Source organism: Phoenix dactylifera, chromosome 14, assembly GCF_009389715.1.
Source record: "Phoenix dactylifera cultivar Barhee BC4 chromosome 14, palm_55x_up_171113_PBpolish2nd_filt_p, whole genome shotgun sequence".
Taxonomy (NCBI): Eukaryota; Viridiplantae; Streptophyta; class Magnoliopsida; order Arecales; family Arecaceae; genus Phoenix; species Phoenix dactylifera.
In genome coordinates, this window is record NC_052405.1 from 13,774,595 (window position 1) to 13,896,490 (window position 121,896).

The following is a 121,896-nucleotide window of genomic DNA, read 5'->3' on the forward strand; positions in this document are numbered from 1 at the left end:
ATATGATCCTTAAGTCCAGGAAACTATCTGCTGTAAGTCATTAAATATAACTGCTATCATGGAGAAAAAGTCATATTATGCTGGATATCAGAATTAAAAAAAGAGCTAACTGAAAGAAAAGACTTTAATAATAGCTTAAATAAACATTCAATGAGAATCCAAATCCAAGTCCCTTGAATTCCCATTTTCATATTGTGATTTTTGATTAGAAAAGATTAATTGATAGAATCCAAAAAATAAAGTTTAGTGAACCTTGAAACCAGAGGAAAGAGAGGATAAAGATTTGGATATTGGAATAAACAAAACAACACAAACCCAAATAGAGAAAAATAGTTACCGGATCAGGCTTTTTACGAGGAACCACGTCTCCTGCAAATATTGTTATCTTCTCTGTTCGTTCAGGGCCTAACAGGAAGGAAACTATAGCTGCAACCTGCATCCAACATATGTATTCAATGGTCAAAATGTTTTAAAATTTCCAGTAATTAAAATTTTTAAAATTAAAAAGGAAATTGTAAATAACTTTTTGTCCTGAGAATTTTTCCAAAAATATAATGGATTCAGGTAGGAAAATGGACTGCCAACATCTCACTATGCAGGCAAACAGGATTTAGTATAGACAAGTAAACTTTATACATGAATTTACAATAACAGATTCTAAAGAGAAAAGCTACTAATACAAAAGTGGCTATCAGAAAACATCAACAGCGTCCCCTGAACTTAATGATTCCATGCAACATCCTTGGTGAAAGGTTCAAGCCTGATGATTTATTCTAGTTCAATTTTTAAAAATTAGAGAACCTTCTGAATCAATTCTTTTCCATTCTCTCCTGTGAACTTTTATAACATGATATGAAGCAATTAGGAAGCTTAGACACAAGAAACAGAAGCCAAATTGTTACTCAAAGACCAAAAGCCTATTAAAAAACAATGAATAAAAAAGAGATGCTTCAGCTATTACAAAAGACGAAAAGGAGGACGAGCAAAGTACCAGTTTAATATGTGGACCACTGATTTTCCCTCAAGCTGAAGCGGCAAGCAAGGTAAAAATAGCACCATTATTGCTTACTTAAGTATTTCTACCTAATTTGGCAAGTGAGTCAGCTGAGTAATTTATTTTGCAAAACTAGAACTAGAAGGGATTGATTTAACAAGGGTTATCACGAGATCCTATCCAGATTCATACACCTATAGATATGGCGCAGATCCATATATAGATTCAAAAACCATATAAAATATTGAAGGTATCGAACTGATTTTTGTGAGACCACCCTGGACTCAAACACAGTCTGGACCTGATAGTTCATACAGTGTTTAATGTACAATTTTACTCTTATTCCTTCATGTTTCTTCTTGTAAAATTTATCTATGATACTTTTTAGCTGTCACCAGCGAATTGTTTTGAGAATATATAAAAAAATAAGCTTACCAAATAACAATACACACTTGAACAGTTGAACCAATACCTAACCCAATCAGTACCCCAGTGTCAACTTAATTATCTTTCTCTCTCAGTGTCCAATGTCAACTTAGCATGCTTTCTTAGGCATAAACTAGATCTCTCCAGATCATTTCCACAAAACTTCATGAGAATGTTTTGCCTTAACTTAATATGCCTTTCTTCCATTGTGTTATACATCTCCTTATGAGTTTACGCTATGATGCTGGACTGGGTTATCGAACATGTTCTTATATCATGTCCAATGGGCTAAGTGAGATACAAACTGAAAGTTTTTTGCTTAAGATAAATTCATGTTTAGGAAGCCAGCATATCATCTACTAATAGACAGGTCAATCAGAAATTGGAAACTTGTAGGATGCTTTAAACATGGCTTTGAGATTTGTGCATGACAAGATGATGGCGGAAAGCTGTTACTAGGCTCAGGCAATGGCGATGCATCTGCTGTGCAAAAATCTCAGAGCCATTGTGGAGTGATTGATTGAAACCCTATTTGATTTTGATGAGCTCAAGCATTTGAGTATATCTTATATTTTACTAATGAATTCAATTGAGTGTTTCAGTGAAAATCTTGTCTAAATGTCTCTAGACTTGGCTCAAGATATTTTGGATAAGGTATGAAGTCAGATTGAACCAAAGTCTGAGGACTCGAGTCGACTCCAGGATATTACGAGTCGACTCCAAGCGTATCAGAATCACTGGCACGGGGCTCGAGTCGACTCCAGACCAGTACGAGTCGACTCCGACTGAGAACAGACAGACGAACAGAAAGCATCAACTCAAAACCTGTCAGCGAGTCGACTCCTGAAGTGCGCGAGTCGACTCCGATGCTTACCGAGTCGACTCCGGAGTAATATGAGTCGACTCCAAGAAGCTACAGTCAGAAAAGTCAGAGAGCGTTATTTCGACCCTGAGATTCGAGTCGACTCCGGGGGAACGCGAGTCGACTCCGATGGTTGGCAGGTCGACTCCAAAGAAAGTGAGAGTCGACTCTCAGTGGAACACTAGGCAAAAGTCAGAGAACCGTTTTTCGGACTCTGAGATTCGAGTCGACTCCCGCAATACACGAGTCGACTCCGAGACAGCGCGACACCAAAAAGGCAGAAGGCCATATTTCGGAAACTGAGAGGCGAGTCGACTCCCAGACAGCTCGAGTCGACTCCAAGGCAGCGCTCCACCAAAAAGACAAGAAGGCCAAGTTTCGGAAACTGAGAGCCGAGTCGACTCCAGAGAAGTTCGAGTCGACTCCAAGACTGGACGAGCCAAAAGACAGAAGATCGGAGTTCGGGCTCTGAGCGCCGAGTCGACTCCCAGGATTATCGAGTCGACTCCAGTGGGCCAAGTTGAAAATTGGCTCCGTGGATTTCATGAGATGAGCCGACTCCGAAAATGCCAAGTCAGCTCCAGAAGTTGGCGAGGTCGACTCCGGGTCAAGACGAGTCGACTCCCAGTCGAAGAGGCCACTTTAATTCAAATCCGGAACAGTTGCCGAGTCGACTCCAGAAAAGCATGAGTCGACTCCCGCTACAGCCGAGTCGACGTCCGACCCCCCAACGGACATATTGTCAGGTTGTGCAGAGTGTGCAGAACGGGCAGAAAAAGGTCTCTAACGGCTAGTTTCCGTGGGGGATGGTTTTAAATAGCCACAGAGGACTGTAGCAAGGAAGAGAACGACCATTCCATTCAAAGAGATCAAGCTTTCATTCTTTGCAAGTTGGTTTTCAACGAAAAGAGGGAAGAGCGGCATTAACTTCATCCAACTTCCTCTTTCCAGCATTTTAAAGAAGCCTCCTCCTGCATTCAAGTCGACCAGACATTCAAGAGGAGGACCCGAAGCTCAAGAAGCCCTACTCAACTCCAACTCAAACGTGTTTGAGGGCTTCTAACCTCTCTTCAGTTTATATTGTTATTTATCTGCTTTTGAGAAGCTTGTTTTCCGTTTGTCCCTTTTATTTACATCTTGTCTTTGCTTGGTTCAATCGGGGATTGAATCAAGGGTGTAGAGGTTGGTTGGTGAGCCGAGTGTAAAACCAACGTGTGTAAGGGTTCGATTGTGATCCCGGAAAAAACAATCGGGGTGGTTCTAGTCGGTGAGCCAGGGAAAACCGACCGAGTTCGTTGTGAGCTCGTAAAACAACAAGTTTGGTTGTGAGCTTGTAAAACAACCGGCTGTAATCCAAAGGTTATAGTGAATTCCCAAGTGAGACTTGGGGAGTGGACGTAGGAGCAAGGGTTAGCTCCGAACCACTATAAAACATTGTGTTTGTGATTGATTGTCTCTCTCTATTTCTCTCATTTCATTCACAGCACATATAAACGAATCAATCATCACGCTAAAGCATTAATTAGTCATCCACAAACGTTTTAAATAGCTAAGTTATTTTAAAACCCAATTCACCCCCCCCCCCTCTTGGGTTGTCTATCTGGGCAACAGCCATTAATGGAAAACTCCTGTTCAAATGGAAACTTGTTCTCATTGCCATAGCAAACTTAAAACCGCACCCGTCCCACAGTTCTAGGATTTCTTTTTATAAAAAAAATGATTGAAATGCCAGCATCTAGGATTGAATCCAGAAAATCTCCCTAGTGCACACAAAAGTACTGTACCCAAGCTCCATTTATCACATCATTCAGTGAATAGGAGTTGTGAATAAGGTGACTGTTTGGGCATCCAAAGCTCTGTTGGGGGAAAATATATTACATCAATCTAACTTGTGCATGTTTTCTCTGCAGACCATATTTCTTTTGCAGGGTTCCTTGAATTGACATCAGGCTCTAAAGACATGTACAACATGAATAGAATCAAGAATCTTAGTATAGGAAGAATGCAGACCACAGGTGGGCCACAAGTGACCAATTTATTGAGTCATTGCCTTCTTCAAATCCCCTCACTTGGAAATCCCTTATCTTGTTTAGCTGTTCTTTCTCCTTAGTTTATATCATTAGTTATTGGGTCATGATCTAAGGGATGTTTAGCCCACAATCTAGCTGTAATACCTCCTTCGCCACTCTTGCCTTAAAAGTAAAAGGAGAACAAGTGTGGAATTGGTCAATGGTCGACACTACTTCAGGATTCAAGTCTTATCACCATGGTTGCTTCAAGCTTCAAGTAAAGACAGAAGAGAAAGCGACAAGGGAAGAAGAAAAGAGAAGGACAAGAGAAAAGAAACAGGTTATCCTAAGGCTAAGATATTTACAATTCCTCTAAACATCTGTTACACTGACAATGACAAGCCTAAGAGATGACTTTCTCTCAGCATCTGCATTGCTATGGTCACAAAGATGAGAACCTCAAGATAGAACAGAGGGTTAGTGATGGGGTGAATTTTAGGGTTTAGGTGTTTTGCAAGCATCAAGAGAATATAATACACATTTTAGTAAGACGCCTCTCTCAGTTGCTTGCAAGTGATGGGCTGGGTGGGTTAACCCATCCTGGTCTTAAAATGTTAGCTAGTACTAAAACAGGTTATACTTCATGTATCTTCATTATTTTCATTAGCATGAGACTGATGAATTTAATTATGTTTAAAAGGGATTGTCATATCATAAATATTTAAATCTGATTTTATGAAATGAAATTTAGGTTTTCGGAAAAGTTCATCCAACCCTACCTCAAAGTCAATTCAGGCCTCAAAATTTAGGCCTAGTTAGGGCTGATGCCTATCTTTAGAAGCTCATATATTTAGTGTCAGTCCAAGGCTAATACAATAAAACTAATAAGATGGTGATAAATACCTCAATTTTGAATCTGTCGACATGGTTATGGCGTGGTACAACATAGTAAATACTAGGTCTATAATTTTATTAGTTCCAAAAGAAAGAACAGTCTAAAGATGGAAGATCCCAAAAACTAAAAAGAAGATGTTACATATGGTGCATGTATATCTCCAAACCATCAAACTCCAGAGAATAAGTTGAACAAAAACAATATAGAATGCAGAGCCAACATGTGCATGCCATTATAATTGTGGGCGTCTTTGTAGTTGTCAGTCTAAACCCACAAACAGCTGTAGGCTACTTGCTAACTTTGTATAGAAAAGTAAAGCTTTGTAACTAGAAATAAATGAATGCTTTAATGTTGTTTGTACTCATGAATGCATGTGCTTCGTATGGAAGAAACATACATAATGTAGCATTCTAGCATCATTTTACAACAACAAATTGCAGTTCCATGCCAAATCTATCCTGTAATGCAATACCCTTTGGTCCTCTGCAATTCTAGCTCATTACCTGCTTACACGATATTTAATGCAGCAATATGTAACTTATTGGTGGCTTGCATCTTTCCAGCATCAAGTATGTTGACCTACTACACTATATTTCACTTATAAGTGTGTATGGATTCAATTATACACATTGAAGTCAAATATCATTTGGAGGACCTATTACAATTAAGAGAAGCAAGCATAGTGATGAACTATAAATTAAGATATAACTTACCAGGCTACAAACTATGAGTTTTTAAAAGTAAACAGAGTTCCTAGTTAGTAGACTACAACTATTCTACAAATTTATTTTCCTGAGCAAAATAATATGGCACATGTAATTGTGGAACCTGATAATTCATACCGCCTTCTCATTAGAAGTGCTGCACACGGCAACTTTCACCCCTTTTGCCAGAGCCTCATCAATCAGCCTAAACAATTAAATAAGTTTAAATTATTAAACTATCTAGTGGTTAAATGAATAACATACTGTAGGAAACCCACAGACCTTAGCATGCATTATCACAAGAAATCGAATATCCTTTTTTCACTTTTTTCTCGTTCTTCCCGAGAATAATGGTGGGAGCACGATGTGTTAGAATTATCTGGGTCAAATACTTGGAAAATAACACCACCAAGATTTGAACTTATAACCCTCATCCACATAGAGGGATGCAACACTAGGCTAAAGCCCAACTTGTAGACCAATTAATTGGTGATTTCCATGACATGGTTTCAATATAAGATTTGATTTCAGAAAGCCTTGTGTTAGCTTATATTTTGTTAAACTTGCATAGGTAATCTTTTTGATCATGCAAAGCAAAATTAGTCACCACAAATTTAGCTTCACTAACAAATACCAGCATTAAAGCATGATTTTTTGTATAAACTTTACAAAAGCATATTTTAGCCTAAAAATCTGAGCAAACATCAACAAAATGGCCTTGCAACAATGAAATAACGAACCAAAATGAAGTTTGTGTTGTCCATGTGGAAGGTTTCAAGTGATGCTGCTACTGGACTGGGTAGTGCCCAGCATAGACATGACATGCCATGCTAAAATTTGAAAAACAGAAAAAATGTAGTACCCTTTTTACTAGCAATTTTTTAACAAACAAATTAATAGATGTCTTGCCTACCATTTCAGTGCCAATACTAAACCAGCATGGCAAGTACCGGCCAACACAGACTGGCATAGACTGGCACTTGAAACCTTGCCGACACACATCATTTTTTCCTTCCTTTTAAAAATTGGTCATAACTTGTTCGTGCATGCTCATAGAAACAGCAAATGGAATTGGGCTAGATGTTTTATTTCTATTATTATCACTAGCTCAGGTAGTAATTTGTGGCTGCTGTAGGAGAAGTTTGCCACAATCATTCAGAAAGAAAGGAGGAGGGAAGGAAATGGAGATGAGAAATCATTCAAACACTTTTGGTAGACCACAAGGCCAGCAATCACATCATGGCAAGTACTCATTGCTCACTAGAGTGCATCTATAACCCAAGGGAAGGTCCATAACTCATGAGACATCCAAAAGATGTAGATCACCTAATTTAAATAACCAAGCCACCCAGGCACCAACTTAGTGGATCCAACAACCAACATGCCCTCATAAGTGTGATCACTAATAAAACTATTTCCACATTCTTGGGTATTACGAGATCTATCGCAAAGAAGGATATAAATAATATTGGCATGTGCACCTATATTTGTAACTTGTAAGTATATATATACATATTAACATACACACACACATAAATAGATACATAGCATTTGGTATCCAGTGCTGTCAATACCAAATCAAATAGTAGCCCTTTCAAAATGAACATCCAAACCATTGATCATGATCTACAATCTCTAAGTTACCTAGAAACCATAAATCATTTGTTTGTATGTCTCTTATCTACAAATCAAATGACGAAATGAGCATTTTAACAATATGATACCATGCTTGGATTTGATTTATTGTTTAAAAGCAGCCATATTAGTTTGATTTTTGTTTTTATGTGCTTTAAGATGTTTCCATCAAGATCAGTGGTTTGAACTTCAAATTATATTAGCCTATCAGGTAATTTATCTCAATAACTATATTGCAATCATCCAGAACCTCTTGATGTATGGGTAAGAGACCTCCAAGACACTTATTTTCTAGTTTCTAGGCAATTTAACCATTGTAGATCATGATCAACTCTGTGAATTTTCATTTTTGAAAGATCACCATTAAATTTGTGTTGATAGTATTTGGAGACACAAATTATCGATGGCCTGGTATAACCAGCAGAAGACCAATAAATATCTATAACTACTCAAGGGCAGGCATCCAAGATATGATGGTTTGACTTCATGTATGACCGACCATAGTACTTTCACCATTTAATAAATGAATTCTACTTCATAATGCTTTCACCGTTCATCATATGTTGGCCCGTATGCACTTGCCTAGTTGTACAAACAAACTCCATGGGACCTTTAATGGGAAAAATTATACCACTATGCACTTAGAGTTCAAATCCTTCATCTGCTGCACTTAAACTTGCAATTAAATTCTGTTATAGTGTTTTTTGCTTCATAAAATTAGGATATTTTTTACAAGAAAGGTAGAGTAGCCTGCAGTCTACCACATTTCAATTGGTAAACTCGCCCAATTAGCATTGAAGAAACATTTCACTAGCAATTGACCATTTTTCTAAACTGGAACATCTCTTAAATGTTGGAGCATACAAACTACAATATCAAAATGAGGCTACCTAGCAGCTTTTGTAATTGGATAATAACACTGCCATGCCATCAAATGAAGAACTAGGCACATTATTGTGGTTTAATTTAAACTTCGAGTAAGCCTTCCCAATGTCCTCAGATCATTTAATTCTACTCCATAACCTGTTTGTAGTTTTCCATCAGGATCCACCAGGGCATAGCTTGGTTTTCTTTTGAGCATCCTCTTTCTTGACAACACATTCTTCAACATTTTCCTTACTAAAGGCTGATGTCTTCTTTGGAACTAGATATCTCAACATCAAGGAATGAGTTAGGATTACTAAGGAAGCTTATGCTTTACAAGTAGAAATATAAATATATGATATTATTACGGTATTGTCTTAGTAAGTTGTACTTAACATCATAAGTTCAGGGTTGTAAATGGCATTATCTTCCTGAGAGGGTGTGGGCTTCAAAAGCCGATCTGTGAGAATGACGTTCTTAAGAATTCCAAACTTCATAAAAACTAAGGCAGTACACCATGTAAGATAATGGATCAAAAACTGCAACAGATCTCAATTACAGTTTTATTTGATTGGAAACTTGAAAATGTCTGACCTTGCAACACCAGGTCGGAGAGGAAGCAGCTTCTTCTCAATAAGGGCCATGAACAATTCTGTTTTCCTTTTGTGAAGAGAAGCTATAAAATCTTTTCTTTCTTCTTCAGACTTTGGTGCTTTATCCGGCCAACCCACCTTGTTGAAATATGCTGTCATTCTAACATACCATGGATACATCATTAAATAGTCAGAAATCAAAGTAGTTAGAATAAAAATTAGGCAAGAACCTAGAAAAACATCTCCAGATTAACCAATTTTTATATAATATTTTATTTATGAACAAATATCTTATTACAAAGAAAATGAACAAAAAATCCACTAATTCAATTCATACTTCAAAATAGAAGAATCAGATGCCGCATATTTTTTAGTTAGATTTCATTTTGGCATAATAATCACATGGAAGTCCCAATATGTCCTTCGACCAAAGTTGTTGTAGCCCTAACGCATAAAAGGTAAGTATTTAAATTTGATCATCCCTTCATTAAAACCATTAATGATGATTGACTTCATAAATCAAGTTAACAAATTAGCATGATGGGGCTGGTATAACCTTCAAATCAAGATTTTTAAGATATAAGAGCTTTTACCTCTCCTTTCCACCACCGATCTTGAGCAATTCACCATATAGCTCCACATCCCAGCTAACACCCAATTCCTTCTGTAATTGTACCAACGAACATCAAAGAAAAAAAAATCTTCATTTTCTTGACAAGAAAAGTTTTCTATTTGTAGTCAAACAGACCACAGGAACTTCACAGTCAATCTCCAATTTGAAAGATTGATATCAAGGACTCCATACTTCTTTACTAATCGGTACAGAAGAATAGCATCTTTCATGATTGAACTACAACTCGAATCAAAGAAAACCATTCAATTTTACAACTGACTTCGAAATAAGATTCATCTGATTGCGCAAAATGTGAACTTTTGCCACTACACAAAGAGGCTCTGCGGCTATAAATGATTCAAAATGCTTAAAAAGCCTATTCACTGGACTAATCATAATACGGCAAAGCCCAAAACATGTATCAGCAAACTAATTCAAATCAAAATCTTTATTAGCATATAAGCATCGAATTCCCAAGCTAAACCAGAAATTCTAGCATCAAACCTCGGCAAAGGTCTCGTTAAAGGAAATCCGGTGGCCGTCTTTCTCCGTGTCAACGAGCACGCCATCGCAGTCGAAGAGCAGAGCTGCCGGAAGCAGCGGAGTCGAAGAAGAAGAAGAGGAAGAAGAACAGACCACGCTTCGCCGGCGACTGCGAGGAATCGCTCCACCTACCCACCTCCTCCTTTCCAAAGAGGAGGAAGAACGGAAAGGTGGCGTCCTTCTGCCATGGAACTGGGGAGTGGGAACAGAAGTAATAGTTCTCGAAAGCAAAAAAGGAGAAGAGAGGCTTTTCTTCGATAGAATAATTACGCAGGAATAAGCTGGAGAAGCAGCAGTCGCGGCCATTGGCGACCGAGCTTTTCACCTTCTTTTTTTGGTTCTTTTCGGCCTGGAAAAGAAGGCTTATCTGGAAACCCGCCACAAATTTGGGCTGTGAGTGTTGTACGGGTTCGGCTTGTATCGGTCTTTTTATTTTAATTTTATTTTTATTTTTATTTTTTTCTAAAACGGGCAGCCTCACATTATACGAATATAGATCCATTCAATAAAATGTAAAAACAAAATATCGCGGAGAACCGTAGGCAACTTTTTCTTCTGCATTTATAAAGTACCGTCTGAATAACTAGTCACGTAAAAAGCCACCAATCTGCGGTTCTATTGACCTTCCTATAAATATGCTTTCCATTTTTGTCCATGAAGGTTGTATCGGTTGCGCAAAAGAATGATGTTCTTCCTTCGTACCATTGGAGCGCTCTATACAATCCAAAAGTAATCTCTTTTTTTTTTTTCGTTCATCCATCTGCATAAATTACAAAGCAAATACTATTCGATCGAATGGTGGATTGACAAGAAGGAAGGTGAATCCTTCTTTCCCGTGATGGATACGACCTCCGTTCGTCTTGCACAGCATTTCTTTCCCATAACTATCTGCCTCGCCTTGTGAACGGATTGGGGGAGAGCATCTGGGGCTTGTACAGGATTTGAGTTAACGGCCAGGTCAATGGGAGAACGGCTTCGTTCTCTCCATTCTTACTCTTTCTTTTTATTTTTGCTTCTATTTGTAAAAGTAAAACTTGTATCCAAAAACTTATGTTACGTATCAATCTATATTTTCAACTACATTTATATGGCAATGTAATGATAATGATTCAAAATTATTATGTTATAAACACATATATATATGATAATGAAATTATTTTAAAATATAGTTTTAAGTATTATATATATATAAGATTACGAGTCGACCTCATTGATGCAGATGATGAGCTAACCATGAACCTTAAAATAAAGGCCAAAAAACAAATTGGCTCATCGATTGGTTCAATATGTGGCATCATTTGCTACTCACACTCACTCATCATTTGTATCAATATAGCTTATGACATGATGAGCTGAAATTTTGTGGTGCATTGCCTAGAGGGATTTGGCTTCCATCCACAGTGGATCAGATGGATACAGGGTTGCATTCTGACACCGTCCTTTACACTACTAATTAATAGCTCACCGTCTCGCTACTTCAAGTCATCGGTGGGACTCCAACAAGAATCATCATATGTGCAGACACCCTGTCCCGATTTTTGCAGCAGGCGACGTCGACGCAAGAGATGGAGGCCTACAACCCGACGTAGGGGATGACCCCGATCTCACACTTATTATTTGCAGATGATTGTATGCTATTAGCTCATGCGACGAGGAGGTCAACACTAGCCATCAGAAGGATCCTGGGGACATACTGTTGGATATCTGGTCAGCAGATCAACCTGTCCAAGTCAGCCATCTGCTTTAGCCCGAAGACTGAGCATGGGGTGAAGGCATCTATCATGAGCATCCTGGGGATCGGTGAGCAGGAGAGGACCCTCAGGTACCTCAGGATTTCGATCACGGGACGCCGACTGCGCAGGAGGGAGTGTACGAGCATGGAGCAAAGTATCAGACATAGACTGGAGAGCTGGCAAGTGGGTGCACTATCGATGATGGGCAGAGTTATCCTGGTATGGTCAGTCCTGAGCTCCATTTCCATCTACTTGCTTTCTAATACCATGGTCCCACTTGCAACTCTACGAGGTTTGGAGAGGTTGTTCAGAAATTTCATCTAGGGGTGGCAGGGTGACAGAGGGGGTGTCCACCTTATGGCTTGGGAAACCATCTATCAGCCGATGAGCCAGGGTGGATGGGGTGTTCACTCACCGATCGAGCATAGGAAGATACTTTCGACCAGGCTGGCAGCCAAGTTTCTTCTGAAGCTGGCTAGTTTATGAGGCGCTCTGATGAGGGCGAAATATGATGACCCGGCAGCCCAGGACACCATGCACGCTGGACGAAGAGCATCTTTCATATGGAGGAAGATTTGTGCGCATATCCCGAGGGTGTTACCGAAGATCAGATGGGAGATCAGGGATGGCTAGACAGTCAGAATTTTGGAGGATAGGTGGTTAGCTAAGGGGATATTGTAGGGTTGGCCCACCATGGTTGACCATGGATGGCTGGAGGGCCGAAGGGTATGCGAGCTCTTCGTCAGAAGAAAGCGGAGGTGGGACATGGATCTCATTGGGCACATGTTCCGGGAGCATCTGGCTAAGAGGGTTCTAGTTGTGCCCATCCCGGAGAGGGCGACAGCTGACAAGAGAGTGTGGAGCATGTCTAGGTCGCCGATGGTGAGGGCCCGAGACCTCTCGGGGCTGGTCCCCGGGACCCTTGACTCGACAGATGGAGAGCAGATGGATTTGGAGGCTGCACATTCATCCTTGGGTTGCCTTATTTATCTGAAAGGTGGTCTGGGGATGCCTGCCTACTAGAGCTGTGTTGGGGAGGCGGGGTGTGAGGGTCCCTACAGTTTGTGTGACTTGCTCGGAGGTGGAGGAGACCATTTTCCACGCCCTCATAGACTGTTCGCGGGCCAAACAGATATGGTGCTATGCTTCGGGCTAGCCGGATCAGTGGCAGAGATGGTCGTCTGCCGAGGAGTTTTTATGATTTCTGGAGGCCTCGACATGAAGATCTGTGTTTGAGAAGAGGGGGACATCTGCTGCCTGTCTAGCCTACCAGTGTTGGCTGGATAGGAATGCCCGAGTCTTCAAGGGAGTCAGCCCTCATCCGAGGGTGATAGCGGCTAGAGCCCTTATGCAGGAGGCTGAGATCACCGGCGTTACAAAGGCATCACCTAAGTTGGCTGGGGACATCTGGGCCCTCCATTCTGCTCACACAACGTCTAGGACAGTACTCATCTCCTGGATGCCCCCATCCCCTGGTTTTCTCGAAGTGAACTTCGACGGCAGTGTGGATGATGAGGAAAGATGTAGCGGCGTGGGGTTCGCCATCCGAGATCACGACTCCAAATTAGTTGCGGCACATGGTCGGCGGACTTTTGACTCAACAGTGGTGTGTACCGAGCTTAGAGCAGCCTGGGAGGGCATCTACTATGCGAGGCGGACACTGGGTGCGGACCATATTATTCTCGAGTGCGATTCAGCCACAGTGGTTGAATGGATCCAGAGACAAGGATGCACTGCTAAAGACCGGCTGTTGATCCATGAGATTTGGAGGTTGATGGAGGAGTGTGACTCCCACCAGACTTCACACGTGTTTAGGGAGGCCAACGAAGCAGTTGATTGGGTGGCCTCCTATACGGCCCACCACTCCGGTGGTTTTGTTTGGGTTGGAAGTGGGTCTATTCCAAGGCCATTATGTAGTGTTTTATTTTCTAATTTTGTTGACTGCATTCACATCTGTAGTGTGTGAGCCGCCGTTGCACCAAAAAAAAATAAATAGTGTGGCTTCATCCCGAGCATTCAAATGCATGGTGCCCTCTGACCCCATACGCATAACATGCAGTATTTATCAGGAAAGATTTTTTAGGAATACTTGTAATGTTTCTCTTCGTTCATGCATGCTCCTTGTCCCTCCTTTTGCGGTTGGTAGTATGATGTTTAGTATTATTTCTAGGTATGCATCCCATAGGGAGAAAGCAAGATTCTTGTTGCCACCTATTCTAAGTTTGTTGAAAGCTAGTGAAGGGCTTATGCCCTCTCCAGCTTCTTTTAGCATGTAGTGCCTTTTGATAGGTATCACTCAGTAGCACATCATGTAATTTGCAATCTCATCATAGATTATAACCCATAAGCCAATGAGGTAATGAATTACATGACTTCATTCTCATATGGCCATGCTAAAATGGATATCTTGAAAAACTCCTCCATATAGTCGGTGTTCTTCATCTTTTCAATATTCGCTTATTAATGTTGATTATTCTCTCACCAAATAAATGGATAGCCTTATAATTTAAAAGTCATGATCTTCATTTTCATATGGTTGAGGATGCTTATAGCTTCAAAGAACCCTTTGGTTGTGGTGATCCAGTTAAGGAAGTCCTTTGGATTTAACCTCCCATGAAACTTAAAAAACTCAAGTTTAATGCTAAAGTGCCTATCACTATTTTGCATAGCTCGATTATCAAATCGGGGAAGTCGAGCTATGCCATGATTTAGAGAATGCAGTGAAAGGGTTGATGGGATGCTTAGAAGATGCATTCAACAGCACATCATCCTTTCAATCTAATTCTCTAATGCAGTGTTCTTGACCGAACTATGATCATGCTTCATTTTTAGTTGTTTATCTCCACATTTTTTGGATTAATCTCTAACATATAGAGCATTGTGGGTACTTCGGAGAACTATGATTTCAATGTCAATCAGAGCATCAGGTCTAACCAAAACCGCTCTGATACCAAAATAATGGACGTGGTGATTTCTCTTCAAAGGGAAAAAGGATCTATCTAACAAAGGAGTAGCAAGAAAGGAGGAACAAGCTACAAGAATAATAAAATCAACTCGCAGAAAAATAGAGAATAGAACTAGAATTTTAATTCAACTCAAGGTGGTTTTTACAATTTCTAGGTATTTCAATTTATAATTGTAGGACCCTTAAACCTACCAATGAACACGTCCACATTTGTTTCTTGCTGAAAATAAAAGAGATTTCTACAAAAAAGAAAAATAATGGTAAAATAGAATCTCCCGACAAGTGTACTAGGATTTGATTTGGTACGAATATGAAAAATAGTTAAGGAAATAATCTCCTCATGATTGAATAGAATTATTAATTGATCTTCATGCTGAACCTTTCCAATGTGCCTAGATCAGTATTATTTGATCATATCTCTAGGTTTATCTTCTTAATTTGTATTAGCTTTTCAAAACTGACTTCGATCTGAGCCTGATGTTGAACCTCCTTGTTTGACCTTAGACATGGACTGAGTTAAATACGTGTCCAAATTTTTCATATAGAAATATGTTTTTGAGAGTATATAGAGGTAAATATTTTAACTTGGTGGAGGAGCCTGAGGAAGTGGTTGACTTGATAGCCTACAAAAATCTTGACATTTTTTTTAAGTTCAAATTCAACATTACTAGCTATGTCGAGATGGCATCACATTACCAATGTCCTCTACATTTTTTTTTGCTATAACGGATAATTCATACATTTCTAATATGGATACATCCAATAAAATTAGAAAACAACAAATTCTGAAGCGATCTAGACAGCTCCGCTTTCATAGCCCACAAGACACCTCCTGAGTGGCTGGCCACATACAACGCCATCCAATTCGTAGCCCCGTTTACCTCTCTAAAAACATGCTAAGCCTGAAAGGCCACACCATCCCTCACTATTGCCCATATGTCTCGAAGCAGAAGGTGGCCCCTTCCACCGTCGCTAGATCCACCCTGAATCCATCAAATCACGGTGGCAGAATCTCCCTCAAGTATAACAGAGGAAGTCCTCAACCCTCCCGGGCGTGGCTCAGGCCAGCTATGCCGCCCTCAGGTCTATTTCAAGGACCGAGACATCAAAAATCTGACAGCCACCACTCTAGAATAGAGATGGGCGCTGGGCCGGGCCGCCCATGGCCCGGCACGGCCCGGCACGAAGCGCTTGCTACAATAACGGGCCGTGCCTGGCACGGCCCATGAAAGGAGGCCGGGCTAGGTTACTATTTTCTGGCCCGCGGGCCGAGCCCGGCACGGCCCATAAGGGCCTGGGCCCGGCACGGCCCGCGAGCCAGAAAATTTTTTTCCCAAAATACCCCTCAAATTAGTCGTTTTTGGACTGTTGGGAGGGGTATTTTGGGAAAAAAAACCAAAAATAGCCGTTTCCAACGGCTATTTTCTCCCCCCTCCAGACGGGCCGTGCCTGGCACGGCCCGTTTGCGCCCGAGACGGGCCGTGCCTGGCACGGCCCGTCTCGTGCCGTGCCCGGCCCGCCCCGCCAATCCACGGGCCTGAGGCCGGGCCGGGCTTGCGTTTTTTGCTGAGCGGGCCGTGCCCGGCACGGCCCGTTTAGTCCGTGGCCCGATGGGCCTGGGCCGAGCCGGGCCGGCACGGCCCGATGCCCATCACTACTCTAGAATCTAAGCCTCTGATGACAAAAGCCGGTACTACCCCACCTGCTGCTGCTGTCTTTTACATGGAAATCAACATATAGAGTGTTGTTTAGCAAAAGTTGCAGCCAGATTTCTCACCTTTATTCCGTGAATACCATGACCAACACAAAGCTAGCCTGCGACACCAAATACATCTAGAACTGTAAAATTCAATACAAATTAAACTTTGTTTCCCACAAGAGCCATTAAAGCCGAAAATTATTTTTCTAGCAAGAGCTATCCTCCTTTATCTTCTTACAAAGTCGCAGGGAGCAAGATGTTACTAAAATAGCCCCACCCTCGAGGAAAATTAACGCCAGATCCTTATTTTGATTTCCATTATATATTTAGTTCAGTTAATATTTTATATTTAGTCCCTGACACAAGAATGGGATAATTAGTATTTAGGGCATGAATAGAACTCTGAGGGTTCTCCTCATTAGAGGAAGCACAACTCAAAGGCATGTCGAGCAGAATCTCACCGATGGCCAAAGTATGCAATGTTTGTGAAAAACACATACAGAACTTAATCACCACTGGTGCATGGATGCAGTTCGGAAGCTGCGGTGGTGCAGCGAACATGCAGGAGAAGCACACCATATTTCCCTTGTTCCCTCCTGTTCGCACCAATCCATGAAAAAGAATGGTGATTGGTGTTATAAGTTACAGGTGATCATTACATCATTGCTTGGCTATAGATATAACTTAATATTTTAACTTGTTCGATATAAATCACTAGCAAAACAAATAAAAAAAAGGCTACCTGCATGGCATGGAGGATACTCTCTTACAAAGCTTTAATGAGATCAAGGGTTACACACCATCCTGACATCTAAGTTTATTTAAGCTGCTTGATGCCAAAATTGACCATATTACTCGACACAATCCTCTCCACTTCAACCACAAAGTCTTTGATAGAGTCTGTACAATGGCAGCATCAGCATCCTCTCAACTATTAACACAATCTCTTACCAGAAGACTACATATAAACAAAACTAACAGCAATTTTGAGGGCAAGCTAAGATGATACTAGGTTCAATAAAAAAAGCAAGCATGTCCTCAAGTTACACATCACATTTGCGCCCCGAGGGGCATTTATGCAATTGTTCGTGATTAAATGGATTGTCAGTGCACCGCACACAACTTAGTCTTGGAGAGAGATCCCACCCCGCAGGCTCAGAACTGTCAGGTTGTCTTGGATTTTCTTCTTTGAACTTCACAAAATTCATAGATGACCAGTAATCTTTCAACAAATTCTTTGGAAAACAAAAGATTAGTGACCTTGTAGTTGCTGAAAGTGGTAACAACTAGTAATACCAAACAATTTATTTATAAATAAACTTACCATTTTCATCAACTGCATCATCTCATTTACTGCATGGTTGAAGAGATCAGGGTGAGCAAGATCCAGGGTGCCTAGTATTTCCTGACGGGTCCTGTGAGATATATTTATCTCCATTTCTGCACCTGACATATGAAATTGGATAATCTTAGCTGTTAGCTTATGGCAAAAATCCAGCATCGAAATAGAGTTCACAAAACTCGTGAGAGAAGCAGAGTGTTCATGAGAACTCTGGATGGAAGCAAGGATGACAATCCGGGGGCAGTTAGACCCCATTCACTCATTATTCATTTACTCATTCTAACTTTCCAGCATCAAAATAAAAAATAATATAAAGTATGGTTGGTTTGTAATACCATAGTTGCTAAAATAACTGGTGATGACGACACCAGAACAATAACATACCAGTAACAATGTAATTCTCAATGATGTGCCTTGCCATGTAAATTCTTCTTACAGGATCATCGAGAGGTATCTTGCCCAGCTCATGTACTTCTTCAAAGAAATGAACACTCTCACCAGCAAGACAACTGTTTATCAAATGAAGAATGACAATAAGGTATTATACATATCCACTCTGATGGTGCAGGTGGAACAAAAAACACGAACAGAAAAAGTAACCTGTCTGCAAAGTCCATGAAAGATTGACGAAACCTCTTGTCCTGCAGCAGTTTGTCCAAAGGTTGATGAAGATCTACACCTGCCACAGATGCTGTCTGTACGAGCAATCCACAGCCTGGTATCCCCAAAGCTTGGCCCATAGTTACAAACTCCGTGGATTCTCTTTTCCTTAAGCTTATTTGAGACAGCAGAGGTTGAGAAACCGACATTGAAAAGAAAACCAGCACAAGCACACTTGCCTACAAGGCAAAGGCAACAAACATGAGACATGTCATCTTATGTATGTAATAGCCACTGATTGCATTCAAATAAAAATTGAAGAGGGTGTGCGCAACTGAGTAGCAGAGGTTGCACCACCAGCTGGATACACAACAAGCAATCACAGATCTCAATGTGCAAGTACAGTTCTGGAATACCAGGCAACCAAATACAGACATTCTAAGCATAGAAGATTGTTAATGATTGATTGTTGATCCAGCTGAGATAGCAGCAGTTATACTGCCACTTGGGTTGCATCAAACCAAATTTCAATTGCAATATGAGACTATGCATAATTCAGAAAGACGAAGGTTTATATAATTCAATTATGATAAGATACACCATTTCTCTCCAACCTGGTATCATGGTAATCTAGCAAATTCTTTAGTATGATGCAGTTTGCTGGCATCAAAACTACAAACTGAAGAAGAGCATGCTACGGACTACATAAAACATAGGAAGCCCAGGCCATACTCTGCTTGGGATGGTCAGAACATGGTCAGCTTCAGGAAATGGTTACCAGATCATCTGGTGATATCAGTAACTTGCTTTATATGAAGGTTTAACATGCCTAGTGATGCAGCTGGTAGATCCAGACTCAGGACCAAGAAAGTCCTGGTCCTACAAGTACCTACTTGGTAATCATCCTTGCAGATCTACTGGAAGACTTGTGTAAGAAGTAAAACTTGCGAGCTTGTGACTCCATCGTGAGGATCCTGGTTCTTCATCCAGAGTGAGTCTTTTCCCTTAAGCTTCCTAGTCTGTCAACTCGTTATCATTGGGAATGCATGGTCTTCTGATGTTAATAATGTGGAGGCACCCTCGTAAAATGAAATCCCTCAACTTCGATAGTTGATTACAACCAAAAAGAGAAGGAAGCCACACATACCCCTCAAATCTTTCTTGTCAAAATGTATCACTCTTATCATGAGGTATCCTTGTTCCAATGCTCCTTGAAAAATCATTCACAAAGCATTGGCCTTCTTTTAAGGGATAAGCTGCAAGCAGCGAGATTGTCTGATTCTTGGTCAAGCAGTTCCCATCATAAGTTAGTGTCAAATGCTTAATGATCATTCTAGAAGCATAGGCCTTCTGTCAAATCCTCTCTAGAAACTTGATTCTGCCCTGCACCACTCTGCAAGCAGGATCTTTTTCTTGTTAGTATATACTACAAAATCAACCTTAATCTTTTCGAAGCTTTGATATATATGGTTCTCCCATTTCTAAATCCAAATATGTAAATGGAAAGGAGGTTAGTCTCAACACTTGATGTTGGCCCCTATAATGGGAATCCTTCATTCCCTGAAACTACTTCTACTTCTAGCACTTGTCATTTCTCCATCATACAGATTCCTGACAAGAGCTAAACTTTACAGACAACTTTCCTCCTTAATACCAATCAAACTAGAACCCATAATATTGGATCATTTGCCTTGTTCAAGTCAATAAAGACCACAGAATAGATGATTTCTTTTTCTCCAGAACTTTCCATCATTTGCCTAAGGAAAAAAAAAAAGGAAAAAAAACTAAAACTATCAGGACACCAGGATGGTGGTCTGAGTTGTCAATATTTTCTTACTATTTTGTGCCACCACCCTCTCCCATAACTTCCAAGTGTGGCTCATGCATTTAAATTGATGATATTTGGTAAAATTTTGTATATCATTTTTGTTTTTATTGATTGTTACCATTCTCCAACCAATTACATTTCCCTTACGTTCAAGATCCCAATAAATAAGCTCATTTACTATATTTCCTTAACTTAATGTTATTTTATGTAGAGCTAATCCCTGCTCTGTTTCCACTTTTTACCAAAGTCATAACTAGCCTGAGTATCCTGATTCAATGATGGCACAGATGGAGTGTACCAATCCACCTTTTAGACCAACATTTCCGACTTTCCAGCATCTTTCAACAAAATCATACTATCCTATGCTAACTACATCTATATTCCAGGTTTCAATAACCTGAACTACATATGCCTCCAATACAAGCACATGCCAACCAGAAAAGGGACGTGCTTTAGTGACTATCATATAGTGAGGAATTGTTTGCCCTGATTTGCTTGTTTTTGAATGTAAAAGATATACCTCGGCAAAATAATAAAAGATCAACAATAAGTCACATAAATGGTTTCTGATATCTCCAGCTTGGATTTGATCATAATTTCTTCAGATATTATATATGACAAGTATTCAAGATGAATTAATCTATCAAACCTTAAAGAAATTAAGCTTTCAAATCTTCTAGTTTATGGCAAGCAGTGAAACTAGACAATGAGCAAGAAGGGAAATGAGATAAGTTGGAAAGCTTTGTGTATGGTGTTCCCCAAACATTGCCTTGTGAAAACTGCATAAGGCTTAGCTCATTTTCTATGATATTTCTATAAGTATTTTAAATATTCCAACTCTATTCCTTGTGAGACTTGTGCAAAAGTGGCCAAGCCTACCATAGCCGACCTGGAAAGGCCCTATTTTTGCTAGGGTTGAGACAAGGATTTTGGCCTGATGGGCTGGATAGGGCTTTCATTTTTCAGGCCCAATTGAATTGGGCAGGCTCAGGCTCACCAATTTTTAGCTTAGCCAAACCCAAACTTTTTATAAAAAAAATTAGATATATAAAATTTATACTCAAAGTAATAACTCATATGTCCCATTAAAAAATTAAAAAAGTAAATAAGAGAGGATGGGATGACCCTAAAACTCTTCCTCCCTCTCATGCTACCCCCTCCTCTTCACCCCCCACACCTACTCCCCATCCTTCATCGACCCCCTCCCTCTCTCTCTCTCTCTTCGACGTCTTCCCAACATGGCCTCTCTACACCTCTTGCCCCAAATCCCCACAGCCCCTCTCTCCCCCCACCCCTAAGGGCTCTTTAAATTCCTTTCTCCTAACTTCCTCTCACCCTCTCCTCTTCTCTCTCTCTCTCTCTCTCTCACCATGGCTTCTCAAAGAGGTAGCAACAGAAACCTTAATTTCTCCCTCTCAATCTCATTTATTCCCCCAAATCTTTCCATTTTCCATCTTAATCTCCCTTCTCTCTAGGCATTACTTCCGCTTTGGGTGGAGATCACAACCCACAAACGACTAGGGTAAACTCTCTTTTTCTCTCTCTAAGCATCCGCTCATCCTCCTCTCTCGCTCCCTGGGCCAAAGGCTAGAACCACCAACATCACCACCTCCTCTTCCTCCTTTCTATTCCCCCTCCCACCCAGCCAGCTGCCACCACCATCTTGTCCTTTCTTTTCCTTATCTTCCATGGCCAAACCTGTTTCGTTGTCCCCAACCCCCACTCATGGGTGCCCGCTTGGGTGCGGCCAAGAATGAATGAATCTATGTCTAGGCTGTGCTGGTCAGGCCCAAGCCCTATTACATTGCACCGAGCCTGGCACATGCTTGGGATTTCAGTTCGAAGATCAAGCTGTGCAAGGTTCAGGCATAATGGATATAATGTTAACTAGGCTCAGCCTTGCCTAGCTTAGTGGTTGCACAGGTCAATTCCTCGCATGTCTTTTTTGGTAAATATATTCCTCAAATGTTACTCAGTCATATCAAGACTCAAACAAACAAGAGAAATGCTAGGGAACCTCATCTAAGACTCCAAAGCCAACCTACAATGCCCTATGATTAGCTATAACCAAGCTGGATGCCACAAACATCAAATGAACTAGGCTTCGCAGTTTTTCAAAGAAGTCCAAATGAAAAATGAAATGAATTCCCATTCTAACCAGCTATAAACCCCATCCGCTGATTCTTTAGTGCTTTCTCTATTTTCTTTCTGGTTTTTTCTGTATCATCTCTTCTCCACCCCTCTCTCCCTCCCTCCCCTCCCCCCTTGCACCATAACAATCTACCTCCCACCTCAAGATTGCGCCTTCCCCTGCCATATCTTCCAAAGAAGAGGAAGATTTGAGTAATTAGGAAAACAATGCAGCAATGATGTCAAATGGCAGTTTTCTGGTTTTGTCCTTGGAAACTATCACCAATTTCCAAAGGGCATGTTGTGATGAGGCAGTAAGCTGTGTTCTCAAATTTAAAGTGCTTCAACAAGCAATAATACAAGGACTCGGGCTACAGGAAATCATGCCACCAACCACTGGAGGCTCCTTTCCTTTATCTTCATTGGTAAGTCATGCAGGATTGTCTTGATTTCAATGCAGGCCTGCATGTTGAACTTGAATTTTGAACCGTTAACTAGTCTTGGATCTGAGCTTCATTGCTACTTCGCTACTTTACACCTCACTGTCCATAAAGCTTGAATAACTAATTGCTTATAAGTTATAACCCACTTCCTAGGCATTTTTTGTTTTTTCAATGTAATACTCTCTCCTATATTTCAAGTCCCACATATTTGTGAGCCTTGTCCCAATGATTCTGGTGAAGCAGGTGGGATCTCAGTTAGAAAACGTAGCAAAGTAAGTGTCAGGTTTAGGAACAGGTGTCTTGAATTTGCAGCAAAGAGGCTGCAGGGTATAATTGCAGTAGTGCTTTTGTTACTGGCTGAGCCCAATGGGCATGGGAAAGTTAGGCATGGCTTCCTTGCTTTCCTCAAAAAACAACATAACTTTCATATATTTATCCTACAAGCAATGGGAAGATGAATGGAAGAATCAAAGATGCTTAACATGGGTTTTCCCCACTAGTACATCTCCTGATATTAATGCTTTGCAGATGTGCGCTTTTTGATATTACTGCTTCACATCTAAACAAAACCTAGTCTAGGGGTGCACATGCGTTTGAGTTAACCTGAGAACCAGACCGAACTGGCCTTATTGGATTGGTTTGGTTCGGGTTCCTAATGGGATTGATTGCTTCCGGTTCCAATTTTTACAAACCTGGTTGGTTAGAGTTTGGGTTAAGAGATTGGGCAACCGGGACTTGGACCAAACCCAATCAATATATATACGTAAAGTTAATTTATAATAGTATATTAATTATACATTACAAAATATGGTTGATCTTCATATTTCTTTTTTGAGTGGAAGATTTACATCCATTCTTCACTATGATTTTGGTTTAAATATTCTTTCTTTGAATAACGTATTAATTACTGAGATTGTAATTTGTAACATGTTATATTCTAGATTTATAAATATGTTGAATTTTATTGTTATAAGATGCCTCTAAATATATTATATATTACCTTTTATAATTAAACTCTATTATTAATTTGTTCTATTAAATAAAACTAATAGTTTAGTTGCTTTTAAAAAACTTCTGGGTAATTTGAGAACCCCTGATTTTTATTAGGTTGCTTTGGGTTGGGTTGGTTCCACCATTGATTGGTTCGGATCTAATTCCAAAAATTAAGAACCGAACAGAATTGGGTTACTTCTAGGTTAGCCTCTAACTCAAACCAACCCGACCCATATGCATGCTATTGTAGTCTATATTGTGAGCCAAGATTTGTTGTCTCGGTACCGGGCCCCGTATCTATTATAGTGTAGGTACACGGTGCGGTACAAGACTGCAAGATGTACCGAGTGTCGGTATGGTACGAGAGTGCATAGCAGTTCGATACCGGTATGGTACGTCTGGTACGGTATAGTACCGACCGGTATGGCAAACCTAGTGAACAACTAAGTATAAAAAAATCAATCGATGCTCATGCATAGCCATGTGAATTTGGAAAACCTATGGAATATGCAAATAGACAACAAGATCTTTAGAGATTTCATATCTTCCCTCCATTTTTTCAGTGATGTCACCATAAGATAGGATATACAACTAGGACATTACATGTGCACTAACCTCATTCCATCAAAAGGCAATAGATAACAAAGAAACATTCAAAGATATAGGCATGATTAACTTAATCTTTCCAGCATAAATTCTTCTATTAATACAATTCCTATATGCAAATGTAACACAAGTTTACGGTCCAACCAAACACTGATGTTTTAATTGAATAATCAATTGCTTCATTTGTAAGAGAGTGAGCCTTGGTGGACAGTAAGGTTGCTCCACTATAATCTGGGTGTTACAGTTTCAAAACATAGAAATGACCTCTTCACATGTGGGGGTAAGAGTGCATATATTTGACCCTCCCTAGACCTTGCATTAGCAGGAGCCTCATGCACTAGGCCACCCTAGTTGCTTCATCTATGGATAGTAGATTCAAGTAACGGCATGTCATAGCACGGTACAGAATTATACATACTGCAGCTGTGCCTTAGTGGCATGTTCCTACCATGGCAATGTACCAGAAGCATGCTAGTATTCAGCATCCTGTCATGCTAGTTCACGCAAAGGACTGGCATGGCACAGCATTTCATGCCACTACCAGACCAGCATGCCACAAGCACATGATATTACAATCCTTGGTATAGACAACCTAAGATGTCAAAGTATCAGGCAAAGAAAAGTGCAACAATTTACATCACCAGCCCTGCTGGATTAATTTGATCAAAAAACAGCTTGTTCAAATTCAACATTGGAGAAAAATTGACCATTATAAACTGTTAGAAAAAAGAGCAGGAATACAATATCCAATTTCTTTAATGCTATCGGATGCTAGCTCCATAATCCTATAGAATTTAGGCTTCATGTCTTTGTACATGTACTGCATGTCCCAAAATGAAGACAACTAGATAACTCCTATACACCAGAAAATGAAGCCATGTCCACATTACAGCCATGAAATATTAAGACAGGGTCTAGAGTGAAATTATTACGAAGAAATAACATACCGTGACTAACAGCAAGAATCTAGAAACAACTTGAACCCATAGAATATCTTCATGGACTTCATTCAAAATATAAGCACCAATCCAAAATCCTGTCACAATTTTTTTTAAAAAAACATACATTAAGGAAGTACAGTACATAAGATGGCTCAATTTTTTTTGGAAACTTAAATGAGAAATGCACCATAAATATCAGGATACAAATTGTAGTACTGATGTCTAAGTGAGGCAAAGCAAGACAGGGTGCTCAAAAGTTTAATCCTAGTAATAGCAAAACAACTCACTTTTAAAGAAATATATGTTTTAATATAGACACTAAGCAAACTAGAGTTCTTACCAACAAGGTTGTCAAGGCAATCAAGCAGTCACTAGGCAGAGAGAATCTCTAAAGCCCAGTGGCGCTTAGGTGTACTGCCTAGTGACTCGAGCTGCCTTTTACTTTGCTTAAGCAAACAAGTTCACAAAATTTTGCCTTAATAAATCAAAAACTTGAATGACCTGACAATGATCTATTATGTGTCTATGATATAAGATCAGCTTTTGTCAGAACATTATTGAGGAAACTAGAATGCCTGGAGAAATATGTATCATTTGCTGAGAGGATTAGGAAATAAAATAAAAATTTATGATACTGGAAAAAAATGTGGGGCATGCTTCCTATTTTGCAATTATATATCATGATCATGAAAAGTGAAAAATAAATAATATTAATACATCAATTTACATCAAACAATGTTCAATTAAAAATTAATCTACTTTGAGCAGTATCTATGCTTCTTAGTTTATGAACTATAAAATATCATAAGAATGACACTAGATTTGAACTTTACACAATCTTTTGAGTTTACACTAAATCAACATAATCTTGATTCTGGACAAGAAGGAAGTAGAAGAGGAAAGGTAGGACGAAAAAGAGGAATAAGGAAAAAGAAAAATAAAGAGAAATGGGACAAATGATGCACAAAAGTTTAATGGATGAAGTGTTAAGGAAAAGAATGGATAAGACAACAAAAAAGGAGAAATGGAAATTTTATTTTAACTAGTTAAAACACAGAAGGAGGCAGAAATAAGAAGAGAGACACATAATATGGAAGCAACAAGCAGGGCAGAAAAGAGGAAATAAGAAGAGAGGTGGCAAAAGGGGTAGGAGAAAAGCTAAACCTTATTTTACTTTATCAGATGTTCTTGTACATTTATAGATTTTATAAATGGGTAGTATATGTTTATAGATCTCATAAAATAGACAAATACATTCAAAAACATAAATGCATAGACCATATAAATACAATACATATGTAAAGCTCAACTTTTGCTAATAATATTTGATCTTAGATTAGCCCTCGTTGGATCTCTAATGGGACACTTAGTCCAAGCAACGATTTAGAAATCGCTGTGCTAGGCAGGCACCTGTTATAACACTGGTTCACCAGTGAATACAAAAACAAACATAAATTTTATATCTATGAGGAATCTACCAGGACTAATTGAAATATATTAGGTTCTTAAATTTCTTAGAGAAATATTCTTTTAGAACTCCATCTAGATTCTAGACAGTGTCTGAGTTCCTTGATTTAACCAGAAAACATCCAAGGTACAAAGTCCAAAAGCTACTAGCCTACTATCGATGGAGTCTCTTTGATGATGAACAGTTTTTGCAATGAATTTTATACAACATATGAAGCATGACTACAGGGTTTATGGCAACTATGAAATATGAGTGGAAGATAACTGATCACAAGACAATGCACAATAAAATTCTCAGCTATCTAGGGAGGCACATCGGCCAGGCCTGGCCAGAAAAATGTGAACCTTGACTCCCACAGTGGCCCTAAAGATGAAAACAATATTTCAATTCCAGCGAAGTATGTAAATTTAAATATTGACTTCTGTTACAAGTGCTAACCATCGAACTATGATTAAATTATTGAACATGTTGCATTATTGCCCTTCTATCAGCCTGACCAAGTTATCAATTAGGATTTAGGACAAAATTTTTCATTGAACTGCCAATGGTCATTCCAATGCTCATATGTTGCTGACAATATTTCTAAGCTTTTCTTCTAAATAGTAACATAAATACATAGGATGTAAGTAACTTGCACCTCATATCTTACATAATAGACCAATAGCAGTCTTCATCCAGCACTCTGACAACTTGAGAAAAATTCCAAAGAAGTTCAGATATAGATATCATAAATTGCCGTTATTGACACCAGCAAAATAATTTTCCATAAACATGAATCATTGGTGTCATATGCTGCAGTCTCTTTTCAACATCATCACAATGCTGAAATTATTAGTTGACTCAGCTCATACTACAGCAGTTTATTAATATTCTTGGTGCAGCATATTAACAACAAACTTTCACATTATCGACTACTAGATCCCCAATCACTTTGCAATAAAACAAAAGCAGATGATACAACTATATTGTCGTTCATGACAAAATCCCTGAGCTCGGGCCAAAAAATAAACATGCAGTTCTTTCAAAAGGTTTAGGACAAAGAATCCAATGAATATTTCCTCTATAAACTTCTTATGACAGGATTATCTCATAATATATTATTTCCTTGCTTACAGTACTATAAATAGGTTAGTTTGATACTTTGATTTCATAGGTGCAAGAATAAAGTCCCACCAAAGGTACATTTAAAAAAAAACAACTTACCAAATTCTTTTGCCACTTTGGTTTCTTCACCTAGGCCAAAGATAATATGAATTTCATTCTTTGAATTGCCATATCATGACAATTGACTTGGAAATTATTTTTATTACTGAGCATACCCTCAAAAACAGTGAGAAATTTAGAAGGAACAGTAAACAAAACAAGTAGAGTACCTAAAGTAAATCATTCAAGTCAAACAAGTTAGAAGATGATTAAACTGAAAACAAAAAACAATGCAAACTTTAGTGCAAAGAGCTCAGAATAATTTTTGTGTCCAAAAATGTCGCTTCACCAAAAAAATATTAAAAAATGGCTGAATGAAATTTAATCAAGCAGGAAAAGAAACAAATCAGGGACATACCTACTGCAATGGATGACACAATTATACCCTGTAATAGATCTTTGAATTCATGAAACCTGAATTCAATATGCCGAACAGCTCTTGTAACACCAATCAATGCAGCAATGTAAAATGCATGAATACATACAACTGGTATCACCCATTGAGTCCGCATATGGCACTGATGATTCAGTGGTTTATTTATATGAATAACTGCAAGATTAATAGTGTCAGATCTTCATAGTACTATAATAGAACAAGGAGAACGGAAGGTAAAGCATCTGAAAGGTTGATTGTAACAAATCCCAACAGTCACCCTGAGCAAAAACATTGTAGATAATCACCCTACTCTTTCCCTAAATGATGGAGATCCAAGATCATGCGATGATGCATTGGAGACTGTTCGAGTAACAATTTCTCTTTGCATTAATTAGTTTCCAGTGACTTATTTTGGATTAAAAGTTATCAGATATTAAATGATAGCTTTAGAGGCACAATTTTTGTAGTAGTATTTTCACTACATTGTTCACGCTACAATTAATAGCAACCATGCCCTATAGAGGTTGGTTTGGGGAATTTAGAAAAATTGTAACCAATTATTTTTTCTCATAAATAGAGGCCTTAGGGTTTTATGCAATTGAATTGGATGGTTGTTTAACAAAAAATGAGATTCAAACTTCAAAGAACATCTTGTTTTTCCCTTTTGGTGGGATTCTGCAACAATGGTGTGACACCTTTAAACCCTGGGTGTGAGACCTAGATCTTGGAGTGATTCCATTATTCTATTCTCTCTCTTGACTAATAATTTTCTATGCTTTGAAATTGTAATTCTCTCATCTTCTACATTTCATTTTGTCCTTTTCTTCTTCATATTTTCCTCTCTTATTGACCATTCTTATAAGGTTCTCTCTGCTGTGATTCCCTTTTCCCTGTTCCATAGTTTCTGTTTTAGAGCAGGCCTCCACTTTGCAGCAACCAGCCTACTCTATAGGGCCCGTAAACAGGCCACCAGATCTTATCACTGATTAGATCCAACCAGCCCTAAAACAGGATTCAGGGGTCTAAGGCCTAACAAATCAATTTCCTTTGACATTTGAACCTATTCTCATTATGTACTGCTCTAATGGAGATTTAATCTACAAAAAACGACTCCATGTTAGGGCCTGTTTGGTTGGTGCGGAATCACTCTACCCGTTTGGCTATGAAAGTAAAAGCCCAGAAGTAACTCCCAGACCGGAAGCCACTGCCAGCTCACTCCCACCCATTATACTTCACAGGGCACTTTCTTGACTTCGGGCCCAAGGTGGGCTGAGGCACTGAAAGTGGGTCGTATAGATGCCCCACTTTTCCTTCACGCCATCCAGCACCCACCCCCCTCCTCATCCTCCTCCTCCTCCTCCTCTCTTAACCTCGAATGAGTTTGAATAACTCTTGACCTCCTCTAGCCCTTGACCCTCCTCATTCCTCTCTCCCGATCCTCACAACTCCCCATAACTCCCCATCAATAATCCCATTGGTTTCCTGTCACCTTTCTACTCCGTGACGGCAATTCCGTCCTGATCAGGCTCATATTACCTGGCGAGCTCCTCCCTCCAGGTATTGACTGTGACAATGAGCCCAAATGGCCCTTTTCGCCCTGTATTTACAAGGGGTGAGAGCTCCACTGGCCATGATTCCTAATCTAGGTTTTATATAGATACCTTCCTTTGGTTTTCATTGTGTTGGATCACCACATTTGGTGTGGAATCAATGGATTTATGCTTGATTCGTCATATTCGAAGCATTTTCCCAACAATCCTATCTAGGGTTTCACCATTGAAACCTAGGTTTCTTTCTGAATGCCTCTTCTATGCAACTATCAAAGCTTGTGGGTTCTCTATTAGTATCTATTTCTTATGCCATGTACTTGTTAAACACAGGGTTTGTCACTCTATGTTGTGGTTTTGAATTTTGTGTTTTTTTTCCTATTATAACATCTTTCTTATGTCATGTACTCACTAAATCCAAGTTATGAATATAGAATCATGCATGATCTGCTATTGGATTTTTATAAAAATTTATTGTATCATATTTAGGCCAGCCATCACCGAATGTAGGGTTCTTCCTAAAACCCATGCTAGGGTTCAACCCTAATGGATATTAAGAGGGTTATTGTCCTTATACTCGAACATCCTTGAACAAGATTCGCCGAACCAATACTGGAGGGGGTACTAGCCGGCAACCAATTTAGCATGGTACGGGTTCGTACTATACCGTTCCAAGGCATACTGATATAGGCAGAATCGGAGGGGGAGAGAGAGATGGGGAGAGAAAGGGCTCGAAAGCCCTCAACAAAATAAGGATCCCCTATTTCGATTCGAAATAAGAGATTCCTATTTTTTTGTCGATTTTGAATTGAAATTAGCAATGGTTTGCAATTGAAATCAGCAAACAAATTAGGGATCCTCCATTTTAAAATGAAATAGGGGATCCCTGTTTCGATGACGGCTTTCGAGTCCTCTCTCTTAGCCTCTCTCTCCCTCTGCTCTCCCTCTCCATCCCTTCCTCACTCTCCATCTCCCTCCCTCTCTCTTTTCCTCTCTCTCCTTCTCCCTCTCCCTCCATAGGAGCTCGAACATGCAGTAGGGCTTCCATTTTGAATTGATGGAACGAACCATGCTGGTAACCGAATGGTTTGGTTCAGTACACCCTAAACCATCTGGTTCGGTTCAATACACCCTAAACCGGCCGATTCGACATCCTTCAGCAGACGTTGTCCATAAATCTAGATTTTGCCACTAGAATCCATGCTAGGGTTCATTGTTATTGATAGTATTTTATTTATGATATTTACTTGCTATTGATTTACATGATCAATGCTAGTTTAGTGGTTCTGGTGAAATTTTGAACTTCTACATTCCAATGGTTCTACATGGATTGTAAAGGTCCTTGTCCTACTTTTTGACTTGATCTTTTTAGCTGCCATTTATCTATATAAAGAATGTTACTGTGTACATGTTTAGGGTTCTCAATATATTGGGTAAGTGGTTAAAGTGAATCATTGGTACATTTACAATCCTATGGTTATATATGTATGAATTGCATGCAATTATGATTCATGATTTGTTTCTAATGCTCAAGTTGCTCGCTCTCTACGTTGCCAAAAACAAGATCCTGATTTCTGTTGTGAACTGATCTGATAATTTTTTAGTTGATCCCTATTTAATTTCTTAGTTGATCTTCTAGATGCTATTGCACTCTATAACGAAGGATACTTTCTGTATATGTTCATGTCATGAATGGAAAATGCTTATTATTTTTATGACTTGAGATTTATTATGGGCTTGTGAAAATGTACGCTTGAGGATGGATCCCACCATTTGTCTAAGACATGTCTAGGTGGTTGTGACCATCATCATTCTCATATGTGTATATGTACCTCTATTTGACCCATAAAAGAGGTAGGTATATACCAAGAGAGCCATAGAAGATCAGGGATCTATATAGAAGTGCACATATGTGCAGCATACTATCAACTTATCAAGTCACTCCAGAAGTTGCATTGATTACTTGTGCATGGAACCCAATGCATTCCTTCACTTGGCTAACATCTTCCGAGACTGTATACTCCTAAAGGATGTGGCCCATGTGCATGTTGAGAAACAGTTGGCCATGTTCTTCCATACTGTTAGTCACAATACAAAAGAATAGGATCATAGGTCTCGAATTTGTGAGGTCCAGCGTAATAGTCGGCCATTATTTCAAATGCATTTTATTGTATTCGAAACATGTGTATCATCTAAGCCGGAACCTAGATTCATCTAAAAAATCAAAGCCAACCCCCATTATTGGTACCCATACTTCAAGGTATAGTACCAATTTATCCTTATTTGTGTTTATTCTTTTGTCATGAATTTGGTTGTGATACCACTTTTCCAAGCCATATTCTTAGAATTTTACCAAATTACTGGATTGGATACATATCGACGTGAAACCCCATTGGTACCCATACTTCAAGGTATAGTACCAATCTGTCCTTATTTGTGTTTATTCTTTTGTCATGAATTTGGTTGTGATACCACTTTTCCAAGCCATATTCTTAGAATGTTACCAAATTATTAGATTGGATACATATTGAGGCGACACGACTGCAAACATCGTTGCATGGCTTTGTGGTAGGAAAGAGCCCATAATATCGAGACCTATACCGTTCCGGGGTGTATCGACACAGCACAAGCCAGAGAGAGGGGAGAGGGAGGAGAGGAAGGAAGAGAGAGAGGGAGGAAGGGAGGGAGGGGGAGGGAGAGAGTGAGAGGAAGAGAGAGGGAGGGAGGAGGCAGAGAGAGGGGGTGCCGGAATATAGGGAGGAGGGCCGCCATGGATGCAGGGGTAGAGAAGGATAGAGGGAGAGAGATGTAGAGAAAGAGGAGGGGAAGAGAGAGGGAAACGCTAACCTGAACGATGAACCCTTCAAGAGGGAGGGAGCTAGAGAGAGAGGGCGGGAGGGAGGGAGGTGAGGAGATGGGAGGGCTTACCTCCTGGAAGCGACGGGGCAAACGAGGAGAGCAAGATGAGCAAATAAGCAGACGAGCGAAGAAATCAAGATGTTTTCGAAAATGCACACGAGGTCGAGAGAGGGTTAATAAGACCAGACCCAAATCAACCCGAGAGGCTGAACCATCCTGGGCCAACTTCGGTACAGTTCGGTATGGGCTGAACTGCCTAGTTCAAGTTAGTTCGGCATTCCTAGGCCCACATAGAATGTCATTGTAGTTATGAATGCCGGCCTGAGGTTCACTCATGTCTCTGCTAGTTGGGAGGGCTCTGCAAATGACTTTCATGTCCTAAAGCATGCACCATCCATCCCGAACCTGACAAGTCTTCATGTTCATATAGGCAACAAAATACCCTTAAGAGTACAATACTACTACACATTTTTGAGTACCCTAATGCAACTATCTTAATTGATCGCAAGGAGGTTTCTCCTAGTGGACGTTAGGTACACAACAATGTTGAGCTTTATTGCTCCATATTGTTCCATCCATTGAATGAATTATTCAATCTTTGCCACTCATCGCTTCATATTAAGGTTGAACAGGCCTGGGAACATTAAAGAATCATTTCAGGATTTTGTCATCATCCATTCTTCCCTTACCGTACAAAAGTGCAGATCATGCTTGCATGTTGTATTCTGCATAATTTCCTCCAAACCATCACCCGTAGGGATTACTAATTCAATTTACCCAATGAAGAGGTGTTGGTAGATGAGGAGGAGGAGACTCAAAAGCTTACTAATTTAGCCTATGACCCAATGACAGCACCAAAACAAGTTGGCAATGGAGAGCAATCTGCCCTTGCATCTCCAAAAAGATGTACTATAATTACATGGGAAAACTTCTAAAAATGACTATTGGGATAAATTTGAGTTGTCTGATTCTGATTTCAGTGAATGATGTATTAATCCTCATAATACTTGCAATATTGAAAGTTTCTATGGAATATTTCATGACTATGACTTCGGGTTTGTGGGACTATGTAATCATTTATCCTTGAACTTAAATGTTGGTTTCTCGTACTCTTAAATAATATTCCGTGGGATGTTTCTTCGATACATGAACTGCATGCATGATGTCATGGAATAACCAGCTAATGGATGCTGAGGATTCCCAAGGAGGGTCCTAGAATACCAGGAACAGCAAAGTCAACAAAGGTTGCTGTCAAGTATGCGAAGAAAGGGACCCCTAACAAAAGATGGACTGGTGAGTGTACTGCCTACCTCATCGAATTGCTGGTTGAAGAAGCTACTCAAAAGGGAAAGCCAGATCAGAACTTCAACAAAGCAACCCATATCGATGCTGCAACTGCGCTAAATGAGCAGTTTGGCACAGACTTAGATCATGTGGAGAATCATGTTCAACGGATGCAAGGTTGCTACAGAGGCATCAAGACCGCTAAGCAACAAAGCGAGGCAGGTTGGAATGATGAGAACAAAATCATCACCATGGAACTAGAGACAGCACAAACATACATATAGGTAATACCTCAACATATACTTTCACCGCCTACGACTTCTTGTACTTAAAGAGGACTATATAATTTTGTTTGAATGTAGGAACACCCAAAGAAGAAGGACTACATTAACAAACCAATCAAAAACTCTGACTTCCTTCGAATAATATCTGGCAACGACCAGGCTAACATGGAGTTCCTCATGCTCATCACGAGTCAGTTTGCACAACATCCAGAAGTTGATTAGGATGTGGAGGTGTTGGATGTAGAGCTCAGAGAAACCCCTGATGAGAGCACAAAAGTGCAATCGTCAGACTATTTTAATTAGTATTTTAGCTAATTATTAATAATAAAATTAACTAATTAATGTGGTATTGGTGTTTGAGTGCAGTAATCCAAGAAACCAATTAACATTAGGATTGAGCCCAAGGTCCGCCGTACCGGTACCGGTCGGCGTACCGGTGGCCGGACGGACTGGTACGGTACCGGTCCGGTACGTACCGGCCGGTACCGGTACGGTACGCGGTGGTTTCAAAAACCACAGCGCGCGGTGCTATGGTTCTAAAAAAAAAAAATCGTACCGGTGCGAACCGGCCGGTTCCCACCGGTACGAGGCCGGTACCGGCCGGTACGGGCTCCGAACCGGCCAGTACAGGCCCGTACCGGCCGGTTCGGATAAAAAACCGGGAATACCGGTTTTTTTGCCGTTCCGGTACCGGTCTAGGACCGGACCGGTACGTACCGGCCCGTACCGACCGGTACAGCATTCCATGATTGAGCCCAATGCCCGGCAGCCCGAGCTCAAGTCATCTTCCAGAGCCTGCCTGACTTCATCTCGCGATACAACACAACATCGCGAGCATCTCCGTGTCCGCATCCAATGATCCAGATCAGATCCCTCCCAGCAAGACAGATTTCCTTGCATCCGTGCCAGGCCATCTACATCTTCAGCGTCCCCACCGCGTGCCAGCCACCGTACCAGCAGCGCCCAAATCCCAGCATCTTTCCTCTTCCGCTTCCAATCCCGACGATCCCGCACCGCATCTTCATCGCATCTCCTTCCGTTTGTGATCAAGGAACCGCAGCCGCGTCCAAGCTTCAGCCAGCGTCCGCAGATTCAAAACGCTCCCAGCCATGAGGTGTCTTCCGTGATCTTCCCATCATGCCAGCCGCGTGCCAGCCCGCCTCCTCACAGCTGCCATTCCCGATTTCACGCGAGTGAAGATCCCCAGCTCTCCCGCACCGCATCCAGCTCCTTCCGCATCAGGCCGCCATCTTCAAGCATCCCACGGCACCCTCCATAGATCCCGCATCCGTGAAAGAAGCCCCATCATCCTTCCTCTTCCGCGTGCAATCCCGGGCGATTCACCTCCCAGCAAGGAAGATCCCAGCGCCTCCCTTCCGCATCAGCAGCACCCGAAGAAGGAAGCCAAGTCCCCACCTTCCGCTTCAGCTCCCAGCGATTCCGCATCCATGGCCCAAAAAAGGAAGTTCACGCCTCCCTCCCGCTGATCCTGCCTCCACCACATCTCCAAGGGTCTATAAAAGAGAAGAGGAGGAGCTTGGGGAGGGTGTGCTCGGTTGGGGATCGGCTCCAAAGAACAGAGGAGGGGGGGGGAGTCGAGCGAGAGGAAGAAGTTGAGTGCTCTGTTTTCAGATTTGAAAACAGAGCATTACATTTTTTTTTGTTTTTTTTATTATTTGTTTTAGTTGTTTTTCTTTTAAATGTTATATTTTTAATTGGTGTTTAATCGTTCTGTTTTGGGTATCATGTTGTTCTTATTTATTTATTTTTATTTTGATTGAGAGTAATGTTTTTAGTAAGAGTTTTATTTTGAGAGCATGTTGTCTTGGGGTTTTTAGTTTTAGTTTAATAGAGAGATCTATTTATGCTAAAGTTTTTAATTTCTATTATTTTTAATTTCCGTTCTCCAAATTCTGTAATTTTTCTTCTTTGTTATGCAATACAATTAAATCTTCCTTCATGCAATTTGTGTTCGCTTCAATCCTCTTATTTTATCCATTTTAATTTATGCCAAAACTCTTCTTTGATTAATTAAATAAATGCTTTTTGAATTTAAATACCTGTCTTTTAGTTAATTTCAATAAAAAAAAACATTCTCCAGTAGACTAGAGAATCCATCAACATCCCCAACGTAATGTTTTTCCTTTGATCATTCAAAACTCGATTTTGAATCCGAGTGAACGTTTTTATTTTTAAGCAACTCCAATCGCCTCCCTGTGGATCGACCTCTTACAACCACTATTCTTCGAGTAGGAAAGGTAAGAGTAGAATTAAATTTAAACTTTGTTTGTCGGTTCTAACAACGATCTGTCTAGCATATTTTTAGGTAGACAGAAAAGGGACGAACAAAATTTTGGCGCCGTTGCCGGAGAGGCAAATCGAGAAGCAAGAACGATCACGAAAATCAAATTGGATTTTGGATGCCCGGAGTGAACGCACTCCGGTAGTAAGTTTTTATTTTTATTAATTTTTCTTATTTTGATTATTTTAGTTAGTAATTTCGTAGTTATTAAATTCTGAAATTTGAAATTCGTAATTAAAGTTTTCTAAAAAAAAGAAAGAAAAAAAAAATTAAAAAAAAATTAAAAAAAAAATTTCAAGAATTCAAAAATTTAAATTCAAAATTCGAATTCTGTGATTCGAAATTTGAAATTTAAATAAAAAAAAGTAAAAATAAAAAAATTAATTAAATTCAAAAAATATTATTTTTGCTAGTAATTGATAGGGTGCAATCCCCCGAGGTGATCATATCTCTATTGGGGCTCCTCACGGAGTAATCTCCAGAGCTTATTCAACGGGTATTCGGAGATTGACTGACGCATAAGGATTAGTTTTAGTTTACATTCAAGTTATTCCTATATATAAAAAAAAAAACAACATAAAATTTAAAAAAAATAAGAAAAATAAAAAAATTGCTTGCTCATTTAATCAATACAACCTAATGACATTGCATAAACTTTAAAAAATATATTGATTATTTGCTGCATTTAGTATTAAGCATTTGCATAAAGTAATTAAGGGCAAAACCCACTAAAAAGATAAGGTCGGAAAGTCATTACCTGTCCTTAGCCCAAAAATCACCACCTTGCATACTTATCCTAAGCCAAATTAAATTAAAATCAAATTAGACGTTGGCCTTAGGGTTTTCGAGCTCAATTAGGCTCTTGGAAAGAAGCGGCTGAAAGCCACTCCAGTGAGAATTTAGTAATTGGTGATGTCTAGGAAAGTTTTACAACAGTGAGAACTGTTACGGGTATTGTGGTATCGGTGTATCCCTTCTGGCACCACCACACACCCCGGGACTTTCCTGATCACTGATTACTGGATTGCTTAACTGGTAAGCTCAAGCTCAATCTGAAAGGAAGATTAGGAGCTGTCTAATCTAGGAGAGAATTTCAGGAACTTTTTAACCTGATACATCTCTGTGCAACTAGATTTAAGAAGCTACTAAACCTCACTTAGTTCTAAGACTAATAGGGTCAATTTATTGTGTGGTGTTGGTTGTGGTCATCTGTGTCTAGCCCTTCTCTTCTTTTAGGATTTCGTTCATTGTAGGAGTCGAATCTAATTAAGTTGTGGAAAATGTATGCATGGTAGAAGGTCATTAAGGGATAAGTTAACCCCATTTGATCCTGAGATTGAAAGAACTTTTCATCACAACCTGCGAACTGTAAACCAACCGTCGATCTCTACAATGGGTGAACATATTAGAACCCTAAATGAATTGTTTGCACCCGCATCCGCTAGCCCCCCTACTTGCATAGTATTACCAATTAATAATGCAGCCCAATTCGAGATTCGGGCTGCACCAATAAACATGTTACCCAAGTTTCATGGGTTCGAGAGTGAACAACCCTACATTCATCTAAACAAATTTTTGACAATCTGTCAAACGTTTAGAAATCAAAATTTAGATGAAGAGGGTATTAAATTAAGGTTATTTCCCATGACTTTAGAGAATCGTGCTGCTGCATGGCTGTATTCCCTAGCTTCAAATTCCATCACATCATGGGAACAACTATCTAGGAAGTTCATGGCTAAGTTCTATCCCATGGTAAAAACTGAAAAAATTAAGGATGCAATCAGAACTTTTAGAGGAAAATCTGAGGAGGAATTTTTCCAACTATGGGAAAGATTCCATGATCTTTTGGTCAAGTGCCCCCACCATGGGCTTGACAAGGCTGACCTAGTACATTTCTTTTACAAAGGACTACCTCCGGCACATAGAAACATGATTGAGTCCATGCACAAGGGTAGGTTCATGGACCAAACCCCAGATCAAGCCTATGAATTTCTTGTTGACTTAGCCGAGAACGCCCAAAATTGGAGTAGCTATGGTGAGGAAGTAAATAGAGATGAGTTCGGGTCTAGAAAACCAGGTAATTATGAAATGAAAGCAGACCCAGAACTCAAAAATATCATGTCCAATCTGGTGACTGGAATGAACAACTTAAGTAAAAAGTTTGATGCTTTCACTGTTTCCACTAGCTCGAGTTCATATAAAGAGTTAAATCCCATCATGAAAGTGGATCACGAGTCACATAGTTTATGTATCTTGTGTAATAGTTCTGAGCATCTAGTGGAGTGCTGTCCTAGTTTACCCAACATTAAGGCTGAGCAGGCAAATGCTCTAAACTCATATAGTGCCTTCAAGAAGCCCACTCCCAATTCATTCAGCCCAGTCTACCACCCTGATAATAGGTTCCATCCAAATTTCTCATACAAGCAAAATGAACCTATTCAGCATCAAGGTGGTCCACCAGGTTTTCAGAAGAATTTTTCCAGGATAGGTCCATCACAAATAAACCAATCATTGGCTCCACCTATCCCTACTTATAGTGCCCCTATCCCTCAGCAACTACATCATTGGAAGCCATGATGGCTAACATGATGAAGCAGCAACAAGACTTCATCCAACAACAACAACAGACCAACATGGCTCAAACTCAGACTAACCAATTCCATGCGCAAGCGATTGCAAAACTTGAGGTTAGTCTGAGCCAAATAGCCAACTCTCTAGGGGATAGGAAGAAAGGTGAATTGCCCAGCCAGCCAGTGCCTAACCCTAGTAGGCAACAGAATCAAGGGCCGAGGGGCCAGTTTCATATTGATTCTAATGGAAACCCTAACCATGAAGTCCAGGCAATTACCACTTTACGATCTGGCAAGTAAGTGGACAACAAAGTCCAACTTCCTGTGCAAGAAAAAGAAGAAAAACATGAACCAAACCCCACCCAGAAAAAGGCACAAGAACAGGGAACACAAGGAATAGAGGAGAAACCAATAGAGACTTACACACCTAAGGCTCCCTTTCCTAGTAGACTACAAGACTTAAAGAAAAAATCTCAGTACGATGAAATCATGGAAGTCTTTAAAAATGTTCAAATAAATTTACCCTTCCTAGATGCCATCAGACAGATCCCCTCCTATACAAAATTCTTAAAAGACTTAACCACGGTGAAAAGAAAAACCAGTATTCCTAGGCAAGCTGTGATGGCTGCACAAGCCTCATCTCTTATTCAACAGCAGATTGCCCCAAAATACAAGGACCCTGGTTGCCCCACTGTTGAAATTAAAATAGGAGAAACCATCATTCGGAGAGCCCTATTAGACTTAGGAGCAAGTGTGAACCTATTACCCTATTCTGTCTACACCGAACTAGGTTTGGGGGAATTAAAACCCACAAACATCACTTTGTCATTAGCAGATAGGACTGTGAAGTATCCTAAGGAAATTGTAGAGGATGTAATTGTAAAGGTAAATGAGTTTTACTACCCTGTGGATTTTGTAGTCCTCGAAACTGAACCAGTGAAAAACCCAAGAAGTCACATCCCGGTAATCCTTGGTAGACCATTTTTGGCCACTTCAAATGCTGTGATCAGTTGCCGAAATGGGATAATGACCTTAGCATTTGGAAACTTGACCGTCCAACTCAATGTCTTTCATAGTAGTAATCAACCATCTGAGATGGACGATTTAGAAGAAATTCACATGATTGAAAACATAATCAGCAAGTCCTTCGAGGAGTCAAGTTATTCTGATCCACTAGAAAGATGTTTGGCCCAATTCAGTCAAGATTGTGAGGAAGGAGAGTCGAATCAGGAGGTTAATGCATTACTAGATTCCATTCCTGTAATGGATACTAGCAGATGGGCGACTAAATTTGAATCATTACCTATACCTAAATCTCAGCTAGTACCTTCAAGTGTCAAACCTCCCCAGCTTGAACTTAAAGATCTGCCTGAAAACCTAAAATATGCATTTCTAGGGGACAACAACACCTTACCTGTTATTATTGCATCAAATTTAACTGAAGAACAGAAAGAGAAGTTGTTAAATATCCTTCAGAAAAATCAAGAAGCGATCGGCTGGTCTATAGCTGATATTAAGGGGATTAGCTCTTCTGTGGTCCAACATAAAATTCATCTAGAAGAGGATGCAAAAACCTCTAGAGAACCACAAAGGCGACTTAACCCAGTCATGAAAGATGTAGTTCTAGCTGAAATCATTAAACTCTTAGATGCAGGGATTATATACCCTATTTCTGATAGCCAGTGGGTGAGCCCAGTTCAAGTTGTACCCAAGAAATCTGGAATTACTGTGATCAAGAATGACCAAAATGAGTTAGTCCCAACTCAAATCCAAACTGGATGGCGAGTGTGCATCGACTACAGAAAGCTGAACGCCATGACTAGGAAAGACCACTTCCCACTACCCTTCATTGACCAAATGTTAGAACGTCTAGCTGGCCACTCTCATTACTGTTTTCTTGATGGTTATTCTGGATATAACCAAGTTCCAATTGCACGTGAGGATCAAGAGAAAACCACATTCACCTGTCCTTATGGCACCTTTGCCTATCGTCGCATGCCTTTTGGGTTATGCAATGCACCGGCTACATTCCAACGGTGTATGATGAGCATTTTCTCCGACATGGTGGAGAAATTTTTAGAAGTTTTTATGGATGACTTTTCTGTATTCGGATCTAATTTTAATGAATGTCTCCATCACTTGACCCTTGTTGTAGAACGATGTAAAGAGAAAAATTTAGTTCTTAACTGGGAAAAATGTCATTTTATGGTCCAATCAGGTATTGTTTTGGGACATATTGTGTCACAAAGGGGAATCGAGGTGGATAAAGCCAAAGTAGAATTAATTGCCAAGTTACCACCTCCCAAAACTGTTAGAGAAGTCAGATCCTTTCTAGGGCATGTGGGTTTTTACCGCCGCTTTATTAAGGATTTCAGTAAATTGTCGAAACCCTTATGCAATCTGTTGGCGAAAGATGTTATTTTTAATTTTTCGCCAATTTGTATAACTGCTTTCGAAAGATTAAAGTCTGAACCATGGTCTGCCGTACCGGTCCGTACCGGCCGGTACGGGCCGGTACGTACCGGTCCGGCCTGGGACCGGTACCGGATCAGCGTAAAATCTGGTACCGGTAATTTATTGTTGAAGGACCGGTACGGACCGGTACGCCACTGGTACGGACCGGTACGGGACCGGTTCGGACCGGTACGGACCGGTACGCCACCGGTACGCCACCGGTACGGGACCGGTTTCGTACCGGTCCGGGCCGCCACCGGTACGCCGACCGGTACCGGTACGGCGGACCTTGGTCTGAACTAACCTCAGCACCCATCATAAGGTTCCCTGATTGGAATCTGCCATTTGAAATCATGTGTGATGCATCTGATTATGCAATAGGTGCCGTCCTAGGTCAGCGAGTGGGGAAGCTTCCCCACGTGATTCATTATGCGAGCAAAACTCTGAATGACGCCCAACTTAACTATTCTACAACTGAAAAAGAGTTGTTGGCTGTTATCTTTGCTCTTGACAAATTTCGTCCCTATCTGATAGGATCCAAGGTCCTTATTTATTCTGATCATGCCGCCCTTAAGTACCTTCTCACAAAAAAGGATGCCAAGGCAAGACTCATTCGTTGGATCCTATTGCTTCAAGAATTTGATCTTGAAATACGAGATAAAAAGGGATCTGAAAATGTTGTAGCTGACCACTTGTCCAGATTAATTGTCGAATCATCCGGAGAATCCATGCCTGTGTCCGAGACCTTCCCTGATGAACAACTAATGATGATTTCCCATACCAATGTTCCATGGTATGCTGATGTAGTCAACTATCTAGTTACTGAACGAATACCCTGTTCATGGACCAAACAAGAGAAATTCCGCTTCCTAGCTCGTGTAAAATGGTATTTTTGGGATGAACCATACTTGTTCAAATACTGTCCTGATCAAATCATCAGACGATGCATCCCTGAACACGATCAAAGGAATGTCCTTTTCTTTTGTCATGACCATGCTTGTGGTGGTCATTTTAGTGGGAAGAAAACTGCTGCAAAAGTTTTGCAGTGCGGATTTTATTGGCCCACACTTTTTCGAGATGCGCATGACTATTGTAAATCTTGCGATCGATGTCAACGATTAGAAAAACTTTCGAGAAAGAATGAGATGCCCCTGAACCCTATCTTAATTATAGAAATTTTCGATGTTTGGGGTATTGATTTTATGGGTCCTTTTCCTATGTCGTTTGGGCATCAGTACATTCTTGTGGCAGTTGACTATGTATCAAAATGGATTGAGGCTATCGCGTGTAAGACCAATGATCACAAAGTGGTGATCAAGTTCCTTAAAGAATCTATCTTTGCTCGTTTTGGCACCCCTCGTGCTATCATTAGTGATGGGGGGAAACATTTTTGTAATAAAATCTTTAAAGCCCTTATGAGAAAGTACAACATTAATCACAAGGTCAGTACACCATATCATCCACAAACAAGTGGACAAGTCGAAATTTCCAATCGGGAGATCAAGACCATCCTTGAAAAAACTGTTCATACATCTCGGAAGGATTGGTCTCTTAGGCTAACAGATGCACTGTGGGCATATCGGACGGCTTACAAAACACCAATTGGAATGTCTCCATATAGAACTGTCTATGGCAAGGCTTGCCATTTACCTGTCGAGTTAGAACACAAGGCCTATTGGGCAATTAAACATTTAAATTTCGATCTTGACAAAGCAGGAGAACATAGGAAACTTCAACTCGATGAGCTTGAAGAAATTAGAAACGATGCTTACGAGTGTGCCAAAAAGTACAAAGATCGCATGAAGATCATGCATGATAAAATGATCATTCGTAAGGAATTTCACCAAGGACAAAAAGTCCTTCTATATGATTCTCGATTACATCTATTCTCTGAAAAACTTAAATCTCGCTGGACTGGCCCATACACAGTAGAGAAAGTGCACCCACATGGTGCAGTAGTAATATGCAATACCAAGGATGGTAGGTCCTTTCAAGTCAATGGACATCGTTTAAAACCATACCTTGAGTATCTGAGTCCAGAAGTCGAGGAGACACTTCTGACCGACCCTATCTATTATGAGTAAATCGGAATTGTCTGGCTGAAGACATAAAACTTAGCGCTATTTGGGAGGCAACCCAACATGTAAGTTTCTTTTATATATAAAAAAAAAAAAAATCATCATCAATACATTACTAACATGCAGGTTTGGGAGATTTTGCCCCAATTTTCAATTTACCCACCCATATCAGGTAACCTCTCCTCTGTCCTCTTACTGCTTTAAATTTTCTTTAACATTGAGGACAATGTTAGATTTAGGTTTGGGGGTATTTTTACGCATTTGAAATTTTATATATAAAAAAAAAGTTTTTAGTTAAAATTTTTGAAAAAAAAAATACAACACACAAGGTATATAAAATCTAAGAGCCCAATGACTAGTTGGAAGTAGTGCAAAGTGAGTTCTTTTTATTAAGTTCCTTTTAGTGAGTTGTAAGCTAATTAGTACTTTGAATTTCACAACACATCTGGCCTGCATTTTCTAAGGTATAGGTTCGACATTGTGCTGAGAATATGGTAGCAACCTCGAATCCTGATGAACCATCTTTTTCTGATCCAAAAAAAAAAAAAAATGGTGGATTTAGTCAGGTACATCGAAAAGGGCTACCTATTGTCAAAGGTCAGCGGGCTTGTGATGAGGAACCCGAGCATAGGTCCGTAGGGGAGTCTTGATGCCCGACACCTCATGCCAACTGGTGTGAGAATTGTCGACTAATTGCTCGCTACATGGAGGAATCATCACAGGAGTAAAAGTACACAATATATACACTATCATTTCTCTTTAATGAAAAAAAAATGATGAAAAAAAAAACAAAAAACAAAAAAAAATGATGAAAAAAAAATGTATATTGACCTTAAGAAAGACAATAGTGTGAAAGCCGTCGTTGTAAAAATTCGAGTAAACTGGAATATTACAGATAAAGCCCATGAGGTATTAAAGTAAACATCCACAGCTCTCGAAATCCTGCAGATAAGATGATTTTGAATCAGCAAATAGGTCTTGTCCGACCAATTCTTGGAAACTTCTAATATTAGCGATATTTTGGAGATCCGAAACCTTAGCTGGTGCATGGTCTAGACTTCACTAAGCACTCAAGTATAAATAAGTATTACAACTCCCTAGCAGAAAACTTAATAACTTCAACTTAAATTGCATACTAACCTAGAATTTGGGCTACTTAGTAATTAAAATCTTGTGTGATTTTGAAATTCTTACTTGAAATTAGACTTTCATTTCATAAACCAAATTTTATTTTGGGATTGAAGTTTGTGGGTAACTTCACTGGAAATCCTCACGAGACAACACTCGTCCACTAGGGTAACCTAGGGGTTTAAAGGCTTGTTGCACGTGCTAAGTGCAATCGTAATGCTCTACGAAAGTGAGTATTTATCTTAGTATATTTATATAATAAATAACACTTTTGCACTCTTATTTTATCATTTTCGCACTAAATTGCTAGAGACTAGCAATAAGCTAGTTGGGGGGTGTGATGAGAGCACAAAAGTGCAATCGTCAGACTATTTTAATTAGTATTTTAGCTAATTATTAATAATAAAATTAACTAATTAATGTGGTATTTGTGTTTGAGTGCAGTAATCCAAGAAACCAATTAACATTAGGATTGAGCCCAATGCCCGGCAGCCCGAGCTCAAGTCATCTTCCAGGGCCTGCCTGACTTCATCCCGCAATACAACACAACATCGCGAGCATCTCCGTGTCCGCATCCAATGATCCAGATCAGATCCCTCCCAGCAAGACAGATTTCCTTGCATCCGTGCCAGGCCATCTACATCTTCAGCGTCCCCACCGCGTGCCAGCCACCGTACCAGCAGCGCCCAAATCCCAGCATCTTTCCTCTTCCGCTTCCAATCCCGACGATCCCGCACCGCGTCTTCATCGCATCTCCTTCCGTTTGTGATCAAGGAACCGCAGCCGCGTCCAAGCTTCAGCCAGCGTCCGCAGATTCAAAACGCTCCCAGCCATGAGGTGTCTTCCGTGATCTTCCCATCGTGCCAGCCGCGTGCCAGCCCGCCTCCTCATAGCTGCCATTCCCGATTTCACGCGAGTGAAGATCCCCAGCTCTCCCGCACCGCATCCAGCTCCTTCCGCATCAGGCCGCCATCTTCAAGCATCCCACGGCACCCTCCATAGATCCCGCATCCGTGAAAGAAGCCCCATCATCCTTCCTCTTCCGCGTGCAATCCCGGGCGATTCACCTCCCAGCAAGGAAGATCCCAGCGCCTCCCTTCCGCATCAGCAGCACCCGAAGAAGGAAGCCAAGTCCCCACCTTCCGCTTCAGCTCCCAGCGATTCCGCATCCATGGCCCAAAGAAGGAAGTTCACGCCTCCCTCCCGCTGATCCTGCCTCCACCACATCTCCAAGGGTCTATAAAAGAGAAGAGGAGGAGCTTGGGGAGGGTGTGCTCGGTTGGGGATCGGCTCCAAAGAACAGAGGAGGGGGGGGAAGTCGAGCGAGAGGAAGAAGTTGAGTGCTCTGTTTTCAGATTTGAAAACAGAGCATTACATTTCTTTTGTTTTTTTTATTATTTGTTTTAGTTGTTTTTCTTTTAAATGTTATATTTTTAATTGGTGTTTAATCGTTCTGTTTTGGGTATCATGTTGTTCTTATTTATTTATTTTTATTTTGATTGAGAGTAATGTTTTTAGTAAGAGTTTTATTTTGAGAGCATGTTGTCTTGGGGTTTTTAGTTTTAGTTTAATAGAGAGATCTATTTATGCTAAAGTTTTTAATTTCTATTATTTTTAATTTCCGTTCTCCAAATTCTGTAATTTTTCTTCTTTGTTATGCAATACAATTAAATCTTCCTTCATGCAATTTGTGTTCGCTTCAATCCTCTTATTTTATCCATTTTAATTTATGCCAAAACTCTTCTTTGATTAATTAAACAAATGCTTTTTGAATTTAAATACCTGTCTTTTAGTTAATTTCAATAAAAAAAAAAAAATCTCCGGTAGACTAGAGAATCCATCAACATCCCCAACGTAATGTTTTTCCTTTGATCATTCAAAACTCGATTTTGAATCCGAGTGAACGTTTTTATTTTTAAGCAACTCCAATCGCCTCCCTGTGGATCGACCTCTTACAACCACTATTCTTCGAGTAGGAAAGGTAAGAGTAGAATTAAATTTAAACTTTGTTTGTCGGTTCTAACAACGATCTGTCGAGCATATTTTTAGGTAGACAGGAAAGGGACGAACAACCCCTCTCAGAGGGTTGAACAAAACACCACCTCACAAGCATCAACATCTTCTAGCAGCAAACAAAAGCCCAAGAGATCTCAGGATACTAGGGATGATTTATCTGAGCTTGTGGGGGGTGTCAGAGAGCCCCTGCAAGAGACCCCACTCCAAGATCCCACTTTGCTGAAAGGATACAAGGAAAGATTCGAGTAAGGGTTGTGATGATAATTTGAAGGTGATGGCAATGTGATCATCTAACATGGGATGAGATGTCTGCAAGGTCATGGATGAGCAAGCCATTGGCTTTGCATGCCAAATGGATGAAGAACTCTTTTTTAGATCCTTCTCTGTGATTTCATGTTGTATTAGGGGTTGTGTCTGTTACATTATTTCCTGGATTTTAATCCAGCCGAGATATGGCAGATGATGCATTTGGTTTTGTAGTTGTAGATGTTATCCCTGCCACAATATGGCAAATGATATTGTTGGTTCTTCTATGTTTTGGATAATATTCATGCTAGATACCATTTATTGTTCTTTGTTTTTGATGTTACTCATCCCAGGATGTGGCAAATAGATGACAATATGAGAACAATATCATCAACTATTAATAAATGCTCCATAATATATATTATATTCATATTAAAAACGGAGATAATATATACTAATTCAATAAAAGGGAAGGTAATCTCACCGACTTTAGATGTGACTATATCTCTTCCAAACCAACCAAACACCCAAGTGCTTGGAAGTGACTTTTTATGCCATACAACCAACATCTAAAGCCATGAAAGTTACTCCCGGCAGCCATTATTTTCCCAACAAAACAAACAGCAAAAATGCTCACTTTCAAAAAGAGCACTTTCTGAAAGTGTCACTTTCAAAAAGCACGTGAAAGCCACTCCCCATACACTTGCACAACTAAACAGGTCATTATCAAATCTGAAACATAACCATTCTTTTACGCACTTTGTATTCGATACTTGGCTTCTCCAATCCTCCTCATTCTCTATCAATCCTAGCACATATATGCCATTTTCTTGCTTCAACGACCCTAGACGGGTCTATTTTTCTTACATTGCTAAATCTTCTGCTTTGCTTATTACAATTCTAGTAAAGATCTCACCAATGCAATGAGATTCTTAAACAAATAGTATTTTTTTTTTGGTACAAAACAAATAGTATTCACGGTCAGTTTTATAAACTAGACATGATTTTATCCATAATTAAAACCTACTAAACTTTCATATTTCCTCCTAAAATGCCAGTCCTCGATATCCAGTGCCTCAACAAACAAGTTTAACCATAAAATGTGCGTTCTACTTTCACCAAAAAAATCAGCTGAAATTTCAGATTTGAATTATCCCCTTAAAGTTTTAATCATAATGTAAGAATGAAGGTCACTGCATGTTTTAGCATTTTTAAAAGAGAGAGAATTGCACAAACAAGAAAAAATTGAATAAAGTATAATTTGATAGACACCTTTATAGCAACAAATTTCATTCAATTAAAAACATTCAATATTGAAGAGAGAAAATACAAAGTGATATTACTTACATGCAGCCCCACCAATCCATGGTAGGAGAATCAGTATAAGTAAAACAAATGGTTTTACTGGAGGTAATCGACGCCTGTATACACCAAGACAGAACAAAAGTCATTAGTATATTTAATAACATTGAAACAAAACCTCTATCAAAAGGAAACACATAATGACATCAAAGGAAATGCACAAATGCCAAAGCTAAAGAACCAAAGATTCTCCCAATTATTCACCTAAAAAAAATACAACTTACTTAACAAACACATGATATAGCTGGAAGGCCTGTACAATCCGACAGCTCATCAACAAACCAAACCCAAGTGGACCTTCAGCCCAAACTGAAAATTAAGTTCAAACTAAGAAAATCTCAGTACTTGTACAGCACTAGAAACAAAAAATATGATACGCTACTGATGATCACCAGAGAGCAAAACCAAGTAAGCCAAGTAAGAACCTGCCCAGATGTAGCATGACTGCCAAGGCTGTCTTTGATTCCACTTCAGAAAATTAACCGACATCTGCATCCACTCAATATAAATTTTAAAAGTGAATAAAATGATGAAACTAGCTTGCACTCTAGCTAAATTGACATACCACTAATGATAATATCAGGTTGATGCTTCCAATAATTTGAATTATCACAAGTGACAAACCACTGGCTTTCGTGCTAGGAGCCTTCTGAACTAGAAAGGGGAATACTGCACGAGCAAGAAGCCTGGACAAGAAATAACTTTTATGATATAACAAGAAAGAAAATATGCAAAACTATACTTAATAAGCAAGCAAAAAATCAAAATGTCACTATATAAACAATCGGTAAAGAGCTTGCAGAGTAATTAAATCAGCATGTTTTGTTTAGTGTCTTGGAGTTAGTTCCTTATATCTAGACATGATTACAAAACTGCTCTACATGATATGATGAGTGATGTGGGGTCGGAACCCCGACACCAGCCCGCACACCGGACGAGCAGGGAAAGCATCCGCGTCCTCCCCGAGGTATTGTCCGCTCTGGGATTGCCGCTTCGGATCTGCGGGGGGTCGCCCAGGGAGGTCGCCCAGGGCCGGAGCCCAATGACAGTCCCAATGACAGTCCCGAGCCCTGCCGGCGCGGGGGTCCGCGGAGGTTGCCCCCTACCCTCACGGTTTTGTCCCGCAAAAGGGCCCTCGGTGAGAAGAGGTGTTTGCACCCCCCATTTAAGGCACAGACCTTTCCGCTGATTACCCGATGTGGGACTAAACTGGGAACCCCATCCCACAACACAGCCCCCCGAGCGGGAAGGTCTGTGCGTGGCCGGGGCCCTTCCTCTAGCGCCATCTGATGTGGGGTCGGAACCCCGACACCAGCCCGCACACCGGACGAGCAGGGAAAGCATCCGCGTCCTCCCCGAGGTATTGTCCGCTCTGGGATTGCCACTTCGGGTCTGCGGGAGGTCGCCCAGGGCCGGAGCCCAATGACAGTCCCAATGACAGTCCCGAGCCCTGCCGGCGCGGGGGTCCGCGGAGGTTGCCCCCTACCCTCACGGTTTTGTCCCGCAAAAAGGCCCTCGGTGAGAAGAGGTGTTTGCACCCCCCATTTAAGGCACAGACCTTTCCGCTGATTACCCGATGTGGGACTAAACTGGGAACCCCATCCCACAACAATGAGCTATAGTGCTTAACCAGCATTCTTAAAGAATAATATGCTTGTTGGTGAATCAAGTTCTCAGAAGGATAAGAATGTCAAAACAATAAAGCTCTTAAGTTGCAAATAATGTCATTAATCAAAGCTAGCAAATTTAAAACATCTTTCAGTCAGTGCTATACATGATAGTTTAAAAAAAAATACATCGTGTTCGAACTTCTGACAGTTAGCCATAATTTAAAAAAAATCTAAAATAAAAAAGGCATCCTTTTCAAACCATTGAAATTAGCATTAATGAAGAAAAAGGGGGCCTTTGATGCTATTAAAAAGTTTGCTCTATTAAAGCCTTCCTTGCAGGCTGGCATGTGCCAGGATCCTTGTCGATGCATTTGCACCCTAAACGCCTCGCAGATACTCACCAATGTTACCAAAGCATCCAAGCATTTATATATCCAGAAGAAGATAGTGTCATTTACCTCTATAACACCATCCAAGGCATTCTTGGATTTCACCAAATTCAACTCAATTTGGAACCTATGCTTCCAGGCTTCTTGTAGCAGCAATCCTTTTATGTCAGTTCCAAAAGCAACAACTTGCATGGCTAAGCCCTTTAAAGCCATGAAAAGGCCTGGCACTCCTTCATCCCATAATTTGAACTTCTACAATTGATTTTACTATTGTCTTATGTAGCAGAAGTTATAATTGTGAGTTTTAATTCTGAAACTAACCTGAACCAGGGCAAATGACAAAGATGATTCACTAAGAAGAAGCACATCATGCAAGCATATTTCCCTGAGCATTTTTATCTGCTATTGTCTGATAGGACCTTGTCCTCTGTTGTTTTCGTGCGGCCACCTCCAGATATAATCAACAAGGTAGAATGGTCAAGATGATAATGCTCAGCGTGCTCATTGTTGTAATGAAGTTCCAGTAGGGAAATCATTCAATCTCACTATCTGGATATGCACGTTTAACCCAAGTAGTCAAATCTAACAAAATACAAAGAACACATTAACCGAGCATAAGAATTTGAGGGGAGGACGGAAAAGAAAAACCACCGAGTTCACTTCAACTAATCAAATTTCATGATTTGGTGGTCTATTGCTTCAGGAAAATCTCGAAGCCCGTACACGGAAGCAATTCTGTCATCTAAGCCCTTAATCGAGTAGAAGACCGCTACTACAGCACTACTATAATTTTATGGGGAAAAGCAACCGAAAGGAGCACTCACCCATCAACAACTTACTTACCTACCTAATAAAAATCTAAACTTTGGAGAGCGTTCAGCAATTCAATCAGCGTACAGCTTGTAACAGTCCAAAACCAAATCAAAACTAACAAATCCAGAATCATAATCGCCCCTTACCACAACTACTCATTTTTTCCACATCACACAGAGAAAACCGCCAAAAAAATTCACAGGCTTTCCCACCAAAATAAGCAAACGATAGATCAAAATCTCAAGTGCAGCGCCAAATTTATTGCGGAAAGAAAGCAAGATTAGTGAGATTAGGAGGAGGAGCAAAGAGCTCTACAAGAAGAGAGAGAGGCCGGAGATGGCGACGGCGATGTAATCGGTGACGCAACCGCCGGTGAGGGCGCAGACGGCCATCGAGCTCCCGTCGCTAAGCGTGGATTCGGTACGAGAGAAGGCGAAAGGCCATGGAAGGAAGGGAGTCGGAGGAGGAGCAGGGGGAGGCGGCGATCCATCGATGCCCGCTTTCTCTTTTCCCTTTTGTTCCCACGAGCCCGCTCCCTCCAACTCTCTCTCTCTCTCTCTCTCTCCAGTGGTCTTCCCACGCGACCTGGGGACTTGCGTTCGGATCTGACTGCGGGACCCGCCACCACGAGGATCTGCTGAATTTATTAATAATTTTAAAATTGGAGTCTTTATGGAGATACGATGGGACCCGATGCCCCAAGCACCACCACGAGAAATTATTCCCTACACTGCATCACAGCCGCACGTTTCTGTATCGATGCACCTTGATGAGTCGGGCGCACAGAAACGACCGGCTGTGATTGGTTAGGTGCGGCCGACGTATCTCAAAGCGTTGGATGACAATGATTGATCATTATTCGCAACGTGGACCAATGGTGCTACACACAAATCTCAAAGCATTTCGACGCCTCAACGTGCACAAATCTCGAAGCTCCATTGCACGATCCAACGGTAGATTCGTGCGGAACATAAAAAAAGAAACCTTTCGCAATCTGAACGGAGGTTTAGCTCGGAGGACCAGACGAGCGAGGGGTCAAGGAGGATAGCGTCGTTTTGAAGACATTCAATCATCCACAATCGAATTTTAATGACAACGTCTCTTGCCTTTCAAGAAAAAAATCGGCCCCGGCTTTGCTTTTTGACCCTCGTTTAACATGGCAGGTAGAAATTAGTTTCCCTTGATATCTCTGGAAAAAAAAAAGTTCATCATCTTGAGAGGCATTCTAATCCGTGCCTCAAATATCATACCATCATCATTGATATAAAAATATAAAATAAATAGAATGTACTGTTGATTGTTCTTTTAGCTTTTTTTGATGCTAGTTCTAGTAGTATGGTATGCTAGACCTTAGACCTTTGCATATACCATGCATGAGATTGTGAAAGACCATGAGTCATGGTAAAGACGAAGCTAGAGAATTGCAGCAAATAAATAAGGTGATTTTTCTTTTCTAAAAGAAATTCTTTTGGAAAATGAAATCTAAAAGCGGAACTACCTATTCTAGATTTTTTTTTTAAAAAAAAAGAAAGAGAGTACTTCTTAAGAAATGAAATGGTATATATAGAATAAATTATAGATGCAATTTAGGTCCTCTATGAAGTGGAATTATAAGTATCAATTTAATCACAAGACTTGTGGTGCATTAAGATTTAAAGATTTGAAATTTGAAAAGATGTAATGATAGAAATGAGCAACGTTACCTTGTTACTCTAAATTTATAATGCTAGATAAAAATTTACAGGAGATATGCTATAGAAGATCCGATACTAGAGATAATAGAAGCTGCCACATTAGCATTGTTCGGATCTTAAAACATAAGTTTTAGAGAGCAAAATAGTTCTAATAGGGCATCATTAGTTTCTCATGGAAGCTCCACCACCACAATATTTGAGTCCCCCTTTTGAGACCCATGCTTTTCTCCCCTCTTCTCCACTCAACAACACCAGTTGCTATTATCTCAAGTCATTGCCATCTCCAACCATCTAGCAGGTCATCGGTGACAATGCCAGCATACCTCTTCATCATCTCCGAGTTAGAAGATATAGAATAAGAAATCTCGCCAAATGACATCATCGAAAAACATCTGCTTTGTTTAACAATATCAAAGCAAGTTGAGATTGCTACTAAAGTTGAAAAGCTACTTTGCATATGGGGGTAAGGTTGCATACGTCTGACCTCAGACAGAATAGTAGGAGCCTCGCGCACCTGGCTATCCTTTTTTATAACTATTAGAATTTTATTTGATCGAATATAAATTTATGTATCTTGCATTGAATTTGTAGAAATAAAATTCAAAGAATTATGCAAGTTTTTGATGAGGTGCTTAGGCCTATTATAATACTCTAGAGGTTATATTTTGTTGTAGAGATTATTTATGAATATTAGGTTTTAGAGAGAAATTGGATTGAGTAGAAGAGGTCTTCTTACTATATCAAACTTGTTTAGTAAGCAAGCTCTACCTAAATTGGAGCTTTTAACTCAACTTCTTTAATACATATTCATGTTAATTAGCTGTGGAATACTTTAAAAATTATACATAAATTGTAAAATACCTCTGATGAGATATATATATATATTTACCAACTGTGGACCATGTCTATCCACACGATGCTAAGCTGACATAAAGTTGGTCCATAACACTAGTTGGCACGAGATACGTGCCATCACTATCACATGTCCATGCCTATGCCCTATTATTGGCACATGTCTAGCTTGTTGTAATATGGTATGGTATTAGTTAGCAATTAGTATGATAGTGAAACTAAAACTTTAATTTTGTTCTTGCAAAATGTTCCTTTGCGTACATGTACATTGGATTGGGCAAGTGAGATTATGACGTTGAAACTCTTGGATTTTTTCAAATCATGTGCTGTAATTATTTATTGTTTCATGTGTAAAGAGAGTATTAGAATCATTGAAAATCTTTGCATGAAATTCTTAAAACCATGTACCTTTGGATAATCTTGGATACGTACCATGCATGCTTGGCATAATTATTGAACACACTGCATAGGGTCACTCATTATACTGCTAATTATGAGGCAGCTGATGAGAGGTTGGAAAAGGAGCTTCATCCTTTTTGTTGATCACCATGTGTAGATCATTGTATAAATTTAATGCTAAAGGATATAGGGTGAATGAAGTTGATGGCAAAGATTGTGCAAATGGCAACCAAGTTTTCCAAGTTTGTTTATAACCACTTTATTGTGCGCACTTATTCAGAAAGAGGCCAATTCATGTTGAGATAATTCACCCTTCTACTAACCAGTTTACTACCAATTTCATTGATTTACAAAGTATTCTCAAGCATGGATATGATTTACAAGCTTTAGCTACGACAAATTTGTTGAATCAGTAGGAGAGTTAATTTAAAGGACATATTTTCTCCTCCTCTGTATTCTCACTTTTCTGCTATTGATATCTTATTTTGTTCTTACATGTATCGCTCGAACAATGTAATAGAGCTTTTCTTTCACGACAACTAATATCTAACATTTGCCTACCTATCATTTACTTTTAAAACTTATATCCTTCAAGGATCAATCAACCACTATGTTCCTTCTTCCCAATCTCAACCTCTTGAAAAGAACTATTTTTATGGTTGTAATTTCGAGTGTTCCATTGCCATTCCCGCCTCTTCACTAACTTTCACTAAGAGATTAATAGCTAGATTGTTTAATATAAATATTAGGTACATGTGGCACTTATGATTGCAAGTTTGCAAAGATATATTTATTGTGTGGTTGGGTCCATGCTACCTTCACTCTTCAAATTTCCGTTCTAAAATGCTTTTATTATCTACTATGATGGTTGAGACATTGATAATTAGGCATAAGGACAAAGACACATAGTGGCTAGTTTCTCATCCACCCCCGCCATCCCCCCCAAAAAAATCAGAAAAAATGTTAAAGTATCTTCTTTAAATATCTCTACCTTATAATTTTGGTAACGCTATATATTGATTTTTCAAAACTATTTTTAAATTATTTTTCTATTTGAACTGCACTACAATACTAACTTTAAGGGTGTATTTAGTTCACAATAGAAATTGAAATCGAAATGAATTGGAATGAGAATCGGAATAGCCATATGTTCCGACTTGTTTGGTTTATGACCAGAATCAAAATTGGAATCGGAGTAAGATTTGAATACTAGTAAGAGTAGGAGTTAGATTTTGGAGGGATTGGGGCATTATTCGTATTCTCTCTGAAATTAGAATGGAAATGGGACTCCCTCTAACTAAATGGTTGGTATGGAAGTCACTCATCCCATTTCCATTCTAGAGTCCAGCTCCTCCTAACCAAATATGCCCTAAGTCAATATCATAGGGACTTAGATGTTTCCTACATACCTAATTGTTTTGATGTTCTGATCTAATATATAAGAGTTAGAAGACATCATTGCATTTTTTTTCTTTTGACTATAGGTTTTTATGGAAGTGAACATTGTCCTAATTTGCTTGAGCTTTCACCAGAAACATTAGAACTGAATACTAGCTCATGCTCCTTGGCAGACTAAGTTTAAGTTAGGTACCAGCTTTATCATAGCTTATGTTGACATAACACTATAGTCCTCTTGAAACTTATGAATATATTTTAAGCAATATAGCAGACAAGCTACTTTAGACTTGCCCTTCCTTTGTATCTACATTTTCGGGGAGAGCCATAATGTAGCATTAGCTTTTCTATATAATTGCTATTATTGCACATATTTGATATGCTTAGATACTGCTTATTGCATGCAAAAAAATATTTTTTAATTGGCAATACCAAAGTGTCCTAATTTCAAGAGTATTACTTTTCTTAGTCGGACTCCTATATGTCATGCAAATATAACTCTCCTAATGTGGCTACAGAGTCCAACAACATCTCTAAATGCAGTCCTAATAGATACCAACATAGTTGTGAGATCCTCTAATTTGTAAGATGTGCTACATCACATGTCACCTTTATTTTGTAAATTTCTTTCATGATATGAGACTTTATTTATTACACAGTGAGAACATTTTTATTTAAGTTTATTCAAAAAATAAGGGCAACCTGTTGTAGACTATGATTAGTGACAATGTTTTTGAATGTTGAACTGAATGGGAGGGTAGGTTGAATTTGTTAGATTGAAATCTAAGTCATTGATGAAGTAAACAAGAGGCAGAAGAATGTTGAAAAGAATCATGCTTGTAGTGGACGGATCTCATTTATAAAGACCTAACAATCTTATTATTGATAGCAGTAACACCTTTATCTGGCACCAATCAGCAATGTTGGAAATGTAAAGCAAGATAAACCTCTATAGGCAACTTATAAAGCCAAAGCATCAATGAGTTCAATCATTGACTCTACTTTGATGAAAATCTGCATCATTATGTTTCGCATATCAACCTCTACCACACGTATGAATATCATTAGATCGATTAGCCAAAGCTTCTTGAAGATATGAACAGATGCTTTCCATATAACTAATCAACTATAGTTATATCTATGTATTTGTATTTCATTGTTTCATGTGGAATCTCATGTGTAGGGCCACCATTTGCCATTTGTTGGTGCTTGCATATAGCTATAATACCTGGTTTCACATGGATATTAGTTAATGGCAGATGGGCAGCCGAACATGAGAGTCCTATGCAGTCCTATATAACCCATTGGCGCATCCTAGCTATGAATTTTTGTACACTGGAAAGTCTTCTAGGTTCTGTACACTAGAAATTTGCTTAGATATGATGTATATGCATCAATATTTTTGTTGTAGAAAAATTGTAAATGTAAAGGAATTATGAAAATTAACCCTAGCAACTATATGTACTTGGTGGGTGGTGGGGGCATGGATAGGGAATGCAAGGGGCCGGTTAGGCTATTATTTGTACCCACCCAGTACTCACCTCGGGGCGGAGTATGATGGGTAGAGGTAGACAGGTCGGATAAAATTATAAAAATTATTTTTTTATATACAAATCAAACAAATACAAAAATAAACTTCAAAAATATTGTTCTTTATGAAATTAAATATTCTTCAAGTTAAGAAAAATAATCAACTAAAAAAATAAACAACTAAGTATTATGTCAGGTAACCCTTCATATATTCAATTTTTTTAAGAGGAGGGCGACTAAGATGAAGAAGTGGAAGAAAATTTATGAAGAGTTATATATATCCAGATCAGATTTGTAATAGCCCAGTTCTTTGGGCTAATGGGCCGGCCTAAAAGGCCAGGGCCCATGGAATGGGGACGTGCAATGCACGTGTGGGTGAAGAAGAAGACTCCTAACTAGAGTCTTCTTCCTCCCCCGATTCTGACGGACTTTGAGAGTCCTGGGGCCAGCCGACCCTATCCAAACCCTTGGGATCTCATCTATAATAGGGCTTCCACCTCCTCTATTGAACACTATCATCGATAACTCGAGGAATCGTCATTGATCCCAATCTTCTTCTCCGAATATCTTCCATAGATTTTTGTCAGAAAGGAGCATTGGATTTTGTCAAACTGAGGTAATTGATCAAACTTCTTCTTCCTCCTTGTTTCTTGGTTCAGTGGCTACAGTCGCCACTTGATTTGGGCTAGCGGGCTGCCAGATTGCATAAAAATAAGGTATCCCCTATTTTTCTCCTCTTTCTTTGCCTTTATCGACTGCCGTCGGCCACCGTCATCCTTGACTGTCTTAAGGCCGCCCGGCGAGTGATTGGCCACACGGCGCATGATTGGCCACCGACCATGGTTAATAGGAAGAGGAAGGAAGAGAAGGGCCGAGCCCTTCGTTCTTTTCTCTTTCTCTTTCCCATTTCCTCCTCCCATCCAACCAACCATAGTCACCGTAGGATGGTGTCGAGCCAGCCACCATCATTGAGGCCATCGCCGTCGCCGGAGGCTACCGTAAGCCACTGTCCACTGGTTTGAGAAGGAAAGGGAGAGGGAGCCTCCCTTGTTTGATGAAGAGAAAAAAAGCTTCCTCTCTCCTCTCTCTCTTCTTTCTCTTCTCTTCCTTCGCTCTTTCCTCTCTCTCCGCTCCCTAATTTTCTCTCTTCTTGCTCTCTAGTTGGACCTTGGGGTTGTGGGAGAGGGATTTAGGAGACTCGATGGTAGACCTCGTAGAGAAAGCCAATAGAGGATTCTAGACCGCCGACTTTCAGTTTATGGTTTTTATTTTAATTATGCATTTGGCATTGTAGGAAAATGATCAGTGGGATAGAAGAACGTTTAGCATGTTTTTGACACCACAGTTCCTAAACAAGGTGTGGATTGAGTGAGTTTGTTAGAAGTTTGAGGTAAGAATTTTTGGACACTAATTATCTTTATTTATATATGATTCTTTTGTGCATCAACGATTGTGTTTCGTATGGTATATGATGGCGGTGTAGTATATATTTATTTGTTAAGTATATGGGCATCTTTAATGGTTGAATGTATCATGTATTACTTATTTAAGTCGTGTGGACTTGTATTATGCATGTATTGAATTTTGTGAAAGAGCGAGATGTTGTATCATATTCACATAACAAGCATGTTATTAAGTTGTATATTTTGTATGGTTGGTTGTGGTGCTTTGGACTAGCCACGTTATTGATGCCCCGCCTCAGGGCAAATTTTACTATTATCCGCACCTGCCACGGATCTGCTGTGGGAAAGGCCAAACCCACCCTATTAGGATCGGGTCAGGTTAGGTACCCGATGGGGTGGAGTAAATTACCACCCCTAGACATGGAGAGAGGAAGTAAAAGTCGGAATTGGTGACGAGTGAAACAAACCTAGAGCCAATGAACAATTGTTTTGGTTCAAATAAATTACTATATCTAATTAAGTTGGCAATACTTGCTCTTCTTGCTACGACAAACATATAATGGAGCTTGAATTTATCATAAACCTAAATATTAATAGAAAAAATGAAAGAGGTGAGCAACTACATCTGGACCCTAAATTGTAATTTAAATAACGACGTCTCTTTGTAAATATACATATAATTTTGTTTTACGAGTTGCATGATGCTACTAAGCTGGTCACAAGTAACTCTTTCCACAAACAAGTAGTGGATAACCCTCAAGCTTGCTATGATCATTTAGTTTGTCAACAATAAAAATAAAAAACAAAGTAGTTAACCTTTTCCAGCACCTTCGACGAGTGACATTTTATATTAATATCTTTCTTGGATTGACTACAATATCGACGAAGATAATTAGAAGATACATTAAGAGCTTTTTAGAAATTTTGACATGGACATCGTTGGTTTTATCATACAAGGAGTAGGAGAAATTATACCCTACAGCATGTGCATCGTGTGGTGGTGAACCATGCTAAACATTTTATCTTGTCTCAGATTTGTTGCTACCGAATCCGGATCGAGATGGGAGTGCAACTCGGATGACCTTGAGGTTGACTGGAGGCGAGCTGGCAGGTTGGTTGAGGCGTCGGGCACTAGTCTCCTTTTCTGGTTGACCTGCAAGAAGTTCACTTGCTAAAAAGTTCCTGGCGGGGGACCCTCCAATATCTAAGTTAGAATAATGGGGCAACAATGTGGAAGAAAGAGATCTCAGTAGAAAGTAATCACTATGAGAAATAGTGAGTACTTATTATATGCATACCTCAAGTCTCCCAGATTGCTCCATTTATATAGGAGAGCCATTTTTATCGTTACCTAGGCCGATGTGATGTGCAATAGTTCTCCTCGACCGGCGACTCCTCGGTTGGATCATCTCGGTTCATGTCTAAAGTCAGGTGGGTCGGTCTGGCTAAGGTCGAGGTGTCCTACATTTTTTCCATCAAGATTGTTTCGTGGTGCAGAGTATAATTTCACAAGGAGGAGAAATGATCAAGCTTGACTTAAAATTGTTGAGGATGAGAAAGAAGCAAACATAGGAAGCAGGACGATGGGGTGCAATTACTTGTTTAATCCACAAGCATATCTCAAATCGATAATAATAAAATCAAATGATATAATATCTTAGGATATATAAGCTAGACGATTTAGGCCCTGTTTGAGGAAGCTTTTGGAGGGCCAGAAAGTACTTTCTGGCCCTCCAAAAGTACTTTTAGGTGAAAAACTGTATTTGGTAAATTTTTCAAAAAGCTGTTTCAGCTTTTGCGGGAAGCTGAAAACAGCTTTTGGGAGGAAGCTCCAATTTGGAGCTTTTGGGAGGAAGCTGTTTCAGCTTTTTCGGAAAGCTGTATTTTTGACAAAAATGCCCATATTAAAATAACATAATTACATAGTTTGTCCCTTTATAAACCTAAAAATCTGCTGGAGGCCTGGAGCCAAGAATCCTAGCCGTCAGACTCCCTTCCGTAAGAAAAGGTATTTTTCTTTTCAATTTTTTTATGCATCTCTTGAACCACATTTTAGAAGAAAAAAATTTTAATCCTCTTCCATACCTTCCAAAACCAATCTATTGTTTTTTTTTTTATCATCAACCTCGCGGCCCACGCTGAGGTCCTCCTCGAGCGTGGACCACGAAGAAGAGCCCCAGGACCGCAGAAAATTATTTTATGAAAAATTATGAGAAATTATTATGAAAAATTATTTTATACTAATAATTATAATATTTTATACCTTTATTTTTGTATTATACTATAAATATAATATCATATTATATTATATCATAATACATTAATATGTTATGTTAAATAATTTAATATTATATTATATTATGGAAAATTAATTTATACTACTAATTATAATATTTTATACCTTTATTTTTGTATTATACTATAAATATAATATCATATTATATTATATCATAATACATTAATATGTTATGTTAAATAATTTAATATTATGTTATATTATGAAAAATTAATTTATACTAATAATTATAATATTTTATACCTTTATTATTGTATTATACTATAAATATTATATTATATTACATTACATTAAAATACATTAATATGTTATTTTAAATAATTTAATATTATGTTATATTATGGAAAATTAATTTATTATAATAATTATAATATTTTATACCTTTATTATTATATTATACTATAAATATTGTATTATATTACATTACATTATAATATATTAATATGTTATTTTAAATAATTTAATATTATGTTATATTATGAGAAATTAATTTATACTAATAATTATAATATTTTATACTTTTATTATTGTATTATACTATAAATATAATATATATTACATTATATCATAATACATTAATATGTTATGTTAAATAATTTAATATTATGTTATATTACCAAATATTAATTTACTCTAATAATTATATTACTATTATGCTATATTAACATAATATTATTTTATATTATAATAATATTATACTATATTGTATATTTATGTATTAATTTATGTTATGTTTTATTATGTTCTGTTGTATAATACTATGCAATGTCCTTTATGGTAATTTTGTCATACAAAAGTACTTTCTCAGTTTGTTTACCAAACACAAAACAAAGTACCACAGCACTTTACGAATGTAGTTACCAAACAGCAAACAACTTTTTATAACAGCTCTACTTCAGACAGCTCTACTTCCAGCAGCTCTACTGCCAACAGCTCTCCAAACATGACCTTAGTCTTTGAGACAACAGTAAAAAAAATAAAAAATAAAAAAAGAGAGATGAGGGAGAAGAAACTGTGGTGCACCCTCTCTCTCTCTCTCTCTCTCTAAAAGAAAAAAATATTATAACGATAAGATAGTTTGGAGGGCGGCACTAACTCTCGTTCTCTTGCACAGTTACGGAAAATGGTAATGGCACCAAATTCGAGGGTATCCAGTTGTGCAGTGTCAGAATGGAGGTCTAATTAAGTCAACATAAAAGTCCAAATTCTACTGCCACGATGGCTGTAAAGAGCTACCTTCGCTCTATATAAATTAATTAAATAATAAATTTTACTATATGGTCGTCAACGTTCTTCTCTGTCTCTCGCGCTTTCCTCCTTTTATTCCCCCTTCATTTCTCTCTGTCCGCCATTAGGGTTTCTTTAATCCTTCTCGATGTGGAGAAAGAATGGTGGTTTCTGAGGCGGAAGTAGTCCCCAAGGCGGAGGAGCTAGGGTTAGGGTTGGCGCCAGCCCCGTCCTCTTCTTCTTGCCCTCCCGATTCTTCTGTGGAAGCTCTTACTGGAGAGCTTGCGAGCTTGAAGCTGGAGAAGAAGTCTGCCGAGGGAGATGGTGATCAGGACAGTACTGGGGCTGGCGATCAGGAAGAGATCACTGGGGCTGGCGATCAGGAAGAGATCACTGGTGACGAGAATGATGGTGTTCTTGAGAAGGATTCGGGGTCGCCGGGGAAGGAGAAAGACTGGAAGAGAGAGAGGTTTCGGTATCCCCAGAGACCCGATGAGCCTGACTGCATGTATTATTTGAAAACTGGAAGCTGCCGATTCGGATCGAGCTGCAAGTTTAATCATCCTGCCAGAAGGAAGAGGAATCAGGTTTTTTTTTTTTTAGAAAAATATTTTTCTTTGGACATTTTGACTGATGATGATGGAAATTTGATTTTGTAGGTGAAATCCAAGAAACCATTTGAGGCGAATCAGGTGAGATTTCCGTCTGTTACTTTTCTTTCCTAAAAATTTGAAATAGAATCTTTGTGGGTATTTCAATATTGAGTAATTTGTTTCACTATGGTAAGATCATATTGTGAATGAACTCATAGCACTTTCTGGATTCTGACAAACTTTCAGGAACTTTTCAGAGAAGCAAGCAAGCTGTTGAGAAAAGATAATATATATTATCATTTATTTTAATATGATATTTCAAGGCAGATCCTGGTTTCTTGTCCTATTACTTCCATAAATGACACCGGTCTTTGTTTTGTATATATAGCTACAATAGTATGTCAGTAATTATGGCTGGGTGTCAACCTCATGAAATTAATCTAACGTACTTGTTTTGAACAATCTGAGTTGGGCTTGGGATGAAAAGATGCAATAGACCCTGGCTGAGTTGGTTTGAAGTTGAATTCAAGCTTAGCTGAACCTAACTTGTTACTAATGCAACTAAGACAGACATTTCCTATTTATATTTGTAGCATGATCAATATTTTAGGTTGTATATGATATAATATAGTGAGATTTATTACTATTGTTACATCTCTTTGTAAACTATCCATTATTCAACCTGTTGTTGACTTTAATAATCCAAAATTTGCTTGAGACAAAACTCTGGTTGGGTTGGAACCAAGGTTCAAAATACTTTGTAGTTTGTACTGATTTTGTCTCGTCCAAGTGTTAAGTGCAATGCACACCTTACCGTGCACCATGCTGACTAAGGGTATTGACTAGTATATTCGAGATGAAAAATACACCCATGGTATGGCCTATTATGGCGTCCATTCTTTTGCATTTTCTTGTGTTTTATTGTCTTAATGATTTATTTTTGCAAGACATATGTTGAGAGTGTCTCTTTAAGTATTCTAGTCATGGTTTCCAATGTCTGTTAAAAATATATGCATTTCTTGATTGTTATATAAGATCACATATAGCAATTAAAAATATATCTAAATAGGTATTGTGAAAATTAACAATTGAAATGTAATTAGGTTGTCGGAACTCATTGAACTAATGGATGGAATCAAAGATGGCCAAGATTCAAGAATAAATAGTATTTTGGTAGCAATGATATGACAAATGAACAAAGAAAGAGTATATTCATAATATCATTAAACAACTATCATGGCTTTTGACATGGAAAGTCGAAAATGCAGTCCCTCACCTTTATGCCATGTGGAGTGTACGTGGGGTTGTAAACACCGCTGTCTAGTATGAGGTTCACATTGTGTATCAAGGGGTAGTCAAGTTATAGCTCCAGTATTATGTAGTGGTGGAGAAATTTCTTTAAGTTGTCGAAACTTACTAGAAGCACAAAGCATAAACTAGCTTAGAATAGAGAGTTGCTAAGACCTACGTAAAATGCTGGAGAAATTTCTCCATTCAATGCATCATGCTGTAAGAAAATTGCTTCCTCACAAATTTGGAATTATTTAAAAACTCTTCCATGGCCGGTTAGCCCTTAAATAGGAATTATCAAAAAATAAAATTTGCATTGCAATTTTGGTTACTTATTTAGTTTAACCAGTCTACAGTATGCGATCAATTAGACAATTGAATTGTGGGAATGCACTGGTAGCATGTGGCACATGTGGCACATTCTTGCAGTGATTTGAACATTTACAATTACTCACCGTGGTGTGTAAGCTAGTGAAGAGCTTACTAGATTCCACTGTTCTGTAAACATAATAAAAATGCTTTATTGGATATTGTTATTTTATTTTGTCTTGATGTAAAGTGCTTTGATAATACATGATTGACTAGTATACTGATCTTTAATATTGACTAATAAACATAGTAACATGGTCATAATTTCCTTTTGGAATGAGACTCAATGATGATATGAAGTCCTGAATTAAAGCCATATTGCTGGGATTGATTTTTATTTTTCTATTTTAATTTAATTTCAAAGGCTGTTAAAGAAGAGCAAAAGGAACCTATTCCAAAGGTAGGACAGACAGAAAGCAAGGTCAGTATTTTCCTTCTTGGACTGTTAATTTTGTTATAATTAATTTTTATGATACTTTTATGCCAAGAATTTCTTTGGGCTTTGCACACCAGCACACATGGATACATGTATTCATAAACATGGCTCTCTTTCATCCTAAGAGGACGCTATAATTACATATATATTTTCAAGTTGCTTTTATAGACTTCTAATTGAAGTAGTATTCTGTAGTTATTGTATTGTTGATTTTGGAATTTCTTATGAAGGTTGATAAGAAGGAAAAGGAGGTGAGTGTTTTCCTTCGTTGGCTGTTTATTATTGCTTCGGCTTACCTCTGTTCCGTCTATTTTGATTTCTTAATTCGATAGTCAGTGCCAGTGAAACGGATTCACTTTGGTCTATTGTTTTCTCAAGCACGTGAACAAATTAGCATTCAAAATGGTTCTGGGGTTTTTCATCATATTTTCTCATTGATGTTATAAATTCTGACTGGATAAATCATTATTTCTCTTGATTTTTTTTTCCTTTTCAGGCTGTTGATGAAATGCAAAATGGAACTCTTTCAGAAAGGGTGGAGCCGAAAGAATCCAAGGTTACAATTTTTGTTTTCAAACCTCTTCTTTTCCCCTTTTTTCTGTTTAGTATAAACTATGAACCAACACCTATGTTAATATGATCGTACTACCCTTTCCTTCCCTTTCCTAAAAGGAAAGTGCAATCATTTGTCAATTCTAGAATTGATGCTTAATGACCTCTGAGTTAAAGTAATTCTGCATTCATGATTGACTTTTGTACTTCTTGTTACAGTTTGTTGAGAAGAGAGAAGGTTCTCCTTCAAAAATGGTGGATCAGACAGAACGTAAGGTCAGCATTTTTTGGCTAGAATCTAATATACTGCTATTGAGGATTTCATAGTCTTATCCTGAAAGCCTTAGAGTCAGTTAGTTCTGCTTTGCAGCCCGTTTGTTTCCAAGTTATAAACGATTCTGACTATGTATAAATTGTCCGTCCACTTATTGTTGCATTTATTAAAGGATTATAGGCAAGGTCTGCGGAACCGTTATGAACCGCCCGGTTTGAGGTGTCCTAGGCCATATCGGCGGTGGACCGGAATGGTTCAGCCATTGATACCGAGACAGCTCGCCGGAGGGAAAGAAGGAGAAGAGGAAGAGAGAGAGAGAGAGAGAGAGAGAGAGAGAGAGCAGGGAAGGGAGGGAGAGGAAGAGGAAGCAAGAGAGGCCGGCCGACGGAGGCCGGGGAGCCTTCACGTAGAGGAGGCGGAGGCCGGGGAGACGCGGAGGCGGGGCTCTGCCTCCGGGCCCTTGTTTCGAATGTTATGTTCGAAATAGGGGCCCCGAAGGGGGGCCCCTTTTATTTTTGCTTTTTTTAAGTTGAAGTCGGCAAAATTAAGTGAAGTCGGCCTCCTCCATGCGGAGTCTCCCCAGGCTTCATTGGTCAGCCCCGACTCCCTCTCTCTTCCCTGGTCTTCCTCTCCCTCCCTCCCCCGCTCTCTCTCTTTTCCTTTCTCGTTCTCTCTCTCTTCCATTGTAGAAGATGTGTCGGTATGAGCCCGGCACGACACAATGCGGGCCCATGTTGGCTCGTCCCGCCAGCCAACCAGTACGGTGCCCGGTACCAGTTCCGCTGTCCTTGATTACAGGAGTAAGTTTTGGCATGCTATGATGCAGTGGCTTATTAAAGAATAAATATGTTATTCAAGAACAATACTATTACTTGCTTATTTTTAATAAGTGAATAAAATTATGAGATTTATATTCCCTTCCTTTTGTGGTCTCTCAAGAATAAAATTAAAATGGGTGGGTTTGGTTGAGTGGGATTGAAATTGAGTGTGTTTAACAGGTGCTGGTTTCATTGAGACCTGAGATGTGCCAGCATCATAAGACTGCTTGACCTAGAGTCGCTTGACCCAAGTTTAGGTCTATGAGTTTCTCTTATCATATAAAAAGATTGAAAGAATAAAGTAATAGGCAAGTGACAACAGAGGAAGAGGAAAAAAGAAAGGGGATGAAGAGGAGAAAACATGGAGGAAGAGAGTGGCCACACAGGTTTGGCTGTTCTGTACAGCTACCTCTCTATTTGTGACAAGTGGAGGAAGAAAGACCTCTCTACTTACTGTGACAAATTACCTAAACAGTTAATTGGGGCAGTTGGAACCCATTTATTGCCCACATTTTATTTCCCAATACAGTCAAGCAAAAGGTTAGGAGATTCTTTTGAAGATCTCATTTTATTGCCCACCTTGGTTTCCATAGTCCTCTATTGGTTCCATATCAGTTTAGGCACCAACTCTTTCACCTTCTTTGCCTACTTGCTCCTCACTTAAACCATTTTAGTTTTACTGCACATCCATCTGAACTTGATGCAAGGAATACTGAACCGGCCCGTACCGGCCGGTTCAGTGCCGGTTCAGCCCGTACTGAACCGGTACCGGCTTTGACCGGTCCAGTTCGGCATTAAAAATCGGTACCGGTCCGTACTGGTCCAAAACGGCCAACCATACTGCCCATACCGGCCTGTACCGGCCCGAACCGGCCAACCGTACCGGTCCGTACCGGTTCTAAATATTTTTTGGGTTTTTGGATGGGTGAACCAGGCCGAACTAGTGGTACCGATTTGAACCGGTACCGGTTCGGTGACCCTTGATCTGATGCAACTTAGACCTAGGATCTGCTCATCCAAGATAAGGTTAAAATGCATGGGAAACAACACTATAAAGTTTGCATAGGATATGTGACTCATCTGTATCATTACTTTGAGAAGAAAACAGGCCTCCGATTGGCTGTTTAGGCCATCCATGGGTGTTATTGCTGTTGAAAATTCATCTTGTTAGTCTTATAATCAGGACTTGGAGGGACGTGCAGGCCCATATGGTCATCTGAAGGATTATTTGCTATTTGCATTGTGTAGTTGCAGCAAATCAATCTTAAAGGGACCAAATTGGTATTTCAAAAATTGGTTGGGATGGAATTCAGGGAGCAGCTAGATGGTATTTTTCTCCTTTTTCTTCTAATATGCTTGAAGATTAATTTTTTTCTTATATGTTTTCTCTCTTTTTTTCTAAGGAGTCCTAAGTGAACTCAACTTGATAAGTGTAGGTTTGCCCTTGTCAGTAAAAGAGGTTCAAGTCTGGCCACAAAAGGGATCACGCTTATTTTTTTCAAAAAGGAAAAATAAATAAAATTCTGATTTGATGTACTTTAGTAGTGTTGTCTTGAAAGGAAACTTTATAATGCATTTGGTCCTTTGTGTTATAGACTTCTGCTTTGCTGCACTTCTGTACTGTTCCTAAATTTCTTTCTGAATTTACTGTGAAAGGCTACTGAAGAAAAGGGAAAAGAAACACTTTCTGAAAGGGGTGGGCAAACAGAATGCAAGGTGAGCATTTTGCTTGGTTAACAGTTTCTCATTCAGTATTTACTTGCCAGTGTTATTGAATATGTTGACATTGATCTTCTACATCTCAAACTTCTATTTTCTAAATTCCACTGAAATCTAGCATAATTCCTTATGCTTCCCCCAGTCACGATTCTGCTTTGCATGACTAAGCTACCTTCCAAAATCTTCAAATTCTTTAAGTCCTGTCTGTCTGCCAGATCAAGGACTTTAAAAGTAGGTCCTCATATGTGATGGTACTTGAAATGAAAAGCTTCTGAATAAGAATATAAGACTACTGTGTTCTTAAACTCTCAAAAAGTTACTAATTAAGAATGTATACTTAACACAGATTTGGGGAACTGTATTTGTTCATTAAAAAAAAATCTCATCATTGACAAGCTTGATAGAGCAGCTCCTCGCAAGAGGGGTGAAGTATAGCATGGAAACTGGACTTGGTTTTATTGGTATTGATGGAACCCTAGCTGTCCATAGAACATCTATTCTACTACTAAATTCCATGCATCTTGCATCCTTCAGGTTCCAAATGGTGTGTTCCACTTTCCTTCATAGCATGTGCCAAAATCTAGTATACAAACAGGACTATTTGAAGTAAACAATGAATATATCCTTTTATATGATTGTACACTCTAAAGAAGTTCTGAGGAGGTTTGACATCCATTTTTTTGTCTGTTAAGGGAGAAAGTACTACTGTTATAGTTGAAGTTTCTAGCTAAAATGGTAGGTTGTATTAAGGTTCGCAATCTTGGTACTAGATGCGTATCGGTACCATCTAGGTATAGTGTCAGTATGCTCAGTATGGGGTTCAGTTTGGCATACTGATACTTGATATGCCCCCTAAACATCATACTGGTTCAGTTATGATATGCCCGATAAGCACCAGTATGGACCAGTACGGCCTACCATGTGTTGTACGCTCTATTTTTACTCTTGATTTATGACCTTTTCATCTATCTCTTGCTTCGAATTTCAGCATTCAGCTATTTTATGGGCGCTCTCGTAGGAGTGTATTCCTTGAAATGCTTGTAATTCATCAATATTTCCATAATCATGTTAGCCAAAAAAATAACCTTATTTTTACACATAGGAAGTATACCTTTTGTTTCAAGTTGATTTGGCCTATGCTCATGTCAGAGAAACTTTACATAGGGTGAATTTTGGAATCACACTACTATTTGTAGGATGTTTTTTCATGTTTTACATAGTTGGTTTGCTGGCTTTTCCAATTACTCTAACTTGTTTCACAATTTTCTGATACAATTACTCTAACTTGTTTCACAATTTTCTGATATGGGAAATGGATGTGTTGATTTAGTCATGGTAAAATCTGCAAGATTGCTGATTGTAATTTGCTTCTCATGGAAATATTCAAGTAATGCAAGTGCGACAACTTAAAATTGAATCTGTATAGCAAGAGACTGTTGACCTAAAGTTGGCATAGATCTTTCTCTGTCATCTCCTAGTTTTTTATCCCTAATTACCTTTCAAAGAATCTCTCATCAATGGTTTCTACTTTCTAATGACTTTGAGAATATTCTTCTGCCAGGTTTGACTTTTTTGGTTGAATCTCATTGGCATAAGATAGAAGCTATTTTTTTTCTCCTAGATTTTTATCCTTAATTATCTTTTTGCATGATATTCCAAAAGACATTAATCAAAGGATCTACCAGCAGTGATTAATTTTCATTTTTAACCCTACCAAGCTCAAGCACTTTAAGTTGTATGTTGTCCAATTATTTTATTTTGCTTTGTTTCATGGGTTCTTGTGCGAAGCATTTCTCATGTCCTCATATAATTTCTTTCCCCTGATTCAAGGCAAATAGGATTTATCTCTCAATGTCTCATCCTTTGTGATTTATAGTTTTAGACTTGTACTAGAATTTCACTGCTTGCCTTGTATTTTTTTACCAATGTCATCACCTGGGCACTGATTTTTGTTTCAGTCATGCAAATGCTTTCAGAATTCAGGCCCACCATCACATTCACAATATTCTATTATTCTTAGAGAAATACATAGGACTTCTAACAAAATTTTCAAATATGTTTATGGTATTTCTTCCCCATAGGTCAGCTTGCTCAATTAACTAGATGTGTTCTCTGACCTAATCTCTATATCAGCATTGCATAAGTGCTTGACACAGGCGCCAAGTATCTAAATGTCCTCAAGTATTGGACACAACAGCCTCTAGAGATCTACATAATGACACTTTTGATGCTTGTCCACAGAATGATTTTTACTTGAAGCAAGGTATGCCATACCATATCGAACCCAGCGGTACGGAGCATACTGATTTTGTACCAGTACGCAGCATGGGGGGCATATCGACACTCGGTATGCCAAACCCCTCATATCAGGCATACAAGGTGGCACTAGTATAGGGCTCGGTACTTTTTGATTTGAAGTGTCGATATAACTGTAATTATTTTATGTTAACAACATAATGACTCTTAAGGTGTCCAGCACTGAAACTAAGATCCACTGCATGACGCTCCAATAGAAAAACAAGGTGCCAAGTGGTGGCAACTTTTGCTGATGTCAGCGAGACATTTCAAAGTGGAGTGTCCTACCACGTTCAAGCGTCCAAAAGTGTTGAACTCCCACAACTTAGAAATGTCCAGATAACATATTATCGTATAGCCACTCGTTTATTGAGAATTTCTGAAAACTAACATCTCTAAGCAAATCCCATTTCTTCTTGACTGAAAGGAATGTTGTCTTGATTTTTGCCAAATGTTACTAATAATCCTTGAAATTTTGTGAATAATTCTTGAATTATTAGAACTCCTTTTTCTTAATCTTGCTGGATTCATCTTTCATAGCAAACAAATTAGGAAGTGCTTATCACATAGCATGCTCCAGGAAAACTCAACATGACTAAAAAAAGAAGTTGATACGTTGAAAGATAAATGCCTTGAAATGTGTAAGTATTTGGCTTGGACATTTTTGCGAGATAAGGATTATCTGACTGAATAATTTTTTGGAGCGAGATCCTTTCCATCATTCAGGTTGATCTGCATTGTATCTTTTTTGTTCTGTCGAGGTATTAACTGCAAAAAGATTGAGAGGTTCTCTGCCAACTATAAGATTTAATGCTTATAAGTCAGTGGAGATACAAAAAATAATCCATGTACATTCCAAATCTTTATTATTGTACCACATTAGTGCCAATGTAGGTAAATAACTAAAGTTATTTCTTTTGCAAAAGATGTTTATTTTATGACATGTATGTTGTATTAGTTCATTTGTATATCTCAATTTGCTTAGTGTAAAGTTCTTGTTCATAATCATAATCATCTAACTTTTTTCCAGCTATTTGGGGAGTGTAAAGATCTTGATGAGTCTTAATTTTACATGTAAAACATTTTCCTTTGGTATTATGTTTTTATTTGAGCAAGAAACACAGTGGGGTTTCCTAAATATCTGTTCTTGTTTTATGCATTTTCCCATAATAGTCTTAGGGCCCATTTGGTTGGAGGTAATCTAGCATGAGAAAATAAGTTGAATGTCAGATTATCATGTGGTACGAAAAATGGATAAGAAAGATGGTAAAACAAATGGTGGATCCCATATCTATTTTTCTGAGAGAGAAGGTAAAATAAATACCACTAGATAAAATAAATACCAACAGAGGGTGATATTTATTTTCCCACGGCAGATTACCAAGTGGAGATAATATGAAAATATCATTTCTTGACGAAAATGCCTCACTTATATTATATTAATATTATATAAATTATACTATATAATTAATATTAATTATATTAATATTATATCAATATATTATAAATATATTAATATATTTATTAATAAATATTAATTATTATTAAAGTAATTAACAAATATTTATTAATGATCATTAAATCTAACAAAGGATTTATAAATAATTAATATATTTATTTGTATACTAAAACATACTAGATTTATTTATAATAAGAAATATTTTCTAATATATGTATAATTAATTTAAAAATATTTAAATTAAATAGTCTTTATATAACTATATGTATACCTCATGTAAATATGTTTTAATATTCGAAATAGCCAATATTGTTAGCATTTATGTAAGTGGGCCATAAATAGCCAACAAATGAATTGAGAAAAAAATGTTATTACTTGAATTGTTTATTCAAGTGCATTAATAAAAATTTGGCAATATTTCCATATAAGATTACGTGCAACCAAACATAGTCATCTTTTCCGATGCCATCTTTCTAGAGTAATTTTTTCACCAACTAAACATGGTAAATTTTTTTCCCCTGCGATCATTTTTTCAGGTAAATGATTTCTAGGAATCATCAAATTAACTCATAATTTGACATATCCCAACCAGACGAACCCTTAGGTATTCAAAATCATGGTATATCATACGTACCATACCAGTATATGGTATGAGGGGTGTACCAACACTCGTACGCTGAACTAGCCCACTTGCCGGGCATACCAACACAGTGACAAGGTAACACCGGTATGGAGCCCGGTATCGAGATGGCATACCTTATTCAAAATGACTAATGTTACAAATAGATGTGCTAATGTTGTGTTAGCCACACTGTTTTTTCTCTCTCTTTTCAGAGGTAATAGATATGTAATTGTTTAGATAGGAAAAGCGAACTTTTCTTGTCATACCTATTCACTGTTTTCTGCATCATATCATAATGCTGCTTGTATTGATAGCAGATAATGGATTTTGCAGTATTACTCAATGCCAGGAGGCTGTAAGTTTGGAAAAGCTTGTAAATATGTTCATCATCGAGGAAAACATGAAAATAACTCAGTGCAGCTAAATTTTTTGGGCCTTCCAATTCGACCGGTAAGTCTGCTATGTTCTCTCATAGATATGAATGCTTACAAGTATCAGGACTTCATGGCAAGGTATATTGAAGCTGATGTTTGGCCATAAGTCTTGGCATTCTGCACTTTTCCAACACCTTCTGAAGTTAGTATTTTAGCACCACCAACTGATGCTACCCTACAATTGCAGGGAGAACGTGAGTGCCCTTATTACATGCGTAATGGCAGTTGCAAATTTGCAACAAACTGTAAGTATCATCATCCTGATCCTACTGCTGTGGGTGGACAAGATCCTCGATCAGGCCATCGAAATAGTGAACCTCCACAACAACGTGGTTTAGGAGCACCACAGGTGCCCATGACCTGGCCTGTGCAGACAATGTCAAATGAGCCAGTTTCTTTCCTCAATGCATCACCCTCTTATGTTCCTGGGATGATTTTACCTCCTCAAAGGCTCCATTCAAATCTAGAATGGAATGGGTATCAGGTGATTAATCACTTCACATTTCCCAAGAACTATCTTTCTTTAAATAATATTTGCCACTTTGCTTTGAATCATGATGTTTGAGAAGATAGAATGATACCCTGTCTTCTAGGAATGTTAACATTGTCTAGAAAGGGTGCTGTATGAAACTCCTGGAAGAGCTTAAGCCTCTATATCCATAATATCATATAGTGGAGTGAAAATAATGTAATGTTGATTATGAAACATAATATGTCCATTTTAACATTTGCATATAACTCCAAGTTTTCAAGAAATTTCACATAGTGCAAGTTTGAGAAACAAACTGTTGACACTTTCAAATTTCAACCAATGCATTTCAGGCTTTATCAGTATATTTGGGTTCCATGTATAGTTTGCATTGTACAAAGGAGCATTCAAAATTGATATTTTGGCATAAATAAGAGACCATTATGAAAAGGCATGCTTAATGTTTCAACCTGTCTCTGAAATTACGAAAATTGGACTTCTTTTTGCCTGTGGCTTGATATAACTTCATGATGTGGAATAGTTTTATTAAAGTTTTTGCAAATTGTTTTGGTGTGTTTATTACTCAGTTAATTTGAAATCATGTGGGAAAACAAAGATGATGAACTTGACAGAAGTTTTTGAAAACTAATCCTGCAACATGTTAGGGAGGTTGACTATGATGGTTATTTTCTTGCTTATGAAATGGATTGAAAAAAAAGTTTATCAATGCAGAGGTTTCGATAGAAGAAAACATATGATAACATAATTGTTCAAGGATTTCAATGGAAGTGATGCATGACAATCAAGAAGAACTCAACTGCATGGAATCATAACTAGGCTCTTGAGGAAGCAATGGAGTAGCAGCAAGTACAGCTTATGAAAAAGTAAAATTAAAAACAGAAGAAGAAAAGGAAGAAGGAATTGCTTATGTTATTTTTCTTAATTGCAAGCTTCTTGGTCTCTTTAACTTGTCTAGGAGTACTCTTTGTGGCAGCTAGAGAAGAAAAGAGCCAGAAGACTCAGTCAACGTGGTCAAAGACGATTTAGATTTTAAGGAGCCCAGCTCTCAGGACTCCTGCAATTTGTATTCTTTTTCTTTCAGTGTTCCTACTCATAGGAATCCCTTAGATACGTAGAGCTTCCATTCTCATACCTTTTATTGTCTCTCATAGAAAGGTAAAGGACGTTTCTGTTGGGGGATTGAGTGACTGATGATATAATTCTAGGAAATATAATAGTTGGCTAATATTTTTGTTAGGGTTCCTTTTTATAGACATTCCAGTTTTGTTAATTCTTAATCACTTTTGTCATTTCCAAATTTGCATGGATTATTGATTTTTCGGTAAAGTTGCTTGTTGTATTAACTTATTATTCTTTAGCTTTTTTTTTTTTAAATTACCCATTTATATTTTTCTGCATTTTGTAATATTTTACCAGTCATCATGTTATGTCACACTGTGACAGCTCCTAAAGTAAATGGAACAATTTTATGATACATACGTATATATGTGCGTATGTGCATATGTACATATGTGTGTGTGTGTGTGTGTGTGTGTGTGTGTATGTACACACGTGTTCTTTCGTACAACTTTTCCAGATATCTGCTTAAGCGATATCTGATCCCTCAACCATCTGCATGCCACAACTGGCTTTTACAACACTGCATATTGCTCAAGGAAATACTATTTATGAGTACTTTCTTCCTGTTGGTCATTGTTTTTCTTGTTCATATGCCATAATAAGGTTCCATTCAGTTCAAACATAAGGCTAAAATAAGGCCTCCATGGAGTAGGCATTGTTCCTGTTTTTTGGCTGCCCCTTCCTTACTAGGGCAAAATTACCCTTGCTCTGTCTCTGTTTTTACAGCCTTACTGCCTATATCTGGAACCTGGCACCTCTAGTCTGCAACCCGGCGCCTTTGGCTGCTCCAACTTGCATAGGGTTCTGCCCCCCTGGTTATAGAGTGTTATTGTTATTTGCTGTGGACATGTTCATATTCAGTTGTGGTTCGGAGTGGATCTTTCTTGGCTTTGGTTGGAAGCACTCAATCTAGTTCTCTTCTCTGTGCCTCATTTGGATTCTTTGTTGTTGTTCACCCTCCCAGATAGTGGTATACCTCCATCATGGCACAGTTTGGATTCTTTGTTTGAGGAAAGGATGGTTATTTTATTGCACGAGCTACTATATCTTTTTTTTTTTGTTCACGAGAATATTTTTCGGTTTGTGACTTGTTTGGTTTCCTTTGGGCATCAAATCATGATCCTTCTAATTGTTGCCATCAGTTCTAGGTTTGCATGAATATTAAATGAGACCAAGAATAAAAAACTCAGTAATCTATAATCAGATCAAGATGATCTATGAAACTTTTGGTGCTAACTTTCATTCTCTGTCCTTCAGTATGTGCATTATTACTGCTAATTATCTGAATATAACATGTTGAAGGGGTGGAAGAAACTTAGGTTAGTGACATGACGGGTAAACATGTTATGCAATATGTACCCTTTCTTATTCAAGGAATATGTACCCCTTCTTATCCAGTCATTGTAACTGAACAGCATTGCAAGCTATTACAGATTATTTCCTGAAATAAATCAGCCAAACAACTTGCAGAATTGCAATTGAAGTAATTATTTTTCACTTCGTTTGTTCTTGAACCAAAGACAGCCTTAAAGAAGTAAACAAGTATGACTCTATGAGACACATTTCATACTTCCACTTTTAACTTAATGGCCCTTCGTGAAGTGAGCTGCTTCAGAAGATGCATGCTTTTGCACAGAGCACTAGAATTAGTGGTGCATCTTTCTTTTGTTTTTTCGTTGGTTATGTAGAGGGTTATTAAGATCTTTTTCTTTTTTTTTCAAATTACCTCTCTCTCTGATCCTCCTATATATAGGGTGTTTGTGCGGCTATCAGTGAGGGTAACACAACTTCTTTCAAAAATTCGAGGGCATTTATCAATTTCAGAGCAGGTGGTCATCTAGAGGCAAATCGATACAACCCATTATTGATGTTATGATACTAGATCTGAATTTACAATTTTTCTCTGAGATGTCTAATTTTTCACTAGGGATACAGAACTCAGAATTGAAGGGAATAAGCAATTGCTCAAAAAATTATAATTTGAGTGTTTCATTTGCATCTTTGTTTTTATAAGCATAGGTTAATAAACATGGGTGTATCATGGTGCTACATTCTTTATTGACTTTCATTTGGGATGTTTTAGGCTCCGGTAAGTCCATTGTTTCCACCAGATATTCATGCACGGAACTCCTCAGCTTCAACCATAAATCATAAAACAAACAAGGGAGATATTCCTGTAAGTCAGCAAGTGCCTGTTGATGAATATCCCGAGAGACCTGGCTTGCCGGAATGCCAATATTTCATGAAACATGGGGTTTGTAAATTTAAAACAGCATGTAAATTTCACCATCCAAAGACTCGTCTTCAAACAGTGCCAGTAGACGTTCTTAGCCCCGTTGGCCTGCCCTTGAAACCTGTGAGTTACTTTTCCATTATGTCCGATCAACATTTAATCTTTATTGTTGATAAACACTCTCTTTCATGGTATCCTTACTGTTGCATGGATGTCATTATTTCCTACTCAATGATATGCTCGAAGGGATAAACCACGTTTTTTTTCTTGAGCATGCAACAGCTGTTAGAAACAAGTATAACGTTTTAGTCTCATGCAGTCTGCTCTTGCTTAGATTTGTCTTCCAAATAGTCTAAAAATGTTTGTCATGGTATCAACTATCAAGCATGCATTCCTATGATTTTCAACTAAATGTATGCTATCGCATTGATTGCACCATTCATAATTACTTTATTTGTTCATATATCATAGGATCAACCAGTGTGCACACATTATAGTCGTTTCGGAGTGTGCAAGTATGGACCATCTTGTAGATTTGACCATCCAATTGGTCACAGTTTTTCAGCGTCAGCAGGTGCGGCGGTATCTGGACAGACTGCAACCCCAAACAATGCTACAACACAAGAATCATATGTGACAGGCAGCAATTATTTGGTTCAACAGCCAGAGTGATATTTATGAGGCCTTTGCTGTAAAATCATAGGTCAACTAATTGTGGAGAGCTGCATAAACACTGCCTTGGTGCCAGATTTTAGATTTCCATTTCATTGGTGTATAAACACCTTTTGCTTTGTACAGGGATTCATGTGTTATATTTACCAGAAATATAGACTAAATAATAATAACACAGCTGAGAAAAAGTTTGTGGTGATACCAACTGTCCCCTGTGGAAACTCATGACAAGGGAGGAACAATCTCCAATGTGTTACCATCAGATGCAATGACAAAATCTGGATGCACAGCTATCACAGGTAGCCTATTAAATAAGCACCGACGTCTTATTGTGGAGTGCTTGAGAGATTGAGATGCCATTCTCTTGCCAAGAGGAAAATTTGATACAAAATGGTGCCCAAGTGGATTTGTAAGTAAAGGCGCCAGCAGGTTACATTCAACCCCCCTTTAGCCTGGCAGCAGCTGAATCAAATTGTGAATCTCTATATCAGCAAACAACGATCCAGCTGGAGAGATTTTAGCGATACAGGATGCTTGGAGATTAAAGGAAATGGACTTGTCTGAGATAGACTACTTATTATCCATGTTCCAACCTCAACCTTGCAGGCTCTCGAAGGAGTATCATATATAAAATTTCGCACCATTGTACTTAATTTTTCTGTTAGACACCAGATTTTTTCCAACAGAACGAAGCAGGATTATTTATCTTGAATTTTAAGAAGCATTTCTCCTGTTTATTTCTTTTCAAATACAGCAAACAGCAACCACTAGGTGGCTCTTGAGCCATTAAACCTTTGGTTCAATATTTTAACTCTCTGAATTGTCCATAGTGGAAGCGAAGTACGAGAATGCCTTTCAAACTTGATATTGGATGTTTCGGTTGTGTCCGGATGCTTTTAGTAAAAGAACAGTAAAGTAGCAAATTGACATAGTTAATAGATTCAGCAGAGCTACTGCAAAAGAAGGCAGCCACTGTTTAATGTTCCTACCAGTTCTAGCAAAAATATATCGTCTGCAGCATGTTATTGACTGCTAAACACATGAAAGTCCTCATTTTTTTTGTGGCCTAGCGCAGCTATTCTCTCAAGAGAAGAAAGAACAGCAAACACCAGTCAGTCTAAAATCTGGATTAATCCAACTATGATAAGACGGCTGCCTTGTCAGACTGTTTAAACATTCAGCTAAAATTGATCAACAGTTACGATCTTTTGAAACAAGCAAAACTGGAATTCATGTCATCTACATGTGCACATTCTGAGTCCAGAATTTCCTTCAAAATTCAATAGTCAAAAAGCATTAAAAAGAAAGGCACTCCAGTCAGACAATTACTTTTAAAATATTGTGCAGCACCTGGACTCAAGCATATAACAAAATTTCTATCGAATACACTAACTGAGTACATCAACTCTTGAGCCAGTAATTCTTTATACCAATCAATTAATGGTTATACAGCACAGAAGGATGTCAAGTTTACCTTATCGGAACTCTGAGATTTTAAAGATACGAGCAGTCCCATCACTTGAGACTGAAACAAGAGAATTACCGTCGGCAGACGTGTCCAGAGATTGAATGGTGTCGGCGTGGCCACTGAAAGTTCTCAAGCAATTGCCAGAGAGACTATCCCAGATCCGTACCTTTCCATCCACACAGCCTGTAGCCACGTACTGAGATGTACCCAACCAACTCTGGCATGTTACACCCTCCTGCCAGTCAAGACCCAGTGGCGACTATAAGAATAAGGAGAAAAGAAGTCCAAAAAGATTTTGGTGTGTACATGTGAGGAATCAGTACTTCATGGTCACATGTGCATCGTACTGCAGAATGCTGCAGATCCCATATAAGGAGCTTTTGATCCATGCCTCCTGTTGCAGCCCAAGTAAAACTGCAAGGTGATTTCATATGGTTAGTGTCTTTTAAGTCACAAATGTAAATTTCTAGTGATGATAGGCTTCATGCAACCATGCACATATATGCATATGTTGCTCACCATCATACACAAGACAACAGGCATATGATTATATTTGTCCTAAGGTCCAGTAGTTCAGTAAAATCTCTCAGGTGGTCTTTGGCTGAAAATTTTCAGCTAAAACGAATGGTTGACATTTGTCCAAATGAGTCTAAAATAAAAATATAATATTACCAAACAAAAAGGGTAATGATAACTAATGTTGAAAACAGATAACAGAATATAGCTGAAAGAGGAAAAGAAAACTTGTGAGATTAATATTATGTGCAGTAACCAGAATACAGCTAAGCATTTTGAGTTCTTTTTTTTTTTTTCCCAATAATTAGGTTTCGGAGGCTAGATAAGATGCCCCTTGGGCTACCCTAGACACAAGGACCCAAAATCCCAAATCCCTAAACACTAGCTCCAAACTAAAAAGCTACATGCATCTCCAGTAAGGTGCATTGTATCTTGAAAGCCTGCAAAACTGCCACATATGCAATAATTGTAAATTTGTTAAGCAACTTGACAAGATTTTAACCCATAATCTTCCTTAAACCAAGGAGGGTCCCAAATAGAGACGATCACAAAATTTTGATATGTGGTTCCCCATATGCATATTACTGATGTGATAATGCATGTTGCAAGTTCGAACATATCATTAAGCCTTAACCTATATACCAGTATCTACAAGAAATGAAAACAGATGAATTCTCTTTTGGCAATACAAGTATAGATTAGAAGGAACAGATTTTTTATTTGATTGGATGAAAAAACAACTTCAAACACTGTTTAGAACCTGCCGACAAGGTCCAACGATTTTGTAGGACAGGATGTGGGTTGAAGGTTCGACCGCAGGTCAATCACAAGTCGACAGTCAGATCTTTTGTTTTTCTTACTTTTTTGCAGTAGGCCGCCCTCTTTTCATCATGTACTTCCTTCTTCCTCAAACCCACTTTCTGTCCTCAATCTTCAAACAAAGATGACTAGCAGTGATCTATGATCTTTGAACTTCCAATGAAAAGCAATCAACAACAACAATTTGATGAAGTCCAACAATGGCAGCCGCCAGGCAGGGCCACTGACAAAAAAGCTCCAAGGGAAAAGGTGTTCAACTTTTCAAAAGAGAGATTGAGCGGCAAAGAGTCTTTGACCATGAGGATTAGGGTCAGGGGCCTCAGGGCTTTTACACCACAATGGCTAAAGGGCAGATGGTCGAGTGTGAAGCAAAGGAATTGGCAATCCAGGTCTATCAGAAACATCAGAACACAGAATCCAAACAGGGTCTTGATGTTTGAATTTTTTTATTTTTATTTTGTTTTTGCTGCTGGTGGGGGACGGGGATGCATCCCCGCCCACCAGGGGATGGGGATGAGGAAGAGGGGATGGGCAAAAAGAAGAGAATCTTGTGCCCCGTCTTCCTTTTTTCTTTCAATGTAATGTACATTACCTGGGAACTGGAGTTGGTGAATGGTTCAAGCAGCTGAACCATCTAGTTCAATGGTTCAGACTAGGTTTTTCCAAAATTCGGATCTATGCATGATCTTATCCATTTTTCCTATCAGCTGATAGATTGAACAAGATGGGACAACTCATCCATCCCTGACTGATCTCCAAATGTTGACTTCAAGTCTCTAGTTTAGGCCTCGGTCTAAAAGTTACCTTGAGTTAAGCACAAGCCTCTCACCCTAAAATGAATTTCTTCAGGCATTTTTAATAAGGTCACCATTTTGGTTTGCAAATTGTGCCACCAACATGAGTAAAACTCTACCTCATTAAATGTTCTTGATTGACGAGTCCATTCAGCATGGTCGGTGGAACCATCCCGAACCGGACTGCCCAGTTAGGGACGTCCCGAGCCATACTGGCAGTGGACCAGGACAGTTCCGACAACGAAACCGGAACCAACAATGGAGGGGGAGAAGGAGAACAGGAGAGAGGAAAAGAGAGAGAGCAGGGGAGGAAGAGGGAGAGGAAAAAGAGAGGCCGATCGGGGCTCTCTCTTTTCCTCTCTCCCGTTCTCCCTCTCCCCCGCCTCAACTGTGTCGATGCAGGGCCGGCACGGCTCATTGTAGGGCCGTACCGACCCATGCCGCCAGGCAACTGGTCCGGGACTTAGAACCGGCACAATAGACTATGTCATTCGGTATTTTAATCATTTACATACCAAGAGGTGCCTTTGAAGAATATAGCATCTCCAAAGCATCTTACACATTACACGCTTCTCAACAATAATCACATAACTAAAAGAGAAGTAATATATTTAATCTTTAAGCACTACAACATAGTAAACAAACAACTCCAGAGATAACCAGCTAAATTTCTCAAAAGTAACACCATCATCTATATAAATGGGAACATCAATTTCAAGCACAATATTGTGTACCTTACAGAGATATGCTTTTACTATGCAAATTTAAAAAGAGAGCATGCTTATTCAGGGATAGCAACCATACCTTGGCGAAAGTCCAATACACTCCACAGAGTCGGAATGAGCATTTAATGAGCTGACCACCTAAAAAGAGCAGGTGCTACCAGTCAGGGATCAATTTCCATAATCCATGTTCAAATAGCATATAAGACTCTATAACTTGACCATATTATGCAAAAGAAGTAAAATAAAATTAAAATTTAAAGTAACTAGACTAATACAAACTAGTTCTTCATAACTAAAGCTCAAATAAACCGATAATTGCTGGTCATACATAAATTTCTGAGAGATCAGATCATGGGGCCTTTCTTGTAATTGCAGAATACTATCCAACAAAGACCAACACAATTAGAATACCTAGACTTTCAAAACGCCAGAAGACATTTTTAATAAGAAACTTCATCCATTCTAGAAAACATATCGGATTCTTCACATGAGACCCCTCAATTACCAAATTTTAAGCATCCCCAACATTGGTTAGAAGAACCTCCTCTAATGACCATGAAGGAGTTGCAAGGCACAACCTTCCATGAATAATCCAAACAAAATAGTGCTCCAGTTCTGAATCCTTCATCAACAGCCTTAGATACCTTTTTGCAAGCATGCAGCAATGTATAGAACATTATTCCGATGATATATACATTATACAATATGTATTTGTACAATTCACTATTAATGAGGGTGAGCCCTAGCGCAACAGTAAGGTAGCTCTAGTGTGACCTGGAGGTCGCGAGTTCAAAATAGGTAAACAACTCTCTGCATACAGGGGTAAGGTTGCATACATTTGACCCTCCCTAAACCCCGCAATGGCGGAAGCCTCATGAACTGGGCCACCCTTTACAATTCATTGTTATATACAGACATAGATGTATACATATATTTGTTCATTACCAATATTATAATAAATATAATGTGCTAATGTTAACATAGGGAAAAAGAAATCTCCATCTAGAGAGAATGTGAAAAGTCATACTTCCAAATCATCATAAAGGTTGATGCCAATCAACTTAGGTTAAAACAGTGAGAGTATCCTCAAATACTTCATTTGAAACATAAGATGAAGGCAAAAGATTAATTTTAATCGAAGGGGTAAGGCTGCCTTGCAAGGAGATGATATTAAGTTTAATCTCTCGATGAATTTTTGGCTCTTCTCTAGTTACAAAGCCTCAGGAAAACCCTCAAGTTAATCTACTACTCTTTAGTCAAGTTACTCGTGGTATTCTTTAGCAAGCAATACAAGAACCTTCTGTGCTTCTTTATTAAGATGCTTCTAGTTGTCAAGAGAACTTTAATCTTTCCTAAATTTTCTGATCTTCCACCTTAATTTTGGTAGCTTTCTACTCTTGACTTTTGTCAGAAATTAAATGGAATTTTCTGTGGAAACTGGTTTGGTGAGGTTAGAAATTGAATACATCCTCATATTGCAGAGCTCTTTGCCTAACCTCCTTTCCCAACAAGCATCTTACAAAACAATGAGACAAGATTTAAAATCCTAGTACCAATACCAATATTGGTTGGTTGCTGGTTCGTAGAGCATCAGGACATGCTACATGAACACAGTTGGGTGTTACAACACTTCATGCTTGTTAGTTAGTTATCGCTTCATGCTTATCGACGAGCAACCACCTCATGCTTCTTTCATCTCATGCTACCTACTAAAAAGCCAACTCATACTTGCTGTGTTTTAGCTCGTGTAGTGGGCCAGATTGCATGGATGGTAGGCCCACATAAGGAGAAGCTACTAGGTCCTGGTTGTTGAGGCCATTTGCTCAGACAAAAGTATTGAAAGTCCTGAGGCATTAACTTGGGGAGAGTACCTCCTCCACTCGCCCCAACCCCTTTCTATGCTAAAAAATAGAAGGCGAAAAATAAAAATAAAAGGATTAAGAAAGAGTTGAAAGCGAAGAATATTCATGCTCAATGGTATGAAGGCTCGGAGGTGTAATGGCAATGAGGAAGGTGCGCCACATTCCTCCCTCTAGTCTCTTTTTTTATCATTTTCCTATTCGCTGCTCTCCTTTCATTTCTTGTCTTCATCCATTTAAGGTTTTTTTTTTTTTTTTCTTGTTTTCCTCTCCTTTCCTAGCTTCATCATTGATGGATGAGAGGAGGAACACTATGCCAGTCAAGGTTCACCATCCCATACCGGATCTCATACTAGTACCATACTAGTACAATATCAGTATGCCAAGTATGCAGGTCAGCTCAACATACCGAAACTCAATACGCCCCCTATACTGAGTCTCGATTTGGTGTCGATATGGTATGATACGCCCAGTTCGAGACAATATGCACTAGCATGGTGAACTTTGATGCCAATTATTGGTGAGATTTGCGAGATATGCTAGATTATTGATTGGGTGTGTCAAATGGAAAGAGATCGCATGTCTTGTTGAGTTATATTTGATCCATCCAGTCTCATGACTGGAAGGGCAACAAGCTACTTAGCACGGTGCTCCTTGAGCGGTGATGGGAGGAGGGAAGAATGATAGCTAGGAAAGTTACAAGACACGGATGTCGTGTCGTGCCACCATGTGGACATAGGTATCGCTGCAGCCACCTCATGCTTGCAAAATAGCCACCTAGCTTACCTTAGTTTGACACCTAGCTGGTATCTAGTGGTGGCTGACACCTAGCTGGTATCTAGTGGTGGCTGAACACCTCAACAAAAAGAATTTGCCATCCATAAACAGGAGGGTATACTCCCTCCTACCACTTCTGTAAGCCAAAAAAAATACAAAAACCATAGAGCAGGGCACTAATGAACAAAAGGGAGCAAGAATAACAAGAGTACAAAGTAACAGCAAGAACAAAGGGAGAGTGGTGCAAAGCTTTAGACCACTTTGTAGTGTAAGCAAACAAAAATCAAGCTCCGACGAAGCAGACTGCGGCGTCGTCGACGAGGACGTGGGCGGAGGTAGCAGCTCAAAGAAAAGGTACGTCTAAGGGGAGGAAAGGGGACAACGGCGGCGGAAGCAAACAAAGATCAAGCTCCGACGAAGCAGACTGCGGCGCCGTCGACGAGGTCGTGGGCAGAGGTAGCAGCTCAAGAAAAAGGTACGTCTAAGGGGAGGAAAGGGGACCGCCCAGGTGGCCGGGGGCGACCTCGGCCTTGGGTTACCCACCAGATGATGGAGGCGGAGGTGGCTCGGTTGAGCCAACACTTCTCGTCGGTCATCGAGCTCCCGGAGGAGCCCATCGAGGCTGCTCGCCAAGAGTGGGAGGGACTAGCACTGGTCGATCGGAGTCTCGGCCGGCGGGTGCCGATTGAGTGGGTGGCCAAGGATGTGGCCGCCCGGTTGAAGAAAACGGGGAGGTGGTGGCAGTCACCCTCCCCGAAGATCACTTCACGTTGCGGTTCCGGTCGCCGGAGGTCCGGGACCACGCCCTATTGGAGGGGCCCTGGGTGGTGGCGGGGCAACTTTTGGTTATGGAGCTGTGGGCGTCGGACTTCCTACCCAGGGAGACCCCGGTTAAGACCGTGGTGGTCTGGCTCCGGCTACCTGGCTCCCCCCGGAGTATTGGTCGACCTCGACCATTCTGGACATCGCTGCCAAGGCAAGGAGGCCAATGGCCGTGGACGGTGTCACAGAAGGGCGACGAGCCATGGGCTTCGCTTGGGTTAAGGTAGCTATCGATGCCTCCGAACCCCTCCTCCCAGGGATTCGGATACACGGGAGGACGACGGCTATCTGGCAGCCTTTTGTCTTCGAAAGTATTTCGGATCTCTACGTCCGGTGTGGTAGAATCGGGCACCTCGAGCCAGTGTGCCGGTTTGGGGCTTCGGCTCCGACCGGAGCGAGTTCATCGGGGGAGGAGGGTTCCGGCCCGATCTATGGCCTATGGTTGGTGACATCCGCGCCCGGCAGCCACGGGAGAATGGTCTGCCGGAGCGGGGGAAGGTGACCGAGCACTCTGCCGGGTCCCCCCTTTCTCGGCCTACTCCGCCGATTACCCCGACCAGTCCTCCGGTGTCCCCACCGGATCTAGAGGGCTGGCAAAAGCCTACCAAGGTGGCCCGCCGCCACTCCCCGCCAGTGGTGGCGGCCCTGGCCTCCGGCGGGCAAGAGGAGAGCTCCCGACTTGGTGCCCGCGGTGATTAGGATCGGGTTGCCGGGGACTCGGGCCGGCCCGTCAGATCAGGCCAGGCCGAGCTCTGGGTTGGTGGGCCAGCCCACGGTTCAGCCTAAGAAACGGCCCAGGAATTCTGGGCTGCTACTGGAAGTGGGCCGCTCCCTGGGCCGGGGTCGGACGGGCCACAGGGGTGGCTTGGCCGGGCCAGCGACCCGCGGGGCACGTATGCCCCGCGTGGTTCGTGCGGAGGTCTGTGCGTGGCCCAGCTTGGCTGGGCCACATGCGGATGTCCTTGGGAAGGCCCCTGTGGGCGGGATCCTTCCACTGTTCACGGCCCGAATGGGCCCTATGGGGTCTGACACAGGGCCTGACCCACTGGCCCAGGTTGCGGGGCCCAGTGCTTGTGGTTTCCAGTTTGGGGCCCAGGCCCCGGAGGTGGATCCGCCGTCCGTGATCCTTACTAGTCTAGGCTCTCTAGAGGTGGATGTGGGGCAGGGAGATGGTGCCTCGGGTAGACCCGATTCGGGTGACGCGACTAGGACTAGTGAGGTTTCTGTCTGCGTTGACTGCCCTATGAGTGACTTTCTGGCGAGGCGGGATACGCTTACACTTGTGGAGCCGGGGGTAGGTGACTCGAGTGGTCATGAGGGGGCTGCTTGCACGTCCGCGGATCACTCGACTGTCGTTCAACGGGTGAAGGCGGTAGTGTTGCGAGTCGTGTCCGAGGCTAGTATGGATGAGGGTCAGCGGGTCGACCCTGATCACGAGGTGGTGATGGACCCTGTGGCCCAGAGGGTTGACGTGCCTGTGGCCGACCTCTCGGACTTTTCCCCATGAGGATTCTTGCGTGGAACTGTAGGGGGCGGCAAAGCCGGCCTTCATGTCATCCTTTAGGAGGTTGGTCCAGATCCATAGTCCGGAGATCTGCCTACTCTATGAAACACGACTATCCGGTAGAGGACCCTGTCGTGTTTTACGGCGGTTTGAGGTTGACTGGGAGTCATATGTAGTAGATTCCCAGGGGCTGTCTGGGGGCATGGTGGCTCTGTGGAAGCGGGGTGTGGCTACAGTTGACGTATTCTACAACTGCTCCCAACAGGTCCTCATGATTATCTCGGAACCTAATGCTACACAATGGATTTTGTGCAGAGTGTATGCTAGTACAAACCATCGGACCAGGAGGGTTCTGTGGGATGAGCTCACCCACTTAATTGCTCAGGGGCTTCCGACTGTGATGGTGGGTGACTTCAATTGCATCGTGGAAGAGAGTGAGAAACGAGGAGGTAGGACCTTCACTGACACTGTGGATAGGAGGGAGTTCCGCGATTTCCTCTCGCGTAACGGCCTAGTAGATCTAGGTTTCTCCGGTCCGCGTTTCACTTGGTGTAACAACCAGTCCGGACGAGCTAGGGTGTGGGAGCAACTGGATAGGGCTGTTGCTTCCACTGACTGGCTCATCAGATTCCCCTCCTATAGGGTTAGTCATCTACCCCGGATTGCTTCGGATCATTGTCCTTTGCTGTTTTCGATGGTATCGGGTTCGAGTCACCAGAGCCCATTCCGTTTCGAGAAGGTCTGGCTGTCTTTCCCTCAATCCTGGGACATTGTCCGAGGAGCTTGGGGTTTGCCGGTTCGCGGTGACGCCATGCAGAGGGTTTTGCGTAAATTGGACTTGACCAAGCGACGGCTACGTCGCTGGAACCGTGAGGTAGTGGGTGATATTTTTAGGAAGCTGGAGGATGTGGAGGCTGCGATTACTAACCTCCAAAGTAGGGAAGATCAGGTGGGCGCGCTCCCCGAGGCTGATATGGTGAGCCTCCGGGGACTTCTCTCCACCCACCACTCAATCCTGCGTCGACATGAGATCTTCTGGAGACAAAAATTCAGAATTCAGTGGGTCAGAGAGGGTGACCGGAACACTAGTTTTTTTTACCGATCTACGGTTATCAGAAGGCAGAGGAACATGATTCGTTCCTTGCGGGATGAGCGGGGCCATAGGGTGGAGGATGATTCAGCGATCAGCCATATCCTACTCGAGTTCTTTCGCTCTCGCTGGACGGAGGATAGTGGGTCTGACGTCGCCGGCCAGCTCCCGAGAGCCGAATCCCAAATCGGGGTGGCTGAGAATGCACTGTTGGTTCTACCAGTGACGGAGGGGGAGGTGCGAGAGGCGATCTGGGCACTGGGTGAGGATAGAGCTCCGGGCACAGATGGCTTTCCACCTTTCTTTTTCCGAAGATACTGGGGGATTGTCCGGATTGCAATGGTGGAAGCGGTCTTGTGTTTCTTCAGTCGGTCAGGGATGCCTGACGACTGGAAGGCCACATTTATCACGCTAATACCTAAACGTTCGGACGCGTCCGAGCCGAGCCACTTTAGACCAATCAGTTTGTGCACAACTTTATACAAAGTTGTGGCAAGAATACTGATGGATCGCATGAAGCCCTTTCTCTCTGGCATTATCTGTCAAGAGCAAGGTGCTTTTGTGGGAGGTAGGAGCATTTCCAATAACGTCATGGTGGCCCAAGAGATGATGTGGGATCTTCGACGGGCCTCGAAGCGACGAAGCCTGATGGCTATCAAGCTGGATATGGAACGAGCTTACGATAGAATCAGGTGGAGTTGTCTTAGGCTAGCTTTGGAGAGTCTGGGTTTCCATGAGACCTGGATTGGTTGGGTTATGGAGTGTGTCCGGGGTCCGAGATTTTCTATCTTGGTCAACGGCTCTCCGTCCCCATTCTTTAGTTCTACTATGGGGCTTCGGCAGGGATGCCCGCTATCCCCGTACCTGTTCATCATCTGTTCTGATGTCTTGTCTCGATCATTGTGGGTTGCGTATGCCGCCGGAGAGCTGGAGGCTTACGTCCCAGCTCTAGGGGCCCAGCCGATATCATATTTACTTTTTGCCGATGACTGCCTCCTCCTGACGCGTGCTCGCGTAGCAGATGCTCAGGCTATCAGGCGGGCTTTATCCGCCTACTGCTATGCATTCGGTCAAAGAGTGAATGCCCAGAAATCCGCCATCTCCTTTAGCCCGAGTTTGCCACCCGGGGTTCGACGGGAGATTCGGAGGATTCTAGAGATGCCCGAGCAGGACGAGACCTGGACCTATCTGGGTGTTCCGATCACAAATAGGAGACTGCGAGTATCCGAGTGCACCGGAATGGTGCAACGGGTCCAGAGTAGGCTAGAGGGTTGGCGGACAGCGTCTCTATCTATAATGGGTAGAGTAACGCTGATTAGATCTGTATTGGGCTCCATGCCCATCTCATGACAAACACGGTGGTGCCAAGATCAGTCCTACTAAAGATCGAGCGACTTACTCGGAGCTTCTTATGGGGCTCGCATGGTGGGGGCCGTGGGGTGCACCTGGTGGCATGGGAGAGTATCTGCCTCCCTCTCAGGGAGGGTGGCTTAGAGGTGTTGTCCCTTCTGAAGAGACGAGAGCTGCTCCTCGCCCGGCATGCTTCCCGCTTCATCCTGGAGCCGCAGGGTTTTTGGAGACGGATCATGACTGCCCGCTATGGGAGGATAGGCCAGGAGGGCTAGGCTCGAGGAGGGCGGAGATGTTCCTTTCTATGGCGTGAGATAACGAGGTATGTGCCTATGGTGTCGGATCACACCCGATGGCTGATAGGCGACGGGCGCAGCATCGATGTGACCGGGGACCTATGGGTTGATGGCCTCCCCCTGCGCCTTTGGCCGACTACAGTTAGTGTCGAGGCTGGGGAGGGTCTACATGTCTGTGATCTTATGACCCCCGGGGAGGCTGGCTGGGACGAGATTCGATTGGCCCGTTTCTTCGGAAAGCATCTGGCGGAGCGAGTTCGCTCCCTCTCTTTACCACGGAGCGGTGGACCAAATGTATGTGTGGAGTTCCTCGACCAGTCCCAGAGTCAGGATGGGCGACCAGTCCCCGGCGCTTCGTCAGGAGGTGGCTCGAGCGAGCTGTACTGCCTACCAGATCTGGTTGGCCAGGAATGCTCGTACATTCGGCGAACGATGTATGTCGCCGAGATTTGTGGTCGAGAGTGCCCGCAGTCAGGCGGCAGAGTTGTGTCACACCTCCCCCGCTAGAGAGACCTTGATAGCTCGGGACATCTGGGGCTCCCAACCTACTTCGGCAGTATCCCGTACGGTGTTTTTACCTGAGAGCCCCCACCCTCGAGCTTCCTCAAGGTCAACTTTGATGAGTCGGTCTTGGATGGTGGCACGTGGGGAGGCGCGGGTTTCGTTATTCGGGACCTGTATGCTAGGATTGTGGCTGCAGGGGTAGTCAATTATTTGACATTTCGGTTCTGAGTACGGAGCTGAGAGCTGCCTGAGCGGACCTTCGACACGCCCGATGTGTGTTACAGGCCAGATCTATCATCCTAGAGGGTGATTCAGCCACCGTTATTAGTTGGATCCAGAGGGATCCTAGGGGTGACGACAGTGACCATCCCTTGCTCCGTGACATTTGGGCTATGATGAGGGATGGATGGGCCTTTCAGACCAAGCATATCTACCGTGAAGCCAATGGTGTTGTGGATTGGGTGGCTGCGTATGTAGCTTGTCATTCCGGAGGCACCTTGTGGACTAAAGATGGGAAGCTGCCTTTGACACTCTGAGGCAAGGTTCGCTGTACCGGCCGGTACCGAGCGTACCGTACCCATACCGATGGGTACCGGTATCGGTACACCAATATCGGTACGTCTGGCGTACCGCATACCGTACCGTACCGACACTCGGTACGTCTATACTAGTGCGGCACCGGTACGGGGTTCGGTACCGGTACGGCGAACCTTGCTCTGAGGTATCCTATTTTTTGACTTTATTGGGTGTTTCCGTACCCGTCAGGTATGATCCACCCGTATTAGCAAAAAAAAAAAAAAACTCTTAATCAGCAGGTATGATAGCTGGTTCTTGAGAACCCTAGCCAAGGTATAACAATTGGTGCTTGAGTGAACCATCAACTGGTAGTTAAAATAGTTGGTTAAAGTGAATCCTTAGATAATGGGCATTTTGATCAATGAACTCTTGACTTATGGATTTAATAGTTCGTCATTGTCTAGTTGTCATTGATCGGACGATTGTTAAATATTTTCCAAGTGTCTTCCAGTCTTTTTTGAAAATGAACTAGAGTGTAAATGTGCTCTTATTGATTACCCTCATAAGATATCATTTCTTAACTATTTGAGTTTCAATAAACAGTAATCCTTGTTGATTCCACTATTGACTTTTTTAAGGTTTTTGCATATCACACTCAATATTTTGTCGAAATTGCATATAACACCTCTCCTTATCTCTCTATTTACATATCGATTCAGATAATACTAATTTAATTTACAAGAAGAACCTTGGGTTAAGGTTCCATCAGCAGACCCTAAAGAATCCATTAATGTAGACGTTAGTGGGGACCATTGGTGCTTTATGACTAAAATACCCTCTAAATTTATCCTTAGATCTTATCAATTCCAAGAATGGTAAAATCTTTCACGATTTACGTTTTCTTCCTTGAATCCCAAACAACCAACTATCGAGGATCATCGATGTTGTTCTCACCAATTGGTCATTCTAGTCAATTGGCCGTTCGTATCTCGAGCACTCTGCATTCTCCTCCCTCTCCACTTTGGACCAATTTTATGCAGAACCAGATCAGCCCCTAAAGATTGATTGAATTCCTGGCCAAAATCCTCTTGGTAGCACATCACCTTATAATGGCTGGGGATCCACCAAGGGTCCCCTTTGTTGCCATCATTGCTACAGTGATGGTGGTTGACAAAGGGATAATTAAGAAAGCCCATGGACTAGCCAGGAAGGTTGGAGGGAGTTGTAGAGGTTAGAGTGGATAACCTCGTGAGTGGGGTTGAGGGCTCAAGACCAAGGGCTGGACTCAACACTTCCATGATTTTGGATTTCAATAGAAAGAACAAAATAATAAGGTAGGTGCAAATAGCACATAATGGGAGCCATGATTTTTTTTTAAGAGATGAAACATAGTGAACTGAGGGGCAGAACAAGAGAGAACTGATGACAAATAGTCGCGAGGCTGCCCAGCGAAAGAAGGCGAGGTAAAGACAATCGGTGAGGTACGACAAGGGAGGGGAGAGGAGAGGAGCTGGCAAGTGACATCTCCATTGTAGTTCTGGGATACTAACATCTTTGTTGAGGAGAAACCCTCTGAGGTGTTGGCAGTGCAACGAGCCCAGATGGAGTAGTGGTGTAGCTTCTACTGGGCGCTAGAGGCATGAGGGCCCTATGTGGTGTTTGTTATTAGCAAGGTTCGTTGTACCGGTACCGGACCCCATACTGGTGCCACACTATCATAGTATCGATACGGCATGGTATGCGGTATGCCACCGGTACCGGACCGGTATGGTACGGCCGGTATAATACGGTACAACATACCATGGTTATTAGAGATATGGTACACATTATTCCTTATTAATAGAGGCATTCTAATCATTTCATAAACTTAACATTATATATGTTCTTTTTATTCTTATTTTTAGTGTTTTTACAAGACCACATAGTTAGCATTGCTTCAGTCATTTCCTCAATCAATTCCAATATCCTGGAGTCCAATGGAGCACTAGAAATGGCACTCCATCATAGCTCGGCTGAATGATTACATCCCCTAGCTAAATTTTCTTATTTTCAAGTAGCTTGCCTTTTTTTGGAAAGCACATTTCTGTGGATGATATCATATTCACCATGTGGTGGAGCCAAGTATCTTTGTACGTTAATATAATGTTTTTAGAACTTCTTCCAAGTATAGCCTTAAATAACTTTTGATGTAACTAGAAATTAAATAATAATTAAGATCAAAGTTCACTATCTCGATACCAAACCAGACTCCATACGGGTACCATGCTGCTATATTGTCAGTACATCTAGTACGAGGATAAGTTCGGCGTACCAACTGTGTATGGAGCCTCGATCTAATAACAGTATGATATGGCATGATCAGTGTGGGCTATTACACAGTGATACTACAGGCCTCAATTTATATCTGAAGCGAGTGAATTAAGATGATAACTTGGTGGCCTTCTTCCCAATGGAGTGGATGTGGTGAGGATAATCATTTCCCATCTCATCTACCAGCATACAATGGATATTATTGTGATACACAACCATCCAAATTCATTGCCATGTGCAGTGTAGCCAACTAAAGCCAAATGAAGGGTTATAGACCGAAGTCCCACCGACTGCCTTGCCACACTCAAACCAATGTGATGATCCTCTAAGTCAAAGCTTACGCGCAGGGCTGTGGCTGAAGGCATTGGTGCCAATGATGGCAATGCTTCGAAGGGTCATTAAGAGGAGGGCGATGGAGAGAAGGGGACAGGAAGTGCATTGGAGAAGCCGACCAAAATGGGTTCACTAGTTCCTAAGCTCGGTGGGCTACCTAGATTAGAAGGATCTCGATGATTGGGACCATGGTTTGCCATACCAATCGGTACAGGTGCATACCGACTGCACTATACCATACCAGTACCGAACAAGTACATGGTACAAAGGGTGTATCGAGTATCAATATATAGAACCGCCCCCCATACCAGGTGTATTGACACAGTAATAAAGTGATCCCGGTACGGAGTTCGGTATCGAGATGATGAACCTTGATTGGGACGAATGGGTTTCTTTTACTGTTCATAGATCTTAGTTAAGAGTAACCAAGGGTACAATGTGCAATCATCATTTGCCAAATCTGGTACCTTAACCGGGGGCTGTGGTGAGACAATAGGCTAACAGAAGGGATTGTGCAAATTAAATAACATTATTTGGCTCGATTTATAAATAGAAGATAAAGAGCGATGTTATATGTAATTTCAATAAAATCATGGGTGTGATATGCAAAAAACCCTTTTCTATGTTTAGATATTTATTAATCAATGTAGCTGATCCACCTATCTATTACATCTTAAAGTGAGAAATCTGTTGGCATAGTCTACTAGAAGGTATAAAGTACTTCTACCATACAGATATAAACCACTTTTTTTATTAACAAATTTGTTGTACCATAAAGTATTGTTTGTACCTGTTGATAGTTGCAACTAAGGTTCGTCATCTCGATGCTAGACCCCATATCGGTACCATCCTATTACTATGTCGGTATGCTCGGTACATGAGCCAGTTCAACGTACCGACACTCAACACATCCCCCAAACCACATACCAGTTCAATACTGGTATGGTACAATATGTAATTATTTTTTTTTAAAAAATGATTTTATTTTTTTATTTCTTTATCATTTCTATTCAAAATTTATTTTAAAATGTCTTTCTATTTATTGTTCCCACTCTCCGTTTTTTCCATTGGGTCCCATGGTTATATATATTCAGACTCTCCGTTACTTCCCCCTCTCGCTCTATGTTTTTTATTCTATGACTCTCCTCCTTGATTTTATTCCTATGTTTTGTCAGTCGCACTAATATCGACTGATACGGCAAACCTTGCTTGTAGCATTAGAAATGGAAAGAGTGTTGAATGTACACTACTAAAAAATACAAATGTCTTCTACCGAGCTATGTTGATGCTATGTTAGTGAACCCTATTCAATTCAGGGCTGTGAGCTGTAAAAGTTTAATTTGAATGAAAATTCAGTTTGCTTTGTATAATCAAATGGCCGTCAACTTTGGGTAAATGATTTAGAGGGCAAATTTACAAATTAAGTGCAGTTGCAATAAAGGATTGAACTGAGTGCAGATCAGTAATCGATTGTCGTTGTTGTTATACTCAGAACCTGGCATGACTAGGTTTCAGGTCATTGCAGATGGTGCTAAAACAGCAAGTGAAAATAATTTTTGTTCGTTTGCACATTTATCAGGATTATGACTAGTTTAAGACCAAAAGATGCAACAAAATTTGTTGTTCTTCATAAACTAAAGAAAGAAAAACTTAATTAGGTCGAACAATACATGTTTTTTACTAAAAAAATGTACATGTAGGCAATCTGGATTTGTCATATACATCAGACAAGACATTGGAGTTACAAGCATGCACAGGTTGAAGGTGCTGTGCATGGAATGTATCAATCAAGTCTTTTAATGCGCAAACCCACCTAACCCTTCATATGAAACACAATAACGTTTGTGCACAAAGCATGTACGTGCCCTTCCATACATGCTCATATAGAATTAGCTCTATTTTTTATGAACTTCCAATGTATACATTCCCTAGTTTTTGTTTACCACCTCATTGTCTCTAATTCTCAAGCAAAATGTCTGTAGAGGATGGTTCACAAGTAATTCTATTTTAAAAGGTCCTTACTGTTAAATTTCATCTCACATGGGGATCATTTGAGGGTGACTCGACTACTGGCTCACTAGCCTGCAAAGGAGTATGTATTATATGTAGCAAGGATGTTAAAGCCTTTTCTCATCAAAATTGAGGTAGCACATTATTGTTCATATACATATGTATCACTTGATAAGCATGGATATTGGATAGGTTGAGTCCCAGTGATGTATGCATTATCATATGAATAAATAGATTCTAAACATGCATGGGTAGATATGCATGGCCAAGTCTGAACTTGGTGTTAAGTATATGTCAATGTATACAAATAGAATGGTTCATGCAGTAATGTATATAATAGGAATGTTCAGGTACTGTACGCATAGCTTGAATACCAACCAAAGCACAAAAAAGTATTCCTGTATAAGTAGTCAAGAGCACAGAATCCAAAAGGCTGCATTTTAAAGTAATTTTTACAGAAATTAAAGAAAATAAAAGCCATCCTCAAAAGTCAAATCTGTTTCTATAGTCATCTTAAAACAGACTATATTGATCATCACAGTGCAATTTAATTCTTATTCATGAGATAAAAGTTCAAATAATAGAAAGCAATGGCATCACATATTTGACTGGTATAGAAATGAAACGCATCATGTAAAGAAGACATTTTTGTAGTAAAATTAAAGAAAACTTCAATTCTGGAATTAAAAATCTGTGTTCGAAGTTGACTTCTACAAAAGAATCTGCTCAATCTTTATTTTATTTTCTTTCCACTGAAGATGGTGATGTCATAAATGGCGTACATGATACTTACAAATAGAAACTACTCTCATAATGGCAAAAGCAAAGATAAGCAATAAAAATTATCAACGGGAAAAGGGAACCAACCCGTCCAGTTGTTATATTCACCATGTGAACAGAGCTATCCTTTGAGCCAGTCATAGCAATAGTAGAATCAGAAGTTATTGATAAGCATGTCAGTCCATCAGTATGATATGGATGTCCTGCAAAATTATTGTTTCACCATCAGTTAACAAATACTTGAAAGGCAAAGTGTTCCCACTGAATACATAGCACCACAAAAAAAAATATATAAACTGGGTCTAAGTAATACAACCAGCGATAATAATTTATAATAACAGATACCCATTTCTCATTTGATCAGTAAAACTGAAAATCATAAGCAACAACGAATCCAAAACCTTAAAGATCACAAGAAAATTCTATAATGTCTTCCCCCATGACTCCATAGAAATGGATGTTAGTAACTTTATTAACCAAATACCAACTAGATACCAAACCTGGTTACAAGAATGAGGAGGCAGAGCTATTAAAGAATTCGGCATTAGAAGTACGTAAAAAGCATCTGATAGAATTAAATTAATGGTACAACATGATAGAATTTCTCATTTGGTTGTTCAATACACAAAAATGCCTGGTTTAGGGATTCAGTTATCCAAAAACTAGTAAACTAAAGAACAGTATATTCCTTTTGGCCAACTAAGATTGATTTTGCTGAAAGAGTATTAACAACAAGACATATTTCAAAATTTGGGTGAAAATACAGGAAGATCAAGCTTGAAAGGAAGCAAGATTCTAGGTAGGTGCGGGACCCTTGGTGAAAGAACCTAGCAAATAAGTAATAAGAAATGGCAATTACAAAAATCAACAAATCTAATCTTGAAAGTGCAGAATAGAAAACTCTAACAAGTAAACAAATTTATTAGGTTAATTAAGAACATTCTCAATAGATATCTCTAGAAAAGTAGCATATTTCTTGAAATCCAATACCTCAACAGAAAATAAATAATACACAACTCTCTTCTTTCTCAAAAGGAAAAACATGAAGCTAAACTGGCATCACAGAAGACCTATCCTAGGTGCATTTCTTGGTCAAGCTAGCTGAAGCAGTGAAGCTAAACTGGCATCACAGAAGACCTATCTTAGGTGTCCTCAATTATGAATATCTATCAATTAAATGACATCAAACATTGTCCACATAGTTTAATAGACTAAAATATTCGAATTTATCTTTGAAAGCAATAAGAAATGATGTTGCTGTGACTTATCCAATTACATTTTCTAGTTTTATCATCTGCCTAAACTTCAATTAACATAGTTCTTAGTACAGTAACTTGCTAACAGAAAATGACTTCCTTCATAGCAGGAATATTATTCAGGTTGCTTAAGTCATAGGCTAACCGAAACCAAGCCCAATAACCAATCTACCCAACAGTAGCTGCCCGAGCAGCCAAACTTAAGACCATACTGGTTCCAAAATTTTGTAAACCAAACACATGATTTAAGTAGACTTTTAATCAGGTTGATCTGAGATTATTAGGTTGGGTTTGTTCAACGTATACTTTCATTAGATGATTATAACTTGACATTGCATCATATTTGTGTTAGATCAGGAGCCCCCCTTGAAGCAAACATGTTATATTTGGCTTGTGAATACCCGCACACAAATCGTTGGATAAATTCAAGTTGTCACCAGTGGTTGCCCATCCATCAATCTGAACCTGACTGACAGTCAGGATGATAACCTAGCCAAGAAGTTGCATTCTTATGAAGATCAAGATGCACAAAAAAAATTCAAGTTTGCTATACCAAATAATGATATAAAAAAACTAGTCAAGGAGGTCAGCTGGAGGCTGGGTGGTTCTGACCAGTACTTGATGATGAACTGAAATAAAAGGGAATGTTAAGATTATAGAGTATACATGCAAGACACCTCCATGGCCCCCAAAGATAGATAAAGCTTTTCTTACATTCACTTCTTATACTAGACTGCCACTCCATTTCCGTTAGGAAACCGTTCAACAAATACAGTGACAAATGATTTAGAATTTACAGCATTCAAAACCATTTAAGTATTCAACCTTGCATTTGCAATATGAATCTCCCTTTTATGGAACTTAAAAATAACTACTTAGGTTTAAACTATGGTATGCTGTACCGTACCAAACCGAATGGTACCGAGCATACCATACTGTACCAGTTCGGTACCGGTACCGGTGGCGTACCGACACTCGATACGCCAGACGTACCGTGTACCGTACCATACTGACACTATGCCAGTGTGGCACCGGTACAGGATCCGGTACCGGTACGGCGAACTTTTATTTAAACAAATTAATTTCTAAGAATACACGATTTCATAAAGTTTCTTTTTAATCTTATCAACAAATAAAGCTTTAAATACTTATGTTAAGAGCTTGATGAAGTTATAGCTGAAACGTTAATGGCATCAAGAATTAAATCCAAAGAGCACCAATAATGCATCTATCAAAAGTTCAAAACCAAAACTTATAATGAGGATTCTCCGCTGTCACAAAAACAGCCATAGACATAGGAGTACATAGTTATGTATTTAGAATGTAATTGCATGGTCCGTGTTGGGGACAAGGAATTCTATTTTATTTTGAAAACTTAGCACATACATGCCTTAAGAGTAAGTTAACTTCCTCATATCAACAGCCTTCTTCCTTTTCCATCTAGACATTTTCTCAAGTCTAGCAAAACCTAGGAAGGATGGTTGCACCCCAGTTACATGAGCTCAAATCAGTTAACCAATACTGTACATCTTCCACCTAGTCAGGTGGCCTCCAGGCTCTATAGCAGGCCCCTCAATTGCCCAAAATTGCCTGGGCCAACAATTAGGCACCAATTTAGTGGGTTGAAGTTCAGTAGAGTCAATTGTAAAACATTCTAAAAGTTCAATAGAATGTATGACTTGCAAATTGAGCTAAGGTTATCTAAATTTAAAAATAAAATGACAAAAATATACAAACTAAACATGGTAAAAATGAAGATGTTGAGATGAATCTGGTAAGTTACCAAAGAAAAAAAAAATTAAAGGAGGCATAGACTTGTCACTGAGAACCAAGTGATGGAGACCAGACTAAGATGGTACAGACATGAGAAACAAAGCCAAGGAGGCTTCTATGAGCAGAAGTGCTTCGATTGGGATCATCAGTAAAAGGAGGGGAAAGCTTGCAGCAAAACCAAAATAAAATCTTTGATAGGAATATTGGCTAAGAAGAATTCATAAATCGAACCCTCATATTTGGGATAAGGCTTGCCAATTATGGTTAATATCAGCATCTTTGAGATATTTGGAAAATAGTGTATCCCAATTCCCAAGCATGTTCCCCTATTACTCTTGGGCAATTTAGACATCATTCTTCATTCAGGTGATGAAATTCAGAATTCAGAAGACTGACTTTGGCATTCATTTTTATAGCTGCAGATTTTTCTTGCTACCTATATGTCCATGGGAGGAAACTCTGAGGCATTTGAAATTCAAGTTTAGCTCTTGATGTATAAATCTCTTTTTTGTAAACTTGTTCCTAAGTTAACATTTTATTTCAAATATCTACCATTACTCTTCAACATATTATAGCTAGGTTTAAAATTTCTCACCATGTCCCTGAAGCATGTCTACAGACATGGTATGCTGTACTGGCCCGAACCGGACGGTACGGAAAGTACCGTACCATACCGGTTCTATACTGATACCTGGTATGGATAGTGTACCGATACTCGGTACGCCAAAAAATTTCGTACCGTACCGACACTGTGCTAGTGGCACCGGTACGGGTCCGGTACCGAGACAGCGAACCTTGTCTACAGATTTTGCCTCCACAAGCTCATTGTTATCTAAATGTGCATTTATTGCCAAGACAAGCAAAAACTAACTAGCAGCTTGAGAAAGTCATGTTTTCTTTTGAACAAGTTTCGTCGTCTCAGTACAGGACCCCGTACTGGTAACATCTTAGTATTGACATACCCAATATAGGGGTCGGTTCAGCGTACTGACACTCGATACACCCCTCATGCAGTGTACCAGTTTGGTACTGGTATAGTACGGTATGCCTAGTATGCACTAGTAGCAATCGATGCGGTGTGCCATGATTTTGCAGCTTTGCAGTGTAAAATCTATCTTTAGAAAGATTTGGCAGCAAACAAAGAGGATGGTGTAAAGCGTGTTTTGCATCTTTTGGTCTCAAAGACTATGGAAGTCAAGAACAATTGAGGTTGTATGAAAAGAATGGAGTAAAGGGAAAAATATTTCATCAGCAGGAGAAAAATTGATATAGAAAGAGGACACATAGGTTAATAACTTAAGTAGGATCAGGGTTTCAATGTGATAGAATACAGTTATGAGTTATAATCAAAGGATTAAATGAAAGATGATTAAAAGGTGTTGCACACTGATCTGATGTCATATCTGAAAATAACACAAGGAAGATGGATTAAAAGGAGAGGTTGAAGAAGACTATGAGAGAAAAAACATTAAAAGGCAAATATCGGATCTTGGAAGGATATCAGTTATCAGATTTTGAATTTGGTGTCTTAGCAGCAATAAATAATTAAGGGCCCTGCCCAGATGCCCTGCTAAACTATCCACCGAATATACCATATATGGTGGATGGCTTGGAAGAGGTAAGCAAGGGAGTTGGCATGATGGCGGGAAGGGGGGGTGGGGAGGTGATACTGGAAACTTTGGTTGTACAGCCCTCAGAAGAACTGGAATACTGGAAATCATCTCTCAGAAAGAACCCAGTATCCTCATTTTTCAGGATCGTATGGTCTACAAGGCTCCCTGATTCCCCCAACTTTTCCTACTGTGGCCACTGGCCACCTTTCTCTCTTGAAAATTCGGTTCTGTGGAGAGTTATTCCTGGATAATTAGTCCAGGCATCCAAGCAGGGCCTAAAGAAAGAATGGGCTAGAAGAATATAAGAAAGAGAAGAGAAGAGAAAAAGATGGTTTGAACCAACCACTTTCAGAATTTACATAAAAAATAACTCTAATTTCATAATTCCTCCACATTCATACAAAACAACTTCCAAGACAAGCCTAGTTTTATCAAACCAAATAATTCCTAACCTTATTAGTAGTAAGATTCTTTTCCTTGTATCTAACTTAAAATAAAATTCATAATCAAATGTGAGACCTTTTATTTAAAATAATTCACTAACTTATTGTTATGGCTATGAATGACTCATCTAGAGAGAGGATGTATTCATCACTTTAAGTTTTGACCAAATATATATCACTTTATTTGAAGTGCAATCACTTACCACCCTAAGCTTTTGAAATTATAACCTCCTTAACAAACAAGCAAAAAAACAAATCAAAAACAGCAAACATCAGCTCCCAAAAGATGATTATTTTTGCATTAATTGAATCATTCTAAATGCATAAAATAATGTTGTCTGAACCCTGTAACATTGTTCACATAGTTTTCTAGATTACCATATAAATTGCATCCCTCAATTCTCAATGCCTGTTACTCTGCTTTGTGTTTCTGCTTCCATGTAACCAAAAACTTTGCTTGCTTGATTGGGTAACATACAAAAGCACAAAAACAGAGCGAGCCAATTTGCAAAATTGTACAATGGTCGCACATGCATTCAATATGTCAAGACTTAATAATTATTGTGCTTGGGCTCAAAATGCCATTTCAATCATATGATTTTTGTTATCTTTCATGTCCCTAAGTTTGATTTTAATAGATATTACTCATTTTCATTTAATACATAAATTTTTTGTTGGATGGTTTTGATGGATATTTGGTAAAATGGCATTATCATAAAAGCCACAAATGTGCACCTCATAAGCTAAAATTACGATTTAAATCCTTGAGTACCATGGAATGCCGTACCGGCCCGTACCGGTCCGGCCGTGGACCGGTACCGGAACGGATAAAAAACCGGTATTTCCTGGTTTTTTATCCGAACTGGCCGGTACGGGTGCGTACCGGCCGGTTCGGGCCCGTACCGGCCGGTTCGGAGCCCGTACCGGCCGGTACCGGCCTCGTACCGGTGCGAACCGGAAGGTTCGCACCGGTACGATTTTTTTTTTTTTTTTTTGAACCACAGCGCCGCGCGCTGTGGTTTTTGAAACCACCGCATACCGGCCGGTACGGGACCGGTACCAGCCGGTACGTACCGGACCGGACCGGTACCGTACCGGTCCAGCCGGCCACCGGTACGCCGACCGGTACCGGTACGGCGGACCTTGCTGAGTACTATGTTTTTTCATGTCCTGCATATTCAAGCATTCCCAGTAGTTGTGCTCCTAGAGGAGATTCAATTGGCTTTATTTGATGTTTCAGGCTTACCCCATACAAACCCACCAAATAATAGCTACCATCCCATATCCATATCCATGTACACAAAAGCACAATTCATATCCATGTTAGACCAACAAGAAGCACTCAGAAAACATAAAAGGTGACTTCAGAAGAGGACAAATCATACCTCTAACAACATGGATACTCTCTCCAGTCCGAGGGTTCCATATCCTCAATGATGCATCATCAGAGCCAGTACAAATAATCTTACCTTCAAAGAACCATGATGTGGAAGTTGATCAGCCTCGTTTGGTATTTTGGTTGTAATGAAGAAACATCAACAATTTACCACAATATATTTAAGTACCATCAGGAGTAAAAGAACCACAGGTGACACTGCTACTATGACCAGAGAATGTATTGAGCCAAGCACTTTTGTCAGCATTCCACATCCACACATTTGAATCTTCTGAGCCTCCTATTATCAAGTGTCCTCTTGGATGCCATTTGAGCCACTGAGCAGTTCGAGCAAAAGAAAATTCAGAGCCATACAATTTAACATTAAAAAAGCAAGCAAGAAAATTTGATATATGCCATCAAGCATTCATAAATCTCACCTCAAAACCTTCTCCAGAACCTTCAAGCGTACATTTAAGACTACCTAGAGATGTATCCCATACATGTACAACTCCATCCAAACCTCCAGAAGCAAGTAACTGCCCATCAGAGCTGAAGGCTACTGTAGAGACAGTATCTCGATGACCTGAGTATAAAGAGCAACAGAATGAAAAACTACAGTGATACTGATCTGATTCCTACATGAAATGCATGGGTGCAAGCATTTGGAAGCATTTACATCCATATAACAGAGTCTATGAAACAAGAACAAATCTTATTTGAGATAGAGCACCCAGTTATGGTCCAATACAATATACATTGTGAAAAACTAGAGTGCTTATGGCATATCCCAGTAGCAGTGAAAGAGTAGAAAATTTGAACCCAGCAAGAAGAGTACTAATGGAATATTCCAGTAGCTACCACTAGGATGACTCCACCACAATCAGGAAAGTCGATATCCCAGTCCAAGAGACTTGAATGACAACTTCAATCAAGATCTGAAGCTGATGTAGAATATTGAGACTGAGTTACTTTCTATATTTCATGATATATTGTAGATATAAGGATGATATATGCTACCCCGAACAAATCATAATTTTTCATATATTATGAAGAGAAATCGGATTGACAGCTAGTAGTTGTAGGCAAAGCTTCATAAGCCAGGATTGCCTCCTCAACCGGCCAAGTTTATAGCAAGGAAAGTCCAGGTGGATGCACAACAATAGATAGAATGAAACATGCCACACTCACATTTTGCCGAGCAACCACGGAGGTCAAAGGAGAGCAGGTCATCATTGCAGAGCTCCATCTGAGATATCTTTTTTGACAGAGATATTTGACTAGATATTTTGGTCTAGTCAAGCAGGTAGGTCAATGATGGGCCCAATCAAGCCACCCAATAGAGCCAAGTAGGCAAGAGCATCCAAGAAAAAGAAAGCAGTTTCTTAAATCAACAAGAAAGGGATAGGAAAGGAAACTACAGTTCCATTGTAGAGAGTGGATGAAGAGTCTGTTCACTCCGATTCCCAAACTGGTGACCCTTAGATAACCAGTTGCCTAGATCATCTTGCGAAACCAACGATGATAATAATGATAATTCAACCAATAATGGGAAAGGGAGAAGGGGAGGGAGTGGGAGAGAGAGGGAGGGGGGGAGGCCGAGGGAGACTAGGGAGGGCCAGAACCCTCGTCTCGACGGGACCTCCCATGTTTTGATTGGAAACAGGAGCGATTTGTTTTTATTTTGTCGGCTTGAACTGAAGTTGGGCTAGGAAAATTAAAAAACACCTCCGTTTTGAAACAAAATAGGAGAGGTCCCATCGAGACGAGGGTTCCAGCCCTACCTCCATCTCTCTCGACCTCTCCCACTCTCCCCTCCCTTCCTCCATCTCCCTCCCTCCCTCCCTTCCTCTCCCTCTCCCTCTCTCTCTTTTCCCCTCTCTCCCTCTCTTTTCCCCTCTCCCCCTCCCTCTCCGACTTTTGGCTGTCGATAAAGCCCAAAAAGGCACGACACAGGAGTGTGTCATACTGTCAAGCAACCGATATGGATACTAGTACCAGTACAACCAACCTTGATAGGGACCATGGTACATGACCTAGTACAACGTGCAAGGATAGATTGCATACAAGAGATGAGCCCCTCATGTGGTTTGGGACATGGCACTACAAATGATCTCGTGGATAGAGTAGGGTCCCTAAACGTGTCCGGATTGAAGTCGTACACCAAATCTTACTTCACATAGTCAAACTATGACCTGCATGGATATCCTTCATATGAGGCATTCGAGTGGCTATTACCCTCCACATCTTTAGGCAACTTACGGGTCAGATTTTGTTATCTTAATCTTTGCATGACCAGTCCAGTATCAAATACAAAATCAGTATCCGGGTGGTCATCCAAGGGGCAAAGATTATGGATCACAGGACTGGGACTATAGTATGCCGTACCGGCCCAAACCGTACCGTACCGGTTCTATACCGGTACCGGTATAGGTGGCGTACCAACACTCGATATGCCAAAAAAATTTTGTACCGTACCGTACCAACACTATGCTAGTATGGCACCGATACGGAGTTTAGTACCAAGACGGCGAACCTTGACTGGGACACAAATTATTTGAAAAGTTGGAGTAATATCTCAGGCCCAGAATATGACCAGGATCCCAGCGTCTACAAGCAACACAGGCACTCCACATAATTTTAGATGTTGGTACCTATTTTGTACTTCAAATCCATTTGATATATTGTATGCATATTCATTATATCTACTCATGCATTAAATTATATTACAATTGCATTAATTTATCGATTATAGCATGTTTGTCTAGACTTGGGACCAATCTGACATAAAAGACATAAAAACAACATTGAAATCTTAAATTAAACAACCACAATCATTAAAATAATCAGTAAAAATAACAAAAAATTTTAAAGAACAAAACACTTGGAAACGGCATACTAATATGAAACCGGAACACCCTTTATACCATGTACTAGTACAACACCAAACCCATAACATACTGTACCAGTCACCGACCGATACAACACCTAGTATTGATTTGGTGGACCTTGAACAGCAGAGCTGCAAAATAGTGCAATTTAGACAACAAACCAAGCAAGAGTACCACGTTGACAAAAAAGCGAAATATACACTCCCCATATGGAATAATATTGTAGAATGATATCCACATAGTGACATGATCAAGGTTATAAAGGATCAAATATGTATCAACCATGAGTGGGTACAACATGCGGCTTATCAAGGATCATACCAAAAAAGGATATTGATGGGTATGCATTGATCCAAATACCATTAGGACAGGATTTTTAGCCTCCTAACTCTAGTATTGGATTTTTTTAGCATGTTTTCTTATCCAAATGCTATGTTCTTGCAAGAAATAAGATAGTACCAGGTTAAATGCCCCAGTCAAGGTTCTTCATGCGCTATATATGCATAAATATCAACTTGCCAACTAAAATACATTAAGAGATATTGTGTTACCATTAGCAATTGGAATGAAAGCAGAGAAAAAAGTTTATATTCATAAAATAACAATAGCAGCACCTACAACCCAAAATCACTCAAGTGATCATGTACTTGGACTAAGTTAATTATCCAAACGCAGTTTTTACCAATATTTTATAAATCTTCAAAACGTTTTAGCCTCTTCAAGTGCTAGTTCGTTAATATGCACCCCTTAGAGCATTGACCTAATTTCAATTTACGATCTCTTCTATTTTGATAATTTGACAGCATTTTTTTAAGCATATAAACATTTTTAATTAATAAAAAAAATAGATAATTTTGCAATTTATGATAATTTCAGGCCTTGCCTGGTTGGAACCTAAGCACGTACAATTCATGCCAATTGTGGATTAAATTTTGGTAGCATGCATGTATCACTAGTGCAGAAATAGTTGTAGATTGGTCAACCTAGTATGAAAACCTTTGTAGCAACAGATCCCTCTTACTCTTGCTTCCACCTTCAAATGGTGAGAAACAGATTGGTCAACCTAATATGAGAACCTTTATAGCAATTGGTCCCTCTTCCTCTTGTTTCCACCTTCAAATGGTGAGGGGAAACAAAAAAGAGAGACAATCACCCTTAAACCACTTCCCAAGCTGACCCAAGTGTGCCACTTGGTTTGAGAGTGGACCGAGGTCAAATAAGCATGAACTGATTGATACACCCAGAACTGCTCTATACACCTTCAATATAGGCAGTTTGGACAGCTTTCATCCAAATCAAACCTCCCTATATCAAGGAAGCCCTGGTACAGTATGTTCCAAGAGGTACATGTCAAACTGCTCAGTAATACCATAGATTAACAACTTAACTTAATCAACATGCTTCTCCCTGTTATATGAGGTCAGATTAAAGGAGAAAGTTTTGTGATCAATCAAAGCCTAAGAAAACTTAATGGTTGGTTCTCAAACTTCTAGCAGATCATAAACCCTTTGAATCAATGTTGAATTTCTCGACAACGCATTTCTGAACAAAAGATAAACTTGTCTCAAAACCTGAAAAACCAATTGATGGGCATGGACTACCTTATTTCTAAGCAGTATAAATCCATGAAAACACCAAACAACCTTCAAAGTACCTCTACTCTTCCAACTTCCAAAGAGCCTTGTCATAGAGGGAAAAAGATGAAAATTAATGTAAGGAATTGCATTCATCTTTGCAACAGAAACTACGAGCCAAATACCAATTTGAGTCAGAATCCCAATACAGAGCGACCATACGAATTCATGATTCATAGAATCTGTTTTGCCAAAAGACCACAATTTTCAGAGAGAATCATGTCAAAAATAAGATTTTCCTCCAATGACTTCAAATGATTCAACTCAACAATTCAATCATATCAGAGGGAAAAAAAATGCCACACCATTTGCATATAAAAAACAAGACAGCACTAGGGGCCTAATAAAGCATGAGGCAGCAAATGTATGCAAAATATCAGAAAATAACTGATTCAGTATATGAATACAGATACCTAACCAAATCATTTTTCAATTCACAAATTTAAATGTGAAGACCTAATCTGTCAGAGTTACCTTTCGATACCTAAAATAAGAATATTAGTATCAATTTCTTCTCAAGTTATATTGATTACAGCTATACACATTTTTATACGTCAATTAAGCATGGTGTTGGCAACTAACAGACTACAAAGAGCAGGCACCTGAGCATGGCAACAATTATATGTATAATACAAAATTTGGGTTTTTAAACATGTCTGACTACTTGGATACTTCATGACACTTCTTCACACTTCAAGCTAGTGAAACAGGATGTCATCAAAGTTTCATATCAAATCTAGCATTTATACCTAAAAGTAATCAGTCTAATGTGAAAATCAGCAAAAGTTACATCACTTCTATGAAACTACAAAACAATAGGTCCAAAAAATTATCAATTATTCTCTAAAAATATATCAATTATAAAATTTAATCTGTGATCTTTACAGACACATCTATGTAATATGGACGCATCCCGTTGCCGGATGTTGAAGGTTTCCATGTCCAAGTCTTCTGGAGACTTGGCCACTTGACACCTGGATCACGTGTGCAGGTAAATTTTGACAAAGACATAAAGATTTGCTTGTAGAAATAAGTGATTAACTTAATACTCAGATGAAGAAGCAATCTTTCAAATGAGTATTCCTGATTTGACACAATGAAATCCATTGTAAGAGCCGTCAGTTAGAAATAGTACAATACCCTCATTCAAAGGTTTCAAAGAGTAGAAAAGAAAGCTATTAGTGCATCAGGAATGGAGATGTTGCCAGTGACAAATCATTTTCCTAAAGTTCATAGAGAGAGCAAAAAAGAAATTGCCGCAACAAATCATGTTCCTAGAGTTTATTGAGGAAAGCAAAAAAAATAAATAAGCCAAGTTTCCATTGCAGAAACACGTCCGACTTATAGAACAAACCTTGGAGCTCTAGACCTGGATCTGCAGAACCAATCTTCCACAAAAATCCTCTATCATCCTTACCCCCTGTAGCCACAAGAGATGCATCTGTTGGACTGCAAGCGACGGTGTAGAGTTCATCTACATCAAACAGATGCAGCAGTAAGAAAATTTTACAAGTTGTTTTAAATTATTTTTATTTCAGCAAATAGAAGGCTAACAGAAGCACTACAAAGCAGAAACAAGCATGGCTTCTCAAAATCAATCAAAAACGAGCCTAATGAAGTTGTGAAAACAAAACCAGTTTTCAGGTTAAAACCAGTGCAAACCAAATATGATGCATAAGAACAGCAAAATGGAACATCCAAAGGGAATCTGGTTTAGTCAACTTAAGCAGACCAATCCCCGGACAGAATATTTCACTGTGCACACTTATTAATAATGATTATAAAAACAACTAACACCATTAGTTTTATCCCCTTCCGTTTCCATGTATTTGTTTTTTTTTTTGTTCCTTAAACCATACCAAGTGACTTAGTTAACTAGTCTAAATTCCATTGACGTTATGCTTTAATAAGAAAATGTACAGTTTTTTATGGTCTGATAACTAGAGATTAAACTCCTTAAGAAGAAATGATAGATAACATGTTATCAGAGTTGTCACCTGTATTAGCCAAACCACTCAGTTTAGCCTGAAGTACCTAAAATGTTATAGGACTTGTCACCTGTGTTAGCCAAATCACTCAATTTAGCCGAAAGTACCTGAACTTAATACTCAAACACAAACACGGGTATGATACCTGGATATGGCTCTTTAAGAAGAGATTCTTAGACATTTGAAGGATCCAATGCTTAGACATGCATCCGGAGATGACAGGATTGAAATGTCAGACATACCAAACAAGCTGGGATAGAGGGGACCGGTACACCTTGGAGTCCGCCAAACTAGTCTGAACCACCCAAATTAGCTCAAATCAAGGCAGATCAGGCCAGTATTTCCACAGAACCAGACCTACCAAGCAGCACCACCCAGTACAGGCTTGGAATGACCTTCCAATCTGTTTATCCTGTTCTCCACCATTTCAAGGTTTGAATGAACTAAGGGAGAAGACATGGGATATTTAAGCATACCTTCTCTGAGCTTCAAGCAAGGATTGTCATTTTTTTAGGCTAGAACAATGTCCTGACTAGGTAAATCAGCTCTCCTTTTTTTTAATTTCTTAAAAAATCCAAGAATACCTTAATGTTGAATCGAAAACAATGGTGGTCATATATTGTTGGTGGATTTAATGGCCTTTGTTCACTGGATCCATGCCTTTGCGCATGAATCTAAAATAAAAACGAAGGAAATCTGGAATTTTGGTTGATCACTCTAAAATGGCCTTTGGTGCAATGGTAAGGTTGCCCCATTAGACCTAGAGGTCATGGGTTTGACGCACAAAAACCACCTCTCCGCATGCAGGGGTAAGATTACATATATCTGACCCTCCCAAACTCTGAAATGGCGAGAGCCTCGTGCATCTGCCGCCTTTTTATCACTCCAAAAATCTACAAGCCGTCTAGGCACTCCATGTGGCATAAGATGAGGTGCTATATTATAAGATGAGGTGCTATATTATATTCAAAAAGATTATCATGGCCGTTCAATAATATTAATATATCATAAATATTCTGATTTCTTTATTAATAGTCAAATCAGTCAAGTTTTAGATTATTTCATCTTGAATATTGGTAGTCCTCGATACCATTCATTAATGCAATATCTCCAATAACCAAAATGAATTTGTATTGTTAATTTTAACACATATATTTCAGACTTACCCTTAATTCCAAATTATGTGATGTTATGTCATAAACATGCAATATAAAAAACTTCAACACATATCAAATCCATAACTAGGGCACTTAAAATGGCTCACAGAGTTTGTACAATAAATAAACAATAAGAAAAGGGCAAAGAAAGCAGTTTTGGAGGCCAGAAAAAGGACATCCTCGGCCATCTCAAAGTGTATCACTCAATACTTTTTGCTGATACAACACATGTATACAGCATGTACCATACCCACCCTTTGGTTGATGGAGGTTTGATACTTGATGCACTTTGCACACAAAAAAAAAAAAAAAATGACATGGACATACCACAAAGACTAAGCAAAAAAAATCCCAATCTAACAACCTAATCAAGGTCCGCTGAACCAGTACTGGAACCCATACTAGTTGGCGGATGGGTCGATACGGTACCGTTGGGCGTGCTGGTACGAAACGCCCAATTTTTTTTATAGAGTTTTCAAGTTGATTTAATTGGTAATCAATCTTTTTGAACTTCTTCAATAATTTTAAGTCTAATTTGATATTTTCTTGATGTTGTTTTGATGTTTTTTGATATTTTCTGATGCTTCTATAATCCCAATTTAACCTAAACGATGCATCTTATTATTTTAAAATGATACAAATCATAAAATGATTAGTGAAATGTTGCATACTACAAGAAGCAACATAAAATATCCTCAAATCAAGTAATGAAGTAAAAGAATATAAAATGATACAATCAATTACATATGTTTAAAGTACAATATACATACCATATCTAAAATCTCGTCGAGTGACGATGCCTCTTGTAGATATCTGGATCATTAGAATAGTCAGGTGGCACATTAGCCTACCCCTCTAAGTCTCTAACCAGGCGGCATTGTAGTTTCGTATGTTCATCCCATAAGAAACGTGCTTCGGATTATATGCACTCTCGAATCTCTCGCTAAAGCTCTGGCTCTGAAAGATGTCCTCTGACTGATAAAACAGCTATGAAGGAGCCCATTCAAATAAGCCAGCAGCAAAATCCAACCGATAAGATGCTTCGAACTGTATAGGGTAGTAGCCACTGAAAGATGCCTCATACACACCCTATCCATATCCGTATCCGTATGGATTATACGCTGCCTGTGGCTGCGAGTAATAGAATCCAGTATTCAACTAGTAACATGTTATGTTTATAAATCCTACTCCGCTACGAGATCATTTGCAGCTGCATCGTGTCCTCTTAAATGACCTCGAGGAGTCCGTCTTCTATATGCAATCGGATCCTCGCGGGCTCCACCAGATCGTGCACCGTGGTCCCTATTCTATGTACAATGCATAAACTGAAACTTACTGGTAAATCGAAGACCACTTTGCGGCTGTTTCTCATAAACAGTGGTCTCATATCCTCCACTCTATCCCTAGCCAGCAAATCCATGACCACCAGAACTGCTGCTCCTGGTCTCTGAGCATAAGTGAGCTGACTCCTCCTCAACACTCCATTGGAGCTGCAAGTATTTTTTTTTTTGGTGTGCTGGGCAGCTACTTTCTTATCCTTCATGCCACTCGCTGCCTGCTTATCCTTCGTGCCCCTTTCTACCTGGCTATGTTGGGAGGATGTATATCGCCCTCCAGACCGAATCGACCGAATAGCATAGTGGCCTCGCCGAAGCATATCACGATCATATCTCTACGAAGATGTCTCGAACAAGGCATCATGTGATGACTGGCTTTCCTTTGGCTGTGGCTGATCAGCTAGAAAGATGCGTGGAATATTGCTCTCTGCCCATTGCCTCGCATTGACCCTAGCAACGCTGACTATAAAACTGGCCGGTCATTAAGGCAATCCTCGCTCATCAAGCTCAGGCTCCAGCTACTGGCCCACAAGCTATCCGATCATAGAATCATCCTCATCATCAACGAAAGCACTATTGATCGGATCTGTCTTTAGCTCCACTTTCTCCTGAATGCACTTTAGCCTCAACCTCAAATTGTAGTGAATATATACAAAGTAGTTGAGGCGCTTCCGTATCAAACAGTTTCTCTGCTTGCTATGGATGAGCGTGAAGGTAGACCAATTGTGCTTACAACCACTCGAAAAGACCATCTGAGAGGAGATCTGAATATCCTTCTTATCCTTCTTCAGCATTGTGTCAATCCACTACTACTTCAAATGTCTGCTAGAGAAGGCATACGGATTCAAATCATGAATTGCTGCTCCTAATAGAATCTCTCTAGATGATTTTTTTTTGCTATCAAAAACCTCCAGTATAGATGCAATATGGCCACCGCCTCTGCTGACAGCCTTCTTGACAGAGAAGATCCTCCTGAACTCTGAATCTGTCCTACTACTCGCAGAACCGAAACCTGACTCGTAGTATGAGGGTCTAAATCGAGCTCTATGTCTGGCCACCTTATCCTACTGCCACTGATCATCCAAGCTCACCTGCATGGTAGCTTGGATCTGTGCCTTCTCGTCATCTGGAGCAGATGCCTCCTCTAGCTCTCTAGAGTGATAGAAAGGTGACCTGCTGCTCGGCGGTCCACCTCCACCTTCTTGAAAACCCTCTACTTTGCTGCTCTGAAATCAGCGAAGTGCTTCTTCATCTGCCGAATCTTCAATGGGCATTTTCGGCATAGATACGTCGGAATAACCACTATCTAAGTGCTGCTTCAACCCAGTTACCCCTACTCTCTCGAACTCTATATTATACTAGTTGCACTTCCAATGGTGCCGATCCGAGAGCATTTGCTCATGATCCCAACCAACATCACGCTCTAACTCCATTTTTTCTTGATGACTCCATTCCTGCAGGTTTATCAACTACGTTAGATTATCAATTATTTAAAAATAGCAAAATTTTGTTATGGTGAAATTTTTTTGTCAGAAAATGCATCTGATTTATCTAATACATAATACTAATTTTTTATATATTTTATTTATATATATTTTTAATATTTTTAAATTAAAAAATATGTTTAAATATCGTAAATTTAGAAAAATATGTTTTCTAGTTCAAAAATCACTTCTGAATTATGTCATATGTACTAGTATTTTTTTCATAATTTTTGGTATTATTTATATATATTTTATTATTTTTAAATTTCAAAAAAAATAATTTTAGCTCAGATCCATGTAGAACCCAACAATGAATGCGACATATATTTTTTAGACTCGTGAGCATGCATCAAAAGCTACTTATTTCTCATTTTTTTCAAATCTAGGCCTATGCTACCATGCACATGATCGCATTAAAACTAGAATAAATGGATACCAAATTTTACTGAAGAGCAGCTTGCATACCCCTAAATATGCTTCTAAGTTTATATTTTTTTAAAAAATAGTTTTAATATTTTTCTATTTTTTAATCTAAAAATATATTTTTAATTTTTAAAAATTATATATAATTCAAAAATTAAAATTTTTTTGTTATCGTGTAGATCATCTATAGATCTACAACATATAATAAAATCAAGGCCAAATCAAAAATTTTGGCATGATTTTCCTTTATTTTGCAAATTTCGAGTTATTTTTTCAAGCTCCAAAAAAAATTAAGAAAATGAGATAGGAGAGAGGAAGCATACCTTATTTAGGGTTGGATCTTTCTTCAATCGTGCTGAATCGGTGTGATTTTCGCCATAAGGAGAAGGAAAAAAGCTGGAGAGGCCTTTCCCACATCTTTTAATCAACAAACAAAGAAAAGAGAAGGGGGCCCGATTTAGAACTGGGTCGACTCGGTGGGAACTGGATGGTTCGCACCAAATTCGAACGAAACCCACTGGTTTCGAACGGTTCCGGCCGGTTCGGGACCGGAACCAACTCCAATAGGCGAACCGATCCAGTTTTCCATCGAGTCAGCTCGATACGGGCCGAACCGGGCAGTTCGGTCCGGTTCAGCCTTCCTTGACCCTAATTGTTACAATTATAAAGATCATCTAAATCCATGTAGACCACAACAAATCATCTGTGCCTCTAATTAATGCTTTGCGAACAAGTAGCACATGCAACTATACCATTTTATGTAACCAGGATCCAACACATGCAATGTACGTGCAAGGAATCCGACTTTTCTACCTCTACGGATCAAGAGGTGAGCATGGGAAATGAAAGAAAATGGAGGATTTACCCATCTATCTTCTTTCTACTTTTCTACAACTTGATAGATATCTACTAATCTAGTTTTATTAATATATGACAAGAAAGGTTTTGAGGCCAGCCTCAAAGCCTAAAGCTAGGCCTCCCTAACCCAAAAGAAATAGAAAATTATGTAATCTTCACTTCTCATGCACTTGGGTACACCGCCCCAAAACAAAAACAAAAAAAAAAATGCTCTTCCCGCATCTAGTTTTTATAATTCTATAGAGATAAAAAGTTTTCTACTTTCTTCCTTTAAATAAAATACTCACAAATTCAAAAAGATTTCTGAAATGGTTCCTCACATGCAAGTTACGCCGAACCAACTCAAAACCACCTGGTTTGGGGTGTATCGACCTGAACCAACACAGTATCAGGTTGGTTTTGGAGGTTCAACTCAATAAAAGGTTCGAACCGGCCTGAATTGAGTGGAATCCAGCACGGTATCAAGTTTCATAGGTTTGGCTCGGTAAAAGGCCCGTACCAGCCAGAACTAAGCGAAACCACTTGGTTACAGTTCGAAGTGGTTCAAACCCCTTACCCTGTTTCTTTCCCTTCTCCCTTCCTTTCTTTCTTTCCTTTTGCTTCTCTTCCTTTCTTTCTTGCCTTTTGCGTCATCCCTTCCTTTCTTTTTCCCTTTTTCTTCTTCTTTCCTTGATTTCTTTCTTTCCTTTTTCTCCTCCTTTCTTTCCTTTCTTCCTTCCTTTCTTGTTTCCTCCCTTCCTTCCTTCCTTTCCTTTTTTTTCCCTTCCTTTCTTTCTTCCTTTTTCTTCTTCTTTCCTTCCTTTCTTTCTTTCCTTTTCTTCTTCTTTTCTTTCTTACTTTCTTTCCTTCCCTCCTTTCTTTCCTTTTCTTCTTCTTTCCCCGCATATATTATGTAGCCACTATTCAAATAATTCAAACAATCATAAATCATAATGATCTAAATGCATCTTGTTCCTTGATCAATCCACAAGGATAGTATTATAACTTCGAGCATCTAATGATATATCAATAAATACAAATTTGGTGGACTTGAATGTTCCAAACTACTGCAAATGTATCACCATTTCTTTCTTTTTGACAGCTTGTTATATCAAAAGCTCTAGTTTATATGTACCACGTAGTTTGTCCTTTCACCAGGTTTTAGCTCTAATGGTATTATTTCTGCTAATTCCATTGCAGTTCTTTGAGAGTTAATGGTTGTAGCTTGAAAATGTTATTGAGAATGATCAAAGTGCTTGATGGCATATAAATTTAGTTTTAACATGTCTAATATTTATTTTCATTTGAAGGAGACATCATGGGTTAGTGCTGTACAATTCTATGAGATAATATCTCAAAAAAAGCTTGGAACTTTTAAAACTTAATAATTTTCTTGATATTTATTAGCACAATTGATCGCATACTCTAAGAGTTAATATAGTATTACTTTTGGATTATTCTTAGAAGCTTTTGATACCAACCGCGGTTTGACTATTACATATATATAATATCATTAAAGATTTCTTATAATTTCTAATTACTACTAGTGCTTTTACAAATTTCAACTTTTTAAAATGTCTAAATTTGCTAATAGGAAATTTATTAAGTACTATGAGCATCCAATAAAACCTTAATCGGGTACTTTGAAGAGTAACTGAGGTTCATTTGGGTGTTTTAAAAGTACAATACAATACTTTTAAATATCCATAACAAAATCAAAAAAAAAAAGATGTACCGATATGCAAATGCTAGTACGGTGCATTTCAGTATTGTAATATACTGGCTGGGTAATATATAGCTGGAAATATAGTTCGTCGTACCGGCCCAAACCGGACAGTATAGGACATACCGTACCATACCATACCAGTTCGATACCTGTATCCAATACGGGCAGTGTACCGGCACTTGATACATCGAAAACACCCCATACCGTACTGAAACAGTGCCAGTACTAGTGTGGCACCAGTACGAGTTCCGATACTAAGACAGCAAACCTTGGAGGCGAACCAACTACCCTGCAGGTGTGGGCTCTCCATTTAGGTAGCTTCCTAGATCTCCTGCAATAAGCGCAAGTGGTTTCGCCGGACGAAGTTATAGTTGGTTCGTTTTCGTATGATGATTGCTCGCGAACCTACCTTCACGGCTCATTCCTTCGGAACCTGTGTCTTTACCAGCTCGGTCCGCCCAGCGAGCGCTCACGACTAAGCGAGACTCGGATGCTGTCTCATTCGCTGCAAGACAGATGGGAACTTTAGCTAACAAGTGTGCCCTGAGTGGAATCCTACTTATACTCTTTCTACTAGATTGGCCGGACGGGTGCCAAGTTATTAGTCTAGGAAAGCATTTGTGGACCTAATTTTAGTATGCATAGGAAAAGGAAGAAAAAAAAAAATCGAGGACTCTCTTTCGATTTTTGAGATAAAACTAATAGGGAATAAAGCGTATTAAAAATTCAGGTCCCACACAAATCTCTAGGCTGCTAATATGCTGAGGCTTTTGATAAAAAAGCAACATATGAAAAGGAAGCTTCACTTTTCTCAGCCAGCTGCATGAAGCTAGCCTCATTCCTTTGCCATTATATACTACATATAGGTACAACAAACATGGCAATATATAATGCTTGGTCAATCAGATTTCTCATAGTTTCATCTAAAGCTAGATACATTACAATTTTAAACACTAAAGAGAGGCCTATCTTCATTTGTGGTCAATTCATTAAATCTCCTTTGGCAGAGACCACTAATTCCTTTTCTTTTCCTTCCTGCAAAGTGTCACAACTATTCCTAAAGAAGAGAAGAAAGGGAAACAGAAAATGAGAGGTGGGAGACAGGTGGAGACCGGGAGCACGAGATAATGAGGGGGTCAATGGTTGAAAAGAAATATTCAGAGAAGAAAGAGGTGACAATGGTGAGGGAGATCAAAAAGGAGAGAAGGAAAAAAGGCAAAACAAGTGGAAGAGAGTAGAGTAGGAACAAGGTACTTGGAAAAGAGTCCTTTGCCACCTCCTCCATTTGTCCTCTACCACGACCTCCTGCTACCAGACATCTTATTGCATTTAGGGGTGTTACCACCCTAAGCTCAACGAGAGACAAGGAACTAGAACAAATTTGCATGACATGACTCATTATACCAGACATACAAACTTAACCCAACCCATGCACCTGACAAGACCAATAACTGCCAAAGCTGCATGTGCAAGAGCCAGGACCGTGTGAAGCATCTAGGCACCCACTACATAGCCCATCAACATGGAGGGGAAGCTTCGGTCACAGGGTGGCCATGGAGCCACATATGCATAAGCAGCCGCATAAATCACTTTCTACATCATTGATATTTTGTCCCAATTACCAAAAAAGTATGTTCCTTAGACTCATCAAAAATTTTCCCATTGCTAAGAATTTGTTCCACTCCATTACTGTCCCATAGTTAAGAAAAAAAGAGTTGATCTACAGTTCCAAGTTCCATAAAACAAAAGCACTATATGATATAATCCGCTATCTACCACTTCTTTTTGACCATCATATGTCATTAATCAATTCCTTATAGCTCTACTTCGCTGAGCCCTCACTAGGTAGAAAAGAAGGCAAAAAGGGAATAACTTTTACCAAATTGGTCGCAACAATACCTGAGCCCGAGTTCCTTGAGCAAAATCAATGAAAGATGATCAAAGAGATGAAACTTTGATACCCAAATTGATATGGAAAGGAAAGGCCATGTATGGAGCATGGTACTGTTGATCTACGGGATTTAAGTCTATCCTACAAACAAGTTGTTCATGCGAATATCATGTTTGGCTCAATTTTGGCTCACTTGGTTAGTATATGAGCTCAACTAGAGCTTGGCTTTATCCACTTAAGCCCGTCTTGATTAAGCTCAAAATAAAAATAACTATATTAATAAATAATATATTACACTTTAGTTATTATTTATAGATTGAAAATTTATCTTTACATTATAATTATTAGATACCAATATAATTTGCACCAAAAGAATGTATTCCAACTGTAAGTCTGAGATACAATGATATAAATTAGTTGAAACCAACTCTAATGGCAGTCCCTTTTTTGTCTATATTGATCTTAACCTTTTCTATTTTTTTATATATCAAAACTGAGCTAGTCAATTCAAATTGTTAGTAATAACAATATTTTCTTGTTGAATGCACGCTTAGACATGCCTGTATACAAGTAGGAAACAAAGAAAATTCAGGATGAACTGACCAACAGGAACCCATGAGCTTATATCTAATGTTTTACAGATACTACTACGTCTGTCCAAAACAATCCAAGGCATCAAGACAAGAACTTACCTAAATGGCCCTTGAATATGTAGACAGAATCATCAGCTTCTTCTACAACAAAAATAACACAATGCATTAACCACTAATATTGAATAAAAAGATAGAGATGAATAAAAATGCTAATCCATCGTACCAATATAAATTTTACACAAAAGTCTTTATCAACAGGACTCATGTATAAAAGAAGAAATCTTCAATAGGCTATATATAATCATAAGGGGAAATCTAAACTTGCATGCCTTGTTCTAAAGTTATTGCAGGTACCAGAAAGATGCAAATTCAATAATGCCTTAACTAAAAAGGAAAAAACAACAAGAAGCCAAAATAACTATATTCCCCTATAGCAACTAGAAGAAATAAATCAATAGGCAAAACCCAACCTCATCAATAAATTCTTAAATAAAGTAGTAAAATTAGGCACGCAAATGCATGTAGGATCAACAAATAATACTTGTAATAAGAGAAAGGAATGTTTATCATAATGTCTAGATTTTTATTGCAGAAAATATTACAAAATCATACTGAATTGTTGTCTTTTCTTTAGAGTGAGGGGACAAACTAGAACCATATATACTCTAATCTTTCAAAAGAACCAACCTTACATTGTTTATTCTGATTCTTATGATCTCACTCTCCTTCAAATAATGTGTTACTTATTGATCAAGAAAAAGAAAAAATGTTATCTCCATTGTCCGCTTTCATAATATTCCTAAAACTGAACTTCCACTTCTCAATCTGTCAGGAAAGAAATATTTGATGGTTGAGATTGTTCCTAGACAAAAACTATTAGCACTGTTATATATTACCAGCAGAAAATGTATTTGCCAATGCACATTTACGATGAAAAATATAACAAAGAAGTTATATAATTGACACTAATTTAAGTAATGCAAACTGATATAAATTATATTGGCATGACATATAGGACATTTGAATACTAAGGTTGTAGAGTTAGGAAAAAAGAACACTTCATAATGGGGCTAATTCTATTTGAGTTTTTGATTAATGTACATAAAGCACACTTAGTTAATCAAACATGAAGAATAATAATCAAATAGTTAGGCAAGCTAAAAAACACTCAAGTGCATTTGGCCCAAGATTCGCAGTACTGGTGCTTATTGCAACAAACCAGTACTGAACCAAAACTCTATACGATAGGCATACCAAGTCTCAATTGACCAAACAGACTCATGTATTAGGCATACTGACACTATACCAGCATGGTAGCAGTATGGAGTCCGGTACCAAGATTGAGAACCTTGATTTGGCCTCAAATGCTTACTAGTGAAAATCAGTGATGGACCTCTCAAAATAAAAATTGACACCATTGATCATGTTTGTGGTGCATAAAATACCTAGAAAAAAAATCATATTTTGAGATTGTCCATACAATGAATCAATTAAAATAAATAATTTTAGTGGTATGATGCCATGTTTTCACTTGATCCATGTCATGAAGCATCCAAATAAAATGAAATTTGATCCATATATGTCTTGAAGTATTAACATAAAAATCAATGACTTGGATTTGCATATGATTATAATGGATGTTATAATATCATAATTGATATTATTTTAAACCTTGGCTTGTAAAGGTCATAAGACTTGTAGAACTAATTCCATTGGATTACTTCCCAGACTTGTCAACTACCAGCATGCAAAATACAATATATTTATACCTAATTCCATTAATCAACTTGTAGTCCTTCTCACGTAATTTGCTGTTACATCTCCCACTAAAAGCTGTATTTTATTAGATGGAGGGTTCTCATATTACCTGGTTTTTTATTATAGAATTCTCAGGCACAGGTTTTGACCATCATGAGCCCATGCTATAAACCAGCCTAACAGTAGAATACCTACAATGAAAGAGCCATTTATCATATTATTATCTCTATTTTTGGGACATGATAGCAGCATGCAACATCACTCTTATCTAAAGCAGTCCAATTTTATTTTCCCTTTGATCTGATGAATCCTCATAGCTATTTGCATACTTCCATGCTTTATAGAAGATAGAGAGCCAAAATATGCCAAAACATGGGATTGAATGTCAAGAAGATGGAGTTGTGAGTGCCCAATAAAAAAAGGCTTTCTAATAAAAGGATCTTTTTGGTCAACCATAAATCCTAAATGTTATTTCTTTCAAGCGTGCAAGCAATCAAGCTTTTATCTTGTGAACTGTAACATGGTAATTTCATCTTTCTGATAGGAATATCAATATTTTATTCCTTAACTGTTCCATCAAAATCTTCCATGTTTCTCGATTGCAAATGGAACAAGAAATCTGCTTAAATATCAAGCATTACACGGATGAACATTGATGATATATTATTTCGCCCAAATTATAGTATCCTTCAGCAATCAAATGTTGATACCTTTATGAAATTTAGGACATCAGCAACGTTTGCCAGACAAAACAACCCGTTTAGTTCCCTCAAATCAACTTAGATGAGTCCTCTGGACCAATATTGGGAGAAGGAATCACCACCTAAATAAATAAATGAACAAATATATACATTCCAATAGCAACTAGAAAAAGTTTTTCTCGTGTCCTTGATATCGATTTTGTGTTCCCAAACAAAGAAAATGGTTTTTTTTTACAGATAAACTAAATCTATCTCAACAATTTCACAATGGCCACTCCACAAAAGTAATTTGAATTCAAAAAAAAAAAAGACAATCCAAATGAATTAACCAAAACTACAAACCATCGTCAACATCGGGATCCATCTCATCGTCCCGGTCCGGAAGATCTGCATCATATTAAAAGAAGAAAAGGCGAAATTGAGTGGCAGATGAGAGAGAGAGAGATTGGAGAGGAGAGGAAAAGAAGGGATTTTGGACCCTCTTCGTCGATGGGGATCTCTTGGATGATGTCTTCGTCGTCCAAGAAGACCTCTCCCTCATCGGAGCTATTGCCGTCAACGTCTTGGACGCTCATCTCCTCTCTTCGCCCGGCGGCGGTGGCTCAGAAGCGGTGGTCGAGGTTTTGGCAGGGGTTTTCTTTTCTGGTCAGGCCTCCGGCTACGCGTTTTATTTCGGCGCGCGACGGCGATAAACCGCCATAACTTATGGTCCAGCCGGATTTTACCGCCTGGAGCCAGTCACTTTACGGTCCACTCGGATTCTAACGACCTGGAACCGGTCACCCAGTTCCCATGCCCATCCCACCCTTGACGTCGGACAAGTCTAGGATTGTCGATTTTTCATCAGATACCCGACCTAACTCGCATGGTTTGGTTCGCGAAAAATATTTTTTTCATAAAAATATAATTTTAAAAAAAAAATATTTTTAAAAAAAATTAAAAAAGTATTTTTAGTATATTTGGTT

At 39.6% G+C, this 121,896-nt stretch overlaps 4 protein-coding genes across 11 annotated transcripts in view; 1 reads left to right on the plus strand and 3 right to left on the minus strand.

Moving 5' to 3' along the window:
- The window catches only part of LOC120113071 (CBBY-like protein), a 14,424-nt gene extending 3,890 nt beyond the window's left edge, over nt 1–10,534 (minus strand). The window contains 5 exon segments of the mRNA XM_039133764.1: nt 338–433; nt 6,029–6,095; nt 8,984–9,142; nt 9,576–9,646; nt 10,100–10,534. Coding sequence (XP_038989692.1) covers nt 338–433; nt 6,029–6,095; nt 8,984–9,142; nt 9,576–9,646; nt 10,100–10,444 — 738 coding nt within the window. The 5' untranslated portion in view covers nt 10,445–10,534.
- A 6,748-nt stretch (nt 10,535–17,282) lies between these two features.
- LOC103711602 (regulator of G-protein signaling 1) lies at nt 17,283–51,969 on the minus strand. 5 transcript variants are annotated; one of them, XM_039133765.1, is made up of 11 exons: nt 51,723–51,967; nt 49,161–49,281; nt 48,988–49,084; nt 48,820–48,904; nt 48,581–48,654; nt 28,448–28,639; nt 25,425–25,513; nt 18,478–18,716; nt 18,262–18,386; nt 17,860–17,981; nt 17,283–17,770 (listed from the first exon to the last, which is right to left on the minus strand). In XM_039133765.1, the coding sequence occupies exons 1-11, from the start codon at nt 51,797–51,799 to the stop codon at nt 17,579–17,581; spliced, it is 1,413 nt and encodes a 470-aa protein (XP_038989693.1). In that variant the 5' UTR covers nt 51,800–51,967; the 3' UTR covers nt 17,283–17,578. The 5 variants fall into 5 exon arrangements, with proteins under 5 accessions (XP_038989693.1, XP_038989695.1, XP_038989694.1 ...); XM_039133767.1 differs by having other exon boundaries at nt 17,285–17,770; nt 49,220–49,281; nt 51,723–51,969; XM_039133766.1 differs by having other exon boundaries at nt 17,285–17,728; nt 51,723–51,969.
- A 10,279-nt stretch (nt 51,970–62,248) lies between these two features.
- On the plus strand, nt 62,249–77,779 carry LOC103711605 (zinc finger CCCH domain-containing protein 65). Of its 3 annotated transcripts, XM_008797821.3 has the most exons (10): nt 62,253–62,790; nt 62,863–62,895; nt 64,820–64,876; nt 65,388–65,447; nt 65,663–65,719; nt 68,192–68,251; nt 72,964–73,080; nt 73,252–73,548; nt 76,757–77,029; nt 77,378–77,777. In XM_008797821.3, the coding sequence occupies exons 1-10, from the start codon at nt 62,365–62,367 to the stop codon at nt 77,576–77,578; spliced, it is 1,581 nt and encodes a 526-aa protein (XP_008796043.2). In that variant the 5' UTR covers nt 62,253–62,364; the 3' UTR covers nt 77,579–77,777. The 3 variants fall into 3 exon arrangements, with proteins under 3 accessions (XP_008796046.2, XP_008796045.2, XP_008796043.2); XM_008797824.4 differs by lacking the exons at nt 76,757–77,029; nt 77,378–77,777 and adding an exon at nt 75,400–75,859 and having other exon boundaries at nt 62,249–62,790; XM_008797823.3 differs by lacking the exon at nt 76,757–77,029 and having other exon boundaries at nt 62,250–62,790; nt 77,378–77,779.
- A 1,005-nt stretch (nt 77,780–78,784) lies between these two features.
- Nucleotides 78,785–121,619, minus strand: LOC103711604 (angio-associated migratory cell protein). Of its 2 annotated transcripts, none has more exons than XM_008797819.3 (11): nt 121,410–121,619; nt 121,274–121,318; nt 118,572–118,613; nt 108,391–108,510; nt 102,952–103,097; nt 102,702–102,849; nt 102,522–102,605; nt 96,139–96,254; nt 81,980–82,038; nt 79,370–79,460; nt 78,785–79,281 (listed from the first exon to the last, which is right to left on the minus strand). In XM_008797819.3, exons 1-11 carry the CDS (start codon nt 121,504–121,506, stop codon nt 79,054–79,056), a joined length of 1,176 nt encoding a protein of 391 aa, XP_008796041.2. In that variant the 5' UTR covers nt 121,507–121,619; the 3' UTR covers nt 78,785–79,053. The 2 variants fall into 2 exon arrangements, with proteins under 2 accessions (XP_008796041.2, XP_026662217.2); XM_026806416.2 differs by having other exon boundaries at nt 118,572–118,610; nt 121,410–121,596.
- Nucleotides 121,620–121,896: the final 277 nt, after the last annotated feature.

What these genes read in the sequence shown, in the direction of transcription:
- LOC103711602 (XM_039133765.1), bottom strand. Translation starts at nt 51,799, where the DNA reads ATGGCCGTCTGCGCCCTCACCGGCGGTTGCGTCACCGATTACATCGCC. An exon ending in ACCTGATATTATCATTAGTG is followed by an intron (nt 49,085 to 49,160) that starts GTATGTCAATTT and finishes GAGTGGATGCAG; the next exon opens with ATGTCGGTTAATTTTCTGAA. An exon ending in GATTCTTGCTGTTAGTCACG is followed by an intron (nt 18,717 to 25,424) that starts GTATGTTATTTC and finishes TTTGCCTTGTAG; the next exon opens with GCAAGTGTGCTTGTGCTGGT.
- LOC103711605 (XM_008797821.3), top strand. Translation starts at nt 62,365, where the DNA reads ATGGTGGTTTCTGAGGCGGAAGTAGTCCCCAAGGCGGAGGAGCTAGGG. An exon ending in AACCATTTGAGGCGAATCAG is followed by an intron (nt 62,896 to 64,819) that starts GTGAGATTTCCG and finishes TTAATTTCAAAG; the next exon opens with GCTGTTAAAGAAGAGCAAAA. An exon ending in GTGGGCAAACAGAATGCAAG is followed by an intron (nt 68,252 to 72,963) that starts GTGAGCATTTTG and finishes TGGATTTTGCAG; the next exon opens with TATTACTCAATGCCAGGAGG.
- LOC103711604 (XM_008797819.3), bottom strand. Translation starts at nt 121,506, where the DNA reads ATGAGCGTCCAAGACGTTGACGGCAATAGCTCCGATGAGGGAGAGGTC. An exon ending in CATATTCAAGGGCCATTTAG is followed by an intron (nt 108,511 to 118,571) that starts GTAAGTTCTTGT and finishes TGTTTGATGTAG; the next exon opens with ATGAACTCTACACCGTCGCT. An exon ending in TGAATATAACAACTGGACGG is followed by an intron (nt 82,039 to 96,138) that starts GTTGGTTCCCTT and finishes TGCTCTTTTTAG; the next exon opens with GTGGTCAGCTCATTAAATGC.